Genomic DNA, 144,179 nt, shown 5'->3' on the forward strand with positions numbered 1-144,179 from the left:
TTATTTTACATCCGATTTTGATGAAATTTTCAGCATTGTGCTTGTCTGATTTTTCTCTATTGATTCAAATCAACATTTTTCTGAGGTGGGCTTGACCTTAAAGTTATGGTCAGGAAGTGAATGGCAAATTGTGTGTATCATTTTTGTTTGAAGTGTTTATTGAATTCTGATTATATGAAGTTGGCCATGACCCCATTCTCATTAGAGTCCTAAAACTAGTTTAATGTGTAATGAGAACGGTCAAAGTGGTCTTAGATGCGATCTTCCAAACCAGTTCGGAAATCCCACCTCGCCATGTAGTTTTCAGTTTTTAGCGTTTGTGAGGACACAACTGATCTCCGGGAAGCGATCTTGGAACATTTTGAGCTGTTAAAAAAAAAAATTGCCTGGTTCTCTGATTCCAAAAGCTATTTCTAATATCTTTCCTCAAAAAACAACCTCGCCTTACTGAGGGCTTACCATAGTCTGCAGGCACAGACCCTGGTTGAAACTTTGATCAACAAGTGTGTCTCCATGCAAAGACTAGCACATACAAAACTTGCTGGGCCTGAGCAAGAGGGCCTTCGGTACACAAGGCATGAGTAGGCTGCAATTCAGACCCTTTATTCGAGTGAAGGGTTTGCACGGCAGACTAGGCTTACCGCTGGCTGAAGAAGTAATATTACAAAGTTAATCTGCCTTATGTACTGGTGGTTCTTCATGCATGAACTTTTTCGTGCTGTACTTTATTTATGTTCAACCCTCATTTTTATTTTACGGCCATTATATTCTGTTTGCCTGTTTGCATCAGATATGACGGTACTTTTTATTCCAAGAAATTGCCATTGAAATGGAGACTGGGTTCATATCATATAAAAAAATTCCAGTAGACGTCAATGATCGTGTATCTCATTGACCTATGTATTTTTCTCCCCCCCCCCCCGAGCCCGAGATTGTTGATGTGTAAGAGAAAATGTTCAATTTAAATTTTTAGAATGGCAGTTACTTCATTATGAATATTGGTCATCTGATGTAATTTGCAGTGCTTATGAAATATTTATATGAAGCGTATAGATTTTGCATAATGTTTTCTTGGATTATAGGGGCTAATTTGCATTGATTATTGTGTATGATCAATCATGAGAATTAGACCCACAATCAATTGCTAAGGTTTATGTTACAGGACCCCGTCTTACAAAGAGTTAACATTGATCCAGTCAATCGTAACTCTATGGAAATCCATCAGTGTCATAATTATTTCTACAGGAAATGAGCACAAGGTCTATTGTAAACACAGAGAAGCACAGTGAATTTTCGAGACAATGATGAATGCATGAATATACATCATAGCTAGAAAATATTTTGAACAAACATGCATAATAGATGTTGACATTGCTGGCCGTCCATAGTTGCGATCGATCGGATCAATCGCGACTCTTTGAAAGATGGGGGCTTCTATCTATTCCATGTGAATTTAGTATGTTTTTTCAAAACATTAACATTATTTCTAATGGTCACTATAATGATGAACAATTTAAAATAAAATTGACCCTGGAATTTCGTAAAAATGCAATCTTACAACTCTTTAGGCAAGGGATCTCCCATTTGTTTTACACATGAATTGCCAACAGAAATCGGATAGAGAAGTTATAGTGTTCCAGACCTTTATCTTGTGGTTGATTATTAGTGTTCTTGATCAAAGGAAAACCTTTGTCATGCCTTTGTTTTTCAACTGATTACCCAAGAAACTGTATCAAATCATTTTTGAGGTCTTGTTAAACCTGGAAATTAGCAATAATGAACATAACAAATTTATGTTTGATAGAAAGCATCATCAATATATCAGTTTCATTTAGAGTTGGTATTTATTTTTTAAGTTTTAACCATGGAGATGGGAGTTTGATTTATTCATAAACACTGAATACTATATAAGAACAATGTTCATTTAAAAGAAATCTTAGTTTATAAATGTTTTTATTTTCTTTTCTACTGCAGGTCATCAAAGAGATTATTGCTCCGTGATTGCATTCCATTTTTAGCTACCCGTCTTCCTTCATATCACTGTCTTGCATCTTACCAATGGTCTTCTAGGCAGGAACAAGGTAGGAATAAAACCTAAGAACCTCTTGATTAAATGGCTGATATTAATTATTGAAAAGTAATTAAAGCTGCATACTGGTAGCTACAGAAAACAATTATTTCATGGGAAAGTCTATAAAGGTTTTTGCCATGTACCATCATAGATTTAGGGTCTGGTTTATCTAAACCTGACTCCATGAAATCTGCTCTAGTGTACAACCTCATTGTCAGCGTGATGAATAAATGGAGCTAAGGAATGTCATCGTCATATGACACTGTCTGAATTTAACACTTCATCTGGAACCCCCCCCCACCAGCATATCATAACAGTAAAGGTAGTGAAATGAATGATTGCTCTCCCCTTTTCTTGTCACTTTAAAATTCTTTTTTTTTGGGGGGGGGGTATCTTCTGCTCTAGTGTACAACCCCATTGTCAGTGCGATGGGAGAATGGGGATGCCATCCTCATGTGATATTGTCTGAATATAACATCCCCCCATCCCCCACCAGACCATCATATTGATAAAGGGGGTAGAAATGAATGAATTCTGTCAATCCTAAAGTTCACTTTTGTGTCCGACTAGGGGGAATGAAGATTGATAGGTGGATGTGATATTAAAAGGTAATGTCACCCTCCTAATTCTTGTTTGCAAAGAGCAGATTACAGCCGTTAAAATGCAAGAGGTTAATTAAATTTCTGGTGGACACGCAATTGGGTTGGTTCGCCGTGCCGGGGCACCTCCCAAAATATGGCCTGAGAGAGGCAGGCCGGGGTAGGCTTTCATCTAATTTTTGAATCGTGCTGGGGATGTCATGAGCAGACTGCACTTTTGAGTCCTCCTGATCAGTAACTCTACTCTGTTTACAATTTCCTTCCCCGTTTTGATTGAACGTTCCCAACTTCTTTTCCCTTTGCCTGCCTGCATGCCTCGTCTTGCGATGAAAAGGAGACGGAGAAGGAGAGAGAAAAAAAGTGAGGTTTTTTTCGAAACGGTGTTGTGCGATAGATATTGGTGGAGCTTTTCGTGGCAAATTCAAAAAGTAAATACCAGTCATGGCCTAAGCCGTGGTGCCCTGAATTCTTCTGAATTTTCCCTGTCAGTATTGGCATTAGACTTTGGGGAATTTATGTTGATATTTATAGCCTTGGGTTCAACCCTATTTCTTTTTATATTCAGAGATGCTATAGCAGTTTTGTTTGATCCTCATAGAGAAATACCACAACATATGTCACCATATTTGAAATCTATGCACACCAGAACACCTTTGATGCCTGCCATTGCTCAGACATGAGTGGTATAAAGATTATAGTTTATCAGGATCTCTGGAAAGAAACAAATTTTCAAAGTGAAAGGGATTTATAAAACTTCTGCTAGGTTCATTTAGATACCTGAGTTGTTGAGATGTATTATCTATAAAAAAAAAGCTTTTATAGAACAGTAAAAAAGAAATAGGTTTTCATTTATTAGAACCATTGTCTGACCGATATATAAGTGTACATGGCACTGTTTTGTAATCACATATGCCAGAGTAATGAGGAAATTAGTTCATGCATGTTCCAGATTGATGTTATATTCATTAATTTTGTGACTACACTATCATCATAGTAAATCAAGTAAACAATTAGTTTTCAAGATAAGTGACCTTGAACTAATTAGAAATAACTCAATATCTCCTGCCTTGTAAATCTATATTTGTTTCCTTGATTAGAAATTCTAGTTTTGGTATAAGCTTTAATAGTTGTAGATGCTTTTGTTTTTACCCCATCCATTTAAATGTGTTTGTTTTATGACACAATTTATTTAAGGATATATTCATAACAGGATATGTAAAGAACATGAAACAGTATTCCATGGCAATCACAACAGTTCTGTTTTAAAACTTCTGGTAAAGAATTAAATACATGTAGAGATGTTCATGAATCGAAGCTTGCTCGTATATATTCATATTATCTTGTAAGATATTCTGCGCTGTTAAGGAACTAAATGCCTTTATGCCATCTTTCTCCTGCAATAAAAAACTAGAGGGAGCAAATAAAATTTTCATCTCATGCATCCAGACCATAACGTTCTTGCGTTATTCTCAAGCGAAAAGACATGACATCACCTCACATTCGATATCAAACCAATCCTGTTGAAGCCGATAGATGATGGTTAAAGTCTACTTTGCTCTTGGATGGTTGTGACGCCATCTCTTGTTTATCATGGCTACCATGGCGACGAAACCATCACTCCAATTAACATGAGTGGTGCATAATGGGGGAATCGCCGCTCCAGATTGAGGTCTGGATGTTTAGCTAGGAGAGGCGAGGTCACGGCCGGGACAGCGGCAGAGTAATTAGTTGCCGAACTGTTACCTTGATGAAAGAATATAGTTCTGAATGAGAGCTGATTGCTCAATTGTAAGCATGATCTGTCATTGGGATAAAATGTCAGAGCCAAAATAGAGAAGGAATTGTATAGGTAAACGTTGCGAGTGAAAATAATGTGGCGAAGCTTTATTTGTTTTGTTTCAAAATAGAGCAATCACAGTGAAAGAGTAATGAGTTTAACTTGTGCACAGCCGACTCAGAACTTGCTATGTTTCTGTGAGAAGTGGTGCGTAACCTAAGTTCCATAACCATGATGAAATTTGGAAAATCAGGTTAAATGCGCCATTGTTTAAATAAAGGCATAGCATGATTGGGGTTTTGGGGTGCTATTTTCATTGAGTTATTCTATGCTTTTTGTAGAGTCTATTTGATGACAAATCACACCACGGAAGGAAAGGAGATCTGTTGTATCCTTCAGGAAATTATAGCTCAAACCGCAATTCAGAAACAATGAGAGCTTATGAAATGCTTGCTTGTCTATTGCATTTTGAATAATTTCTTAGAAGTTTATACATATCATATGATTTCATGTCAGTGTAGGATATGAAACTTGATAAAGTGTAATCACCTTGTGTCTGATAGGCAAGGATTGTTTTCTCAGTGGAAAGTCGTTAGACCTTAAAACAACAAAGTGATTTTCATAGCACTTGAAAGTTGATAACTTCCAAGTGTTATGTTTGTATTATGATACATGTTCTTGGATGCATAGTGAGAAGATTGGCATTTGTAGTAGACTTACATTACCTACATGGAATCAGTTGTCATTCCTTGATGGAATATAATTAGCAAATTATTAATATTTACTCAGTTTTACATCAGGTCTTTGAAAAAGTACAATAATTGTTTTTCTCTCTATGTGCATGTATCTTGAAACTCTAATGGGGATGCACTGTATGTGGGGGTATTCAGACAGCATTTCAGCGAGATATGTGCAGTGCAATCCTCCTCCTGAATCATGAATATGCAAATAGATTAATAGCAATGGAAGTTGAATCAGTTTGATGGAGGGCTAGACTGAGGACAACCTTGATAAATGACTGCCTGCGTGCGAGGGTTCGTATCCGTATACACAACGTTTACCCACCCACCCTCCCACTCACACACATACACACACACTACACAGAGCTCGCGATAGCTGCTGCCTAGGGCATGGAGAATTGGACGCAAAGTCAAAACACACTCACGAGGGGGATACAATCAAATGCACAATACACAAAGCCTTTCTTTCCTTCTCTCTCTTCCTTTTTTCCTCATTGACACACACATGTTCAAGCACGATCCGCAATTCTATTCCACCATCTTTGAGTATGAACTAGAGATTGAATGAAAAGGAGGAGAATAAATGAATGGAAGGGAGGGAGAGGAAGAGAGAGAGAATGAGAAGCACCGATAAAAGAATAATAGAATGGGCTTGCAGGCATGGGTTGTGTGTATGAGTGTGTGTAATACCGTGACCTCAAATGAACTCGTGTATATAGGCCAGGGCTATTATATTCTGCAGTGCACAGCCAGGCCCGAGCTCCCTGCCTCCAGTAATTGGTTGTGACAATAATAAACAGGACTGCTGGGTCATTGGGTGGGCCTACATACTAGCTAGGTATCGTGTTGTTCTCTCCGGTTCGTGTTCTTCGTTCTGCTGCCGAGGTTCGGTTCGTGGGGGTAGAGACTGATGCGCCTAGCAGCTGATTGAATTGCTCTGTGCATGTGCTGGCTGGTTGCGTTGTTGCGACCGGGAACACTCTCCCCGGCGGTCCATGCTTGTGAATACCTACCTTACTGACAGTATCTTGCTATCACTGCTATTCCGGATCTGCAGGGATCTACTCATTCCTACTCCTGCACCAAGCTTTACTATACTTTGCGGGCTTGTATTACCACCCTGTTCTATTTAACCTCCAATTGTAGGTTTTCAAGTCTATGATATGTGTACCAGTAGAAGAAGAGATATCCATTTTCAACTCTCTGAATAAAGACAAACAACTTGTTCGTCAATAAAACTCTCAGCCTTAAAAAAAGTACAAGGACTGACCCTAATTGTGGATTATGTTACACTATTATGTACAGAGGATACTATTAATTTCTTGATGGTCTGTGTAAGGTTTTCGTGTGAAGGACTGTGAATGAATGAATGATATATACTTGATGGAGATAATAAGCAGTTGATTGGTAGAAATTGATAAGCGATTAGTGAAGGATTCTGTTTGGATGCATTGCACATCACGCAAGTGGTTGGCTTGACAGGGAGACTGTGAATGAAATATCTGGTTGTCGGCAGCTTAGAAACTGGATGCTACCCATGTGGGGCAGGCATGTGGAATGGTTAGCCTGGCCTGTGTGTATTTTGTGTGTGCAGTGCGAGCTGGGGAAAAGCACGTTGAAGCCACCTGCTTCGCCCTCCGATATTAAACCAACTCACGAATTGTTTGCTTTCTATGATTGATTGCCCTTTAAAATCAGTGTCTGACTTATTCAATGTACAGTTACAGCTACCCATCATTTGAATTATTGCAGTGTGTTAGTCAAAATCTAGTTTTGAATCGGAAGAGAAAGGATTCAAAAGTCAGCTGTTGACTTCCAACCCTACAGCCAGCTTAATGGAAACTGTATGAACTGGCCGTAAATCACTGGCTACATTTCATTGGGGGTAATCTATAAATCATTGTGCTTGATGACCTGTATAGAGAAACAGCTAGCAGTTAACTCCATGAACGGATATATTGGGGGAAAGGATTAATAATTCATCCCGATCAACAAGATCAAAGAAGTCACAGTCAGTCATTTTGTAGCAGGAGGTGTAGCCATTCTGGCAGGCAGCAGCGGCAGGGAGAGACGTGGTGAGCTGAACACCTGCCAGAGTGCCGGGGCTCACGGCCGCCACACAGGTCTGATTGTTCGCCCTGCAGGCGACTCCCGGAGTCTTTGTGCATGCATTGAGTTGGCCCGGGCTAGCGTGAAACGCACAAAGATCAGTCACGTCTTCACAGCCAATTTACCTTCTCAGACTGTTTTTCCAACCTTCAATCATTGCAGCACTTAGACACACTTCTCTGCGTCCTTTTTGTTACTTCCCGATCGTCCCCTCCTGCATGGAATTGGTGGTCCACGGCTAACAATCGCCCGTCAAAACCACGGCTGAAAGAAAACTTAGCATTGGAATTGTTGCGAGCCATAGAATAAATCTATTAACTGTCTTATTACGTGGTTACATTGTATTAAAGAAGGAAAATTGAATGGCAATAGAGTGGGCATGACTTGATTGTGAAAACACCTTTTCTGTAGACTTTGGCAGAGGCACTTCATTTCAGCGTTTGCTCACCAATATTTGCTGTCATGTTGACTCTAACATGAAGAAAATATTATGTGATTAAGCAGAATGGCAGTTGTGAGGTTTATAAACCACAAATGGTGGACAGGCAGTCATGCATGTATAATCAAGTACTGAGTGAAAGAAGAAACAAATACTGGATAAATGATGGATTTTCAGTGAAGCATTACCAAATCGGGATACAAGATCTTAAAAATAATAATTGTTTCTTGAAATCAGAATGCACTAGGTATCCCCCAAATGAGGAGTTGTGTACATTGATACATTCCTACGAGCTTGCTTCTTTGCCTCTCAGTGAATAACCGTTGCTTTATCTTGATTGGAAACAAAGAATTCTATGACAGCAAGCCGTGTTGCTTTTGAATTTTGCCAGTGGATAAAACAACCGCAAATGTCATTTCTTTTGTTGTGCAATCATCAACTTTTAACCCCGCATCAAGTTTCACCACAGTCCATCCACCCTGTGTTTACAGAGAATTTGGCAACACATTCCAGGCATCCAAGTTCACAACATCTGTGAAGCGCAAAGTGATACGGAAGCACTACAGCAAGGGAAAAACGAGATCAGGTTATACTCTATTCAGTGAAAGAAATGAAATATTAGCAAAAAAAAAAGAAGGGCAACCGTTCGCCAAACCACAGATAAAAGCTGAGCAAGATCCCACCACCTTATCCTTGTAGGAAACAAGAAGAAAAATTCTAGAGCTGTGGTCAAATTTTTTGCAGATGCTCTAAATCACGGAAAGAGATTAAGAAGATTTAACCCTGCTCTGTTTTGTGTGTGGAGAAGTGCCAAAATTTGTGATTTTACATTTTTATTTGTGGATTTGATTACATAATAATTGACATCATGCCTGTGGATCCCATTCCATCGGTCTCATCACATTCTTCGCAAGAGGGAGAGTATACCAAGATAGAGGAATCCATCCATCCTCCCTCTAAAAGATCAAGGTAAGACTGACAATTCATATTAGTTTCCAAAATTATTTTTTCCACATAATTGGAGTACAAAAATGCTAAACAAAGCATGCAAAAAAAACCAAAAAAATATATATACATGCAGAAAAATATTAAATGATAAATATTTTTTAATATTCCATGGGGTGTTTTGCAAAGATTTTTGTGAGATGTATAGTCGCACTTAAATTTCAAGTTGCATGCGGTATAAAAAACATCACCACATTGGTCAAAATGTGCTTAGAGAATGCGCGCTAATGAATAACACTAATAATCTTGATGTATCATGTGCACATCGACCTTTAAGCATGACTCTTGATTCACACGTGATTATTTATAAAACACTCCTCAGAATTAATTTTTTCATGTCTTAGAAAAAGATGGAGAAAACACAACAAAAGCTGTGGTGTTGACACATTAGTTAATTTTTGGTGTTAGTTCAGCCATAAATGGGTGTTATGACATCCTTGGTTGTAACTATTAAAATCTTTGGTATTGTGTTCAATTTCAAGGGTGTGATGTTAACACCCCAGTATTTACACTGAAGAAGAAGAGAAAATTCATCTATTGACTGAAGAATTCAATATTTTTTGGATACCTCTCCTATGTCAGCAATATGATAGGTAATTAGACAGATTTTCACAGTAATTATGGAAGAAATCAAGAGAAAGGAAGAAAAATTAGATTGTGATGTAGTTTTTTTGTAATTCATTGAGAGTGAATGTTCTAATGTACATTGAAAAGCTTGTTAAAAAACTGGTCACACATGTGGTTTTGAGGAAGAGTTTAAAAGACAATGTAGCGTTTTACTGCAGTGAGTTTAAAAATTTGTTTGCTACAGTAAAACAATGATTTACCTGAATGATTTGCACAATCTTATTATTTCTATTGACTAGTGGTATTTACTGAGATACCTTAAAATGGAATATGGATTCAGTTTCTGTCAACATACAATGTATAGTGGTGATAATTTTTTGTTATGTGAGTGATGAACATAAGTGAAAAATATATCGGTCTGAATATTGTTGAATGATATGATAGGCAATTGCTGTTAACCAAAATATATTTGATGGATGTGATGTATGTTATAACATTGAATCAACTTATCTGGTTTCTCCATATTTTCCATTTCTATTTATTTTTTGTAACATTTTTACTGTGTAAACACTTTTGCCATTTCCAAATGTTACTTCAACTTTCAGTCTCGACACACTTGTATGATTATTATCCATTATCAGACTTAAATTTTACCCTTTTGACTATACAAATATAACATGGAAACTGCATTGTATGAGGGTTGGAGGAAGGGGGAATTATTGTTTCTGTTGGGGCTCTTTTTCTTGCTTCCGGTTTTCCAAATAACCATTTGCCCCAACCTTATGGTAAATAAAGCAGCTATTTTTAAACTTAAGTGGGGGTGGTAGGGGGAATGGTGGTTATTTTGCACATTTTGGGGCCTAACTGCCCTTAGCCCCTTGTTCTATGTGCCTGGAAAACAAGGAGAACATACCATATGGCAAGTTTTCAAATGGTATAAATTGTTTCAATCACTCGATTCATCTCAAAGTCTGAATTTATAGTTTGTTATCATTTCGTAGTACTAAATTTGTAATAACAGGTTAAAGTTCCTAACCTCATTTAATCTGATTGGTTGATTTTAGGCTTGCTATAGAAATTGTTAATTTGTCATTATAACAAGCCTTTTAATAGTTTCTTAAACCTTTGCATGCTGATGTTGCAATTTTGCACAAATTTGTACAATTAAATTCAACAATCATAATAATTCATTTTTTCCCCTGAAGAACATATTAGAGAAGCTAATACAGTGTAGATGGCAATATAATTGGACAACATCTATATAATAATCACCAGCATCAATGGTTAAAAATAGAAATCTTGATTCAAAGTCTAAAAAAGGAATAATTGTCATTATTATTCCCCAAAATTCATTCAGCCTGCAAAGAGTGAAACAAGATTCAGATTTGAACAAAGTAATAAATGAGTGTACAAGTGAAAGAAAGCTACTTTTTACATCACTTTTGAAATTCCAAGTATACTGTAAAATTGAGCTTTTAATGCAATAATATATAGGATGAATGATTTCTACTCCATGAAATAGATTGTATTCCAATCTTTAATTGTATATGTTTGTGTGTGTGTGACTCTCAACTGTCAGAGAGGAAATTGGCTGAAAATTTTCATGGGGTGGGGGAGGTCTTTATGTGGGTTAAGTGTATAATAATAATTTTTAAAAATTCAGAGTTTGTAATAATTTTCTATGTCATCAGGAACCATGTTTTCTAAATAAAAACAAGTACCGGTACCTGCAAATCTTCAACTATTGCACAGTACGTGCAAAAATCAGCATACATGAAATCATGAATAATATCGTTCACATTGTTTTTTGTCATTTGAAGTCATTAAAATTTACAATGCCCACCAGCAATATTTTTAGTTTGAACCGGATAAAAGGGCGTTGAATGATTGTGTGGTAATTAAATCAAATTATGATTTCCACTCATACAGAAAAAAAAATCTAAAATGGGTGATAGTACTACATGTATACCGGAGACATATAATAGAATTTGAATAGCTTCAGTTAAACAGTTTTAGCGACTGTATGCTGAAACTATGTATACTGATGCATAACACTTTGGTAAAATGTTAATATGAATTATACTAGAGTATCATGTAACATTCTAATCTTATAAAGTGTTGGACCTTAGGATCTTATTTTCAACCTTATATTCTTTGTGACAATTTGAAATGATATTTTTTTTTAGATATCTAGAATCATCTCTCAATATGGTGTTGCTCCCCCCTTTTTTTCCATTGAAAAAAAGACCTATTAGACAGGTATCTTACAAATCATCAGAGAGCTACAAAGAGTGATTATATCCCAAACTTTTAACCCCATTTTATTTTGCTCTGGCACCTAGGCAAAATAATACTATATAAATTTAAAATTGCAAAATGAGTCCAGTAAAACACATTCTTATTTGATATAATCCACATTATATCTGTAGACTAGAGAACGTACACATTCACATGATCTTCATGTAGTTATGAATTGAATTGGTACCTGGGGGGGGGGGGTATTTACATATAAATTGCATACAATCTTTATTTGCAGCTATTGTAAATCTGTTGTAATATGCCAGAAATATATCTGACATATATAAATGCTGGATTCACTTTAAGCAGCAGCAGTATATATTATGACTATGGAAACATAAAAAGAGCTGTCTAAAATGATGTGATCACTGTAAAATACTATAATTATACATTGTAGCAATATTTAGATTTAGTTTTCCAGGGCTGTTTGGACATTTTCTGGGCAAATTCACCCCAGGCCCCCATCAAAAATTTCCCCTGTGTAGCTGGAAATGTTGGTTCTGCTCTTTGGTCACATACAAAAACATTTGACTCCCAAGAGCCCTGGGAAGTCAATTTAACCATCATCTATACTATTCACTCGCTGCATTCTAGTTATAAGTCTGGTATGCCTGATTATCATGATCTGACCTACATGTATTTCATGTTGAATTTAGTTTGCCGGCCCATCCCTCCCCCCTCTCCTCCATTGGCCTTTTCCTCCCCTCCCTTCCCCTGCCCTTCTCCCCTCTCTGTAAATGAATGCAATAAATTAAAAATACATCCGTCCCTCCCCGATCTTTGCTTGAATGCAATAGCATATTTCTCTCCTCCAATATAGGATGATGCTCTCCACATTTTGCACAGTTTTCTTTATGATAATAATTTGTGCATAACTTTTTTTTTGTTGATACAGAATGCTCTATTCTTTTTGTCTTGTTTTCCTGGAAACCCATCAATAATTACTCCTCACTTTTGATACTTTTTACCCTTATATCTGTCTCTTTGACCCAATTTGGAAGGCAATGAACTTGGTTTCACACAAGATGTCTGACATTTGATCAAGGAGATAGGAATAAAACCATGCTCGGGTAAGAATAGAGTTATGATACCAGTAACAATATTCTGAAAGCTCACATTGCAGGCAAAAAGGATACAGTGCTTTTACATCGGTGTTCTACCAATAAACCATTGTGTCATGTCAAAAGGCAGTCGTTTAAAGGAAAAGCAGCGTCCATATTTTAATTAAACAAGCGAAAAAGAGTTGAAAAAGGAACGCGACTGCTTTTCCTCTCTGCCACGGTAGCGTTTCACTGGAACCTTGCAAGGCTTGTTATGGTGATGGAGGGGGGAAAGCAGAACGCTCTGGCCGGTTCCTGCCTTCAATGAAAGCGTAATACACATGAAACGAATCAGACTTCCTGTCTGCCACCAATTTCAGTTTCATTGGGAATCTACAAATCATTCCTTTTTCTCTTTCTTTCTCTCTCCCCTGTTTTCCTCTTAAGGGGAAAGAACCCTATTCCTTCCATGGCTGCCTGCCTCCGTTCTTCTTTCTCTATTCTTTTAAAGGCCCCTTTATTGGCAACGACAGGGCTCACAATGCAATGAGACTTGGCGTCGAAGAAGTGGAAACCGGTAAAGCGACACCGGTATAACATAGCCCGTTCATGTTCCTCATTGAAACTCAATTTGACTTGAGGGTATGGGTAACCTCACTCTCTCTCCCTTATCACTGCTCAACGAGTCAATCATACAGCGTGCATCTATTTTGGGTTGGGCAGTATATTGAAAATAATATCATAGAAATACTCCAACATCTGTGTGTTTTTCCTTTTCTCTCTCTCTCCTTATGGTACTCTTTTTCCCATTTTCTTTATTTGTTTGTCCACTGTTGATGTCCAGCCATTGCTGTCAACGATTTTGTGAGAGGGAATATTGTCAAAATGTTATCACATACCACAAACCTATAGCATCATTTGTATGATATTAGATCTCAAAATGTATTGCGCAACATTCTTGTGAATCCACCATTTCTCCTTTTCACTCTCAGCACAAAACTGAAATTAACAATTACCTTGAATTGAATAAAAACAGAACGATTGAAAGAAACACATGTGAAGCGCTGTGGAGTATAAGAGATCATTGAAGTGTGGAATTAATTACATGAAATATTTCTTGTGTATGTACATGTATTCATAATAATATTTGCATAATTGCGGTCATGATCAGTCATGTAGGTATGGCTTATTTTGATAACATGGCATACATGTTATGTGTGTACCAGTCTTTGGGTATAATTGTACATGAACTCAACCCACTTCTATAGTTTATACCGAGCAATCAGCAGTTTCATATGGAATTATTTTACATTTTCCATTTTTAGACCCAAATTCGTCTACATTGCTTTTGAGAAAATGGTTGATATGTTTATGATTTGCCATTTAACGCTGGGAAAAAAATCTGTGTGCCATATTGTAAATAGAAGGGGAGGGGTATTATCATTGCTCCCAAATAAATTATGGAAATTATGATAAATGGTTGGGCTAACCTGATTATAGTCTTATCATATATTTGCCATTCATCTATCTAATCTGTTTAATGGAAAATCTTGGGTTACCCAGGGGGGGGGGTATTTTTTTATTTAAAAAAATAATATTAATTTTCCCCCTTTCTTTTGTAGACTACACATTTATATGTTCAATCCAAACAGGGATTTTTTTTTTTACTTACTAGAGCTATTTTCATGACCTTTTTATGACACCCCCCCCCCATATGAACTCCACTGTATTATAGATAATCAAATCACACATATCTGGGGCTGATCAGTCATGAAGGATAATTTTTTTTATTTCTTTTTTCAAAATTTTTAAGGGGGGATAAAATTTGGGATAGATTCGTGGGATAAAGAGAAAGAAAGAAATTGCAAAAATGTACTGAGAGAAGTACTATACAGTGCATGTTTGCAGTTAAGACCTATCTTCTGCTCCAAGCTTGCTTGAGTACAATCTGTAACATGGTTAGACGGGCCTAATACATGTGGCAGGCCAAAGATATTCATTCGAGCCAACCCATTCTCAATTTTTAAATTTTGATATTGCTGATTGACAAAAATGAATGAATATGATTGACAATCTAATACCGATTCTAGGGAGGGTACCTACTGAACTTCCTTTTTTTTCAAATTGGGAAGATATATCACCACTTTCGAACTATTTGTTTTACTGGCGGAAGAAATAGGGCCATTTTACTGTCTCCAGTGATGAATTTGATTCTGTCAGGTGTAGTCTTCATAATTTGTTTTTAAAATGAGCCGGTCGAGGTCCCTTTGGTCAGATATGGAAGTCAGACATATAACCTATCCACTGGTAGTAAACATTCAACCCTCGAATTTCATCCATATTTTTAATGAATTTTTCTTGAAGTGCCACTTTAACACACTAGTCTAAGGGAAATGTTTAGGCCCTTGAAGGCCGTGATACCACATACGAATTGAGTCAATTGACCTTTCAATAATAAAACAAGATTAATGCATTGTGCTAAGATCTTGATTAAAAAACACTTGCTAATAGGTTATGAGTTTTTGCCCCTTGACATTACCCCTATGGTCTGCCAGAGCGCAAGAAATGGAACTAAACTACGAGGACATGCTCTAACATCAAACATGGGGCTAGCAATTGATCACCCACTAAATTGGAAATTGATATTGTAATTAGAAGCATGTGCCAGAGCAGCAGCTGTGATCAATAATTCAGGGAATATTGTGGGTTTGTTTATAGTGGTTCATTTAGCTTGCATTCTAAATTGGCTCAGTGTTAACTTACAGGCCATCACTCTTACATGCTTGCCTGCCATTAGTAGGCCTACCATTAGCTCTGGACAGAAGTATATCGTGGGTATAAAATATATATATTTGCCCTCTATTGAGCAAGCTTTAAATGGGTTTGCTGGGTAAAAAGGGGTTTATTCATATGATATGAGTTTTAAAAGTATTTGATGTGATAAAAGAAGGCGTACATAAAAAAAGTTGAGGAGAAATTATTCACTCTTATTGAAGTTTATAGTAAATTTGTAATGAAGTATTTTTAATGGATAATATACTACTTAGTGAAAAAGCTTTTGTAGAGATATTAATTTCATTTTTCAAAAGTTTTATAGAATCATCAAATATTCAGTTGGACAATCATATCAAATCACCAATAATGTTGTCATTTATATTGGTAATATCCTTGTATATTTTGTATATCCATATGCTGTTCTAATTATAAAAAATGATGTTAAAAGTGAAGACATATTAACATTTTATATATTCCTCAGATCACTCACTCCATTAAAAACAAAAAAAATTCCTGTCGCGTCGGTTTATTATTGGTTACAGGATAACATGAAGGCACTACTTATGATGCTTCATGATAAATTTTCAAAACATGTGTTACAAATATACAGTTGCATATATAACTCCCCCCATAGAACAAATGATATTCCATCATTTATCACAGGGAATATAATCTACATGTATGTCCATGCGTGCGTGCATGCGCTGGTACACGTTCATGATCCGAAGCGCGGGAGGATAATTTTTTCTGAATGTTTTGCGTATTAAATTAGGCAAAGATGTCGTGCGAGTGATAGTGTGGGACTGAATGTCATTAAGTCAATTTGTGTCGTGGTGGGGGGAGACAGTGTGATGCGTGCTGTATTGTTAGAGGAGGGCGACTGAGGACAGTGATGCTCTAAATATATATAACATATATCTACAAAAAAATAAAGCTTGTATCTAATACCAGTATTTTATTTATCAGAAAAAAGGGTATTCCTTGGGTCATAAGTAACATATAAAACATAAATTGGTTGTCTCACAAAGAGAATGTGTTTTATAAACATAATACTTTTAATTGTAGCACTTGATACAGAGATGTCGCATTTTAAAATGCTATGATTGTTGAATCCATCATTTTTCACTATCTTGATAGATGATCAATTTTTTTTTTATAATTAAGAGATCTTTTTCGTACCTTCACTTTGAAATCAGTAAATACCCCCCAAATTTGTTCACACATTACCCATATTTTGATTATTCTATTTTTTTCTGGCAGTTACACATAAAAATGTGCTGATGTATTATGTAAGTTATGATAATCTAATGAGCATGCTTAGAATTGAAACATCAATCACTGCTATTTGTAAGTTTTAGATGATACTTTTGAGCCTCTGTACTTCAATGTAACTTTACAGAAATAACATTATTTGGGCAAAGTGACAGTGGCATGTATTTTCTTTTCCAAAATATTTATCATTGAAAATAAATGTGTTTGTTGGAAGATGAAATTCACATTTGAAATACTGTATGCTATTGCTGGCCACAAGTGATCTCATCATTTGAGAGTGTACAATACATTAACTGTATTATAATTGTCAATATTCATTGCCTGTGTTAAAACCCCAATTCCCTGCAAGTCCAAGTTCTAGCTATTTCTTTCTTTCTCCTCCTCCCTGTTCCCTCTCTTTTTTGTGTGTTGAGTTGTTGGTCTTCAGCGAGGGTCAGGAGTTCATGTGCCTTGTTTGGCTATCGTTTTCCTTATGTTGTTGGTGGGGGCTGTGGGCCTGCATGGTAGAGCAGCGCTCTTTCTCTCTTGGTGCGACTCCTTCAGTGCAGAGCGCTTGTTCTCGGCCGTAGCCCCGGGGCAGAGTGGGTTTTCTGAACGTTTGCTCAGCCCCGCTCCCTTTTCTCCCCTTGTGTTTGAGGGTTTTTTGTGATCTGCAAGGCACATTTGCATGCACATCGTGTAATATCTGTGATTTTACCACTGATGTCGTGGCTTTAATACGTGATCACGAATTTTGCACCATAGATCGTGTGAAAACACAGACCCAGGTCCATGAAATGGGTGTGTGATGATGATGGAATCATATTATTTATTATTTATAGAAATCATTAACTTAAGTTCTGGAGTATTTGATGAAAATCATGTCATTTTACATTAAGGAGCATTTAGATTACATTAGCTGGTTGTACTGACAGTCTGAATAGAATGCAAATCGTTATTGTACTGATCTCAATGTCATATCAATATCTTGTGTTGCATATGAGGAATATAAGATATCCTTACTTTTGTTGTTTATTAATTGTACTTTGAAATCAATCAAATCAATGAATACATGTACCTTATCAGAGGGGGAATAGTAATATATTTTTTTTTCTAATAGAAATTGTAATGTTTGTTGTCAGTCAAGCAAGTATCTTGTCATTCAATGAATATAATCTATTTATTTTGACAATAAGAATTATTATCATTATCATGCTATATTAAGATAAACACATTTCCACAGGAATATGTAAGATAATTAGCATATATCCGATGCATTTTCTTTACATAATCAACAGTAATATTTCAATTCTCAACATGTCTCACTTGCTATCCAAGAGATGCTGCAGTCCCCTTTGCATGTTAAATGTTGCTAGAAATAATGAAAATGTTTTCCCATTTTGCAGCAATTCTGACAATCTAATATGAAACTGTAGGAAATTCATTTTACAGATATAAACCTGTATTTTTTTTCTCTATACCTCGAAATATAAATAATTGCATGTGTAGTATAGGTATATTATATATGTGAATTAGGAAAAATGTGTTTTTATTAACATTTTATTCCATACAAATTTGCATTTCTTCTGTCTAACTGCAAGCACTGAAATCTACTGGTATCGACTGAAATAGACATTTATTTTCTTCCAATTTATTGTTAATTGGTCAAGATGTAGGCCTAAGGTTACTAAGGGCCCTGGGACATAAAGATTTGTGGTCAATTAATTGAACAATGATTCTGATTTGTCGGTGGTGGATGTATTAATGAAAAGAATATGCACATGCACTAGTGATCTTGGTTAGTGGCCTGGTTATTTTACTTATTTTTTAAGTGTAAAATAAGGATGCAGAAATTAATAAATCAGAACATCTGGTTCAAAATTGCATGGGCATAGTAGAACTATGAACATAGATTAATGATACCGGTGGCTTTGAAATGTTCTGTGTTTAATGATCAAATTTAAATTCATTTTGTTGGCACATTGGATTATGGCTGGTATGTAGACAAGTTGGGAACTTGATTGAATTAATATATTGCGTCAAGGTTAATGAATAAACAATACATTTTGTCCATTCGGTCTTTTGTAAATGTTAATTTAAACACTAATGAATTTTGATCAGTTAAAATTCCCTTATTTTCTAACACAGTTATTACAGTTAGAGATATTTACATGAACAGGGCATTGTAACTCTTGATATTTAATCAAATTGAATTACGATCAACTTAAAATTTCTTCTCATTAGTTTGAAGTACTGGTGATCTTTTGCTTGTTTTTTGTTGGTTAAAATGTACTATCTGTTACAGTCAATATATTGAGATTTGTGATAAAAACATAATTGATACAACATTGTAGTGAACATCTTTTTTAAGTTCTATAGTAACATTTGAACTGTTATCACATATTTTCCTGTCCGAAATATAATCTGGATCTGTGTCATTCCTTGTCCAGTTATTCCACTTTTCATTTCTTTTAGGCAATGTATTAAACAGTATAAAAGAAAAATTCATAGCCAATCTTTTTCATCATAATTAAGAGGCTCACAGCAGTAGGGACCACTTGTTTTTTCTTGAACCACTTTTGTCCTATTTCTGCTCATTCACACCAAAGAAATTTGTATGATAATTATATTTGTTTTATATAAAAAAAAAATGATGTTTTGTGTTTGTGGCTCTGGCCTACAGAGTAGACTTCATCTAATGTTGAAACTTTTTTCCTTAGTTTTATTTTCAGATTGTAATTAGTGTCAGAGACATCCATACAATGAAATAGTTAAGCTGTATGATTCTATACAATGAAGTTGTGAAGTCTGAATGAACCATTAATATAGGTTTATAGGGAGGCACATATGAAGTCCTTGGGCACATTAATATTCAAACCTAGACTTTGGCCTCCATCCTATATCTTTTTATTTCAAATGAAAATTGTTCAAGAAGTTCCTTGTGGGAAAGTATGAAACTGTGGTGCTGGAAGCCTTTTCCATTTCAACGTGGAAAGTTCAAGTGTTTGCGCAAGTGGTATGTGTGTTTCATTTTTTTTCTCTTTTTAGAGAGAGGGGTTGGTTTGAATAAATCACTGTTGGCAATATCAGTGTCATGTGTTTATTTGATAGGAAGTAACCCCAGCAAACACGAGGTTCACCTGTGTGAGATGCCAGCCAATAAACGGTCTCTCTTCTCCTCTTTTCGACTGTTGGTGAGAAGCAAGCTCAGTTTGGTTCTATAGCCTATAGAGGATTAACAAATATTCATCCATTTCTGACATTCAGCCAAACTCAAATTTCAGCTATTGTTATTTTACAAATTAGTGGTGTGTCAAAATGGTATGACGCTTGGCCAAGACACCCAGTCAAAATAGCGGGCTATTCGGGAAGTAAGTTCTGGGGCCCGTTGCAAAAAGTGTTGCAATCAATCGCATCTCTAAAAATCACATGCAACTTGATTTTCAACCAGCGCGCATTTGGGACTTGTGATTGATTTTTTGGCTTGCGTTTAAACGCAACTCTTTCTGGAACGGGCCCCAGAGGTGTTTAGGATAACATTTGATAAAAATAGTAGGCCATAACCAAAAATAAGTCTGATATTCTGTAATTGGACTAATTCATTAGATCGGCTGTAGCTAGAACACCAACTTCATGCTGATGGATACTTCTTTGTATATGTACGTGTATCATGCTTCCCTTTTTGAGGAAGACTATGCTGCAATCGACCCATCATCCAATCCAAATATACCTACCTAATCCATTTGTAAGTCATGTTTATTCGGAAGATATCTTTTCCCTTCTGCATACTGTACATGTATTTGGAACAGGGAATTTTTTTTTTCGGAGTGGTTGTTGAGCTTCAGGCAAGCTGGCATACTTGAACCTCTCTGTTGAACAAGACTTCATGCTGTGAATTGCATATTGTCTCCTAGAAGCTAGAAGGACATTGCATGCATGTTAAAGTAGGTTCTCCAACACCCTTCTGGCAGTCGCTGGACTATGTTTTTTGCCATGGAGTTCAGCCCTATTTCCCTTCCCTTTGAGGGAAAGGAACGGAGAAACACGTTTTTGTGTGTTGTGCTCAGGGTAATATCCACTTGATTCCCTTTTTTTAAACTTCGCATGAACTGTGTTAACATGATTTCTTGCTGGCTACAAAATTCAGTTTCATTTTACACTTTGAAATGAAGATGGGGGAACTCATGGTTGATTTCTCAAGAATGTTCTGCATTTTTTTTTCATCGTTTTGTAAGGTGCTGGTTTCTGCCTTGTATCAAACATCTGACAGTGTTTGTTCAGAATTCAGATCCTTTTCAATGATTCAAATGTCATTAAAATGGATAAGATATTAGAAGTAATAATTGTTCTCTGCCCTATATCTTCAGGAAATTATAAAATTCCCTGATTTCTCTATATCTTTCACTTAATAATCCTCTCAGAATGAATGTTATTGCTTATGTTTTAAAATATCATTTGTTTGGTTTCATAAACAAGGAGGTATTCTAATTCAATGCAGCGATCCATCGCTCCGAGTTTGACCCTGTGTAGGGGAAGTCACCTCTGAAAAAGGTCGTTGAGGTAGATAGGATTGCAAGGACCCTGACAACGCCATCAGTGCGGTTGTTGCCATTTATCATCCAATCTGAACTTGGGTTCTGTGCTGTATGAAAGATGACCAGAACCAAACTTGATTGAGTGACAGGCATTGTCACTTTGTCTGAGGTGGGTTGCGTATTGTGATTACAATGAGTCACTTCGATAGATGTCAAGGTTGGCATACTAATATGATATTAAATTGGTTTAGGGGGTGATGTAACCGAAACATGACCCAGAACATCTCAAGAACATCTTACCCCGCCTACATCGATCAGGGGTGGGGTAGGTGGTGACAGACACAGACAAGTTCTTTAAAGAAGAAGCACGCAGGTTGCCTGCGATAGGTAAAGCTAAGTTGCAATTGCCTGACAAATAACGCAGGCCCTCGGGCAGCCTGCTACGAAGATTATAGTCGACCAAGGCTGTGATGAAATGAGAAAATAAATCCGAAATTGCAATCGGAACAGGCAAGTCATGCCTTGCAATGCTAGAGCATATATGAAGGGGGATGTTAGCCAGGAGTTAAATTAGTCTGTCCTATGCAGCCCTGTATCCGTCACAAGCAACTGAGAATGAAGAGCATTTACTAAATTCCTGTTGCAGAATGCAAGGTGTAATTGGGTCATCTTCATGTACATTACCTTTGTGTCTTTAGGATTGTCCTGAACAATTGCAAATTTGATTATTTTTATGAAGCAGTTTGTTTTGAACTCTAAATGAAATATGAAGTTCGCAGAGCTCTCACTTACTACATATAGGCTACTATTTAACTTGTTTTATTTTTATGCTAAATGAAAAATAGGTTTATTCTGTTTTACATTTAGACACATATTTAAACGTATTTTGTTGCAATTATTAGACATGATATCCAGATAATATGTAAATCTAGTCTATTGATGTAATTACTCTCCATGATATATTTCCCATTCACACTTGAAAAGGGTCATTTTTTTATGAGTCCAGTCTCCAGCAAAGGCGTATCTGCTTGGGCTTAACCTCAACATGACACAATATCGTCATGTTCATTAAGTAGCTGATCTTTGAAAAACGAGTCTGCGAATGAAGACTACGGTCCATCTCCCATCTTCATCCCTTGGAAGAGTAATGGCAGTGAAGATGACTCTTGACAGCTCGCATCCCGCAATCGCACGGCCACAGAATTGATCATTCTCCTTCCCCTGCCAATATGAGCCAATCCTGCGCTGTTTAGTTTTGTCCCTGGTTCCCTGTGTCTATATCTCTCTATGCCTGGCCCTGACGATGCTCCACCACAATGACAGCGACACGCCATCCCTCGCATCGCTTGTATGTACATAGTCGCATTTATCGCTGGAAAAACATGACTGCATCCCTAAATGTTTCGTCTTCCTTTGCCTGTCGTTCATAGTAGTAGTTCTCTCCCCCCCCCTCTCTCTTTGCTTGGCAAGCTCTCATCAAATATTTGAAGAGTGATATTGTGCACATGCACTGCTTTAGAATGGCAAAACAAACTCAATGTTGCCTACTACTGCGTCCGACTTTGGACATATTGAATTTCTCCCACTAGTCGCCCCCCCCCCATCTCATTATTATTGGAGCCCCAGTATTCAATGATTTGTGAAGCAGTTTCTTTCTTTTATGATGCATGCAAACAAATGTGCATGTAAGCATATGGTATGCTTTCTCAGTTTGAATACGGGATTAGCCATGATTTCGAAACTAATTTGACAGATTGCCAAATATTGAACAAGAGAAATCCCTGCAATACAATAAAATTATGAAAACACACAATTTAGCGATCGTGTGATGTAGGTTTGTAAGTATACTGTGGTGCAATTATTACAATCGTGCTCATTGTCACATCCCATCAGTGCACTCCCTGTGTGAACAGTGTATAAATCCTGAGTAATTACAGTACTTGAGAATCCTAAGCCAAGATTTGTAGCTGCCAAGTTCAGCTAATTCAATGTCAAACTTTGTCCAGAGTTCAAGCTCAAACATTGATGGTTGCTATCAGCACATATTTTGTCTATCTCAGATTTCAGCTCACGTTTGTATTCAGCACTGATTGGGTAGGTGTTTTCATGTGACATATTCTTTGGCTATGAACGCTGAAATGTATAGTTCCAGCTAACCAGGAGCGCTTCCATGAAACAAATAGAGATTTTCACTGATTATGTGTTATAAAGCTAGTGAAATCCTTGTATCTGATTGGCTCAGAATAAAAAAAATATAATGATAATTACTGACTTCTTTTAACATGAAATGCTCCCAAAGAATACCCCACATACCCCCCCCCAAAAAAAATGTATAAATATGTAAAAATAAGAAATACAATCTTGTTATTGGAACAGTGTTCTTTGGCATTAAAAAATGAATTTCACTCTTTTTTATTTATTTTTTTATTAAACATTGGTATGTTCACTCTAAATTCACACCAAATGGAATGATCCTTTACGTCACTACAAATGGGAGTGAATAGCAAGTGAAAATTCACTAAGCCTACCCTTTAAACATTGAGATGGGGAAACTTAATAGAATGGATAGACACCACGCTGAGTTGGAATTCTCACTAATAGAGCAACATCCTTGTTGTTATTTTTCCCATCCATGGATGGTAATATAACTAGAGTAGGTTCCTGCAACATACAGCATAGTAGTGGATCACTAGGCCATTTTTACAATTGATTGTACATAAAAGTCATTGCAATCAATCAAAGAAATCAGCCTTATGATTAATCACTAAGCTTTATGCGACAGGGCCGAGAATAACCTCTTTCAATTGTCATCATCTTTTGAATAAAAAATAAATGAAAATAGATAAAAAAATTAAAAAATGAAAATAATGAAAAAAATAAATAAATGCTAGACCAGAAACCTGCATATCATCCCAACATGTTTAGGGATGGATTCCTACTGCACTGAATCACTACTCTGGATGGCAGCCAAATTGGCAACCTCGTCTCAATAGGGGGTTAGGCCCAAGCTTTAGATTGGACTAGTGATGTACACCATAACCTGTTTGGATAGACAAGTGGATGAATATGCACAAAAGTTTAGTAATATCTTTAGATGATTGAGAAATATGTTTATAATGTAAAAAGGAAACAGCCCATTGCATTATATTTGCAATAGGAAATGGTGTATAGAAAGAACCATACTCTTTTATAGTTGTTGGTGTTGTTTGAAAGCCTTTTGATTACCTTACGAATATTCAAAATCATAGAGAGAGGAATGATGTCAAGATTTCTTAAATCCATTCATATTTTGTGAGTAGTTATTTCACAATCGTTATATGATAACAAAAAATGATTTTCAATAGTTTTGATTTAGATAGTTATTTTGGAAATATCGTGATTATGAAATAAATGCTGCACCAACCTTCAGATCACAGCATTATTTTAACTTGAAATTTATTGCATAGAGTACTTTGTATTTGTCTGTAAAACCAGAAGATACTTTGGGCCTTTTCACACATGAATCATCATTGTAATAGTACCTTTCACACAGAAAATTTATACCGTAATTTGAGTGAAACTTAACTGGAATTCTCCTCCGGAGTAGAATTGGAATTTGTGATTGTGATTAGCGTTCGTGATTCTAGTTTGTTTTCACACATGCTAAAATTTTGTCATTAGCTTTATTTTTCACTGGAATCATCATTCAAATAATGGTTTTAGCTTGTGAAAGGGTGGTTGTATTCATAACGAATTAAAAGGATGGAATTATGATCCATTAGGCTGTAGTCACATTGAAGAAACTGACTCCGAACCAACATAACCAATGATACTAGTAATACAAGTGGCCGGTTTCATTGGTGTAACTGTGACATTATTATGTTTCTCTATATTGCATCGAGAGTAGTTTTTACCCATTGCCGAAGTCCAAGAGTTATGATCATGTGTAGAATGAATTAGCCTTGACGGGTTCTTCCTCTTTGCCAGCTAGCTGTATTAGAGTGTTCCTTCCTGAGCACAAGCCCTTTGTCAATCCTAACCCTCTTGTTCGTTCGCTGACTACAGCATTATAGATTTCACTTGTACATTCGGCTCTCAGGGGGGGTCATTTAAACTTTCGTTGGAAAGAACATTCTAGTCATACAATTGTATTATTGCAACAAATTATGGTATATATGTAGAAAAAATATGTGATGCTATGTTAGGCAACCTGTAGGTCTATAAGTCACAATGTTAATGACTAATTCTTCGTTAACATAAAAAATAGGGGAATTACGGCCGTGTCTATCTCTTTTACGAACCATTTAAGCATATGGCAAGGGTGATTTGACTCAATTAGTGGTTTGAGAATGTATGGTCACCTTCAGCATCCAGTTAGGAGACTAACCTATTGTTTGTTGACCCCTAGATGCATTGTCTGTAATGCAGGGCTATGACACCATTGACCTCAACCCTGGGGAACCCTTGTGGGGAAACCCTATTGTTCAGCAGTGACCTACAAGTATTCCAGAACAGGGAGCAAGCGGGCACATTAATGCAATAGTGCAAATTACATTGCATGATTTCCAATTGAGAAACCATGCATGAATGGAGTGTCTGATGTGGAGGATGATGTATCGAAGCTGGTTAGGGTTTCAGCTCTTGGGATAGATGGTAGTCAGTGGATTCTTTGATGACGGGATGTGGAATAGGATGAAAGAATGATTGAGCCGTTTCGAAATGGGTAATAGGGACGAGATGATCAACAGAGAATGTGGAGAGAGAGAGAGAAAGGGGGGGAGAGAAGGGAGGAGGGGTTAAGGAGAAGCAAGACTAGACAGATAGAGACAGAAAGAGCGCAAGACAAATGTCAAATGGGTCAAGTTTCCCATGTTGAAGGCCGTAGTGTGGCTCATGTTGCCCCCTGGACAAGAAGGGCAGCCCAAGAGATGTGAAGAGGGGCAGGGATGAAGCAAGTTACTCTGATCACTGGGGGATGGTAGGCCAGGTTTATTCACCCTCCTCGCCTTTCAACCATGTCCATGTTTCAACCACCCCTTCTTACCCTCCCCATCTCCATCCCAGGTGATATGAGTGAGGGAAGGGAGGGACAGAGGAGAGAGAGAGAGAAAGAGAAGGAATTGAAACTGAATAAATTAAGAATAGGTATAGAAAGGTGAAGAATGAGGGGAAAGAGGTGGTGAGAGACCTATAAAAAATAAAGATAGAAAATAAATGTCGAGAGAGGATTCAAGATTTGTCCAATCAAAGTGTTATCAAGATGGAGATGGAGATGAATAGAATAATGAAGGGTATGTGAAGAAAGGTGAAGACTGAGGGAAGAGGTGGATAGAAACATGCAATAAATGGGAGATAGCTGATATGATAGATGAAGATCGAGTGAGAGAAATGGAAGAAAAAGAGACAGTGAGATCTCTAATTGACAAGCAGTTCTCCCATTCCTTTTCTCTCTCCTCCATCGTCACAGAGCCAAATGTTCCCAGATGAGGCTTACTTAACCCAATTCTAGCTGGGAATTTTGGCCTGTGTGCTACAGCTTAAGCAGGTGATTATATAAAGAGGTAGCCATTCTGCTTCCCACATTCTCTGTAGTTCCTTGGTTCAAACCTCGTGCCCACTCCCAGATCTATGGATGAGCACCAGACCGCCAGTGTAGTTCTTGGCCAACTCTATTCAGATTTGAACCTCTGTCCAATATCCTGTGACACTGGTGCAGCAACCACTGGCCTCCTTTAGATTGATTTAACCCTTTGTCAACCTAGTGACAGTGTATTCAATACGCCTTGGAGACTGTCATGGGAGACTACGTCCCTCCCATCTTGTTCAGCGCAAACCCAAGCTAAAGAGGCTTTTCATCGCAGCTTTCGCTTTGAGGGTGATGGAGGAATAAAGAAGGGAGAGTTGGGGGGGGGGGGTCACTGACATGACAAACCTGAACCCTTAGGGGGCAAGAAATCACAGCCATGGATCTGGGTATTGAGGATAATATGGTGAGTTGTACCGCAGCAAAAGGAGGTATAATGGCATCAGTCGCTAGGTAACGTTTTTTAATATCTACCAACTTCTTTTGATGCCGCCTTGAGGGGATGGGAGCTTCCATCCTGCTAACCAGCCTCACCTTCTATTGAAGATGAATATGTGCATGGGGTTAATTGGGGTGGTCAAAGGTCACTCTAGAAAGATGGATTTCTTTGACCGTGGACCTGCCTTATTAAAATAAAGATGGCTGAAAGGGAAACACATTTTGATTTTAAGTCATTCATCCATGTATTCTTTAATGACTTATCTCACATTTCATCTGTTGTATGTAAAGTTAGGATCAACTCTCATTCATTGTACTCTAGATAAGAATCCTTGACTGAGTTTTAAATTGATCCATTTAGGCCCATTTCCAATAGAACCAGTTAAGAAACCTTTTAATTTATACACAACTTTTTTCATCAACCTCGTGCATGTAATAAAGATGTGATTACGATGATTTGATGATGATGATTGGTAACGATGAATTGAGTTATAAGATTATGACTCTGTAATCTGTGGCTTGCAATATGCTCATAGTGGTTACATTTCTTATTCTCAAGCCAAGTTTATACTTTGGACTATCGTCAAATCCCAAGTCTTAAAACAAAAGTAAGCATGTTATGACTATCTGTTACCTGTATGTCATGGAATATCATTAACATGTTTCTCAGGCATGAGGCTCCTTGTTGTTGCCTTTGCTTTTTGGATTTGATATTACTACTCTTTCCAGAAACCAATTTACCATATAAACAGGAAGAAAAGTTTCTTTTCATATGTATTTACTGGCAAGTTCTCTTCCATAATCTTTAACCCCTGGAGCAATGGGGCTTACGCTGTATATAGACCCAATCAAGGCAAATAATTCAAATATTTTTGCTGTGATAAATATGATCTTTGTGCACTTCACCTGAGCGTTATTGGTACAGGAAGTAGACGGTTTAGCGATGACAAAGAGCTATCAATGGTATACAGGTTTAAACCGTGGGGGTACTCTGCTGAATGCAATGGAAAATCCAAACCAAACAAATCAGAAACAGATGAAGAAAAAAGAGTACTTGTGATGACTATGATCATAATTCATTCGTATAAAAGGATTTTTTGCGTTGAAAATTCTTGGCCTGTGGCAGGCTCTGTTTGGACTTTGAATCTGAATAGGGTGAACACAAAAGAGACAGGGAGAAGAAATGAAAATGCAGTAGAGACTTGCAGAGAGCTAGAGAGAGGGAGAGAAAGAATGACAAAAAGAAAGAGAGAAGAGGTGGAAAAAGAGGTAAAAGGCCTTTGTAATTGATTTATTTGATTGGAGAATGTAGGATTTGCAGTATTAGTCATCTATAGCCTGTGGTACTCCTTGTCATGTATCATGATGTTGTTGTTCAGTAACTGGGCTTGAATTGCTCTTACTTATTTGTCAATTTGTACATTTCGCTTCCAGAGGACAATTGTCCTTAAAATGGCAGTTTCAAGTTCATCCTAATACAGGCATCCAGCTGTTCAATTCTTGGATACTTTATTAACTGTTTAAAGTTGAATTCTTAAGTAATGGAGGTACATACATTTTCCTTGTAAAGTTAAGGTAATAAACAATCCAAATGTCCAAAAGTCCTTGATGCTTAGGTCACATTGAAGTGCATGGATAGATACGAATATGCCCTAGCTACCTTAAAATCTACGAGTTTGGATGATTTGGGGGCATCGCAGATGTGTTCACATTTCTGTTGGCATCGTACAATATTTTACATGTTCTCAAGGGGTACGTCATACAGAGGCTATGTGGAGACCGTACAATGGTTGTACAGTTGCCTTGGTGTCTCCTCGGTCTGCACACATTAAGTGTATGTTATCGCACAGAGATCATTTGATTTTCATACAGAAGCTACAAAGAAAATCACATATTCAGTATGATCACTGTTCGATATTGGACGATTTTTGCAGCAATGATCGTATAATGCCATCTATAGTTCGTCTCCTGGCTACAGGCTTCACATTTCTTTAGATTAAGATTCATATAAGGGATAGAAACTCATGAAAATATAGGGATCATTTTAGCCTTTCTCTCGAATATGCAGTATTTTTGTTTCAGTGGATTAATTTGATTTGATTTGATTTTGATTTGTGTGACATTGAAAATAAAGAATAAGTTTTGGGCTTGGTATCATCATGAGCTGTATCAAATGTGAGAAGGAAGAGGAAATTTTGAACTTAGAGTTTTTAAGTATTTTTTCCCAAGCAAGCATATTTTTAATGGGAAGTTGCAGTGATTTTAGTCTCGTCAATGTAACTAATACTGCAACAGGTGTGACTGATTGTAGCATTTGGCGATCTTTGACTTGAAATGCTGCAATTTTTGGGGATAATCCTGAAGATAATCCCCCATTGTGATATTTGAACTTGGTGGTGTTGGTCGCAAACAAGTGCGGTGTGAGCTTTTGGCGTTCCTTGACCGATCATGACCAAAGACTTGTTTGCAATGACCTGGATGTCCCTTCCATCAGTGCAACCCTTGGGGCAGTTCTTCACCCCTCTCTGACCCCCCATCCTCAAGCCACTTATCGGCTGAAGTTCAGAGAAACTCTACCTGCCCCTGACACCGCATGGATTGCTGCTAATGATTACCCGATTCCACATTTCCAATTCATATCAACACCATCGGTAAGCGATCCCCGCGTTTGCTCACCTCATTCTGAGCTTTTGACAATGCTGGGGAGAAGCGGAGAGAACATTAATGAGATAGCTTTGCTTGCTGTTAAGTTATCTTTGAAAATTAAGTAGGTCACTATAATTGAATCTGGAGTACCCCTTCAAAGGACTCCTCTGAACTTGAATAGAATTTGCAGTAAACCTATCCGTAAGTGTCATTGAGAGCTTGGTGAGAGTTTCAAGTCAGGATCTCTCCTTGAATTGGAAGTCAAACTATTTTTTTTCTTTCCTGACATACACTTGCATAAAACATTTCTTACCTTGAATAGTTATTTAAATCATAGGATATTTTTATACTAAAATCTATTGCAATCTCATTATAGATAAAGTAACATAAGAAATCAGTGGTGCAGAGAATTTTACCTTTTTTGCGCAAACCTAGCTTTGTACCTTTTTGTATCTTTCCTAAGAAAGGAAACTTGTTTTCCTCAAAAACGAGTCAACAGCATTGGCTGAAAGTGGGTATCAAGAGTGATAGGATTCTCTGCCCAGGGTGTTGGTTAGGAGTTGAGGATCGCAGAATGCCTTAGGGACAAGATTAGATCACTCTGGATCTTTTTTTATTGTGTCATTGAGTAACCTAATGGCCTCATCACTGTCAGTGTCCGCTGCTCTCTCCCTGGTTTCATCCCCTCCTTCCTTCCTTCCCGTCCATCTTTCATCCTATCTGAGACAACCTTGACATTGAGACAGGGCCACAAGATAGGTCATACAGGTGTAATGGATCCCCCCTTTCCCCCCTTAGTCCTTCTCATCAAGCCCTCTCGTGGTGTAGAGCTTCCTCACAGGTGCTAACATATGATTTCATTTCCAACGGCGATGGGAATGTTGCACCTGATGGTCTATTAAACTGATCACCTCCAGTGGTGGAAGGTGTCAAAGTACATTAGGACATGTTTAGAATAGGAATGGCTCTAAATCACTATAATTGGCAATGATGTGCATCCAGGTGCTGCTACTCTTCCATATCAATTTTATTTCATAACATATAATAAAGAGTAATTTGAAAAATTTATGTGATTAAATGCATTCACAGATGAATAGCTATCTAGTTGTCATTTAGCAAATAGCCCATGATTCTTTATTAATTCATTTCATATTATGTTTCCCTTTTTGCCAAGTAATTCTTCCTATATTGTGTTTTCTTGTACCAAAAGGTTTGATATCATTTCTAAAAAAAATGTCTCACACATACCTTCTTTTTACAAATACTTTAAAGAATTTCTTTGTCACCAACACTCAGCTACGATCTACTCTTACATTCCTCCAAACGTGTAGGTTTCCGGAATGACCAAGAAATCCAAAACACCCTTCCAACACCTGAGAAGCATTTCATGGATTGATTCATCCGTGATTTCCACTGTCAAAATTTGCACCCAGCCAAACACATGTAAGAATTTCAGTAGCTTGTAACAGGTTCTAATCACAATCTAAGAAAATTGTTCCATGAAAAATGCTTTCCTGGACCTTCTTGGGCATCCTCCGGTGTCCTTGGTACATCTCGACCGTCTACCCCGTCTTGAACCTCTTAGCAAACCTCTTTCCATGTAACCATCCTCTCATATCTATTCCTCTCTCCAGCCACTTTTCTCTAGATTCACTTGACCTCCCCGTTTCTTTCTTTTTTTTTGATGGGAGCACTTGAACTGCTAATGATGTCTCCCTCCTTCCTGACTTCCTCATCTTTCCATCTTGTTCAACCACTCAAGGCCTTTCCGGTGACCCATCTGCAGCAAACTTCCAATGCGTTGATACACATCAGGGTACATCATTTGAGTTGGGGTATCTCAGAATCATTCGTCATCACTAAATGCTCATGAAATATACTAAACAAAAGGTCTTCGTATTAAAAAAAATGCTTCCATTTCCTGTTTCTCGTGTTAAGAAGTATTAAAGGAGAAGGGGGCATTTTGTAAACTTCATAACTTGTTTTTTTTGTCTGAGTTGATTTATATATACGGAGTGTCAGCATTTGTTTTCCCCCCACTTGACTCTTGGTTCTCTCTTTCCTCTTCTTGGCCCTTCTCCATTTGAGTCTATTATGATCTGTTTCTTGCTTGCACATATCCTTTCTTTTCCTCTCCCTTTTCTTCAAATTTCTACTCTTGATTTTTTTTCTCCAGTAATCTAATTCTGATCTATTCCTTCTATTCTGTCCACTTGTTATTCTTTGCTCTTCTTAGTCAGTTGTCCCCCCCCCCCTTTCTCTCCCTCTCCTTCTCCTCTTCCTCCACCCTCTTGATCTGCCCCGACCTTGGCATTGGACCCTCTCCGCCATATAATAGTCACATGACCTACATAATCAATTGATGCAGGAGTGTGCAGTAGCATGGCGGCGGAGGCAGAGCAGCGAGAATAGGGAGCGTAAGCACGGGCTACGTATCCTCCACGCTCTGCATGGCGGGTAATAAATTACCGGGCTTATGCTCATCTCTCTCTCCGAGTAAATCCCTTCTCGTTGCACGCGTGCTGCATTCGCCCTCCCTTCCCATCATCTGTTGTCTACGCAGCTCCGCATTAGAAATTTATTGTGCAAACTACCCCATGCTCGGTGTAATTTACCAAGCCCTCAGTGCTACAATTTCAGATAATCTTGGCCTAGTATATCATGCATAGATCCCCCTGCATGAAATGCCCAGCTGTTGACTCATTTCTCTTCGTCTTCTATGCTCTCGTGTGTATACAGTATTCCTCTCGCTTCGAGAGAGTGTCTTCGCCATGGTTTAATGAAAAATGGGCCTTAGATTTGGGTTGATGAGTTGCTTAATTGCTAGACCAGAAGTGTTACCGTGCTATCCGTCACCAAGTAATGTCCCCGTCTATGAATATTCTAGTTGATATGCGCTACTTGTGTTTTAGTCAGGGACTTCATAGTATTTTCTAAAAAGAATATCATGAAATGTACTACATGTAGAATGAATAAACAAACATAAATTTTGTCAATGCATATAGATGATTAAACCTATTTTTTGCATCTTAAGGAGTGAAATTAGTTTTGCATTCAATACCAATTCATTCACTTGAAGAATGATTAGATTTATGATTATGCATTAGAAATGGGGATTTGGGTAGGTGTAGGTATACTTTGTACACATTTTGATCCCGAGTCACTTTCCATATTTTGTAGCTCTAGAATTGTTGTCATATTTAAGACTATGAGTGGTTAGACAGTATTAGAGAGTACAGAGCAATTTCATTTGGATATGGACCATTCCCCTGATGTAAACTGATAATCACAATTTATGCATGATCATCAAATGAATTGGGATTAATGTTTCTACTGCTTTGAGAACTTGATTTTTTTTTCATCAAAAATTATTTTTTGTGCATGGGTAAGTTAATGCAATTATATATACAAATATACAATTAATAATAAATGCAGATATAGCAAGCCTTACTACTTAAGTAATTTGCAGCAAATCTTTGATAATTATAATTGAATAAATAGTGTACTTTTTGTAGGGACTCCTAGTTATTTTTCTGCTAAAATATTTTAATAACCCCAAAATTTTGTTCTATTTATCCAGACTGTGGCTTTTAATTTAGGAACGTTCGCTAATCCTTGAGTGAAAATAGAGTAATTATGAATGTCCTTAGAAAGAGCCGTCAGCCTGTTTGAAGACATTCTGTATTTAGATCCAAACTGCAGGAGCAAGCCATGCTATTTGTCAACCTTTTTGGGGGGAGTATGTAGCCAACCCATTTCAGATGTACATGTTGGGTGTCGGATGACGGGCTCTTGCTCTCTGGGTTGCATTTGCAATTCAATGTGCTCCTTTCTTGGTCAAGGTTCAAGAAGTCTTTCTTCTTTTGGATCTATCCCTCCGGGTAATGTAACCTCAGACAAGCGAAAGTGCTTAGGAAAGACGTGGAGAGTGTGAGATAGAGATGGAGAGAGAGGAAGGAAGAGAGAGAGAGAGAGATGGAGGTACATTAGATGTAGATAGAGATAGATGGAAAATAAGGAAAGAGAAAGAGAGGGGGCAGAAAGATGGGATGGTGGAATCGGGGGGGGGGGGGGATTTTGTAAGAATAAGAAGGAATACAAAAAAAAGAAAGATAAGATTTTTGAAGGATAAAAGGATATAATGCAATAAGGAGAGAAAGTTAAAATATGAATAAAACAGAAGGTAGGTGAATGAAAGACAGAAGAAGATTTTAGAAAAAAAAATTGGGGAGGGGTGGCAACTGAAAAAAAGAGGAAGGGTGTTTTCAAAATAAGAACTATTGTTCTTATAAATCAGAGTCACATATTTTGTATGATTTTCGAAAGAAGGGAAATCCACTGAATCATGCATGTGATAACTTTTTTTCATTCACTTCAAGTTCTATGGATCCTGAATAAGCCTAGGTGGTTTAAAATAGAAAGGGTAATTACGATATATAGACTTTGTGAATAAGGGATGGAGTAAATGTGTGATATATGTGTCATTTGAAATTGACCCATTATATATCCTAAAATGCATGTATAGAAGCTTGCAATTTTCTTATTTTATGAAAAATCATTAGTGTTTGTCTCTCCCCTTATCACCAATTATGACCATTCAAAAAATAAGTCATAAAATGTCATTTTGATTCAATAAATTCAATAAGTTTGATTAATGAAATCCAATTTATGACTGTTGATATACCTTGATATGAAACGTGAATGATTTTGTTGCAAAAAAAATTGCGAATGAAAGGTGTTATATGAAATGTAATATTTATTGGTAAAATTTTGCAGTATAACTTTCAACAGTTAGATTCTCAGTTCTCTGCCAAATCAAATTTTTGATTAAATTATTGAATTGTTGATCTTTAAGTATAACATGGAACAAACATTTCACAAGATATTTTTGCAGGTTGCTTTCTGATACAATAAAATTAACATGGTAGTTGTTTGAAGGGCCTTTATGTAGAGAAATGATAGACCGAGACTATTACTAAATCTTGTCCCCCACCCATTTCATTCTGTTCAAAACAATTAGTGGATGAATTAGGAATTACTGGTCATCACACTCTAGTGTTAATAGAATATTAGAATGATAGTCTTTAATATAATTTGTATTATTGGACAGTTACAAAATTTTTGTCTCTACATGTAAGAAGAGATGATAATGAAGAAAAAACAAAAAAATAGAAGGCAGGATCTAATATGGTAGGAGTATTAATGTTCGGCATGTCAACTACTCCTCTTCGTCTTGAACCGTGCTGTTTTTGTTGTTATACTCAAATTTCATAATGTCCTTGACACACGCTTGACCTCCCTATGCCAGAAAGAGGGGAGTATTATTTTGTTAGCGAGAGGAAGGGAAATGTATACCAATTCAATTTAGGAGTCGAACATACGTGCATGTTGATGTCAATAGCATGGCTGTTAGAACATGGTATAGTGAATAAATGAAAGTTTGCGCGCATATGCTCAAGTGGGCCAATGCACTCGACTTATCCCGATATTGACTTGAAAAGCAATCAGCTATTTTTCAGAGGTAATGTTTGACATTTTCAAGAAGAAAGAGTAAATGATTGCATTTAGGCTTACACGTTTCAATTAAATAAGCTTAAAAGTTTAACAATTTTGTATTCACTCAATCATGGATTGGTTGATATATTGAAATTGTCTTTATTGGGTTTCAAGGCAGTTTCATTTGGCAGTAATACTTGCTTTTCAAACAATGTTCACCGTAAAAGACTTGGATACCATTGATGTATAATCCCATAGATTCTTTATTTCAAGCAAAATATCATTATCTCTTCTTTGTTTCTGCTTGTGTTCAATGACTTAGGCTGACTAATGTTACCTATGAAAAACAGGGTAGTTTTTAACAGTTTTATTGCAATTGGCAAATTCTTGGATGACTTGACCTACCATTTCAAATTTGTACTACGTTATTTCTTAAATAACTTGGAAACCGCAGAGCAGACTTGGAACTTTAACTGTACGACGTTGTAAGGGAGTGCCGATTTCTCGTCGTCGTCGCAGAGAGAATTCCCAATCTTATTCACAAATGCAAAACCAACAAGCAATGTCCCTCGGCCAACCAGAGGGCACCTTAACCCCTTGGGTCTTACTCTTCATACTCAATTTCACCCAGACTAAATTCAAACCATCCCTGTGTTTGTTATTTCTTTAGACCTGTTCTTCGATCTAGCCCAGGAGGTAGGATGTCTTTCGGGGTTGATGACTTTTTTCGGGGGGGGGGGGGGGGGGGGGGAATTGTTCGTGAGATTGATCTTGGAGATGGATTTCGATTGTGTGTGACTTTGTGGGGGATATTGTGAAGGGTTTATTGCGAAGGGAGAGATAAAGTTTGGAGACTTTGGTGGCATGGATGGTAGGAACATTGAATATTTGGTTGTTGATTTGGATAGACCCCCATATAGGTTGTTCTTGAGGGGTAAATGGCCTTGGATTCCGTAGAATGTTGGACCCATCTTTAAAGCCTTTAGCAATGTTAATAGTGACAAGATGAACGATGCCATGGTCTTGCATTGTAAATGAAGGAATGGTCTTGAAGTCACTTGTGCTGGAATGCTTAGGGATTAGTGGATATATATGAATATGATTTAGTCAGAATAAGAGGGATTTTTTTGTTGCCTGGGCAATAATATTGCCTACTATCATTTCTTGTTTGTATTACACTGTAAACATGTTAAACTATACAAGGTTTTCAGAATCTGCTGCCCATATACGATTCCATAATACTTGCAGCAATTTCCCATACAGAAAATGAACCAAGATATAAAACTGTCTAAAACCTGAACTTAATCCTAAATCCTCAGATTTCTCTGAACAAAAACAACCCTTGATCATAAACCTCAATTCAAAGGAAATCAGTGAAAAAAAATTAGGATCAATTCTCACAAGAAAAAATATTGGATCACAATAAAAAAAAAAGAAATTGATTTGTTAGGCCAAGGACGTGAGACATGCTTAGGCCTAATTTTATGTCAAACAAACCCAAATTATCTGAAAAATGACATTACCACAGCATTATTTTAGAACAGCCATTTATATTTACATGATCACATGCGATTTCTTGTCAATGATATCAGATATAATCCAATTCTCTCAATCTGTAGGTCCCACTCACACTCCTCATATACTGCACAACCTGCCGCTTTGCTGAAGAAAGAGAAATTTTAATGATTTAGACCTATTTTATATTCCAGTGACATGACAGATAGAAGTAGGAAGTGAGTTTAGATGAGGGCATGGATCATTTATATCACTTTAATGACACACACAGGACCCATTTGGTATATTGTCCTAGAAGTAAACGAGTTCATAAATAAAACCCCTGGACTTTTACTGCAAATTTTATTGGACGTTCTACAAGCTTTGCACAGTATTTAGCGAGAGTGTAACGGCTGCATAAAACGATTTGATTTGGGGCTTTGGGAACATTATTCTCTTCAGAGAAATTATCCTCATTAGCTGAATTTCTCTTGATGGATTGCATTTTTTTTCTGTCAATGAATAAAGGATATCTCTTCCTGTCTGCTTCATTAGGTTTTAGCTAATCACAGAATATGAAATTCAGATATCATACATCATTTCTGCATTCCAATCACAGCTGCATATATCATGTGCACCATGAATCATAAATTTGTCGGGGAAAATGTTCCTTTTTAGCAATTTTCCTCGAGTAGGGAAAATGTCTTATAAATTATTTTCTTACGTAAAAGCATGGAAAATTTCTTTAGCCCTGATCTCTTTGAATTTTTGAAATGTTATTTTGAAAAGTATGAGAAAGCCAAAATATAATGCATTTCTCAATTTTTGTAAATGGTATGCTAAACCAAAAAAAAATGGTATTAGAGTCAATTAACAACATTAATATGTTCTTTTGGAAATAAGATAATGTTTCTCCCTGTTGATATGAAAAGATGTCTGATGTGACCTACATGAACGTGTTAAGATTGCAGATAATTACAAACACATTTATTATCTTCAGGCTGATTAGAACATACATCATAATGCAATTCAGCTTTTTTGAGCCGCTATAGATACCCTTGTTGTAATAAACCGTTTTAAATAAATAAATAAATAAATATAATTAATACTACCTGCAGATGTTACTGTCATTTATTATTTGTGATAAGGGAATCGTAATGAAGCATATATGTGGCTTATAAATGATATTGAATACTACCATTAGAAATGATACGCAGGGTTAAATTAATGGTTAATGACTGAAAACAATGGGTCATGATAATAACTATTATCGTTCATAATTTAAGAGGGGAGCTCAAAAACCTGTCAAAAGGCTCAAAATGTGCTGTCATATTTCTTTGTATTATAAATTTATGTATAGAGAGAGAAGAAGCATAAAAATATTTGTAAAACATACAAATATAGTTATGCTTACAGTTTTGACTTTATCGCTATTATGTATTTTTAAGTAGTTGATTTCAAGCATTCCTATGAAACATTAAAAAAAATCAACTCTTGTTTTGCAAAATCATTCCTATTGTTGTGTAACTGTTATTGAAAATGAAGGAAAGTTCAAAATGTCGTAACTTGCTTATTTGACATAGATTTCATGAAAGACTTTGTATTATGCTTAATTAATATTTTTTCTGTATTCAAATCCACTTATGGTTTGTGTGACTTGATCTTAAATAATTCACAATCTGCCAGCGGAAAAGAAAACTTAATTTGATTTGTTCTTGAATGCCCGGTTGAACGTTCTGTGTAATAAACTACCCCACCCTGACTGGAAAGGGTTCAGGAGGAAATGGTGAAACATCATAATGGAGACAAACAACTTCTTCGTATACCGAATAAAAACAGACAAAGGTGAAGTTCAAGGTGATGTAGCGCCACTTCTTCCCTTGCCAAATATGTTTTGACAAGTCTGTGCCCTCAGATAGCCCTCGCTTCTAAGCTTGGTAGCTGCCAAACTATTTCCAAGGCCCTCTAATAATGATATGCCTTCAATGTTCAACATACAAAAGCTGTAATCAAATGCCCCTTTGAATTTACAATCAGAGGAATGTGTGAAATTAACACGTGCCATAGATGCCCTACTGTGCTGCCTTGCATTCTTCTGCAACCATAATATTTACCTGAGCTATAAGGGTATCAGGTGTGTACAAAAATTATGACAGCCCATGGTATATTATTTCATATTGCCTGGACAAAATGTGTCATTGCAAACTTGAATGATGAAGCTAGAGAATGTGGAAATGACAACCTTATAGTGAAACTCTGAGAAGTTTAGCGTATGCGTAACTTGATTTCTGGCAGTTTTTGCTTCTTGATGGCTGCTCAAGAATGTTTTTAATTCGACAAAAAAAATCATGATTAGAATGCATGAACCCAGGCACAAATTGTTAGTGTGTTTAAATAGTTTAATATATAAGCCCTTAGACTCTTTAGATTCATCGTATATGAAGGGATTCTGAGAAGAAAAAAAGTAATTATTGGTCAATAATTAAAGTAATTATTGCCCAATACAACTGTATCTTTGCTAAGGGACATGTTTGGTTGTTGATACACCCTGTACTTACTGAAAGTGATATACAGTTCAAAGCCAAAGGGAGTATTGATTTATTGTTCTTCTAAATTACCATTGACATGCTTCATACCTATAGGGGGAGCAGCCTCCCAACCAAGAACTTTCCTTCATGTATCTACTGAACGTCAATGACCGTATTCTTTTCAATATATTTATTTTTTTTTTTGCTGTCATCAAAGTTTTTTTGTTCACAGTGTTTTGAAACAAAAATCACAAATAACTTGAGATTGATTAAAGTTATTTCATGAAAACAATCCATTCTAGACTACATCCCCTGCCTAAAAACATAGATATCATGCGACGAGTTTTAAAGGCAAATTAATAGGCCTACCCGGCTATATTATTTTGGATAATATGGTTCAAGTAATAATACTAAGATTCTGTTTAAATTGCTGTGGAAGGGGGGGGGGGTAGGGGACATTTGTTTTTAATTGATAACAAGTATGATACCAAATTATCTCTAAATAAACATGGAATACATATTTTTAAATTTCTGTAGCAGGAATCTTGCAAAATACTCATTCATTATACACAGAGAAAATACATTTCCCCCTCCTTAATAGGCTTATAGAATTTATTGTCCAATGAAAGCTATATCCAAATTCAAATTGTTAGAAAATTAGTCCATCATCTGTACAGCTGTGTTCCACTATGATGTTTCTTACTGTATCATGCATTTTTTTTTAAAATTTCAAACGAGCACAGAGTACATAACATGCACGCATTGAACTCTTGGCCTATGAAAGACAAATGTTTGGCTTTATTGCATTAACACGCACTGTGGATACTATTGATTGGAGAAATGTTTGTAAAAAGGAGCTGCCACTCAAGTTTTCTCCTGTCAGCGTCTCAGTTACATGCGCTAATTTAAGACGCAAAGTGAAGGGAAAATCTATTATTGAAGCAGTTGGTTTTTATGGTATTTTTTTCTCTTTTGAAATGAATACCAGACCTAAAATTTATCAGTAGACAGTATGTCATTATGAAAATTCCTCAAAAATGAAGTGGATGTGTGCCACTTAATTTCATTCATTTCTGATCAATAAATACTATGGGTATATGGGTATATAGCTTGCCATGATATTGCTTTATATTGAAACTGAAAGCTCAAAGAAAAGAAAGCTCAAGAAATTTTTTTATCAAGACATATTATGGTTGAAAATAATCAAACATTATTGTGAAATGTTCATTGAGAAGATATAAGAGTATGTCTTTTGTCATGCATCTATTTATAAATAAACTCCTTTTTTAATAAATCTGTATAAAGGTCAAGCACGTGCGAACTGGCTAGTTACAATCTTTCTTTGTTTCTTAATTTCTTCCAATAGAGCTTCAGAATTCTAACTTCCAGACCTATGATTAGGTTGAAATTTGATTTTCTTTTTCTTTTTGTAACTGCAGTCCATTATGTAAACTACTACCTCCGCCCTCATGGTCTAGCCTCCCCCCCCCTTCCTTAACTACGCCATTATTGCAACTACCATAGCAACTGTGCTCAGCATTCAATCATGATCAAGGTTTCCATGGTAGTTACCATAATGGCAAAGTTACCATAGTTGTAAGTGTCTATGAGGCCGTTCTCATTACGCTTTCTAAAACTAGTTTACTGGAAACCGATTCAGGAAACCAGTTTGGAAGATCGCTTTGCTAGCGTTCCCACTTGATCACACGAAAGTGGTTTTCAAAATCACTTCACGTAAAGTGCTCTTGTTGCTATGGAAATGCTCTCAGTGGGGTGACACGTTTCGCGCGAAATTCGAAACCGCAGCATAGGCATTCTACACCTGTCGTGTGGAGTAGCGCGCTCAAAATGTGCGAAGATCGCTTCCCGAAGAACGGTTGTGTCCTCACTTACGCTAAAACCAGTTTAACGAGGCAAATCGATCTTGAAAACTACATCGCGAGGTGGTTTTCCAAACTGGTTTGGAAGATCGCTTCCAAGACCGCTTTGACCGTTCTCACTACGCGTTAAACTAGTTTCCAGTAAACTAGTTTTAGGAACGTAGTGAGAACAGCCTCTATGAAACAGGGCCTCTGGTGCTTGATGTAATCAGATTGCATTGACACTTGGAGAGATAGCGTTTCATCGGAATAGAGTGATCAAGTAACCTCTGAAGGTTGCTACCAATAGAGGGTGCATTTACACTCACCTCTCGCAGTCAGAATTATTATGTAGGCATTATGAATACATGTGTTTAGTTCAAACACAGATAACCTATCACTCTTTCCATGTGAATACTAAGCCAGAGTAATGATCATATAGTCACAAAAAGTATATTTGAAATTGTTGTTTGCATTAATGTACCATCTTTCAAATATGTTTGTATGCCATGTCAGTTACTGATCTGAGCATATCACTTCTGAAGATTGCATATCACTTCTGAAGATTCTCCCTTGCCTGGTATTGACTGGCCGGCAATCAATCGCATAGAAATTTATCAAAAAGGTATTTTCTTGTGGACTGTATTTTGGATCAGGGTTGACCATGTATGTTTTAAGATGTACATGTAAACATCTCAAATGATTGAGGATAAACACATCTTCAATTAAGGTAAAACTCCTCTCAAATTGCTAAAGCATTGCTTATGCACTGTCTCGTTGTTGGAAGATGCTTCGTGAAGACTTGGTCCATTAGCTTGAAATTCAGGCTTCACTTTCGCAATTACAGAGGGCGAAAAAAAGAGCCCTGTGGTCAAGCCAGTGTCATTCCAAGGTGAACGGCCTATGCAATATAATTCAATTTTATTGTGCATCGTTCACACGCTTGTCTCTTTCATTGGACTATATCTAGTTATAAGGATAACGGCAGAAATGGCACACAAATAGCTCTATTATGAAGTTATATGTTTCCTTATGGGTTTATTGGTGAAGACATCAATGTGTGTCCCTATTGCTATAGCTTTTTTATTTGGCTAATGATATCATCTCTTAATTTGATGAAATGAAGTAGTTATGAACAATTAAAGGTGTCAGTAAATAAAGGAAATTGATGAAAATGATTAATTACTATACTATGAAATTATGAATCTTGGTTCCCAAACCTTTGCTTAAAGTACGTGACCTAGAATGTTCTATACATTCAATAGAATCTCACATCAGGTGATCTTCCCTAGGATGTGTGTTGTTTCAAGAACACAAACAAAAACCTTGCCTTGAGGTGACCAAGATAAGGAGGAAATGTGGTCTAAACTTGGTGGTGAAGAAAGGAATGTGAGGTAATATTGAATGTCAAGGGTGCTTCTTCAATGGTTAGGTGATACCACTGAAGCCCTAACTGGGTCACTGTCATTGTATCGGCCTTTTCCATCCATGGCTTACAGGTGCTTCATTCCATTCAACCCCTGGCTAATTCAGACCAAAACTTTGGTGTATTTTCAAAATTGTGTTTTGCTATTTTTACTTTTCATTTTTTAATTCATTTTTTCTTTCTTTGTTTATATATACATATTAATTCATTCAGTCATTCATTCATCCATTTATTTATTCATTTATTCTTTCATTTATTTGTACATTTATTTATTCATTCATTTATTGTTAAATTATTTATTTTAAGGAGGTGATACATTCAGAGACAAAAGATGATAGAAGATAATTTCTTGAAATTTGTGCATGTTGCAATTTAAACCGTTTTCACGAAGCAGTTGGATGCTTATATTTACGTAAAAGAATTTCTTTTTTTGCTTTTTAAAGGGAAATCCCATGTAATGAATTGAGAAATATATGAAGCAATCTAAATGGTGAGGGTTTAGTGAAATGTCATTCACATAGTAATTTTTTATACAAAGGAGAGATAACAGAGTGATATCTATGAAGCTGAAAAAAAAATTTCTCCAAAGTATGTGGAAAGGCTTCAGGATGTCTAGATACTCAGTCCATTTTTTAATTTTTATTTTTTTTAGATAATTTGAATTTTGCATTGTATTAGTTTTTGTCCATAGGTTACTTTGATGGCACTTTGATGTTAATTGATTTTGTTTTGTTGTGCTTCAGAGTTCTGTACTGAACAGTACCTTTAAATTGAGAATTATTATGATAGAGGAAAGAAAAATGGATGGGGGAGAGGGAGTGATGGAGTGGGTGGGAGGAGGCAATCAGGTTTTCATATTTTTCATTCTGATCTGTTAAAGGATTTTGTGAGATTATTATTTTGTCTTGTGTGTATGTACGGTGTCGCATGCCTGGAGGGTTGAGAGAGAGAAAGAAAGAGAGTGAGAGAGAGATAGATAAAAAGGTAGTTACACACACACACAGCCTGTCATAACCTGCTGGGGGCAAGTATGGCAAGCGGCAAGTCAATTTAGGGATCGTGCAAAGGGTGATTGACCGAGGCCAAGAGAGAGATACACAGACAAGGAATCGCTATCAGAACGAAGGAACGAGGGGGCAGGAGGGAGGAGAGAAAAAAATCCGGTAATGAAAATGGGGAGTCGTAAATTAGGGTTGTCAGAGTGGCTGCAGCTGTATGGCTAGCAGTGGGGAATGGTAGGGATTAACTTGTCAGAAGCTTCAACCTAAGCGCGCTTTCTGGAACTCGTTTGCGTAGGCCATATCACGACGAAACCTCTTTACTTCTCAAGCAATCTTTCTCCGTCATAAACCTTGTTGCCTTTTGCTGATGGCACAAGGCTCACTCTAACCCGTGCATTTGTTTTGTTATATTTCTCCTTTCATCCATTTCACCCTCTCTCTTTCGTTTCTTTGCCTTCCATCTATGCTCAGGGTTTGTTTATCGTTGATACTCTGCCCCCATGCGCTTCTGGATGCCCAGGCTAACGGTGGAAAATTGGATTTTCATTCTCCGCTACGTACACCATTTGTCTTGCTTTCAGAGCTGCTTTTTAGCTGTATTATTGAAATGAATTGGACGTAGAGTCTGCTGAAGGAGTAGAGAGAAGAGGGAAGGGGGTAGAGATGGAAAGAGAGGAGGGAGAAAGATGGAAAGAGCGATGTTGAAAGAGAGAAACCACAATGTTAGGGTTTGTCATGATACTTGATTACAGTTATCCCCACAATTGTGTTCCTCTGCTCCCACAATCCCATTCATTCATTCATTTAGCCTGCCCTGCTTGGAGCCAGGCTTGATGATCCTAAAACCCACCCCATGGATTCAACAATTACCCAAATACCATTGCACAGATTTCTCCAATAAATATCCTTTTAGTGATCTGTTTAATCATTATTTTTCAGGGATTTAGGGTTCTGTTCTCAAGAGTTTACTGGAGCGATGTAATATCACGACTCTCCCATTTGTCATCTCTCAAAAAATGGAAATGTCATAAAGCTGTCTGTTTCAATTATCCCAAAGGAGGTCAACTGATATAATTATTATCTGTGAGGAGAAATTGCTCTGCCTGACTCCTGACCACTAAATCTGTATTTTGTCCATGTCTTTATTCAAGTTGATTCAAAGAAGAGAAAGGAATGATTATTTCAATATTTGCTGATAACAGTCTTGTGTTCACTAGCTTTGGTTGATAATGGATTCATTTAGTTCATAGAAGTATATATTTCTGCAAGTTTAGTTGGCTGTAATAGTTTCTCCAGTATTTGCTTCATACCTAAATTAGCTCTTTCTGGATAGATATTTCTCGAGTGATTGATGACATGTTGAATCCCTGGTTATAGATGGCTGGTTATGATAATTTCCTGTCGCCTACAACTCAAATGCATCTTTGGCCCCATTTACATCGGAAAGCTTCTTATAAAACAAATTCAGATAAATAATAACTGCAATCCACTATAGGAAATAGATTTGAGAGAAAACAAGAGTGTATGAATTAGGAAATAAAAACTACCCAAAATCTTAAAGACCATTGGTAGGCCTATTATTCTACTCATTTTTTTTATTGATTATTTTTTTCAATTAGTATTCAGCATTGACTGTGTTAAAATTTGCTGAATACATGGTACATATGCCCTAAATGATAAAGATCAAAACTCCAAAAAAATGATATAAGATATATCAAAATAACTAATTTATCACCCAAGAACATGTTCCAGTCGTGACGACGTGAGAAAAGTTGTGCATTTAACTTTTCGAACAGCTTTTGATTTACCCATGGCTCTTTGAATAAAGGGACCGTTTTGGCAGTATAACTGAGGATTTACCAGGTATGTCTGTGATTTTGTAAAGATATTCTACCTATCTGCCAACAGAATCACAGATAAACACAGTGCTTTTGATTATCCATTGAAAAGAATTTAAGAAGCGATCTAGCCCTGGGCATGATATTGATAGACTTTTTTTTTTAAAGTAAATCCCATGTTATAAGGGAGATTATATGAGCAGTATAAATTAAGTGGTATGATGTACAGTATAGGCCTACACTAAACAAAAATAGTAGTTTTTTTTTAATCATAATCATATTTTTTAATAATGTATAGAAGATCATGCATAATCCTGCAAGTGGAGGCAATGGAAAATGACAAAAAGTTTAGCAACTTAAAAAAAAGAAAAAAAGAATTGCATGGGTAGTGGGAATGTATATTACTGGGGAGCAGCTCACATATGACACCACAGATTTAAAACTTAAAAAAAAATCTCTTTCTTTGATGGATTTTCATCAAACCTTGAGAAATATTTTATCTTGATTTTTTTCTGCTTTTATCAAAATTTGCTTATCCTTAGCGTGAACTTCCAACCAGCATGTTAACTTGTCCACTCTGCTCCACTCCACTCCTAACCTATTTATGACCTCTGTTCGGCAGAGAAAATTCTGCTTGAGCTTCTTGGACATATTTATAAAGAGGTCGGAGGTCATGGACAATACCAATGCTTGGGGATGCCAATGTCAAAGGTCAATGCCAAATACATGGGGGTGGAAAATTTTGATATGAAAGGACATGTGTGGCCTAAAGGCTGAGGGTGATTAAAGTAAGAATAAATCCAGATTTGTTACAAGAAGTCATGAAGATTGATGCTATAGGAAACTAATGCCCTAAAGATCATACATGTCTCATTTAAAATAAAAATAATCATTACAAACTTCTGAAGATAAGTGAAGATGTGTTATTCCATAAACTCTATTTTTTATGAAAAAATAAAAATGTTTTATATAGAAGCAGTATATGATTATGTGTCTGGTGATATATTGACAATGCAATTTTTTAATTTCATTTGTATAGAAAAATGTTTTTTTTGGGGGGGGAGCAAATTTACCCTCTAAATAAATATGCTTATGGATTCAAACATCCAAAACATTAATTTTTACTATGATGGTATCCCATGATAGTAAAATTCATATAATATTGTGAATTGTACATGGGGCCATATGAGAATACAATGAACCAACTTTACACCTGAATTATTTGCTTTCTTGACTGAAAACTCATGAAAAGAAAGAGAAACCAGCATCTTGGAATACTTTTAGGTCTATATTTACACTTGCATATTTGTGTTATTCTATGAGGTATTATTATATTTCTGGGGCCAGAGATACGGTGACCTTCGATTGAAACTTGTCTAAACTGCGCCCATAACATCATTGATCGTAAGCTCAAATGCCTGTATTATCGGGTATATGTGGGACAAATGATTTGTGCATGCTTGGTTTCATTTATGGATAATCAGGTCAAGTATCCTATGATCAGGGTCATTCAGTTGAATATATTATTGTTTTGTTTGGTTATGACTTCTGATGTTTTTACCTATGCCTACCTGACTTCTGGGATGTTGGTTGTTTTTATAGGGTTGTGAAAATACTGTGGATGCATGGAACTGTATAATTACTGTAAGAACTATATGTTTTGGGGTCTGTTTTGTGTGTGCGTGAGCGTATTAACAGAGGCAGATCAAAATCAAATGTATTCTAAGATACAGTATAGCTTTTCGGATAGATGTGACTGAGTTCCAGCATGCCTGAAATTTGCAGTTTGTTGAAGTGACTACCAATAGTTGACAACCAGAATAGTTTATATTATTCCTCTAGATTTTCAGCTTTTTAAGTTGATGATTTGATTTATACCCAATATCAAAAGTAAAATGATAATTTAAAATGTACGTTATATATAGCATGAATTCTTTTTTGCAAAGTAATGTTAAATCACATTTTGGATGAATATGTGAGGATGTTGATCCTCCCATTAAATGCATGACAGAGGAGCCAACATTGTGCAATATTTATGGTTAGCATACATCTAAACCAACATGCATTTAGAAGTACTACATAGCATCATTTTCTGGAGAGCCCTTTCTTGAGAAACAAGCTCAAGCTCACTCAATTGAGTTGGATCTTTGTCATCATTTACCACAAATAAAATTAAGAAAAGACTCAACTACATTTTTAAGTATATGTTTTTCAAGATGCCTACCCCCCCAAAAAAAGGTAAACATAAATGAATCTTTAGGCTCTCACTACTGATGACTTGGTAGGCGTCCAAGGTATGAATCATAACCTCGTAAATGAGCATTCCAGATTACTGGGGTTTTAACCTTATTTCTCAAAATTTCACCAGGTTTACTCTCTCCAAAGTAGATCTATGATTATCCCATCTTTTTTTTTTTAACTGCTCACCATTTTAAGTAATGCTAAATTGAATTCCCCGTTAGCGTTTTATTATGAGATCAAGGCTTTATCTGGCAAGACTGACTTTCTTTGAAGTTGACCTAATTTTCAGTAATGTTTAAACACATGAAATTGACATGTAAACTGCATAAAGGTCTCTAGGAAATACTGTATAAGTTGTTGTTTTTCGCTGGGTTTTTATTTTAACGGATTTTGCGAATTGCCAATCGGCCGCGAATTTACCAGCACGCAAAAATATTGACACATTTGGTTATTTGTGCCAATGTCCCCAACAGCAAAGCTTTGCTATTGCAAACATCCTGTGTAGTGAATTAATTAATATTCATAAGTCACATGACCAGAGGTTTTGAAGGTGTAAGATATTGTTCACAAAATTCAACATTTTTGCACTGAAACCAACTTAAAAAAAATGAATCTAACAAAACTCAACTTCCAAAGATTCCTCTTACAGATCAAACTGTGACCGTGCTGAATTTTTAGATCTAAAGGTATAAAAAAGTGAAATTCAAGCCACTTTTTTCACTTTTTGTAACTGCTTTTTCAGGAACATATTTATGTACAAAAGACATGTCAGCATGGGTGTTGAGGAGCATATTTTTGCACATGTGTTGCACTATTTTCACTTCTGAAATGGTGTAAAAATGTTTGGTTCATTTTCTGATCATTTCAACAACCCGAAAAAATGTCGGGACCCCCGCGATTTGCAAAAAATTCTGTACGCAAAAATAACAGCTTTTAATGTACATTGGAGCAATTTTGTCTTCATCACACCCCAAATAGCCCCTAAATGTTCACAAATTACATGCCTTGGGGTGACCTTCTTTTTCAAGAGTGGCCCTAAGATCTGCCACAAACAGTATTCAAGAAAAGATGTAAAATCAGTATTTTACATAAGGCAGAATAATACGAAATAATGATATTTGCAGTTGCCATATAATTGCTCATTGCACCAAAAAGTAGGCAGATGAATCAAAGAAATGGCCCCCATATTCAGCAATATTCTCAAGAAAGTATAAATAGAATATTATAGATAGAAAATATAATATTCAAGAAAAGCCCCTGATAAAGATACAATTTCATATTAAGGTGAATGTGGGAAGCTAGATATTATATGCAATGAACCAGAGTTTATCTGCAAACAAAGAACTAGAAAGTTGGGACCATTTGAATGGGTGGGGGAAGAGATGGGGTTGTCAGAGTCAGACTAAGTTTCAGAGATACATGATTAATGAAAAAATAAAGGAAAAAATATAGAAATTGATTTGATGACAGGAAAAAAATGTAATATTATTCTTGTTTCAAGTATAAAGAGGCAATTTTTGTACAAGAGATGGAGTAGGAGAAGGGATTGAGTCAGAAGAAAAGCTTTAAGGCCTGTATTCTGCAGTCAGGTTTATCTTAGACCATGGTCTAATTCTCTGCTAAAATTATGGGAAGCCAAAAGTGTCAAATTTTTTTATTAAGTTGTATGTTTTTTATTTTAACTGTGCTCTTTCCTGATTCATCGTTGGTGAAGACAATAATCTTTTTATATGTCCTAGACAATGATTGATGATTTGAGAGCCAAATGAGCTGAAATAAGATATCTCTACTATTAGTGATTTACGTAACAATTGGTTATCCATACTTAAACCACAACTTTAAACCTGAGTTTAAGTTAAACCTGACTTCAGAATACGGGCCATTGTGTCTGATTCATGAAACTATTCTCTTCTCCTCCCAGTTGGCACTAGGATGTGATGCACCTCTCTTTGAAGCATCATGAAATTAATGAGTTGATGCATGTGCCAATGGATTGAATAGACTCCTGAGAAGGCATGCTTGCTTCATTTACCTCCCAACAAACATAAGATGAAGGAATTATTCCGGTATCCAGCATGCAGGAATTGAGATGGAGTGCAATGCGATTCAATTATCAATATTTATAGGCTCATGCGCTAGTTATAAATTGAATAAAAACCCTGTATGCTTTCCTTTCTTTTTTTGTTGTTGCTCTGCAACAATGTTGTGACATATCTTTGGAGGTTTTTGTGGTGGTGTTATGTGCAGATGATGCGATGGGGATGTTTTTATTTTTCTGAATGAAATTAGTGGTGAAACATATTCTAAAGATACTGTTCTTAATCTCATTTGATCGTCTCTACATTGTGTAGCTGTCTAAAGGAGATGTTGAAGAAGCAAATTTAAATGAAATAAGTCATGAATTCCTTTTTATTCTCTTTTTTTAATATTCTGTTTACATGAAGATTATTCAAATTATAATTCTGAAGCCTCCACACACCCTTTTTCTTATTCCCAAGTAATGTGTTATCTAGACCTGATGCTAAACTAGCATGTAGGACTGTCATGCACTCTAAAAAGACAGGGATTTGAAATGAATCCATTACGGCTGTGAATAGCGGCCAGTTGATATTATGATTTAAGATCAATCCTTAAAGATTCAAATGTAAATCTTAAAGATTGATTTTTAAATCCAAATTTATTAGCATTTAAATCTTTATGGATTAATCTTAAATCCCATCTTCCACTGGTCACTATTCATAGCTGTAATGGGTTTATTTGAAATCCTTGTAATTTAGGGTGTAAGCTAAAGTTTTGAACTACTGAAATCTTACAATTTGATTGCCTGTGAGAAAAATGATCAAGGATTGTAGCATTTTGTAATATACAACAGTTTTCATGCAACCAGGCCCTGTCCTAGTCTGCTTTAAGCATAACTAACTCATTTTACCTCAAGTCCACGAATCCACTTTTGTTTTGAAGGAAAGGTTTTCTTTTAGAAAAAAAATGTATCAAACTAACAAAATGCTTTTTTGTGTCTCTCTTAATCGCTTTTCCATAATTATCTCTCCACTCAAATCTCCTGTGTTCTCCCCCTTCTCCATCCCCCACCCTCTCCTCAACTCCAGTGCCTCTCCACTCCATCCATCTTCTCTCCCTTTCATTCTATATCCTTCAATCCAGGATTCATTGTTTTTGTTGTTGTTGTTTAAACCTTACAAGACATTCACATTGAAGAGGGAAAAGGGAGAGAATCAGTTTGAAAGAGTATTTTGTAAAAGTGACACGTTTTTCCTCACAGGCTGATTGTATCATCACAAGTAGTATATACTCAGCTGTACCCCCATTGAGAGAGTATTTACTAGTAGAGTTGGAGACTTGATAGAAGTGAGGGGCATGATGGAGCAGTTTCTAGTTCTCCAAGAAATGCATTCAAACTGAGACACTCCATGATGCTCAAAAGCACTGATGTGCCATGGGGGGGGGGGATTGAAGAACTTGTAAAACCCTGACAGAATTTAGATTACCTTCTTTTATTTGTTTAGTTTTTAATAGCATGAAAATTTTGTTTAATGATCTATGTTTTGCATGTCATAAATGATTGCCCTCCCCCCTTTCACATTAACATGGCTTCTATTCATGAATTAGCTCTTTGTGATATGCATTTGCAGTCCAAAAAATAAATATTTTCAGATATTTTTATGCTACTTACATTGCATGTATAACAACAATTGTTTTGTATTACAAAATGTATATATGTATTGAACTCAATTCTATTATATTTTTAGTCTGGCGTTATGTTATTTTCAAATTTGGTGATGTTGTAGACAAGAGATTATTTGTAATAGAGAAAATTATTGTTGGATGTCTACTCCTTAAATATCCAAATATTATATGATTAATTAAACAGAACGGTAAAAATAGCTTGTTTGCGAAAATTGTGAATGGGAGCGATAATCTGTGTTCTGTGTGAAATTGAGTTTGGTTTTGTTGGCATCATACTCTGCACAATACCATACTGTAAGAAGAAGCATTATTTATAGTTGGGCAACGTGAATAGCTTTCATACGCAGATAAAGGAAAGCCTCTTTTCTGTATAATATTGGCATTTCTTGTGGTGCAGGCGAAACACGGTATTTCCCCAGTGTATTTCAAAACGGTATGTACATTTGAATGAGCTCTGGGCAGTGCAAGGGCAAGGACAATAGTGGGTGATGTTCAGAAAACTGGAATGAGAATGAACCTAAAAAGAGAAAGAGAGAAGCTGAGAGAGGGGGAGGGAAGGGGGAATGGCAGCAATTTTTTTTCTCAAATTTGTTCAATAAGTTTTTTTCTACAACGCAGTATTTGCACTTAGTCATTTGCTCTGTCTACACGAAGTAGGTCTACTTATTGAGCTTGATCAGTTTACACTTCTTACCCTATTCTTAAATCTTTAAGTCAAAGAAAATTATGGAGATTGGAATATAGCTACTCAGTGGCCTGTTTATTTTGAAGAATGTGTATTCTTTCTCTTCTTCCTTTAAAGGTATTGTTTAACTTTGTGAGCAGCCAATTAAAAAAATTCTCAAACCAAGATGGAACATGTGTACAAGTGCATGTATTAGAAGCAATAAACCCTGAAAACAACCATTATTGAGAATAAAAAGTTAAAACTACAAGGCAAACCCCGATTTTGTAAATAGGCGTCTTATAGACACCTAACTAGTACGAAAAAATGTATGGGATGAAATTAATACCCTTTTCATAAACCTATCCTCCAATTAGCCGCCTAAGAGTAATGCGGATAATTCAATAAAAATTGCGTTCATAAACTCAGAAAATAAGCCGCATTATTTTTACGAGCGCCCGTCCTGAAAAAGGCAGATAATCGCCATGACAACTGGACACGCCCCCTCCGATGCAGTTGTGTTGGAAAAGGGTGACCTTGTGACCGCACCATGGCAATTATCCGCATTATTTGGAAATGCGTTCATAAACTCAATATCTTATCCCGATGCCGCTATTATGCGGATAATAGCAGCATCAGAGTAATGCGGATAACTCATGTCCTCCTCCAATTTTACGACCAAATTATGCTGCTATTAGCCGCCTAATTCATAGTAATTGGGTTTATGAAAGGGGTATAAGATGGTGTTTCCGGTCGATTTATATTTCAATTTTTGAAGCACTAAATAATTATTTTTGAATGCAATTTTTTCTGGGCTTCATTTTTGTAACATATCACAGATACAGGTGACAAGTGTGACCTTCTAGCTCAGATTTTTTAAAAGTCAAACCAATGTTAACCAATCACTTTAACTCAAACAAAATACTGAAGTTGATGTGCAGCCTTTGTAAAGGAGAAAATTGCGCAGTCAAATAGATTTGAAAGATGTTTTTTATGTTACATCAATTTTGATGTTGTGTCATATCATTGCCACTTTAATTCAATTTCCTTGTAGCCTTTGAAAAATTGTGCTTTATCTCTGGTTTGGTTTGATGAATTAGATGAGATGAAATTTACTCGTACAATGTGATGCTTTGATAATTGTGTTGTTATGTTAAGATCTGCTCATTTGTGTTTGAAACAAGAGAAGACTTCCATTGATAATGATTGTTTTATATAAGCATACACATTCGCCTATCTGTTGATTATGAATATTTTATCTATAATATTGATTATAACAATGTACTTTTGATATATTGAACACATCACAATGGGACAGTGCCCAGCAATTAGAAATTGTTCCTAACTCTTTTGTTGGGTGTCTCAGTGGATATCAGAGTTGCGAAGAGCCCTTGACTTCCAACTCGGCTTGCACCGCCTTTGGCGCTGCAAAGATTGGGTTTCGCCAGCCAACACTGAACTCTAAACTATGTTCTCCTTCTCACCACATATGTCATCACCTTGTGTTCTCCCATTCATCAGTGTGAACTACACTAGGCCCTGTTTGCAAGGTGACACCTCACTGCTAAAGTTTCATGATATCTCCCCCCTCCCCCCCCATCTCCCCTTCTCTTTCACACTCACGTGTATCATTTTCCAATCTCCTCTTTCTCTTTCCATCCCATTCTTCATCCATTTTCTCATCCTTCCCCATCTCTCTCTCTTTTCCTCCCCTCTCATAAACACTTTCCTATCTCTCTTCCTCTTTTCCGACCCCTTCTCCTCCATCCATCTTCTCATTCTTCCCCGTTTATCCCTCTCCCTTGCTCACACACTTTTCCAATCTTCTCTTGTATCTTCCACCTCTCTCTCTAGCTCTCACATAAACACTATTCCAATCTTCTCTCCTTCCCATTATCATCCCTTCCATCTCTTCACTCTCGCCATCCTTCTCGTCTTCTTCCTTTCTGTCCTTCATTTTGCTATGGCTATGTAGTTCCATTTCTCAGACACTAGTTATTCAGTGTCTCCTCTATCCTTTATAAGTGGTGGTCCACACGCCTCTTTCCATCTCATTATTTGTTTATATTGAATGTAACATAAACGCATTTCACGATCCCAGTCTTGTAATAAGAGATTTTATTTTGTTTATGTCCCATTGCCTTATTATATTTCATTTTTATTGGCTATCAATATTAAAGTATCTATCTCCTTTTGCATGCTCTCCTTCTCTCTCTTTCATTTCATATCCAATTTTCCCATTTTTTGTCTTGATTACCACCCCTTTTCTTCAAGTTTTTCCCTCCCCTCGGATTGTGTGATGGGGGCCGGAGGGGGATATGTCAGGAGGGGTAGGTGAGCTGAGCTCAAGGCATTCCAGGCCAAGCCCTGGTGCGTGCTCCCCTAATCCGCCTGCCAAACCTTTTTGAAAAGGTTAAACTAGCCGGTCTTGGCATTAAAGGCACATGAACTTGCTCTTCGGTGTCAGGTTCGGATTTCAAGTTATGCATGTTAACTTTTTACATGAAAAATATTCAAATTTTGAGAAAAAACCCTTTAACAAGAAAGGCTTCTTTTTATTGTTGAAATGATATTCATCAAACAAAAATGTGTGATATTAAATGCTCAAATAAAAGTGTGTGCAATGCACATTTAATTTTTGCTACCGGTACTTATACCAACATTATACTTGTAATCTAATCCATTACATATTTTCAACACAGTATATCTGTTTCCAACCGTATACTCTCAAGTTCAACCAATTATACTTTGATGTACAAATTGCGCCTTGTATTTTGGGGCATCATTCATTTCCTTGCATCTCGGCAATCCGTCTTTAACAAGACCGTTCCATCACCCTGCAACAGAACACCCATACCACGATTTAGGAAGAATTTCAGAATGCTTGGAAAATGCGTCTTGCCACAATCCTTTCCTGATCCTGGGGGCTTCATCCCTGGGGCTCTTGTATCTCACAAGAAGCTCAAATTGAGCCTGGCACCCCCTCTAGTCTACCCCTCTCGGACCCACTCAGACCCGCACAGCACTGATCAGGGGCCTGTTTCATAAGCATTGTATCTTTGCTTTGATGGCATCCACCATGGTCACCTTGATTGTGATTGTAACACTTTTACCGTGTTTACACATTGACTCGGCTCGGGTGTTGAATCCGCGAGCCGGGTTGAAAGCGCGCGCAGTGACCTGGTCAAGAGAGTTCGACACGGCTTTCTGTTTACACAAAAAAAATTGCCGAGTCTGACTCGGCTCGCGGGTTGAAACCTACGATTTTGGCGGATCAAAAAAGCTGTGTTCGACACGGCTCGTGGATCACACTGATCGCGTTTACACAGCATAAAATTGCCGTGTTGAGCACGGCTCGCGTGTCGAACCCCCGAGCCGTGTCACTGTGTAAACACGGTATTAGTGAAACGGGCAATAGGGGCACATATCATGGGTGCCCATTTACAATGGACCTGGGTGTATTTTTATTTTAATATCATGTTGGTGACTACTGGTGTTGTAGCTCAGTGGAGAAGTCTTCATACTTTGAACCAAAAGATTTGGGGTTCAAATCCCGACACAGCACTTTCGTCCTTCAACAAGGCGTCAGTCTACATTTGCCACTCTCCCACCGGGTGTAGTAAATGAATAACCATGCTTTACCTAGGGTTATTTTATAGTAAAAAAAAATAAAAAGACCCCATATTATAGGTAAAAGACAGTAGTTGCTGCATAGCATTATTTCGTGAGAAAGTCTTTCAAATCGAGGTTAATTGTCAAAATAGTATCATACAGCTAGATCTTGTACATTAATGTAAACTTCTCTGTGAAAAATCATGAAATCTAGCTCAAAATCGATCATTCTGATGATCACTAACACAGAAAAGCGTATGTGGGACACTGTATCAATATTGCTTCGAAAAAATCCCAACATTTGATGGAATTCGGTGCTTATTTTGCTCATTTCTCAGCAATTATGCATTTTCTTCCAGAGCTATTTGGTACATATTTTTCATCTCTACGTACAAACACTTTGGTGGTAATTTCATTGCATTCTGTTCGAACTCATTTTGAGATTGTTACCATAACTGGTATTTATCTTTAATGTTATACCATCTTTGATATTCTGGACCAAATTGTTCATGTTGGTAAGAAAGATGCTAAGCATGTATTGTAAATTTTGTTTCTTAAAAGTAATTGTTGAAATAAATAGTAAAAAGTAAATGATAGTTACATTTATAAAGTAAATTACGATACCATTTCAAAACACTCAAAGGTAGACTACATCTTGGCATGAAGGGAAAGTGTACGCTGCTCATTGTGAAGTACTCCGTTCCTCTATTGGCCTGGATTTTTTTTCAGGTCAGGTAATGGGTCACTGAACTAGGATGAATCAGATATTTCATCGAAAGTCAAAGGTTTCGGTTCACTTTGACCTAATATGCCCTAGACATGTATCTACAGAATTATGAGGTATAATTATTATGCTGCATTATCATGATTATTATTGCCATGTTATTTGATGATATCGAAAATGGTTTCTACATGGTTTCTACATTGTTGAATCAAATTCAGAGATGATATTTGAGGTGTATTTTTGTTCTTGATTATCATGATCATTTATTATTGTCATGTTCTTTGATGATATTGAAAATGGTTTCTAGTACGTTGAATCAAATTCAGAGATGATACATCTGGTCAATTCCAGCGTAACGGACATGACGTTCAGACAAATTTTTGTAATTCAAATGTTTATACAGTAGAATTAGCAGTCTTTTGATAATTGTTACTAAGCTTATCAGACACATTTAAGTATCAGTTACATACACATAAAATTTCAAATCGTTTCATTGAACAGTTGTGGAGAAATTGCACTCTTTGTGAGCGTAACGGACATGACACGAAATGGACAAAGCATTTTTACCTCCTATTGCTTATCAAAATTCCTGTGAATTCTTAGATTGCATGCACCTGACATTGGTGTTAATTTAACCTTAAGACCATGCTCTATCCATAAAATAGTGTTTAACAACAGTTTTGCAGTGCATTCTGTATTCCTAGCTCAAAATGTAGCGTAACGGACATGACACACGAAGCGTAACGGACATGACAGTTTTGTCCACTTTTTGTAAGCGAATATAATTATTTTATTACAAGATATGGTACAAGTCTAATTGTTTACATGTTAAGGCTAGAGGTTAGAGACACATATCATAACTGGTAATCTGTAATATCTCCTATTATTTTGCAATTTGAGAGGGGGTCTTTTTGTACAATATTTATAAAACAAAAAAAATATTTAGAAAAATTTATTTTACACCGGTTAACAACAGTTAATGAGTATTTTCCAGTTACTACCATCCGCCACACCTAATTAAAGGAAAAAAAGTTGATAGAAAAGATTATTTTTTATTCATGCCCTAATATTTGATAATATACTAGCGTAACGGACATGACACCCTTACGAAGTGAACTTCATCAGCACTTCTTAGTTTGAAAATGGAAGAAATATCAATAATGAATGTAATTATGTAACAGCAAAGTACCTTTACTGACACTCTAATGAAAAATATGTAGATATTATTAGCAGGTATCATTAAATTAATAGCTACATGTATAGCCTAAGTGATAATTTTATATTGAATACAACGTTTATCGTACCACTACGATACACTGAGAAGACCAAATCTCATTTTTTGTGAGAAGAAAACAAAATTTACCAGACCTGTATAAATCCAAGAAGAACATATTATGGAATGTATTGTATGATAAAGAATATGTACTAGTATTAATGTCAGTTTTAAGATTACAAAAAATGGTATTAAAATTTAATAGCAGTACCTGGAAAGCGGTCTTTCATTATCGATTATGTATGAGTTGAAAGGTAATCGGAATGCTTGTAAATAGCTTCTGAGATTTTTTTTCATTCAAAATAACTATCATCCTGAGTATAATCATCCTTTCATCAAATCTTGGATGTTCTAAATCTTACAATCTTGCTTGCTGACAAACGTGGCTGTATCTACATGTAATTTTGTTGTATTTTCCGCGCTGCTTGTGTACAATTGAAGATACATCATTCAAATCGTTATTATGGCTGACCAAAATACTATGACATAATTTATTGATCGCGCCACATTCTTTCCACGGCCCCTTTGCTTTGTGATACTGCAAAGAAGTGCCACTGTAGATTCATGGATTCATAGAGCTACATGTACATCATGAAACACAGATATCCGAATACAAACTTGCTTTTAAATGTGATCCCATGCCATCACTGAAGAAGTACATGTAGAGGTTGGTGTAAGTCAGATACTTTGAAGTAATATCATCAATGATCATTAATTCACAAGTTGGAGTTTTATCATGCTCCAAACTGTCAGTGCAAGAACCTAAGATAATCAAATGTTTGTTCAAACACGAATGATGCAGATTGTGATCTGAGTATGTTGCCAGATCTAGCTGCATCTTATCCTAATATTATGTAACATACCGTTAATTCTCAGAAAAATCTACCAGAACAAGAGCTGAACTTTCATCATTCACCAACTTCTAAAAATAGCTTGAATGACATGCAGATTCTAGGAAATATTACATTCAGCTATCCTCAAACAATTGAGACTAACCTCAGTCTGTGACACTGAGCCTAATATTTTGTTTTTGTAAATGCTGCCATTTGCCATATATAAGGCGTCATGTCCGTTACGCGAATTGTCATGTCCGTTACGCCATTTTTATGAAAATGAGAAATGGTAAGGGAAAATGATTGCTACACATGGTAGGGGGTTTAATTCTAACATAGAATCTGAATCTGCAGTACCTTTAGACAAATTTCCTGTAAGCTGTGAAAACTTTAAGTGAAAAACGTAACGGACATGACACTGATAATGGTAAAGAAATCACACAAATCTGAAGACAGATTTCTGTAAAATTGATGAATGGCATAAAATTTAACAATTATTTTCTGTTGATTTAAACATTAATCAACTATTCAAAAGTTAAAAGAGACCTCTGGGACCTTGTTTGCTTTTAGTAGAGACAGAAAAGATGAATTGTTCAAAAATAGCCACATTTTTTACATTTTGCAATATACTATTCTATTTTTTTGATGATGGAAAAAACTACAAAATTTTATCAATATTGCGATTTTTCTATTGGAAATTGAGACTTTATAGATTACTTTTTAAGAAAATTTGACTGCTTGAGTGAAATCTGAAACTTCATTTTTTCTCTAAAGTGAACATTTTCCATGGAATTGCCCGTCTACAGAATTTTGAGGTGTATTTTTGTTCTGGATTATCATGATCATTTATTATTGTCATGTTCTTTGATGATATCGAAAATGGTTGCTGCATTGTTGCGTAAAATTCAGAGACAATGACATCATACTGTAATTACTATTAAAGTTATCATTCTTTGAGATAGTCACAAGTGAGGATAATCTAAGAAATGTCTGTACAAAGATTCAATAATATTTTCTGAATGTATCGCAGCTCTTGCTGAATTTTGTATTGCACCCAGAAATAAGTGTTTCTCCCAATTGTTACAAGTTTCTCTGATAAAATGTAAAAACTGCATCTGAAAATCATTATAAAGTGCTTCAAAAAGTGAAACAGTGAACTGTCAGGAACACCATCCCAATTATGTATCATGTCCTACAAGATGTTGTTTTATTATTCTTTTTAGCCCTGGCAGAGAAATTAAGTGATTTTTTTCTGGTCATAGATATCTTGAAAGTGGCAGCATGAAATTGATGTTTTTTCAGGGTGCTTTTTACACATATGAATAATACTAAATATGACATCCATCAAAGTTCATGATTTTTTTTTCAACAAGACCTTTGTAATATTTAGTAATTTCTTCTGAAGGCTTGTATTTTCTTTATGTGATTTTACATTGTCCATGAAGGTTTGAATACATTGGAAGTAAAAAATACAAATAAAGAGAAAGCTGTCCCGATCAAATCAGATCAATTGAAAGTGGAACGATGCGAACTTTTGACCTTCGCTTCTTCGAGAAACCCAGTTATATTACACGTAGATCATAATTTCAACCTTGCCAATGTTTTTGCCAATGATTGATGGTGTTTTCAAAGAGAATAATTGCATCTCATCTCGGTTGCTTCCCCCCTCGGCGGTGTGATTCTGGCATCTGTATTATATGCATCAGATATCTCTCCACATGGCTGTATCCCTCATCTTCCCCAGCAATCATCCAAAATTGGGTAAAAACGGAGAGCCTAATGAAAGGCACCAGGCAAGCAGATCCTCGCTATTTCCCCAAAAGATTAGATGGGAATCTCGTCCCAGTCACGGTGCGCCGTCAAGCGCCTGCCGAATCCGATTCCGCGGTGAGTGTGCCCCTGTGGGTGCGTGCCATTCCGCTGTTTCATTTGGCGGGGATAAAGGGCTGGATGACTCTGTCCCCGGAGATGAAAGCAGAAATGATAATTATGCAATACATACACACTCACAATCAACTTGGTGCAATTATGCACGGCTGGCCTGGATGAACAGACGTTCGTTGGCAGGTCTCCGTCTAGGTATGCCTGTGCCTTGCATAGCTGAACACTCCAAAGTCACCTGTATTCGTATGCATAACCAAATCAGCCATAAGAAATGATCCGCTACGAATTAATGTCAGATGTAATACGTGATTGATAGGCCTACTTTCCAAGGTAAAGGCTCCAACCAAAGCAATTTGCTGTGGATAAATTGGTTGTATCTGGGAGAGGCAATATCTCTGCATCACTGGCATGAACCTGGAGCACCTGGGGCTTGCCTTAGTCATGTATCTAGGAAAAGGTTATATGGGATAGCAGCCATGTGAGATAGGTGTCTCTTAAAGGTTGCTTTGCTGCAGTTGCACAAATTTAAAACAAATGCTCACAATTTCCTCAAAATCCAGACAAGGAGAATGAATGTGTGTATCCAAAATGGGGCCTATGTAAAAAGAGAATGCTGTCGGTGTTATTACAATTACACCATTGTCATTTAAGTTTTGGGAAATACCGATAATAATCCTTATATTCAAGAAAACAAAATTCATGTAGGCCTATATATCATAGCTCTTTACATTGAAAAGGTTACATTGAACACGATTATAAATAACAATCATAAAACCATGAAGAAAAGGACATCATACATTTCAACAAATCAGTCTTCAGGAAGTTTAGGTTATTCTTAAAAGTGGGGTTCAAGAAAACTTTTCAGTATTTTTTCCAAACATTGGGTTCTGCTATTCCAATGGTTTCTTGATGAAGGTGAAGTGGAATCTAGGTTGGACTAATCGGAATTTGTATCATTTGATGATCAGAGTGTATTATACTAGAAGTAATGTCATGTATACGCTTACAAGAATTTTTGTCTATTTCTGAAATTTATTAGATTTTTAAATTTACCATCATAATAAAAGACTTTCATGAGAGTAATCAGAACACATTCAAATACGGTATAACCAAACCTAGTGCTATTTATTACCTTTAACTCAGCATTGTGGTGAAATGTCATTTGTCATCCCACGATCTGCATCATTCTGTTTGGATTTAGGGTTTGATTTGATGAGGATGGACAAACTTCACTTGCCCTCCACCCTTAAGGTCATATTTCTTCATTCGGTTAGATGATAATTTGAGATGAATTAGTGGGACTGAGGATGAAATCGTTTCTCTCTTCCCGTCCGTCTTTGTTTGTGCAATGTGCAGTAATGATCAGACTTGAAGTGTTTTAGCTAGGGAGATTTTGTGTTAGAATCTTGGTATTCATTTAGGACTGACTGATGCTCAAGACCATGTAAACCTTTTGAGATGGTGAACATTCTCTTCTTGTTTAGAAACTGTTTGGAAATTCCTGTGGGTGGGACAGATACAAATGTTATTTGTGAGCTTTTGCACATTATTTACAAAAGAGAAATCACAAGATTTACTGATAGGGATTGCTTCTGATATGCCCTCTCACATTAAAGCTGTAACCTTATGCAGCTAAAATATCAATGTATTGTCCCATTCATGCATTTATGTGTCCAGTACATGGGACCCTCTGTAAACTTCATTAAAATTCTTGTCATTTTGGTTATTCCAAAGTCTCACAGCATCTATATACAATATTTTTTGTGCACTAGGATAGCACTCATGACCAATACAAATGTTTTTTTTTTTCAAAGATGGAATCCAAGCACATGGCTGGGACATGACCTGTGTTGATAGTAGAATAAGTTTATGCAAAACCTACTCCCATTTACTTTTGAACACCAACTGAGATACTGAAGTAATTAATATGGGATATGCTTATGGGTTTTTAATGCTTCAATCAGTGAAATGCATTCTGGTTATCATATTTTTTCATAATAGATGCATCTGTAATAGGTTGCTTTATGAAAAATTGATTGGTTGCATCGTTGCGCTATGCTTGAGAACCTTCCCAAGCTAAAATGTAGATCAGTCCGATCAGAGATTTCAGTGGATGCATTAGGCTGCAATTCAAATAAAGATGAAAAGGGAAAAATGAGACTGGTGGAAATAAAGGAACTGAATTGTACCATCAATGGAATTAGCCCCTGGTGGTTTGTTTGTGATTATATGTTGGGTCAGTGATAGAGGTCAATGAACCTCCCACTAGACTCTACCCTTCCGACATATGAGAGAGACGGTCTATTTTTCGTACTGTCTCTGTCTCTTTCCATTTCTCTCCATGAGATCTGACTTATCTCCCTCCCTTCTCCCCTCTCTCCCCTTTTTAAATTAGATACGTTAAGTGATCACCACTCATTTATGTTAAAAATTATAAAAGTTTTAATTGTTTTATAAGCATAAATATAAGTTTGAATTTATGTATTTCAAGTCAGTATATAAAGTAGGCCTATATATTAATTTCCCCAAGGTTTTATTTAAAAATCAATGATTTTTTTTAATGAATTTATCTAGTACTGCATTAAAACAACCCTTTTTGGGGCTGTGATCTTTTTCCAATCTGTTATGGTCTAATAGGAAGTGATCAAGTAACAATACACTACTTTTTTACAAACTTGAAACAAACTAGAAAGTCATAACATAGATGTAAACCTGATGGTCTTCCAAGAAAAGGAAATCGTTGGTTTGGAGCCTCTCTCTCTAAACACATTGCAACATATTGATTTCACCCTATGCTGACTAAGAAAGAAGGTTGTGTTTCCACGAAACATGCAGGGAAATGTTTAGGTTATTGTACTTTTGTTATCATAGTCACATTTGTTGGCAAATCACAGTAAGAAAGTGACGTCATCAACTCGGAAATCTCTGAAATATCCTGAGAGTCAAATATTAGCATTGTTTGTTTCACTTTTTCACAATCATATTCATACCCGTTGATCCGTCCATGATTTACTTTCTGTTTACTGCTTTTCAAGAACTGTCTACAGATGACCTTGTACGTTTTCAATGGCAGAGTAATAGCTTAAATTTTCACAATTATTTATTTTACTTGTTTTGTTGGTTCAAAAACATTGCTAAGATTTCAACTCCTGTATTTGTCCATTTCTGCTCATGAAAACAAACCCGAAATCATGATTTTAACATTAGTTAGCAGTACATGAATATGCTAGAACAGTCACAAGTCATGAAAATATATCTACAGAAATCACTGCAGGAAAGAATTTTGGACAAAAATGACTTGATTGTCACATGTCTTTACAGGTGCAGACACCCATGTTATTTATTTGACAAATTATTCTTCTAGTATTCAATGCAGGGAAAGAGATTGCTGAAGATGCTTGTTCAGTTATCACCAGATTGGATTTAAGCACTGAACATGCTGAAGATATACAGGAAGGTGACTACCCTACTATCTTGTCTTTATAGGTTCAATGTCTTACCAGTTTGAATGTGGGGGAATTCCCTCCCAAGGTAGATTAGTAGTAGATTTCACACTAAGGAAATCACTGTGGGCATGATGGGTGGAATACGGTGTTGTTATTACTCCCATGCACATAGGAATCTTCTTGGAAGGGGGTCATGCGGACATATCTAAATTTATTACGTTTTTCAATGCTTCACTTTTTGTAGATTGTTGTGGTATGGTAGAAGATTTTGTATTATAATTATAATTTCATTTTAATTCAAATGATTGACTCTTACCATACAAAAGCTTTAGCCATGCTTTCAAAGTAAAAATTAATGAAAATATATGGAAATTGTGCTTTATTTCATGACACTTTATGGTATAGTTTAAGAAGGCAGGAGAATGTGTTTAACTGGAGATGTGTAATTGAGTGAGTCAGTGATGTCACAGCCTCATTCCTTACAGTTATATTCACGTTATTAAATTTCATTACTAGTAATTAGGTAAAACAGTTTTAACTCCACATAGCCATGTTTTCAGTAGCATGTAACATCATGATTTAAAAAAAATCAAAAGAAAATATTGTACACTACCAAAAAGGAGAAAATCATACGTGGTCATGTGAAATCCCCCTGGGAAGTTTCTTACATCTTGATAGGCATGTAAAATGGTTATCACTATTATTGGATTCTTTGGTGAAAGCCTGGTAAATTGGATTGCAATGTTTGGATGTTTTCTTTCACTCCATGATCAAGGGTGCATTATTCAGATCTGTGTATTTTGACAGAGAGATAGAATGGAATGGGAGTGCAGAAGAGAGGGAGAGAGGGGGAGCGGGAAGGGGGAGGGAGAGGAGAGGATTAGGGTAAGAAGGGTGAATGAACAAACATTAAGAGGATTAAAATATTTCATAGATGATGTGCCTTGTTCACCAGGAGACGGTATCTGCAGGTATGAATCATTTGATTGCCAATGTTGATATCATTATGACATCACTCCCTGTGGAACATTCTACGATCTACAGTAGATGTAGAATTAGTAATTGTAAATTACCATAGAGTCAATATTATCTCTTTTAAACTTGTGCTATGGATCTTATCTAATGGCTGGCTGAAAACCAACATGTGACCAGGCATTTATTTGAGCTAACAGGCAAATTTTCTAATGACTGGTATAGTACTGACTAAAGTTCTTTTGGCCGTTCATGGTTTAAGACGAGAATGATTTATCAAATAACAAGGATCCACACACTATATCATAAAACAGAATACACATCATTTTTCTCAGGCATTAGAATCATTACACACAATTGTTACCTTTGAAACTGCAAATACTGAAGATGCGTTTGAAACGTTTTCAAGGTATATTGTGCTGTTATTCCAATGCCCAAGATGATGCGTATCATGTGTATATTACCGTTTTCAGTTTTTCAAGAATGATAAAGCGTGCATACCCAACCTCGTGCAAGACTGGGTAATGACATTTCCATTGCAATGTATGGAGATTCTTGCCTGATAATTGAACTGTTAACCTATGTCATTAGTGTGGACATGCAAATTTCTAATTATCTTTCATCTTTCAAATCAATTAATGCTCCTGCCATTGTTCTCTCGGCTTTAAGGATGGTTTAATGAAAGGAAGATGCCACAGGACTTTGTCCTTAACCTTCTTCACGAAGCTCAAAAGGAAGGGAATGAATCACCTCACCTATTGGATATGACAGGGGTAATCCCATGCCATGATTAGCTTTAAGCCCGTCTTGATCTCTTGCCTTCAAACCAACCCTCAGATCACCCAGTATAAACCTTTCCAAATCCTGGGCTTGAAATGATCACAAATTCCCCGAGTAATTAATTGACTGATTGTCTGTCACCCACAAACTACTGTGCTAATTTTCCTTGAAGGATATTATTTGTTGTAATTAGTAGAATGTCTAAGACATTAAATTTCATTCCTACTCCCTCTTTAGGCCTTTCAGTGTAAAATGAAATAAAGTCAAATGAAATACCAAATGTGAAATGAGGGCGGTGTTTCACAGAGATTTAAGTATGACTCCAGTCGCACTTAAATACAGATGAGCACATGATATGCAACGCGCGATCTTATTGATCAATACGCAGCAATGCACGTCCTCCGAGCATGATCTGTCCAATGTGGTCAAGCCTTTCATAATGCTCACAACTAGGCATTTAAGTTTGACTCGTAAGTCATACTTAAATCTTTATGAAACACTCCCCTGGACCCATAACATAAAGCTTATTGATCATAGTGCTGATTTCTACACTAATTAATTATAAAAATCAGCTTCCAGGATCAGTTGCTAAGCTTTATCCTTCCTGCATGCAGTTGCAGATACAACTATTGGATAAATATAAGTTTGATGTACTCATGTGCTTTAAAGTGAACATTCAAAGTAGAACTGCTCTTCTGAGGAAGCATTTCTCAAGCACCTGAACTCCTGAACTTCAGAACTACACAACTCTCAGTCGCATCCATTATATGCCCATCAGATGTGACATTAATGTTTATGTTGATACTGAAAAGATAGGGGAACGATTGGAAGTTTTACGAGGAGCATTATAGTGAATTTAAGGAAAATTTCTGTGATGAAATTGAAAAACAAATTTGTTTCACATCATGCTAATTTAGTGACTGCCTTCTTCCTCTAATAAAAAAAATTTTGCTGTGTTTACCCCTAGCTTGTTAGCAGATTGGCTGCTGGGAATCTGTGTTTTTCATTTTCAAGTTCATTGATCTAGGCAGAGAATTCAATCAGTGTAGATGATGAGTTTATGAGGATTGGATGTGTCAACAGGATAGATAGTTGGATACTTGAGGGAGATGGATGGGGGCCCATTACACTCTTCTCTCCATATGAAATCCTTTGGAAATAACAAAAAAAGGTCTTGGGGAAGTCATGGAGAGGGGGATCGAGAGAAGGAAGGAGGGAGAGACAAAGGTGGATAGAAAAAGGGGGAAAAGAAAGAAGTGAGAGGGGGAGAGAGAGGGAGTGTGTGAGTGTGTGTGTGTGTGTAGATTGGGGGAACATAATTATGAAGAAAAGGATGCAAAGTTATTTTGTTTTTCACTGAGTACATTCACTTGGTATCTCTCATTAAAACTAATCAGAAAATTACTTACTTGCATGTATGGTCAAGAAGAAAAATTAAGTGCATAAGATGACAAGTGAAGGAAATATTCACATTGCAACTTATTCATTGGTTATAGAAGTTTGATTACCTGTAAAATGCTTAGAGATGTTGTTCCACTGTATAATAGTGGAATGTTGATATTAAAATTGATTAGCAAAGCATTCAGATTGGAGAGTTTCTCCATGAAATGATTTTGTCGTGATTCAAAGTCACGTAGATTGTGTAGATGAATATCACTGCAGCAGCTAGGCCTACGTGTGATGTAGGATAACGGAGGGTTGTCCAGGGTTCGGTTTGATGTAGGTCAACGACCCCTTATTCAGGTGAAACCCCCTCTATTCATCAAGCCAGATGTCTCGCCTGTGGAACTTATCCTGGTTTTCCTACTCTCCCTTGTCTTTCCCCTTTTCCCCTCAAAATCATATCAAGCTGTTTCCCTATTACCAATGATGGATGCCACGGTCTGCTTGATAGCAGGAAAAAACTGTTTGAACGCTTCTTAGGACCCGATGGCCGCGATCTGTTGATCTGTTGCTTAGCATGGATGTTGCCCATTACCTATCGCAGGCAGTCTCCTGTGTTGCGGTTGTTTCTCCTGGCTTTGCGGTGCCGGTAAGAAGCGCGACTTGTCTGACGAGATAAGGAAGTTTGAACGCTGCTTCATGGTGATCATAACCCAGTTCTCGTGATAAGTGAATGCTTCAATGTTAGTGATGTATTATATTCCATGTCATCAACCGTGACATGCAGATTACTCATTGTTTTTAGTAATCAAATCTGCTACTCCTATGTGAATTGCCATGTTAATATGATCTTCCCATGTCAAGAACATTATGAACAAGGAACATCAGCCTGCAAGCACCCGCAGGTTATTCTATTTTGCATTATTCTTGTTGTATTCTATATGTAAGCTCTAGGAAAAATATTAAAGGAGCTCCTTGAACTGTTTATCCTGAACTTCCTGAAGTTACATTTAAGTTTTCAACTCATTGGGAAAGTTGCAACATACATATACTCCATACTTGAAGAAATCAATGCAATTTCAGAGTTGAAATTTCAATCTTATTTGATACAATTGTATAATGGTTAAAGTAAGTGCTAGAATAAAGTAATTCATGGTCCAAGTTTTCAGTGATTTGTTGTATTCCGATGGAAAAATGAATCTATTCATCTGGACTTACTTTGATTGAAACAGAGAACAGTTTCACGTCCGATCCGGGACGCTTCTTCAGCTCTTATGAATTGGCGGGAAATCGTCGTTGCCGATTTGTTGTATTCAACTTTTCAAGTATCCGTAACACACAATATCTGCAAGGCATCGACCTACAGTACACTGGATCAATCCAAGTGGGACTGATAGGGAGGGGGTTATATGGGAATAAGGAGGGGGGAAACTGTATAATTACGTTTGAACACCCCTCCTTCCTATCCACCTCTTCCTTGGAGGGGGCTGATTGTGAAATTGATACTTCTTGGTGACCAGAAATTCATGATGACTCATTCACTTGGGCTCAGTCGTGTTCAGGTAGAATGTTGGCCTCCGCTCTAAATTTCACAGATTTTGAAATATATTCCGATCGGCTTTGATAAGTGACAGGCCAAATATTGGTTTATTTTTATTCTTAAGGATTAACTTTTAAATCTCAAAATACTTAAAATTCAAATCTTTTAGCTTTATATTCAAATCAAAAAGATTTGATTAACAACCTAATATTTGACTGGCCATGATTCACAGCCAGGGATTGTATTCTATTTCAGAATCTGTGCAAAAGTCCTCATTCTCTCATTTATCTTTACTTTGAAATCAAGTACAGTGAATATATTCTCAAAGTCCCCTTTCTAATTCTTTCATTTATGAAAAAAATGTATGTTTGTCTTTATTTTCTTTTTATTTATTTATCTATTATTTCATTTATAAAAAATATTATTTCATTTTTTATTCATTTTTATTTATTTCTTCTTTTTTTTTGGGGGGGGGGAGTACTGCTTCATATTTCCATATAGAATGAGCTATGCTGGGCAGTATGGATTCATAAATATTTTGAAAGTGAACATGTGTTTCTTAATCTTAAATTCTATACATACAGTAAAATACAGTAAAAATGCTGTTCAAAAATTTATACAGCACTTTTTACTACATGAACCTTAAAAGTTTAAACAACCATGCTTGAATTTAATATTTAAAAAGATTGTTGTTTAAGATTTTTAAACTTTAAAAGCTGTTTAAATAAATAATCTAAGGTTCGTATCAGTAATATAGTAAATAGCATATTAAACTTTTAGGCAGCATTTTTACTGTGCACATGCACATGAATATGAAGTAATAATCATTCTCATTCAAAAGTTGAATATTGACCTAAAAGTCGTTATTTTTTTTGTTAATTATACAATAGGAAAGAATAGAAAAACAAACAAAGTTAAATGGGCTTATGATTCTACAATTGAATTGACTTTTATTCATGGGAAAACCCAGATTTCTTCCTAGCCACAGATATTGTTGCTGAAATTTTACTTCTTTGTCATTGAATGCTCCTTGTTTTTATTCACAAACTGTCAAACCATATGACAATTCTCTATGCACCATTTGACTTAAGGCATTTTCATTTCAATTGATAGGCCAAATTATTAAAAGATAATCTACAGTTACTTAGAATCCGCAGTTAATGCTTCAAAAGGATATTTGGAGGGGAACTAAACCTGGTTTATTATGGAAAGAGGTGTGCTTTGTTTGTGGTTTCTGCTGAAATACCTTATAATGACTTTTTCAATGTCTTGTAAGTGATTTCATTGGGTTGTAATGTTGTTATTAATTGTTTGGGTCAAGGGAAATAGTTTTTTAATGGATTCATCATTCTTAGTAATTTTTATGTGTGATTGGAGAGCAATGAATATGTATCCTCTGATATAAAGCTAGATAAGCATGTCATAAAGATGATTATATTCTTAATGCCTGCAATTAACCCTTCCAGTTTTACTGTAGAGGAAACTGGAGAGTACAAGTATTCAAAACATTTTCATAGAAGGTAATTTAATATAGTTCAACATCATTGATTTTTAATGGATTAAATGAAGAAAGAAAGATGAGAGATTTGTATAAAAAAGAAACTAATTTCAATACATCAAATATGTTGGGGGTCCGTTGTATTTCCAGTTCTCATTGATATGATAATAGTTGTCTTAATTTGATCATTAAATATTCACCACTACGAGCACCATTATGAATATCTTCACTATCACCATTACTACCACTTTTCATCTTTACTAATGTATCTACCACCATTACTACTTGCAACAGTGCTACCACCACCACCACCACCATCATCATTACCATCACCATCATTGCTGTCGCCACCACCACCATCATCACTAATATCTCCACCATCATGGGGAGGGAGCCTATGTTTCACTCTTTTGTTTTTCTCTCTTTCTTTAAAAGATAATTTACTAACAGTAATGCAATTTATTATTTTTCATTCAGCATTGTAGTCAAGAGACTAAATTTATGGCTGAGGAAAGCAGAAGCATCCGCCAAGTAAAATATCTCATGGTTTACATGTTGCATTTAACATCTTGTAACAAGACCTTTGTGAATAGTGCAGTCAGGAAATAAAATTCTTCTGAATGCAAAAAAAAAAATTATGGTTCTTTGAAAAAATTTGCTTGGTTTAATTCAAATTTTATTTTGATTTGTTCTATGTATTTTTTTGGAGAGGGTGTTGACTCTAACTTTCAATTCAGCCTATTAAACCAGTTAACTTTGTAAACTTGAGTTGGAGGGTCCTTGAACTTAGTCCCAGTGCATGATGCTGGAGCCTGCTCGTTCCCTCCTTTCCTTCTTCCTTCCTTCACCTATAACCCTTACAACCTTGTAATAAACACTGTCCATCCTTCTCTGTCTGCTTTCTTCTCTACTGGATAGTCACCCCAAAAGGAGACCCTGCTGAATAAGTCATGTCCCGGAATCTACTTTTAAGTATGCGTCATTATGGTTAATCAGCTCATATAGTGTGAAAAATGACACCAATGAAGTGGATAAGTTGATATAAATGTGACCTAATGTGCTTTGTGCTTCAAGAAGCGCTTGAATCACACCATGAGTTGGCAAAATCATTATCACAGTAAACAGGGATTTCAAGTGGCCTCTTTAAATCTTGCGTGAATTATGAATTAATCATTGTCCAATATTGGAGGAGAATTATAGTCTAATTGTAGTTGTTTTGACCTCTTATTTTGTTATGGTGTTTGTCCAAAAAAGTCACAAATATTATTTTGACTTTGGTTATGTTGAATCTGCATGATATACAGGGAAAAAATTAATAATTTATTTTCCGGGGCTATTTTTGAGCTCACTAGCCCAAATATCCTAATTTGTGTTAAAGTTTACATTGGACCCTATATGAATTTCAGGGGCTCCATTTTAGTTTTCCAGGGCTCTTTAGGGCATTTCAGGGGCAAAATCGCCCCGAGCCCCCGTGTATTTTTTTCCCCTGATGATATATATAATTCAATTCATTCAGATAGTGGTATGATTTTCAGCCGTCATAGCCATATCTTCATCATCCATTTACTTTCTGTGTAAAACACATACAACGTTGTCCAATCTTCATAAGTACCAATGTCAAAATGGATGGAAATGCTTGTTGAGTCATCACTGATTGCACCACATTATCTTATAGGTCAAATCAAAATGTCCAACAAACCAAGCTTCCTGTGAGCTTTGGTTTTGAAACTATTGATCGGTCATTCAGCGCTCCGAGTCCAAGTAGGACAAATTATTTCTTTGGAAGCATCCTATCTCACTGAAGACATCCATGTCCCAGATAGATCATTGACTTCTGCATGCACTATAATCTCTTAGACAAACTTTTTACACTCAAATAAAAAGATTTCATTCAGCTGATCTAGGACGCGTTTCCATATTTTTTCCTCCGTGCCCGAGTCCATGCTCTGGTTTGAACTTTGTAGATCTGTCTAACTTCCTTTCACTTCCTCTTCATCATTTTATAGCTGAGTAAGTCTTGTATCCTCTTAACCCTCCTACCTACTTTGAAATATTTCACTTGAATTTTTGTTGCCAAATTTTTTGTAACCTTTTTATTGCTGTTAGTGTTAGTTTTCGAATTGCTTTACTCAAGAAGCTTGCTTGACCTTATCACCATCAAGTTCATAAATTTATGTGTAATGCATTTCAACAATTATCATTTGGGCATAGTTATTTCCCATTTACTTTCTATTATTCTTTTAGATTTTTCCTTTTTATTATGTTTCTGTAAAACATTTTTGTCCATTTACCTATTCACTTTTTATTAACTGTTCATTCCTGCTTCCTTTTTTCTCTCACTTTTTCTTTCTATGTCTCCCTTTTTTCCAACTCTCCTCTGCTATTCAGATCATTTTCGCCATTTTTCCAGTTTTGTAAAGCATAACCACAAATTCAATGGTGTAACCAGTTGGTGGAAATGAAATTCAGATGCAAAATAAAAATGAAAATACCCTGAATAAAAATCCAGCATAAAAAGTGATTATGGTGTTTATGAGAAAATGATTTCGATCCGTTGCTTTGTGCCTAAAACGGGAATAACCTTGCAGTCGTTCATAAACAGTCTTTATGAATATTTCACCTGCAATTGCTGGATACCATTGTCAGATTCAATAAATCAGCCTGATAGCCCGATACACTGCGGTTGTACGGTGACTATGCTCGAAAATGTTGATGCAGACATGAAGTGATTTTTCTCCTTTTTCCCCCTTCCTTTCTTCCTTGTCTTTCGTACACAATGCCTTTTCCAGATGTTATTTTTCCTGCTTGCATTATGTTAGCTTTTTCATTGTCTGATTAAGACATTTTTTTCTTCTCTCTTATTAATCTGAATAGCCTTCTCTTTTCCTGTTCTTGCTTTTGAAGTTATTGATTTTGTAACATTGTTAGAATGTGGCTCATTCCTTGATTGATTTTGTCCTTACACTATCTGACAGTGTTATTTTGTGCAACATTTTTCCACTCCTTATTCTCATATATTGTTTAATGACTTCGTAGTCAAGTTCTTATTATATTTTGTAACAATGTCATTTACCTTGTGATTTCTGTCAAACTGTTAAGTAAAATTATTAATGAATGACTGTATCTTGTGGATCCTGTAACACAGAGGTTAGTCATTTATTTTATGCCTGATCTTCACGATTGATTGTACAATGTAGTCGATGCAATCAATCTAAAAAAAAAGTCCTGCAATAATTGCTAAGATTCTTGTATACAGGCCCCAAGTGTTAGAATTATGATCTTGAGCTAGAACTAATCACGCAAAAAAATTCAAGTAACATTGAAGTCAATATACTGTTTTGACAAAGTATTACAAGAATGTCACATTAGTAAGAGCATCTTTAAACATTTTCAGTCAGAGACACAAGGGTCTTGTGTCATAAATAGTTGTAATCAGTTTGATCAACCTTAACTATGTTAAGCTAGTTATAACATCTCGACTGCATACGTTTGTTCACAGTGTTTTGTAAAATGGAAAACAATCATGCATGCGTTATTGTTAATTCAGTGTGGGCCCTACACCTTTCTCTTGCAAAGGGGCATTGTATATGCCTCCTAAACTCACAAAAAAGCAAACAAACCAAAAAAAAAATGCAACTGTGACACCATTAGCTTTCCATAGTTGAGATTGATAGGATTGATCGCATCTCACCCCCCCCCCCCGAACGAATTCTGCCCAGGCACCGACTCCTTGCGGGCATTCGGTGCATGCTGTATATTGTAAGCAGGCTAAACCCTGTCAAACCTCTCGGACTAATACATGTACTGATTGACAGAATGACTTTGACACATTTAACAGAGAGGTCTCTGTTCTGCTTCCCAGTGTAATGTCTGGGTCATCCCTCCAATGATGATAGGTCAGTTGTGGAGTATCTCTGTAGTCTAAACCATCCTGTGGTTTTGCCATGGACATGGTTTTCCAGCGGGTGAATCATTGTATCGTATGGGGGAAAGTTTAATTTTTTGGTCTATGACAATAGGTCTTAGAATTTGTTTCCAACTACCTTCTTCCTAAATCTGATGATGTTGTTAATAGAATTGTTGGTATCTTATTACCTTCTGTTTCTGGGGGCCGTTCATAAAGCTGTTTTTAAGTTAAGAGTGACTTTAAGAATGACTGGTGATTCTTTCTTGTGGTAAATGATAGTCACACATAAATGTTCATTGTTTAACCCATAAGACAGGTTCACCAGTCGTTCTTAAAGTCAATCTTAATGTACAAACAGCTTTATGAAACACCCACCAGCTCTGATGTGTATCTTGAATAGAGGATGTTATCTGTAGTAGATGTTAAAGTATTGACTGATAATGGCATTGATTTTCTATACAGTCATAGTGACCCTTAAATTGTTTTGTATATTCTTATCTATAAAGACTTTTTGAATCTCAAATCTGAATTATCTATCAATTGAAGAAAAAAAATCTAGAGAATTGGTACGAGACCACTGTTTCCCTGCACAGTATATTATGCGTAGGCATGTGGCTTGATGGTGTGAAACTGTAGTGTTATATTAGGGGAAATTGTCCCATCCCAATTCAGACCCCTTTTCCATATGGTGAAGGATATCACACTATGAAAGAAAAGCCGGCAGAAGCGGTAGGTCACCTACTCATTGTTCACACTGCGTTGTCTGCTAGAAGAATATAGGTCACACTCACTCACTTCCAAGACAACACTGACCACAGACCTGTCTGCAGCATCAATTGACCATCATCCAGGCTTGACCGCAGCGTTTGTTGACCTCGGGTAGAACGCTGAAATCGTCGTCCATCCGCAGCAGACAAGTCGTGTAATGAGCGGATAATGACTGGAATAAAAAAAATCATGATAGCACCTAAGCAGCTTGGGCAGTTATAATGAGAGTAACGTGTATCTTTTTTTGTGTGCTTGAGTGAGGTGGATGGTTGGACATCTTGAAGAAAGGACACTATTTAATTAACATCATTTATTATTTGTATCTACTTCCCCCTTATGCTATCTTCCAGGGGAATAAAGTTTCGAAGATGATAATGATTCCTCACATTTCTGTTGCAACATAGGATAATGATTCTTCACATTTCTGTTGCAACATAGTCATAATAATGATATAATTTCAAGGCCCAGACACTCCTAGTTGTCAAATTGGTGTCCTTTCTCTGACTGACATTTTATCAAACAGTTTGATTTCTTATACTGATTTTTACAATAGTAATTATTCTCTATACTATCTTGCTTATTGCGTCTCTTGTACCTACGTACCAGGAATTTATTTTTTTAACGAATCATATAGTTAGGTTTCTTTATGAAGATTTTTTTTGTTGTTGATTTTTCTGATTCTTAGATGGTGACCTGATTTAGATTTGTGAAGCAGACGGTAAAATCAAGTTGTTTGGAAATAGGTGCATGCAATTCTTCTTCATAAAAATGACACACTTAATCGTAATCATGAAATGTGAATGAGTTACATGAATAATTTGAGCAGAAAAGGATGTATCAAGCTTTATGTAGATGAATGGTCTATGTGTGAGTTATGAAATAGCAAGGATGGTTTTTAATTGACTCGGTTCCTAAAAGCTAGTCAGTCAAAGTCGTTAGCTCAAGACACATTATGATACCCACTTGCATTTTATCTGACTGATTGAACTTGAAGTAGAATAGACAATGAATACAATTTTGAAAGAAAATAAAGATACAGAGAGACAGACATACAGATAGAGAGTGAAAAGCAGGCAAATAGGGATTATTTAAAAAAATAATGAGGAAATAGCTACATGGAGAAACAGAAAGAAGAGAGGAAAATATGGGAATGAGAGTGGAGCACATGCCCTTTTGACCCCGTACAAAAAGCCGACAAATAAGTCAATATTTCGATCGAAGTAACATTTCCAAATTCACCTTCTCATCTTTAGGGCACATGGGCGAATTCAAACCCTCTCTTCCACTTCTCTCTCCTCCTCTCTCTTTCTCCCTCCTTGTCTTCCCTCTTCCTACTTTTCTGGAGGGAGGCATGGCTGTGAATTAAAATGACGCCCTTTTGGCCGCGGCGTAAGGAGGGTCGGTGTTAAGTATGACCGTTCGGCGCATCGGGTTACAGGAGACAGCTGCCCCGCGCTTTGTGGCCCTTCCTGGCCTTTGTCTATAGGGTTCTCTTCCTGGCTCAAGCCAGTCATAGAGGTGACATATCCTACCAACATCTAAGGCATCGTTCCTCTTACCGCCAAACATTGCTGCTAAACACTGCTATTAATTCCACAAAGAAAACACAATTTCATGTTCTTTTGTTGACTTTGATTTCCATCTCATTTTAGATCAATTTTCTCGAGCTTGTTTTGTACAGCATGTGTTTTGTTTTCCTCTACTGTTTATATATAAGTCTGTTGAGCACTATTCGACAGACAAAAAATCAATCCCTTTTCTATCTTTACACAGACCTTTTAAGAATTGGGTATGTTTGCTATGTTTAGTTATTCAGGTAACTTAGTAAGGATTTAATGTATACATTTTAGAGTAAGCCTTTTTTTTTGAAGTCATTTACTTTCTGTTGAAAGTAATCAAAATAATTTTATTTTTTCTTTCATGTAAAACAGCTCACTGTGTATTTCTTACATATTTTCTTGTAAGTTTAGTTAAATTCTACCTTATATTTTTGTATTTTGTGAGAAAATATGATATTTTACAGAATTAGCTTTCTATCATTATTATTTCATACTTTTCTATTACTGCTACTAACTGAATGGAATTTTCATTTTAAGATACTGGCAGGTTTGTGAATATCATGATTTAGGTGATATGATCAGATGATTTTGGTGATATGATAGACAAATATATGTCTGTAACGTGTACTGCAATGATTCTTCGAGGTATATTCTGAAAGCACATGAAATTTTCATGAGCCATTATTCTCAGTTTGGTCATTGTATTAATGTACTTTCATACATGCAAAAATCTAGACCCTTTACATTGTCAAGCTGAATGAAAACGGGAGTCGTGGAGTTCACACGTCGAACAAAGTGCCATTTAATGCCTGCATCTTTACAATTTAACCAATTGATGAACTGAGCTAAGTTGACACCTTCTTACTGCCCGAGTCGTAATAGTCCTAGGGAGAGGGCTTGTGTCTTGCCAGTATGCATGCAGAGGATCACAAAGCGTTGTAATGGGGCACGCTGCATGCGCTTCCCTGTCAGGGTCGTACACATCTCAATGGGCAAGAAAGAATAGAATTTTCTAGGTTAGGTCACAAGAGGGCAGCATGTAAGAAAGTTGAAATTTAGGGATTGAAGGGATTGAAAGGATAATTGTGGTTAGCATATATCAGTTTTTAAGTTGCGATGTAGAAATTGAGATGGTGGTTTTATTTATTGAAATCTCTATTGCTGATAGATTATTAATCTATTCTTAGATTTTTTTTCTTGCTCACGTTCTTTCAATATTTGAGTTTATTTCTTTCTGTAATACTTCTTGTTTCACGAAAGAAGCTTGCATTGTTTTTATATTTTTTGGAAACATCAAATATATCAGAAATTGAAGCAAGTGCTCTCTGCATTGTGTATCTTAGTACTTCGTAAGTCTTGCGACCTTTTTCTAGTTGATGTCTCTGATGACTTTAAGGGTATTACAAGAACAATTTGCTTCCCTTGGAGTGCTTGGGGGATGTCTTTGTTGTCTACCAGGCTTGACTGCCCGACTGCCTTCAATTACCCATGTCAAGACGTTGATCACACCACCCTTATTCTCACTAATTAGCTGTGACTTAGCAATGAGGTGAGAGAGGATTGAGAGAGAGAGAGAGAGAGAGATGAAGATGGAGAGGGATAAATAGGAGTAGGGGTGAAGGAAGGAAAAGATGAAGATGTGATGGAAGAGTAGGATGATGAGAGTCTCATCATAAAGCTTAGCAATTGATCTTAGGGTTGATTTCAATGATTGATCATACACAATAATCAATGCAATCACTTGCAGAAGTCAACCCTGTAATTGTTCGCTAAGCATTATGTTACAGGGCCCCAGAGGAGGAGGAGGAGGTAAAAGGAATGAAGAGAAAAAGTCATATTCAAATTCAGTTCAGGATAGAGTGAATGTTAGAATGAGAGAGAAAAAAGAAAGGGGTGATGAGAACGAGGAATGATACAGCATGACTAACATGACTTGCATTTTTGAAAAGAATTAAGGTCGCTGACACCAATTCTGTCAAGTTAATTGTGGAAGGTGACAAGAGCCCCCTGTAAAACAAAAATTATACGATGGATCATTGATTGCAAAAATGCTAAACACATCTTAAGATTGGATATTTTCAACCCTTGGCAATGCACCATAAGGAGATACAATCACTTGAAATTGATTGCAAGTTTTTATATAACAATCCCTTGTTTTCTTGTGAAATGCTGCCCAAGACAGACTCCATCGTCAGAACGCCCCTCCCTTCCCATCATGCCTTTCTCAAATCGAAACTGAACCAGATACATTAACATTGACATACTTTAATCTATCAACCCCATTTGAGCCATTATTCAGATTTGATATTAATCATAAAATTGTAGTAGCAAATATATCAACGAATCAGGATATCTTCCCCCTTATTGTTTTTACCCCAAGATGATGGTGGTATTGGTAATGAATGACTCAGAGCAGGCAAAGCTACATGTATACTCTGTTTCCTGACAAAGATCACTGCATATTGAATGGGTTATTGGTAATGACTTTTGAAGGACGAGGTTATCTTTGAATTAGAAATGATTTATGGAGAAATCTTATTATTGTGTTGACAGCAAATATGATCTCCACTGTAAAACACAGCGAGGTATAACGGATGAGCAGGGCCCTGTCTTACAAAGAGTTGCGATTGAACCGATCAATAACAAAGTCTATGGACAGCCAGCAACATCAACATCTATTTTGCATGTTTGATCAAAATATTTTCTAACTTTGATGTATATTCATGCATTCATAGTTTTCTTGAAAATTCACTGTTCTTCTCTTCGTTTACATTGTGCAAATTTCCTGTAGAAAAAACTATGACACTGATGGATTTCCATAGAGTTACAACTGATTGGATCAATCGTAACTCTTTGTTAGACAGGGCCCCGGTCTTCAGAGGAGTGTTTACAAAGCATCTTCTTAACGATTTTCACTGACAAATTTGTTGTCATTCAATTGGATGCAAGGATTTTAATATCTTTTAAACATTTATCAGTGGAAATCTGAGCATTTTTTTAGTGATAACACCTTGTGATACATGTTAATTTCTATGCAGCTAAGAATTTCCAGAGTTACCATTTGCCTTTAATATAAAATAATTGTTTACCTTTATTCATTGTTTATTCGATGTTTCTAATACATTATGTTATTCTATAAAATGAAATTCTTGTGATTGAGACTAACCCAGTAGTTAATATGGTAGAAATGAATGATGGGAAATCCTGGCTGTCACTAGCCAATTAAAGACATCGGACGATCAAGAAAAATGTGCAACTTTACGATCCTAATAAGGACTTATCGACGTTCCATCAAACGGCGTTTAATTGATTCATCGCACCGAGTGATAGCGATACAGCACAGACATATAACTTATTAATTCAGTGTTGGTATTAAATACTTGAACAGAGTGGATGCTTTAGGATTGCTGTTCGGGGAAAAGAGGTTTTTATCGTCGTTTACTATCTCACGGGAGAGTTGGAATTGTTCCTGTGATGAATTGATGTAGGCTTAGGAACGACAGGTCGAATGCAAGCTAATTGCATCGACTCCACAATAGCTGGAGTTTGCCTTTAGCAGAAGGGAACTAAAACAGATGATAAACCAATACTGGCAAGGGTTTATCATGTATGCTTTTGAATCTGGGCAAGGGAAATTACGCGACAACTTATCACTTTCAATTTCAACCAGACTTCTAGCTTTATCGAAGTTTGCATCAAATTATCACACATACATCTCCGTAGATGGATGTCTGTGTTGTGTAAATCCCCAGTACAAAAAAAATCTTTTAGACAATTTTCTTCAAGATATCATTATGCCTGTAGGAACATTCAAGTATCTTTCTCAGATATCGAAACTGCTGAATAATAAAGGAGGATATTGATGCAAACGGAGACAAGTGATTCAATGTTGCATTGAAAGAAAAGCCATCTTGTAGCATGCATTACCATATCGCAACCATTAAGAGAAGAGAAAAGAGGATGTGATTTTCGGTTAATGCATTGCGTGATTGCATCTGTAGGGCAATAACTCGCTTGTTTTCTATCTCCTTGAAATGAGGGCAGAGCATCCATCTTGTGTGCCTACTGGACACATTTACAGGATTTGGCGTCTTTGGAGATGGCTTGTGGGTAAGCGGGAGATGCGGAGATGCCGCTTCTCTCTCTCTATCTCCATTCTCTAAATGTCCGACGGTAATCCCTGCCCGCCTCCTCTGCTTCGCTTCAACCTGATGTCATTTCCTACCAAACCAGAGTTCTTTGTTTTCAAGATTTATCAAACTTAAAGGGGAAGAATTGTCCTCTTGAGTCTTCTGTTTTTAAAAAGTGTTTTTGGTCTATTTTTTATGGTGAAAGATTTATAAAAATTGATGTTACTTACATGTTATCTTGTAATATGGAAAATGAATAAAAGGCCTATTAGCAATGATTGTTGCAATTCTTTATTCTTTTTCCAAAAAGCTAAATATCCTATTTAAGAGCAATCAAAGCATATCAGATGACCTTCATGGCAGCATTGATGAATGGAATACTTCTATGGAGACATATTTTCTGACAATGATTACACAGGTCTATGTGTTTAAGGCAAATAAATTATGAAGTTTCGTACTCTCAGACAGATAACAAGAAATATTTATTTCTTCGTTAGATATAGTGGATTCTTTATTCTTTCTCTATTTTCCATTGAGTCAACATTTGTGTGGGAAAGACAAATATTACTTCATTCCTCACTGTTCTCATTCCCCTGGAAAAATGAGTGTGCTGTCTTGACATAAAAGCGGCTGGGCCGGGCTTGAGCGGAAACAAACCCTATAAATTGGAATAGGCATCTTGGAAGCCCTCCGAGCCTGGTTGACATCCATTTATTTGGACGGATTGGATTGAAGTGACTATTCCAATGAACGTCAGTCATTGTCAGTCTGGCTATAGGGGAAGGAATATCTGTCTTGCCCTACTGTTACACAGGCTGATATTTTCTTGTTTTTATTGGGAAGATTCAAGGGGTGAAGCCATTTACGAGATATGCGCGATGATTGCTTGCCAACACCACAATAATCAGGAACAAACTGGCATAGCAACACATGTATGTTACAGTATATTCATGATGATATCTATATTCTACCAGTGAATTTTCATTTCATTAAGTTCCATTTCCAACAAATAAATATAATTCCAAGTAATATAGCATGCATTGTAAAACATTGTAAAGCATTTAAAATTAATCAAACAATTAGTTAATATTGTACAATAGGCAGTTTATATAATTATGATAGGTTGGGTATGGAGGGGACTGCTAAAAAGCTAAGCTTGTAGATTGCAGTCCCCTATAACTTCAATTTTAAAGAAAAAAAATTAGTGCTTTTAATATAAAAAAAAAGGATTTAAAAAAAGAGAAAAGAATAGCACACTTTGCTTCTTCTTTGTCCCCCCACCCCCAAAAAAAGAAAATGAGTTTAACTGATGATGAGATAGTTTAGGAAAAGAAATTTTTAAAACCCCATCCAGGCACCAAAATAAATTATAATTATGAAATCTGTGTAAATGAGGACATCGTCGGCGGTCATCTGAACCGCCGTATCATACATACGACAACGCAAACCCATTTCAGAGAAAATGGACTTCAAAGTTTACTATTATTTTCACACTTAGTTCTCCAGCCTTACAACATATTCGCTGCTAGAAAAAATACATGGTTGGAAATAATCATTGGTATATTTATTTTTACACAAAACTAACGATTAGAGAAAATATCGCAAAAAAAGCTACATGCTTGTAATCTCTATTTAAGCGCCTTAGGTTTTCCCTGTACAAAAACGCCATAGGAAAAAAGCAATACAACGTTTTGACTGACCGAGATTCCAAAGCATGCGATCAGTCAAAATGTATCACTTTTCATGTGCAAGGTTAATGCTATACCCAGTGCTGTTACGACCGTTTGGCTGACCGCGGTCAGTCAAAATGTTGTATCGCTCTGTTACAGTACACATTTCCAATGGTATTTGCGCATTTTATTAAAAATTTGTATGGCATCGCCGTGAAAATTCCCTCATATCTCCAAAACTAAAATGAATTGCTGTATAGAAATTTAGTTATTAATAGAATGAACTTGTACTTTCCTTTTCTGCCAAAATCTCAAAATCGATATTTTGACCAAAATTGACTGATATGACGGTTCGGATGTACACCGACAATGTGCCCATGGATGAGTAACACATCATTTCTCTGTCACAGTCTTCAACCTCAATGATCCAAAATCTGTTTGGCTCCCTCTATTGGCAATATTCCACCCAGTCCAGATAGATACATGAGCTCATATTTTACTCCCTATTCAAAGATTGTGGAAGCAAATTAAAATGAACGTGATAGCTCAACCAAGACCATTGTCAGTCATAAGAAATATATTAATGCTGCCCTCTTGTGACAATGCAACAATGTTTCTAATTTCTTGATATGGTGGAAAGAATAAGTACCATTACAGATTTTGTTCTTATTTATTTCTATTTGTATGTTGGATTGTTTGTTTTGCTTTTATTAAAAAGAAGCATGCATAAATGAATTTCCCCAAACATGTCTTATCCTTCTTTCAGGACCAAGTCATGATACATGCATGTATATGGATATGAGTTAACAATACTAATTAATGTCTCTTTGTTTCTTTTCTTTCTTCCTCTCTTATGGTGATGCCTGCTCATCCTGTTTCCATGGTTACTACATAAACATTGCATTGATGACTTTCATCTTCGTCTCTGATCAGGTGAGTGTAGGTTAGGGTAAAATCAAGGAATGAAAGAGATTTTATGTCATTCTTATTAAAGACATGCAAATTTTAATCCAAGAAATTATGTATCAATGTATAAATAAATTAGACCAGACTAGAAAGATAAATAGATGATAGATAGATAGATGGATGGATAAATAGGTAGATAGATAGATAGGTAGGTAGATAGATAGATGTATCTTGGATTTTCCAAATGTTCCCCCTGTCCCTTTCCATGTTTTTTTTTGCCCCATGAATTCTGACATGCATCCTTATGCCTGTGAACTACTCATATTTTATCCCAGAAACCTATTATTGAAAACCTGAATGAGGTGAATTAAGGAGAAATCAAATCACCTTTCCCATTTATGATTGAAATTGGAGCATGTCAAACTAATTCTCTTTGATAAGCTTTGAATCGAGTCTTTATGCAGGGGCAATTTTAATTTTTGAATAAGTATCAAATTTCTTCTCTGCTGTTGGCTAGCTCTTGCATTGAATGAAGGAGGTCTCCTTATAATCTAGGCAATCTTAGAATGTTAATAGTGTTTGTGTGAAAGAGGATGTAAAACTAATAAAAGTGGAATTATTCCTTTAAAAGTGAGATTTTAGGGAGAAAAGGAAGCAAAGGAGGGAAAATAGAGATATAAGTTATATTAATCATTTTTTTCAGGCTAGACTTGAAGCGAAATCCTTGTTGAAATCCATATTTAAATGTACGAGCACATTGTAATCTACATAATACAGTATCAATAAAATTATGATTGAGCATTACGACTCAACTCGTGTTTGGCAGCCCCATCAGGGTCATTGAATTGACAAGATGATGCTAAACTTCTTGGATGTTCGTTTGTTTATTATTTCATGAAAAAAGTGATTAAGAAAGAAAGGTGTTGTTTTTCTATGGAAAAGATTGTATTGTTTTCCCAGTATAGAGAACAGGCCGAGGATTGATAAATACCCAAGAGTTGCCACGGTTCCAAATTTCGGAGGTTTTAGTTTCATTTTCTTGATGGAAAGAATGATTATTGTGTAATACATCATTCATCTTGAAATGTCCGGGTGTGATTCACATTTGCGAAGATATGTCTTTGCCAACAGTGGTGATGACTAGTGATCTTGAATCATCTGGCTGGAAGGATATGAAAGTCAATCATATTTCTCCTCTATTCAACATGTGGTGATAGAAGGAAATATTATGTACACTTGGCCTGAAAGGGTGTTCCTATCCAGAGCAAACTCGTGACGTCACGTCTGCGAAAAGCAAGCAAATGTTCCACCAGGGGACGTCTTTTATTTCCATCTTTCAAAAACATGGATAATGAAGTCTCCTGTTTGTGGTTCTCTCTGATCATATTCATGGTCTTTTTTTATTTTCCTTCGTGGCGGCGCTGGATCATTGCTCCTTCTCAATATCCCAAATCTAGGACTGTGTCAATAATTGTTCGATCTGAAGTGCGAGAGAATTGGATCAATGAGAAAGGCGAACATTTACCAGCTAGTACCGCACATTTTTTCCCCCACTCTTCCCTCCATCTTCGCGGGCGCTGCGTTTCGATTGGCAGCGCTTGTCTCCGTTTCTTATAATTCCGTCATATTTCTCTGCCTCTGAGCCATAACCTAGTTTTTATCGCATTTTTTCCCCTTAACCTAATAACTTGTGGATGCTACCGTGCACGTTTTCCAACATCCGATGGAAACGCTTGCCTCACCCACCAGAGTTGTCCCTGTCCTACACATCCCATCCCCCTACACCTCTCCTCTAGTTTACTTAGTTGCTTCATGAGACTGCATCAGCTTGTTCATCATCATGCAAGCTGTAAACTATATGGATATTGATTTTTGGCTTCCCTCTCCTCATCCATCTGTTTTCCATTTCATTTCATTTTTTATCATCTCTACTCGTTTTTCCGTCTCGATAACCGTTGTGCTGACGGCGATTTATTAAATAGGGCCTGGTGTGTCTCTCTACACAATGTTTGGTAAAGCCAGGGCAATGCCTGTGAGAGAGTCTCTTTAATTACATTCTAGAGGAACATGTGAAATCTAATCTTTGCCTGGAGAGGGCAGCAGACATTTTCCTCTATTGAGGCCTTTCAGATCTTGTACACCTTTTTCCATTCATTTTATACATTGCTTTACCATTTTTGATTTGTAATTTTTCTTCATTCATTTCATTTGTTATTTATTTTCATTTATGTTGTTTTATTTATTCTTTTTTTTCTTGGAGGATATATTGATTGGTGTTTCAATTAAGAATACCACCTTATTTTCCCTGCCCCCTTTCTCTTTTTTTTATATGTATTAAACTCTGTGTTTTCTTCAGTTTTTTTCTTAATATCCTTTTTCCCCCATCATTCTCTTCTTACGTCTCTCTTATCTGTCCATTCACAGTTCCCTTACACATATCTTACGTCACGACCCCCCTCACCATCTCTCTCTCTCTCTCTCTTGCTCTCTTACTATCTAACTTCCCATCCTGTCTGGGCTCATTGATCGGTGGACCTGGTAGAAAGTGTGATATTCCATGACAGCCACGCCTGCCGAGGAAGTGTAAAAGTGACTGGGTGCAAGGTTCAAATTGAATTTCTCATGCGTGCATCCAATATTAATAGCAATATAACTTCTCGGCCACTCGCTGCAGAATGAAGAGAAAAGAAAAATCTTCATTAATTTCATTTTGGCATTCGCAGACGGGCTAGCCTTGAAAATGTGGTTATCGGTAATACCTGTATTGCTCGAGTTTCATGTCTGAGACATCTCTTCGACCTTGTACAGCTGCAACATAAAGACAAATCATTCTAAAAGAGAAGCATTTGAAACTGGAAAGTGGTATTCACACCACTAGGGTGTTAAGTTAATTAAATGTGTATGAGATATCGTCTTTTATTGTTTGGTTTTTTAATGGTAGAATATAATCTGCACATGTAGGTGTATTTATATCATATTGGCATTCTGCATTAAAGCAGCCATAAATTAGTGCTTGCATGCCATTTTAAAGTTATACTCTTTGTATATCATGTGTTCTTATCATCAGGAAATAATGTTTTATTGATATCATGATATGAATAAACATATAAATAGATAAAATGGATTTTGATTTTTTTTCAATACAGACATGAGTAGACTTGCCATATAAGTCTTGTTGTAACTTATAATAATAGTAGCGATAACAGTGCATGTAAGAATAGATTATTTTCAGACAGAAAGCTCTGAAGAAATACATAAATTATCATTGTTATCACTATTTAACTGTATTATTATTAGTTGTAGGCTATCTTGATTATGATAATGATAACAATGATAATTTGATTTATATGTGAGTAGCACCCTTTTCTAAGCATAGAATTTTTTGTGTAAGTCATGAAGCAAGTTAAGTTTCATATGGGTTTTCAGATATCTTTAACAGGTCAAGTGTAGTATAAAGTTTCGTAAAGTTGGATTGAGTTTGTTCCATAGACTTTGGGCAGCCACAGGCTGGAAATGATGAGCATCTTTTTTTTGTACGTTGCAGAACGCAAAAGGAAATTTGGGATTGGTTTGGGTTATTTGATTTATGGAAGGTATGATATGTATGTGAAGACATGGATGAGGGAAAGACCTCCCTCCGAGATGCGGTGAATAGCGTCATGCCTTGAGAATAGAATCAAGTCCAGATGATGAACTTGGATGACAGCTTGAAGGTTAGGAATAAGATGGTGGTTGTGGATCTCACTCCCCCCCCTTCTCCTCCCCCCTCCTCTTCGTCATCCTTTTCTCTCACCATTTTTCAAACAATTTTCCCCTGCTGCTCATCTGTGACATCATAAAATTAAACCTTCAAGGAAAAAGTCTTTGGAGGAGTTTTTTTAGACCTTCACTAATATTTTCTTGAATTTTTTTGCTTTTATCAAAACTTTATGTTAAGATGAACCCCACATTTAACCAACTGCTTAAAACTTTTTTTTTGAAAAATTAATGGGGGGGGGGGGGGGGGACACTATTACAAAGATTTTGGTCAAGTAATCTGATCAGTTGAATTATGAAATTAATGATTTGGATGAATGTCAGCTATGTTGCAATGTCAGGATTGTAAGAGGACTAGGGTAGAAGGAATGGAGAAAATATATGGGGGAAGAGGTGAAGGAAAAATTTGGGCTACCAATACAGAAGAAAAAAAGGTAGTTTGTGGAAGGAATAAAGAACATATATGTGATCAGTGGAGGGCAATTTTTTTTAATTTTCTAAGATACAGAAAGAAGTCCGAGCTGGTTTTTAACATTGAAAATAAAGCAATTAGAGAATTGTAGGTAAAATTCATGACAATGAACAATAAGATGTTTGAAATATGAGAAGGGGGGCAAGTTTGATTGGACCATTCGCTTTCAATCTTGGCCTCTCCTCTCCTCCCTGGGGTCCGAACTTGGCATAGTTTGGTGTGGTGTTGACTTTCAGCATTTCCTTGGAATAGGTCAATGTTACTTTGGATGTGTTCATGCAAATTTTTTTCAGCCCCTTAAACCCCCAAAATGAAATGAAAGAAATATATTGGTACCATAATTCCTGTGTTGTAGTGGCATTTATGTGCAAATTTCTGATATATTGTGTCCATGGTAATTATTGCCCAATTCAAACTTTATTTGCTTCACACCTTTCAATGGGAGCCTGCCTTTGGGCCGGGGTGATGTCATTATAACTCTATATTTGTGTTCCTGGTAGAATCAACATTAAAAATCTGCATTTTGAGAATTTTCATGAATGCAACTGTGTTTTGAAGCAGTAATTCTGGATGAAAGTATTATTTCTTGAATGTATCTTTGAATATGATGGCAGACATCCCAAGTGGTGCATTGTCCTAGGGGCCTTCTCTAAGATCAGAGGACTGTCAAAAGTTGTTTTACTGCTAGCTTACTACTTCTCCTTTACAAAAGCTCCTTTTGTTTATTCAAACAAAAAGCCACAATCATTTAAAATATGGCATGTCATAAGAACCTGATTGAGGCTTGATTTATGTTATTGCCATTAACATCTGTTTATGTTTTTCTTCCAAGAGGTAAAGTTTCCTTTGAACTTCAAAAAAAGGATCTATTGTCATAAAACCATAATCCATTTAGGCATTTGTCAAAGAAACATTTTTATTATCAACTCCACAGGTACTTTATAAGACAATTCCTTTCAGATCGTTATGGGTGCCTATCTTGAGTTCTTTATAATTTTTTTCTTTAAAACTTTTGAGATGGAACTTCGGAAGTATGGTTTCACTTATGCATCATTTTTTTTTTGAGGGGGGGGTAGAGGAACAATGTTAAATTGAAAAAAATCTCAAGTAACAACTCTGTGGGAGGTCTACCTCTTCTAGACATGATTTACTCTAGCAATAATGTTTCTCTCCTATTCATCATCTTACTCTCTCTCTCTTTTATTCTTACCTTCTCTTTCTCTCTCTCTCTTTATCGTACCTTCTCTTTCTTCCTCTCTCTTTCTTGATCTCTGTTTATTTCCTTGGTCTTCAAGTGGAGGCATTGTTCATGGACTTGGGTTGCCCTTCATGCCCCTGCCCTTCACATTACCCAAGGTATGCCTCAGACTCCCATGAGTCTACCATGAACTTTGACCTGTGTCCTCAGGGTGTAGGGGTCAGTGCTTAGACTCCTTGGACAGTCTTGCAGTAGAGATTTCATTTAGCTTGATGACAGTAAAGTCCAAACAGGTTTTTGAACTTTGGTATCGATCCATTTTTTTTTCCATATGCTAGACAATTGTTGAGGACATATAAATTCAGGAACATTCTGGGGATATGAGAAAATAAGACATCTCTCAATGTTGCAGTAATGCCTAATTCTATTGTAGGCTTTTATGCCTATTTATTGCATAAGTTAGCTTCAGCACATGGAATTCATAGAAGCATATGTTTTGTAATTTTTTTTCATTATTTTTTTGTAAATATCAGGGAGCATTTTTTAAAATTGTGCTTCAGTTGGAAACTTCGCAAAGATAATTCAACCAAAAGTATTCTGCATATAGGCAGCCTATATTAGACTAGGCCAATGGCAACAGTTTTTTTTTCATAAATTACTCATTAAATTCATATTAATATGTATGAAGCCTTATTATGATTGTAACCATTTTAATCTTGAATTTGAGAACATATTAAGCACCTGTTAATATTTATTCTAATCTTATTTCAGTTACTGGTATTTTCCATATATTTCTTTAAAGGATATCAATGTAAAAGAAAGCCATGTCCCCAGAGTTCACATTATAACATTTTAAGGAGAACAGCAACCTCAGAAAATCCTCTCTAATCTTGGCAAGAAACTTCTCAACCTGTTGCTGCTAGCGATCTTCTCATCCTGAACTTGGAAAGGAGATTTCCCACTCCCTAGTGAAATGCTTGCTATAACAACAGAGAGTTTAATGACAGACCCACCTTTCTAACAAAGTTCACTCTCACTTAAAACACTGTATCTGCAAGCTATGTTCTTGACCTTTGACCCCAAGCCTCGTATATTATTTCTAGAAATATCGCTTCCGCACCACCCTCCATTTTTTTCTTACTTGGGTCACTCTGTCCAGCCGTTGGCTTTATAATAATGTAGGTTGGAATTTTGAGTTATGAAAGAAGTGAGTTTTGGGGAAGGGGGTTCTGAAAGTTGGAGATAGAAATAGAGAGAGAGAGTGTAAGAGACAGGTCTACAGATGTACACTCATACTTGTGTTTGTGGGTGTAGTTTTGTAAATGGTATGAAAGTTGAACAATTATGTAAGATTTCATATTAAAGAAATAAAGAAGAAATGAAATTTTACATTTTTTAAATAACAACCAAGAGAAATTAATTGAATCATCAATAAAATGGAAAGAAAAACAGAATGAATTTATTATATCATTTTGAATTCGCTAACAAGTAAAGTCATTTCCAAGTCATGAATTAATTTTTAAGCAAGAAAACAATTGGTATATTATTTAGAACCTCTTCTGTGCTAGTTGAAATGCTAAAATCCAATTAATTATCAAGGTTTCTTGTTCCAAGTCATTCTTATTTCAGAAGGTAGTGAACACTGGTAAAATATTTCAAGAAAAAAAATGTTTTGTCATACTACTAGTTTTCCATTACCATTCTCAGTAGTATCACTTTCAACAAAAATGCAACATTTGTGGTTTTGTGGTTTTGTTTTGTCTGAGTTTGAAAATGAAGGAAAGTATGTTATTGTTAACTATAAGGTTTTGAAAACAACACCAAATTTCAGACTACTTGTATTTCTGCATTCTGTATCTGAAGCACATGCGCTAGAATTCATTATTTTGACTCAACAATCTTCATAAACAGTGAAAGAAGTAGTTCAAAGAGATGCTTTTTATTTTATACCTCAAATTTTTCATGAATTTGGTGAGGTGTGAACTCACCTTGTTATGAATGAAATGAAAACAGAGTAGTTTAATCAATAGATTGATTTTATAGGGTAGGGTAATTAAAACCGCGTCACTGCCAGAGGTGTTGCGCTTGATAATGGTAGTTTAAACCTGTGAGTGCTATCTGCCCAGATACCGTGTTGAATGAAACCAAGAGTTAAGGGTTGTAGTCATGAGAGTATTAAGAGATATATGCGTGTAATTATATCTTTCACACTCTGCTACGTGTGGAGTGGAACACCGTTCAATTTCTCCAATGATTTAATAATCACCATTGTTCACGATCAGAAGGATAATGATTGCAAGAGCACAAATTATTCTTTATCACTTAATTAATTCTATCACGTTTGATTGCCCTCAAATTCTAGATCATTTTCTCTTTTTCATGTTTCATATGCATTTTTTAATTCTCAGATATCGGTAGACTGATCAAAGGGTGTGTTTCATGAAAGACATAGTCATTGATTTTTGACTGATAAATTTGCTTTGAGCCAATCAGATGCAAGGATTTTGGTAGCTTATAACAAAATTATAATAAATTTACTGAATATTTTGCTTTATGATATGCTCCCCTGGACTTCTATAATGGGGAGGCAATCCTGTTTCATGTCAGGTGCAGGCTTGCATGTCTGTTTCAAGGCCGCGTGTTATCTAACCGCCCGCCCGCTGACCGGTTTGCAGCCAATTATGAACCTCTCGGTAAATGTTTTATTACTCACCACGAACATATCTTGACGGCTTACAGGAAAAAGGAAATTTCTAGCTGCCTCCTGTTCTTATTGGTGTTTTTTTTTTTGATGGGCGCTTTTGATTTGAAGAAATCTTCAAGATTTGCACATCTTTTGAAGTTAGAGTGTGGGCATTGGGCAACAATGTCAGAAATGTTAGAGAGTATCTCGAATGCAAATGAAAGAATTGTAAAGAAGTTTTACAACGCTTGAAATATTTTGCATTAAAAAAAGAATTGAATATATTTCTCCCAGGTCACATAGGTAGAGTAGTTTTATAACCCAAATGGCTACCCTGGGTAAATAAACATTATTCTATCTTAGTTACAGTACCTCAGTGTATTGGTAAATATATATATATATTTTTTTTAGTTTGACCATAGGACTATAAGGAAATAGATATTGATATATATACTTTTCCTTTCAAGATTTTAATGGATAGAATCATAAAACCCTTATGTATGACCTATTTTAATGTGATAATACCATAATTTCCTATTGAAAAAATATGATAATGAAATAGTAATTGTAACTTTAATAATAATACATTGCATTTATAGATAATAATGATAATATTCTGCTTTTATGTGGTACTTCATACATCGGAAAAACATCTCGAAGTGCTTAACATATATATTATGTCCACTGTCATTGGATCCTGGCATGCCTACATACAATGTATGCACTGTCTCCACTCTCTGGGGAGCATTCCACAAGAGATCCAAGACTCAATTGCTAGGCATACTACATAGGCTTGCGCATCATACCAGGTACCCATTTAACACCTGGGTGGAGAGTGGCAATGTGTGGATTGATGCCTTTCCAAAGGATGCTAGGCAGAGGTGGAATTTGAACACTCGGCCCTCTGATTGTAAGGCTAGAGTCAGAGCCGCTACACCAAGATGCTTCCAATTTAACACCTTTTCATAAGATACAAGTACAATGTAATTCCAATTCCAGATTTGATAGATAGACTTAACTTTTTAGTTCCATAGAATATATAGGCCTACTATTCTATGTCAAGATTTTGATGGACATGCTTGACTTCTCATCCCTAGTTTCTTCCCAGGGACCAAAAGGGTGGTCATGGTGTGCCCCATCCCACCTCTTACCGTCTTCCACTGAGTTGATGATGGTTGCCACGGTGATGTTAAGAGGGTGATGGGGAGAGCACCTTCCCATCCAATCTTGGAGGTGTGTGGAAGCGCTGTGAAGGTGGTGTGCGCTCATTAGCAGGCCGGCGTGGGGGTAATTGGTGAGAGAGTGCCAACACTTAAATACATGCTGATGCTCATTCATTCATGAAAAATTGAGAGAGAGGGAGAGAGGAATCTAAAAACTGGTATATTTTGCTCCTGTTTGAAAAGCCACATGTATTCACCTTGCCCTATGATGAAAGTCAAAAGGACTTAACTAATGGGGAAAGTTTTGATGAAGTTTCATTAGTTTTCATCAGCATATGGTCATATTTTTCCCCATATACTTTCTTGTTTTTTATGTTATTTTTTGTGCTTAATTCTACTCTGTTTAATCTTTAATTTCCTGATGGTGTAAAAGCCCTGTGTAATTTGGTTGTGAGGGAGGGGCAATTTACTTATGAAACTTTTCATTATTTGGAAAGATCAAACATAAAAAACTAAGAGTACGTAAGAAAAAACATTGGAGGCAAGCACAATAGAGGGCTCAAATCCTAATTACCATATGACACCCTTTGGGGAAATAAAGTGCATGATACGTCTGCAGTCTTTTATCTTCACCAGTGTATAATGTACATTAAGTAATATTACCAATCACCTGTCAAGTTCCTTTTAGATATGAAATTTTGAAAGCAAACTTTTGTATTGTGAGAGAGCCTTTATTCTCCTGAGGGCTAGACAAATGGAGGCATGGTTGAGGGTTTAGTGTAGAAAACCCCCATTTTAACAGATTAATGGCATAGGAGCTGTAATGAGAATGGTCATTAGGGAGAAAGTGTGACATCATAATTCAAGGGGGTAGGTAGGTGGATTATTCCACCCTTCCGCACTTTTAAAGATATAATCAACATATTTTTACCACGAACCCACTTCAAAATATAAAAATATGCTCTAATATGATATTTTAAGAAGTTACAATTGATTGTGTTTTAAAACGTGGTCCTTCTTAAATCCACTTCTAATGTCTGACTATGGTCATGGGGTTTTCGCTATAACATAAATGAAAAGACATCTGCTCAAGGAACAAGGGCCTTCTTTTTATCTTACAACTTCCGGTTATCGTGGTATTGGTGTTATATAACACATAATTATTAACATATTTGGTGACTATTGACCAAACATGTATGAAAAGGAAATATGAAAAATAAAGTTGATCAGGTCTCGTGTTCTGACCACTGCAACCACTACCACTTACAAGCTGTCGATATATACCAGCAAGATAATGTAATTTTAGCAGCCTTCTCCACTCATATTTCACCAAGGCTATGATAGAAGAGTAGGAATATATAGGCCTATATATTCAGCCAGGTAAAAATAAAGAGTACTTTAAGGATCATGTTATGAAGTCTTCTAAAAATATTCCTTTCTATGGAAGTACATTTGCTTTAGTAAGTGAAAGAAGGGTGGATATTTAAAGTGAATGTTATTCATTGTTTTTTAAATGAAATATTCAAAGAAAAAGTCCCCCCAACTGGATCCTAAATCCTTTGGAAAAGCCAATGTCCTATTAGCACAAATTTGATTGATGTGTTGTTAATGAAGAGGGATATTTTCAGACTCTGCTTCTGGACAGTATTTTTGAAACCCTTAATCCTTGGGGAAAAGATTATTTCTAGTACCAGGAGATCATATATCCCTTGAAGCTATCATGGAATATCCTCTATTCCATCCTGTGAATAATGAAGAGCTTTAAAGTATAATGCATAAATTAGAGAAAACGATATAAAGCCATGAGAAAGCTTTGATAGTCATTGTGATTAGAAAGATGTGTTTGTTATGATCTAAGTTTCCCTGATGTTTTTTGCATGATTGTTTAGTTTTAACAATTCAGCTTTACTCTGTTGCCATGACAACATCATCTTCTTTTAGGAGATTGATGGGGAAACAGGTGAAGTTTTTCTTGGATCATTGCCTGTTAAATATTCTTTTACCTATCATTCATCTGCTACCCTTGCAAGGAAAATAAAAAACGGTTCTAGGAGGTGAAGGATCAAATGTTGAAATATCGTGAATATGTTGTAAATGAAAATGAAAGGATCAGAGGTCACAAAAGACCCATAAATAATAGCGATTGTTTTTCTGAAGGAACCTTTTTTTGTACCAGTTGAGTGAGGTTAATGGCATATGGAAAGGTATTGAAAGAATAAAAAAGAAAGAAACCTAGTTCAGATATAGAGGCAAGTGCTTGTAAGATGGATGATTTTGGGTCCTTAAAGGTATTGTTTAACTTTGTGAGCAGCCGATTTAAAAAATTCTCAAACCAAGATGAAACATGTGTACAAGTGCATGTATTAGAACTAATAAACCCTGAAAACAACCATTATTGAGAATGAAAAGCTAAAACTACAAGGCAAACCCCGATTTTGTAAATGGGCGTCTTATAGACGCCTAAATAGTACACATAAGTGTATGAGATGAAATTAAGATGGTATTTTCGGTCACTTGATATTTCAATTTTTGAAGCACTGAATAATTATTTTTTAACACAATTTTTTCTGGGCTTCATTTTTGTAACATATCACAGACACAGGTGACAAGTGTGACCTTCTAGCTCAGATTTTTTAAAAGTCAAATCAATGTTAACCAATCACTTTAAGTTAGAGAGAGAGAAAGTATACATACAGTGATGTGAGTAAGAATGAAGGATCTAAATAGATGGGAAAAATAAGAAGCTTTGGGAAATATAAGGGGGGAAACTTATTGAAAAAGAAGACAGGAAATTTGAAAGAATAGATACATCTATCTGTACTGGAAAAAAGACCCACAATGAGAAATCTTGACACAATGTAGAATTTCTGTCCACATGAGCAGATTGGATGTATAGATGGTAAAACAGAAACAAGTGGGGAAGAAATGGAGAAATGTGTAATTTAGGGTAATGTGAACGTAGAGAAAGGGATGAGAGGTAGAGTGAGAGATAATAAAATACCTTGAAAGGAATACAAAAAAAATAACCTTAAGATTTAAAAAGATGATGAAATGGCCCAGGCACGAAGAAAATGGTGAGAATGACTTCTTCCATGATGTGATTTGTGAGGTTGGGTCGTACGGGTGAAGTTTGAAAAGTGCTACTGCGCACTTTACGACTTACACAAGTCTCCTGAGAGCTCGGTAATATCTACTTTCATCCCGTGGATGGGCCCATATTTTTTCCGTCATTAGTTTCTTCTCCCTTTCTCCTCTATGCATTTTAGTGGGGTGTTTAATTCTACTGATTGGTACGTAACAAAAGATTTTAGCATCACCGCGAGAATGTGTGAATGCAGCGGTAGTTTGTCAGACCTTTATCGACACGCAGATATGAAATTGATAAATGCTCGGGTTGATTTGTAGGACAGAGTTCACGCAGCTCTCTCAGATGGAAGGGTTCCTAAGAAACATGGAAATTGGAGGCAGCAGTTCAAATGAATTGATTCTTCTCAGCAAAAATTGTTGCGTAGATTGGTGTACACCAGTCATTTTACTCCAGTGTTAATTCAACACATATGGGTGTTACTTCAACACCTTTAGTTGTTATTATTACACTATTTTAGGGCTCCTCTGTGTGTTTCACAAGATGAATGAGAAGATGGTGTCAGATGAGAGGATAATCTGTTCTTCCTCAGTTTGTGTATTTATTCATTCATTTATTTATTTTTCTTTTTTTTCATTTATATATTTATTCATTTATCTATTTATTAATTCATTCACTCATTTATTCATTAAGTCAGTCAGTCCTTCATTTATTAATTCATTCATTTTTTGGTTGATTTACTCACTCAATATTTATTTCATTATTTATTCATCTATTTAATTGTTTATTTATTACACATTCCTTAATTCATTTACTCATTTCTATTTATATATCTGTTCATTTACTAATTTTTATTATGGGGGGTTAATGGGGAGGGGTGACATGAATCGGGTTAGGCCTCCGCCTGTCAGTACAGCTTACTGTAGTAAGAATCAAGTCAAGGAGCATTATCTTTCTGTGACTTGCAAATGGCTTTTGGCATGGGGGTGGACAGGACTTGGCGAGGGATGGGTTAGCCGTGTCTCTCGCCCGTCAAGATGAAACAGTTTATATAGCCCAATCAGCTCGGGTCCTGTGACAGGAAATTGGGACAATTTGAGTGCTGACAGCACCAAACAAGGCTTTCCCCGTTCAGACAGGTCTCAGCCAAGACAGGTTATGATGCATAGAGACAGAGGAAGACAGTAGGAGGAAGGGTACTGGGGCTAAAGGGTGATGGAGGATTATAAAGAGGTGATTGGGAGTGGGGCTGTGGACAATAAGTTGGTGGGGGGGAGGACCAATGTGTTGTTTAAGTAAATTTTTCAGCACCCCCCCCCCCCCCCCCGCTGACTGACGAAGGATACAGATGCAGGCCTATGTGTCAAAATGCAAAGCAATTTCTCTTTTCATTTTTTAATTATACAGAAAAAAAATTGTTTGTCATTGTTATAATTGACAATCAACTAGCAAATGAAGTAGATACATCCAGTTATCTCCTAAATAAGAAAATCAGGTACTGTTTTTTTTTTCATATTCAAACTTCCCTAAGACCCCTAAGCAGCATTACACATGCAGGTTCTCCCAGTTCATTGGCATATTTGTCTTGAACGTGAATGTCAAAGTGTCTCTATCACCATGGTCCTTGGTCCATGCTATCACACATTGTTTAGATAATGGGGTATACAACAAAATTTCAAATATTTTTAAAACGAAACAAAACAATGAACTTTTGCTGGTGAATTGAGTTCGATCTGATGCAATATGATGAGTCTTCTCAAATAGTTTTTTTTTATGTTTAACAAATTTTTGAATTAAAATTGTTTTAATTGTCCCCCCATATATAAAAGTAATTTTCTTTGGAATTTGTTCCTTTAATTCCTATGTATCAAGCTATCTGGCTTTCTAGATCACAATGATTCTTTTTAATGGAAAATATACAATCATTCCCTATCACATGTCTTATTTTGTGCAATTGAAAGGAGGAATTCTGGAGAGAGAGTTTGTATTACCCTACCCCTTTCTGCAATTACCCAATTCTATGGAGATCTATTTTTGTAAATCCTTAAATGTGAAATAAAAATGTTTGTTTCACCAGCAAAAAGCATTTCAATTTCAGACTATTGTCATAACATGCAGATGAATTGAAACAACATATTTCGGGAGCTGAAGTAGCAATTCAGAAGCCACATTGCTTTCTTCCTCTCTGTTATATTCTTGCTGCACCCTTAAAATAGTATTCAAATTGTCTCACTACTGTTACAATTACCAAAGTTTGAAGCCCTCCCGAGAGCTGTTTTTAGTGGAGTAAAAAATCTGTTGTTCCATGAGTAATCTTTTGTGGGTATCGAATGAGCAAACATTATGAAATAGAATACGCTTGATCAATTCATGTTTCCTGCTTACAGCAGAACCAATGGAGATACATATCAGGCTTCTCCAGCCTATCTTCATTGTCATACATATATTCATAACTCTGGATTGATGCAAACTCTTTACAACATGCACTTGTAACTGCACCCTATGATCAACATTTGATAGTTCACTTACAGCCTTGAAATTTGAAGTAAAACGATTTCTGACTAATTGTATTGAAAATGGTGACAAATTGGATATTGCCAAATGTGAATTATCCTATCACAAAAACATGACTATGATTTTTTTATCTGATTAAAACTAATGCAATTTGTAGTCAAAATTAATTGATACAGCTATTTGTTAAAATCATGGTTCAGACTAAATATACATGTGTCATTCACTACTTCATAGTGATGATGATGAGGTGGTGGGGATGATGATGACGACAATGACAGCGATGTTGATGGTGATGACAATAATGATGATGACAGTGGTAGTGGTGGTGATGGTAATGACGATGATGATGACATTAATGATGATGGTGATGGTGGTGATGATGAAGGTGATGATGATGATGGTGATGATGATGATGATGATGATGAAGATGAAGATGATGATAATGATGTATGATGATAGCAATGATGAAGATGACTAACAAAATTCTTTGAGCAAGAATCTCGGATAGTGTTTCTACATCACCTACCTTATCAAAACACATTGTTTCGTCATTTGGATGACACACTAACACCTCAACTGTGTCTTACTCACCTAATATCTATATTCATATTCCTTAAAAAGAAACAAAACCCAAGGGTAACAATTAATATTAACAAAAAAGTATATCTCATTCACGACAATAGATATTGATATGGGTGGATCACTACATGTTTTCATAACTCCTGCAGTTGTACTATTCTTTTACCTTCCATATTTCTATGAATGGAAATTAATAACAGAGACAGGGCATGGCCTTGGAGTGTACAAGCAAAGGTATCGTTATAGTTTGGACGGGTGTCACCTCCTTGGGTTTTTATTAACACCTCATCGATAGGAGAGCGTGGCGATGCTGTGAATGGATGATCCCCTGGCTTGCTTTGACAGTCGTGGGCTTTGCCGTGACAATGGCCTTCGGTTTGCTCGCTACCATGTGAGAGTTATAGATCGAGAGAGAGAGAGAAAGACATGAAAGGAGGAATGAATGGAGGTTAGGCAGGAGAGAGAACAATACCAATGAGAGAGAGAGAGAGAGAGAGATGAATACTGGAGAGAGGAATGGATAGAAGCTGAAAAAAATGAATAGACAGATGAACGGTTTGGAAGAGAGAAGGGGAAGGGGATGAGAGACAGGGTAGAGAAAACACAAAGTCAGCCAGACAGAGTGATAGATATGGGGAACACATGGGATATAGGCCTAGTTATATAGTGAAAGAGAGATATAAAGAGATACAAAGAGGCTTGAACCACTTCCTTGCCCCAAGTTTGGGCCATCCAAATTGCCTTCACATCCAGATTTTGGTCAGATCAAAGATCATTTTGGCCAATATGAATATCTTTGCAGTTCCACATACTCCGGTAAGCCAAAATGTTCGTCCTGGGAAAGAGGTTATGTCATAATCATTACATTAATATTGCACAATTGGGAGATATTTTTGTTTGTTTCTTTTAAGTTTTATTGAACATGATGCTACAGACTGACTGGAACAATTTTTAAGGTGTTTCGACCAGAGGCCTCAAGGTGGTATGTCTCTGGTTAGTCATTCATCTTTGAAAATGGCACTTCAAGGTTTGCACAATCAATTTTGAATGATCTATATGAATTGGAATTGTAATGAATTCTGAATTATCGAGACAAATTGCAGGATATATGATTTTGAATACTTCTTGATTATGAGGTATATTAGTTTTTGAGAGCCTGTTGTCTAAACTAATGTAAGTTTAGCTAAGTGCTGTATCACCTTTAGCCATACAAGAGGTGTCCCTAACACAGCACCTCTCTAGGTCATGTGCAGCTTGCATTCAGTTAACATGTATCTTTCGCACCTCTTTTGTTCTCTGTAGCTCTCTCTCTCTCTCTTACAACCAGACCAGTCATGAAACCTGCTCAGTCTCCGGCTCAGCGGACAATTGCGCATTCAAAATCCAAATATTTGTTTGATGTAGCCCTGGTTTTTCTTCGGCACTAGTCACACAGAAAATGAGAGGTATTTAGTTGATTGGAAGTGTATCGGTCTCACCTGGCTGCTGCTGAATGGGCGGGAGGAACAAAGTTCACAGAGCAAGGGCCTCCTTCTTATAGAAGTACAGGTGCCCCCCTTTACGGGAGGGCCACCGGGTTACCTCGGCGCACTTGCTAATATGTCATTTTAACCGAAATGTCACAAACTTTTTGCTATTATTCCTGGGGAATAATCATAAAGCATTTTTGGTGCTTTGCAGTAGCTGTCAGCCTGCGATGAAAAGGGGTTTGATATATGATGCTATTAATGGCGGCAACTTGGGTAAAAAAAAAATCTTTTCTTTCTTCCTTTTGACTTCTGCGGTATTCATTGGAAGGTAGATTTCTTTACAGGTGGGAATGATTTACAGTGATAAGATCTTAATAAGATTATATACCTCTCTGATCCAATTCAACGCCTTTCTTTATTCCCAGCGTCTAAATAGTACTACTTAGAATACAGGTGCGTCAGACGGATAAATTTATTTCCTTTTCGGCATTGAGCTGACTGATTTATGATTGTGCAGAAGTCAATAGCCATAATAGCTTGGTGGTAATCCTCTCTTTCTCTCCTTTGCATATTGTATCAATAATTCCTCATGCCCCCACATCATATTTACCTACAAACCCTCTTTGAGAGGCTGAAATTCAATCATTTATTTTGGGTGATTAATAAATTCAACATCAGATTCATGCACTTTTCTTTTGGGGGGCCCGGTGTATGTATGTATGTACATCAGGGTGACGGGAACACAGAAGGAAATCTGTGGGTAGCCCAAATGTAAACTGTGGCATGAAAGGGGAGTTTTTACAGGGAGTTGATTTTGATCACTCTTGGCGGGGAGAAGTTACTGCTGTACCAACTCAGGGGTGTTTGCTCGCCGAGCTCCTGTTTCAGATCTGCCTCCGTGTAACCATGGCAACAGGAATGTAACCCAAGCTTCCCTGACTAAACATTGGGAGGATGGTGGGTGGGAGAGGGCAATCTTGACACTGTATATTGACTGTTAGGTGCTCCTCCTCCCTTACAATCACATTATGGTCTCTATCCCTCTTTCTCCATCTCTTTCCCCCCCCCCCCTCTCTCTCTCTCCAACTCTATTTCTCTCTACCTCTATATCTTTTATTCCTTTTCTCTTCCCCACCTTCCTTTCAATCACCTTATGGTCTCTCTACTTTTTCTCCCTCTCTTTCCCCCTCTCTCTTTATCTCTCCTTCTCTTCCTCTTTATCTTATCCTCCTTTTCTCTTCCTCCCCCCGCCTCCCTTACAATAACATTATCCTCTATCTCTTCCACTTTCTCTCTTCCCCCACCCCCTCCCTCCCCTGTCTTCTATTTTTTGTACTACAAATAGTTATATTAACCTCATGCTTTTGTTCTTTTCGTTGTTTTCTCAATATATATCATGTTTTCATTTTAGACAAATAACTAAGCTAAGATCCTCATCCCCATCTGTATAAGAGATTTAGAATCTTCTAGCTCCTTGTGCTTCATTTTTTTTTTTGGGGGGGGGTTTCATTCGTTTGGGGATATTCATAAACTTTCTTTAAAAGGGGAAAGAAAATGATAACCTGGAGGGTTAAAGACACCTGTGTAAATTTTATTTCCAGGATTCCTTTGATGTTGAAGCGCATCATACATCATTCTCCTAAATCACACAAAAGGTGCGAAGAATAAATATATCAGGGCCTTTACTTATAGCTTCAATGTAATTAAAGTGATAAAATCAATAGATTGATAATAAAGCCAAGCCATCAAACAACCAACTTAATGCAGGTCCCTCGTTTCTTGATGCCGCCATGTAATATGTTATCTATCCTTGTATAATTAAGATTATCACTGATTAGGGAAACTTATGAAAATCATCTATTTCAAAACATCTAAGATATTTCTTGATTTCTTGATTTGTGCTATCAGATTTTGATAAATCTTTCTGTCCTTTTTAATTACAAGATGGTGTTTGCGATAACATTGCTTTGTATCTATCTGATCACATTTGGAGAACTGTTAATGCAAACCTCTCAATTTTGTACTAGTTTACATTATTTTGGAGATTATTAACATTTCATCAGGTACTCTACTGGAAAGGAGTTACATTCTATGAATTATGCCTATAGTGAATAATTTTTGTAAATGAAAGGACTTTGTAAATCATTTTGTGTTGGAAAATTAGGTCTATTCGGTCCTACAATGTTCAGTAACAGAACCTCAAAAATTGGACTAGATGGGTATTATTTCAAAGTAAAGTTATTGTTAGCTTAATCAATTTGTCCTCATATAAAACTATAACCAAGAAGGACATCAGTTGCCTGTTGCTTTCCTCTACCCCATATTTTCTTTTCATTTGCCTTTTCATTACTTTTCTCCATTTTACTGATTAGGACTACTGTTTGCTTTTTATTTCTATTTTTTTTTACAATATTGGTTTTATGACCACTGTTTTGTTTGCTGAATGGTTTCATTTATGCCAAATGACTCTACTGAGAGTCATTAAAAAGATATCAAACAAAAAATGCAGAAATCATTGACCTTTTTCTAGGTTAGACACAGCCCCCCCCTCCCTCTCTCTTTCTCTCTTAGAAATTAAAATACTATGAGACCTCATTCATATGTCATCACAATCAAAATTATGGGATAGATGAGGGAAAATTGATCTGTAGATGAGGTCAATCTCATTAAAATCTTTCAGCCATTTTGGGCAAGTTGACCTGTCTAGCGGTCAAGCCATCCACAGTTATGCCAGTTGGGCAGTTTCCAGGTTTGATTTTGTATTAAAAAAATGCAATTAGTTTGAGATAAAGAAAAAAAATCAGCAATGAAAATGAAATGTAACTTCTTAAGGTCTCCATGGCAAGGAAGAAGAAATGAAATGTTAACTTGGTGCTCTTTTCTCATTGCAAAATGAAGAGAAATGATGACATAGCAGTCTTTTGTGGATTGTGTTGAAAAATGACCCTGCTTGTTCTTTTAAGTAAAGTTGTGTGTATTTAGTAGGATATAGTGAAAGGATTATTGGCAAACAAGTGATTAAAAGAAATAGGTGTATTGTCTAAATTCCATGACAATATCCATGTAAGATGTCATGTTTTTTTGCCAAAATTCTCTGGAAGATTCTTCAAGCAGCCCCTGCCATTGAACATGTACATGGATAAAACCATAGGCGGCGGAAGCGGGGGAACGTGTCCCCTCCTAAATTTTAGGTGGGGGGATGCCCCCCCTTAAATTTTTAAGTTAGCAACTTTTTGAGTTAGCAACTCCTAAAATTTAGGTTTTTTGGGGGCGCTTGTCCAATTTTTTACCTGTGTCCATCCCAAAATTTCAGGTGGACACCCCCTAAATTTTGGCTTCCGCTTCCAATGGATAAAACACATATATGCATGAATCGAAATTCCATTGTTTCTACATCTTTTACTAAAGATGACCCCCCCCCTTTAAAAACAAAAAATCATGGATAATTGACTCTTCAGACAGAAGAGACACATAATTTACTTGTTCCAGATCAGTCCACATCTCAAATCAAAGTTAATAGCATGTTTTTAATGTCATGTGGGTCCCCACTTTCTTTAAAAAAAAATAGAATGATCAGCTTTCATTTTTCTTCAATCTTTAAGTGATAGTTGACAAAATTCATCAGATAAGAATAGTAGAAATGTGAGGGGTAACAATATTTCTTTTCCCCACATCTTTCAGTTTAGTTGTGGTAACAAGCTACCTCCCGTTGCTTCTTGGTCCCATTAGTGCCTCGGCCAAGACAGGGTCACTGTTTTCAATCAGCGATTCCCAGAATGCCATAACCTTGTCATTGTTTTTCAGCTCCTTCTTTAATTCACAAAGAAGGCCAAGTTGCTGGCTGGTTCTGTGCCCTGAAGAAGGGCTGGCCTTTCAGGGAATAATCTTAAGTTTAATTGTATGTGGACTTGTAGAAAACAATTTCAAGTTTTATCCATTTATTACATCACAGAGTTCTATCCATCCAAATGATCCTGAAGTTTTTATCCGTGTACTGTATCACAAAGCTTTATTCATCGGTCACATCTCCAACTTGATCAATTTATTGCATCAGAAAGTTTATCCATTCGGTATATTGAAATTTTTCATCCATTTTACATTTCAGTGATTACAACCTTGCATCCCTATGTTACATTACAAAGTTTCATCCACGCATGACATCATATTATTAAACAATGCTGAGCATTTATTTTATCACAAGAGTTTTATGAATTCATGAGGTAAAAAAGTAAAATATATTATTGTGATTGCTATTCTTATGACTTTTGGTCAATCTATATGATATCAAGCTGAACCATTTGGCCTATTATACATTTCAGTCTGTACGTTAACGTTTAGAAAATAAAACGGCACAAATTCTATGAAATAATTGATCCCATCATGTCAAAAATTTGAGGAAAAGTTTTATAAGTTTACATGAACAAGGGAGAAAGTTTTACAGGTAACAAGGGAACCATTCTTTAGACTAGTCTTTATTAAATTCTTATGAAATAAGATAGGATCTCAAATAATCCATGTACATTCTGAATTCACCACACTTCCTGGCAGATCCTTCTCTAAATAATGATCATGACCACAAATGGTTGGATATCACATCTTTTACATATGTGATACTCCCATTATGAAGATAGCATTTGATGAGTGAATAAGAAAAAAACAAGATATATTACCTTTGGCAATCTCAAGATATATCCTTTGATAATCAATCAAGAACCTTTAATCATTATTAATCAACCTCATATATCCTTGAAAATTAGGAAATGTTCTTCAGGTTGCCATTTCCTTCCTTGTGAAAGCATTGTGCTGTTATCAAGGAGGTATACTGTTCCTTGAATTCTTATTTCTGTGGAGTTTAATCTTTCATTTCGATCATGAATATTCCTTGTCTGATGAATGTTCTTTCTTTTCTTTTCTTTTGTGTGCACAGTTTACTCTATAGTTGCACAATAAGCACAATATGAACTTTTATTCAATGCAATGTTCTAGGTTTATGCTTCCATAGCTGGTGTAACCCTTGGCTGATGCAACAATAATATTCCTCTTTTACATTCACAGTGGAACAGTTACCGTGTTTACACAGTGACACGGCTCGGGGTTTCGACACGCGAGCCGTGCTCAACACGGCAATTTTATGCTGTGTAAACGCGATCAGAGTGATCCGCGAGCCGTGTCAAACACGGCTTTATCGATCCTACAAAATCGTAGGTTTCAACCCGCGAGCTTAGTCAGACTCAGCAATTTTTTCGTGTGTAAACAGAAAGCCGTGTCGAACTCTCTTGACCAGGTCACTGCGCGCGCTTTCACTTTTGGCATTGTTGTTGTTCGCACGGACAAGATTCGATTCCGGCGGTGTATTTCCCGCGTTTAATTTGCGACGTCATAATTCTTCTTCCGTTCGAGATCCGCGAGCCGTGTTGAACTCGCCTTTTATTATGTACGTATAAACGCGATCTCTGATCCCTTCTTCGCCGTGTTCCACCCGGCTCGCGGATTCAACACCCGAGCCGAGTCAATGTGTAAACACGTAAGTGTCTCAAATCACTTTACAGATATGATTCATTACCCCGGTCATCGTATCCTGGTATGCCTACACATGATGAATGGCCTTTCTCCACTCCCTGTGGAGTATTCTATTTCAAAACTCAATTGTTAGGCACATGACGTATAGGCTTTAGCATCCTACCAAATAGGGGAGACCGGGGTTAGTTGGAACATGGGCTAAATTGAAACATTGTAATTATCTTTAAAGCCTGAAAAATGAATTCATGCAATACTGCCTTCAATTTATTGCTATTGATAATACAACAGTGTTGAATTATTATTGCAATAAATTGAGCGCAGTATTGCACAAATTTATTTTACAGGCGTTAAAGAAAATTACAATGTTTCAACTTACCCCATGTTCCAACTAACCCCGGTCTCCCCTGCCTATGTAGTACCTGGGTGGAAAGTGAATCCTCATCTTCTGGTAATAAGCACCCAGTTTGTTTATAAATTCATCTTATTTTCAGTAATGCTATGCCTTTAGAACCAACAAGAAATAGACGAAATGATGAAATGATAAAAATCTAGATGGAAACAAATAATTTATATGATTTTTTGATAATATGCATGAGTTATCATAAGTAGATATTAGACCACATGATATTTGGACCAAATTGCAATAGACCTAAAGTGATTGCTGACTGAATTACTTTACTTAGTAATAGACAATCTTGGATATTGGCTGTAAACCCATCATGTTGTTCAAAGCTCCGTCAACTCTTTATCGTAAAATCATTTTATTGGGAATTAATTTCACTTTGGCTCTCAGGAGATAATATCTTCAAGGTCGTAGTGGTGCTTATTGCTTATGAAGACAGAAGCACATCTTCTTCTGCTGGGCATTGTACATAATGCCTTCTATAGAAACCTTTGTGAAGCCATCAGGTTATGACAGTTATCAGGGTCGCCTCCTGTGCTCCCTTGCTTGCTGGACAAGAGGAGAGGTTTCCGGTCACTTGGCATAGACCATACCCCAAAGCGGCAGAGAAATTAATAATAATGGCCCCAATTCACATAGCATGAGCGGGTTTTAGAAATAAACCAAAACATGGTCAACATAAGCCAGGAATGGTGAGGTGTGAAAGGAATCACCCTAGAGGTGTCATTAAGAGTCGCTGTACTAGAAAAGACAATGCAGAAACTAAGATATTAATTGATTTTTATTTGATATGTTTTTATACAAAAACTGTTTGCTTCTTTTTCTTTGCTGGGTGTATATAATTGTAATAGCAACAATAGTTATAATTATGATATAATATATAGTTTAATATATTGGCACTTTATTGATTCTTAAATTTTGAAGGCTTTCTTTCAGCAACCCTCTATGACCAACCTGTAGTACCCTATTATCAAAATTTAATTTAAATTCATTATGTTCAATATGATATAAAAACTAATATATTGCATTAGTTGGAAATGAAAATCAAACAAAATGAAATTAATTTAATTTTTTTGTTTATAATTGAACCAGCATCTGATTTGTTATTTACATCAATAAATAGACCTGTTATGCTAGATTACATACAAATAGTACAGATATGAAGAATGCCTTTTACTTTGCTTGGACATAAAATGATTGGCTTTCATTACATTGTGGTCGATAAACATTGTTCAAAGTTGTCAAGATGACACATTGATTTACATTTTAATTATAAAATGTTTGAAAATCGATCCAAACATTAATATAACTTTATCCACTATATTTTCACCTCCTGGCCAATTACCCTGAGCTAAGATTTTACAGGTGTTAGGTGATGTTACTACATAACTGCCTTTTATGGGCTGGGCAGGCATCAAGTCCTCATTTCCATACCATATACATGTAGTTCATGTTAGTTTAATTGCAGATTATATAAGATCCCTAACAAGGACATAGTTAATTTATTTATATGCAGGCAGGTGTTATTAAAAATATCATGTTGAGGGTAGAAGTGAGGGTAGGTTAAGATTACATTAATTCATGAACATAATTGTGGCAGGTTTTAGATTAATGTATGGTCTAGAATTTAGGGGGTTCATGGATGAAACTGAAGCATGATTTTGATGTCATTAGGGATGGTTTTGTGGTAGCCATGTGACTTAGAGGTATTTCCCCAAATTCTGTTGAAATTGATTAAATTCTTGAAAGAATAAATTAATTTTTTTCCATTTCTCATCTAAAACGAATAAACGAGTCAACTTCTATGTGATATTGTTATTTTCAAGAATGGGAAATCTTTATATTAATGGTTGACATAGTAATAAATTCCTTGCATGATAAAAACCAACATGAAAAATCGCATGTTATTAGATTGGTCAATGTTTTCACTTTTAACCATGCAGATGAGTAGGAAAGTGTTTTTTGTTGTGTGGCAGTTTTGACCGAAATGGGTGGAGACAATCACTTAACAGTGAATGCGGCATTGCAATTCTGAGACAAAGTGGAGGGTTACATATAAGAGGTCGGGAGGAAACCAAGACTGTTTGTCAACGAATGAAGAAGGAAGCCCTCTTACTTCTGGTCAGGGAAATGGATTACATAACATGTTGTTGTTAGGTCACAAGGCTAAAGGAAGAAGAGAGCAAGAGAATTGTCCTGAGCAATAATAAGGGCAGTATGATCATGCAACTTTGCAAGAATGTGATCGTGTTAAAATTAAGATTTTGTGAAAAAAAAATTATATGGCATTATTTAAATTATATATATTTCACTGGAAGTGGTGCGGGATAGTAGTGGAAAAAGATCTTTAAGTAGTTGAATGTCCTCACAATCCAAGCTGAATTTGTGATTACCTGTAGAAACACCACCTGCCTAAAAAGACGATAATTTTGGTATCTCAGATTATGATTTCTCCCCATTGAAACATGTGTCACAGGAGCCAGTCCATAAAGACCACCAGGGCCCAGTTGCATAATAAATACTATTATAGTATCATATCTTTCATGAAATCCTTGATTCTGATTGGCTGTTGGGACATGTTACTATGGTAGTTACCATTGGAAGGCAAAGTTACCATAATAGAAACTTGCATGCAACTGGTGCCCTGCTCATAAGGATCACCTTTCGTGATTCCTGTGGTGTTCTTCCTTCTATGACTGTAGATGAGCTAGAACACAGTAAAATGAGGTTTATGACAGAGAAAGCTGGAATTAGCAGAATAGAATGAAAAGAGAGTGGAAAATCCAATTGAGGTTGGATGAGTTGTCTGGTGCCATTAATTGAGGGTTGATTATGTAATGGATGGTGTTGTGAAATCGCTGAGTGGCATGGTCTGAGAAAGCTCTTTGGTTGGTTCCAAATAAACCACTGAGTGAATCAATAATGTTTTTCTCCTCTGCCACCCATTTCTTTCATTATAGACAGCAAGCTCTTTTGTCCAATTTTTCCAAGTATGCTCTCCAACCACTTATGTGTCACTATTTACCATCCCTGACCTCTTAACAAACAATACTAAATGTGTTTGATGTAACAACCCTGTAACTGCTTTCATTTTTCAAAGAACTTTACTGCAATATTCTATGTAATGCAATGTTTTATTGTCTAATCATATTTTATTTCAAGCTGAGACAAACAAGAAATTCCAAGAGTACTCTGTACCAATATACTCTTGCATTGAATGAAAACTGTTGAATGGTGTATGTAATTAACGAAAATAGCAACCTAGTTCTTTTTTCTCATTGTATGTGTTGTTAGTCAATTTTTCCTTGATTAAGTGAAAATAAATCAAATTGAATTGAAAATATTTTAGTTTGAAATAGGGCTCATTCTGTAATTCATTACCATAGTATTACCGCTGTATGGAATATTGTTTACCATTGACAACTGATTCCGATAATAGTGTATAATAATTTGATTTCCCCGTGAACTAACATCTCTTTCAGGAACCTACTCCACATTGCTCATAGTCATACCCTGCACATAAAAGCTGGGACAATGGACTCTTCAATGTTTACCCATAGATTACATTCCATTTATGATGTAATTATGTAAACTATAATCCCCTTTTGCATAATGCTCCCTGTACCCTTATCGATCCAGTGCACCCCTGGGAAGTGGGATTATGGATCCGTTATTGGATTAAACAGTTTACCAGTGACCCAGGCATCATTAGGCCCAGTCAAGCGCTGAAGAGGCATCTCCCATGTTGCCCAACCTTGTCCTCAGGAGACCTTGAGACTCTCAAGTGTTTGTTTTATCAGTTAAATTAATCTGAGATGATAAGCCCACTGTGGATGAAGGGCTTTGGTGGTGTCCTTAGGTCACCTTTGAGTCTGTCTGGAATGGAATCATGATCATAATGGAGCATGTCATGAAACTAATAAAGAAGTAGGACAATCCCTGTGTCTTAGTTTTTTTAACCAAGGGTATATTGTTGATAGTTTTCTTACAACTTGAGTGAAAGTGGGCTATTTCTCTCATGAATTCTCTTCAGTTCATATTTTGTCTTCCTGTACATACCTGTCATTTTCCATCCTTTCTTAGCCTCTTAATCTCCCCTATATGCTATCTTGCTTCTTCCATACTTCTTTTCTCCCAAAGACTGCAGGGTGTCTGTGCCATTGATTATTGGTTCTTTTTAAGTTTCACCATCGTCACTATTATTTTCTTACCCCCCCCCCCCCCCCCTCTCTATCTCTCTCCATCTATCTTATATTATCAGCCTTCCATTGATCTCTGCTTTTCTCTCTCTCTCCTTCCTCGTTCAATCTTTCTTGTTGCTTCTTGTGCTCTCTCCACACACACATCCATCTCCTATCCGCTGCGCTTCAACTTGAAGATTCATTTTAATGTGAAGTATTCTTCACAAGGGGTCTTATAATTCCAAATCGCGTGATATAATTTTGATATTCCCTTTTTACTAGATTCTTTACTCGGTTGTAATTCACCATCTCCTCTTTCACACTCTCAATACCACAAACTGAAGGGTATACAGCCCGTGCTATTTACGGCCAAACCTCGCAATTGATCCATAGCCGCTTACGCCTCTCATCCCGAGGTTTTTATTCTATTTTCCCCCCTTCACCATGATTATGCATTTGATCTTCTTTGTAAGAGACCTTTTTCACACTCAGGCTTTGTCCTTCTTCGGTGTCAGAAAATGGGCAGTGTTCGCGGGTAATGAAGCATCGGTGTTACTGCCGCATCTGTGAACCTCTCTCTAAGTCTTAGCAAATGATGCAGAAATGAGGCTTAGGTTTGAGTAAAGACGGAAGGGTTGGGGAAAAAGTAAGACCAAATCAGGGCCGAATCTGTTCCATTTTTATGTGCATTTGTTTAATTGAAAGCAGGAGAAGTGAAAAGGTATACAGCACATGCTTCCACTTGCAGGAGAGATACAAAGAACGTGGGAAATCTGGGTTAGAGAAGAAGGGAAAAGAGAGTCATAATAAAGAACATAGATAGTAATAAGCTTATGGAGGAAAGTTATTGAGTGGAAAGAGAGAGAGAGAAGAGAGAAGGGATGGTGGAAATAGAGAAATAAGGAAGAAAAAAAAGGAAGGGGAATGAAAACTGCTTGAAGAATTGAGAAACTAGGAGAAAGGGGTTGCAAGTCTAATTATTGCTCCCTATAGAATGAGCTGATTAAGGTGTAACAATTGTGGGTTGGAGTATGAATGGGTGCACGAAAGCCCCCCTAAGCCTGGCTGGGGCTAGGGATGCCCGGAATGACCTTCGGGTCCCTTTGTTGATGCGAGCTATATGGGCAGTAGGCGGGCACTAAATGTACACAAGCTATACACTCCCAAGGAAAGGGATGGATGGGCGAGTAGTGCAAAACACACATATTAGTGCTGCTCAGACACACACAATACCCCCAATGTACGAGCACACACAAATCCAAGTAGGCATTTGGATACTCTCTCCCTCTCTCTGCCCTGGCTGAGCTGATTACAATTGTCCCAATTGCTACTGGTCGGACAGTGCATGTGTACACCACACTGGTGTTATTGTTTTTTAGTGGGAGGGTTAAGGAAAAGAACTGGATATAGAGACAACCAGAAGAAAATCTTCCATTTCTTGATTCTAGGTTGAAGTGCTGCAAGAAGGAATTGTGGATAAGATCAGATAAAGCATGCATTCTTTGCTGAGTCCCCATTAATAGTAGCTCCAGCATCCAACCAGCCAGCCAGCCAGCCAGCCTGCCTGCCTGCTCAGCCAGTCAGCCTCTGTTCTGCCATTGTACTTTGCTGGAGGCTATAGGCGAGAGCAATAAATAAGCAAAGCGTCGTGGTGAACGGAGCGAGCGCTCCTTGCCTGTGTGTCACCGTTACGGGGTCTTGTTTGGCTTCTCATAACGTTGAGTGGGACCCTTGCAAGAAACACATCTAGCCAGCCAGTATACAGTCAGTCAGCTTAGCAGGCTTAGCTCTGATAGTGAAGGTCTAGACGTGATTCTCTGCATGTATAGCACATGGATTGTAAATAGATAGAAGCAGTTGCTACCTACTCCAGGAGGACGTTCACTCTTATTTCCATCCATTCCTCATCACCAGCTCCTCCCAATATAAACCTTCAAATCAACAGTGGCATACCTCTATATTCAAGACGGACTCCACGGCACGAGGACTGCATGCATCATAAGTTGGATACTTTCTCTTGTCCTCCAATACAATCAGTGTTCCTTAGACCAATCAGCTGTAGCTGTAAACACCCCACTGGTCTTGTAAGACAAATCATAGCCTAGGTTTTATTTTTTCCACATGATATTGCATTTATCTCCATTATCTACTTGGTGCTCCTATTTGTTTTGTGGGTAACTCTGTTCCACATCAGCTCGGTGGATAGACTGAGACACAAAAGCAAACAAACATGGAGGTTTTTTGGAAGAAAGTGGTGGAAAACGACGACCTCTTCACTGGGTAAGTTGTTATATAAAAATTCAAAGGAATATGACTCCCATGATTTTTATTTCAGATAATTAGAAGCAGGTAACTATTTTTCTCCTTGAGTATTAATCCACCATGTAGTCATGGTAGTGGCTAATGAGGTATGGCAACTTGACTCTGAGGAAAAGACTTGCACTCTACCAAAATCCCTCAATTAGCAATTCTTACTTTTAATAATCGTCATTCTTAAACTTAAAATTTGTACACTACTAAATTGGTTGTTGCCTTTCATCTAGAGAAAAGCATAGGTCTAGATCCCTGATATACAATAAAATAAGCCTAATGCACCTCCCTTCCCCCCCCCCCCCCCCCTCTGCAAAATCATTGATACACTCAGAAATATCTCAAAATGATGAAAATATGAATTTTATCGCAACTGTTGATAAACAGAAAGTTTAGTTTGGTTGTTGTGTAATTTCACATGATGAAATATCAAAGTTTAATTTCCATTAAACACTGTCATTTTTGATAGATGAAATTCCCTTATTTCTATGGCTTTTCATGAGAAAATAGCTGATTACCTATTGAAAAGACTGACTACATCAAGAGAACCAGATGGGGAGCAAGTATTGACTACAAACAAAACAACAACAACAACCCCAAATTAATCCCACCACTATGAGCATGTCTACCCATCCATTTCTTCAACATGCAGAAAACCTTTCTTGATTTAGCATAGTACAGTGAAGTGAGCATTATGAATTTCATCTTTTTACCCCATGTCTTTGAATCTACAAGCTTGCTGCTTATTTTATATATTATTCATATCCCAAAATTTGCTTGAATTCTGCTCGACTGAGCAAAAATTATTCACCCAAAAAGAAGGGGGTAAAATCCTGCATTTTTGAAAAAAAATGTCAATATAGGTGAAGAGTAGAGAAGAGGGGGGAGCAGAAGCCATTGCTTTGCCAATTTGAGTAGTGCCCAACCCACAGGAAGATATAATGTCACTAGCAATATTCGTCTTAGCTTCCGAGACATATACTCCTGAGCCCTCTATTGTGTGTGTGCGTGCGTTCCTTCCCCCCTCTTCCTGGTTTGCAGAGGATCTGTGATCTTCGTGGCATCCTCAATTGGCAACAACCCGTTTCATAAAGACTCGTGATTATAACAACAAAGGCCCAATTTCTACAACAAGTTTTCTATCAGCCGATCAAATTGATTGATTTCCATAGCTTAAAACTGTTATTTCAAGTTATTATTATTACAATTTTTGTGAAAAAGGCCCCAGAAGTCATGCTTTGAGAGTTAGTGGTTCTTTCGGGGCCTACTTCAGTTTCGTTTGCACAATGTCAATCTCACTTCCACTTTTTTTCAAAAAATGAAAATTGCATTGCTTATGAAAATATGCATAATAGAGGCTTTGCAAAAAATTCTCTTTTTAACTTATTTGCTTTTAATTTTTAACATTTGTCTGAAATGACAACACATACCCATAACAAGCAATCTTTTTCTGAAAGCTTGTTTGATTATTTTGATCAGATGGTGAATCCTCCTACTGTCATTATTGTTTTTATTGCACAACATTTGTATAAGGTTCATAGGACCCATGTATGTCTTTATTAGTTTCACCTTTAATTGTTTACTGATGAAATTAACAGTTATTTAGAATGAGCTAACGAAACTGTCATGCCTGATCTAATTGGGAGTTATATAAATTTTTGTTTTGAAAAATGATAATGACAATGAAATGATATGCAACATTTAAATAGCGCATAATTCAATATTTTTTAGTGCAGAGCACGATTACCTCAGCTTTAGCACCTCTACCCATTCAGGTGCTCAATGTTTGCAAGGAATTCATACTTCGAGGTACCATTTACCACACCTGGGTGGAGAGTGGCAATTGTAGATAACCCCCTGCCAAAGGATGCAAATGCTCATTTTTGACACAGTAATCATGATATTTGTTTTGAACTAAGTAACTTTCTTTTCTGGTTATTAATTTGCCCCCCCCCCCCCCTCCCTCCCCCTTGTTAAGCAAGAAACTTTGAACAATAATCTTTCCCCTTTTTTTAAAAAGTACAATTCAATATGAATAGATCAAGATGATTTTTATGACTTTCCAAGGATTTGTCTGTTCGACTTGTCAGATGCAGTTTGTTGTAAATTCTGATGACATTTTTTTTTTGGTCCCATTTTGTGGCAAATGTAAGTTGCGGTTGTATAATCATGTGCAATCAGTGGTAAAAGGAATTGTCCTAGGAATCATATTGGATTTGACATATCGCTCTCTGAATCACTCATATCCATTTGACTTGTTAAATATAATGTAGACATATTAAGATTGAAGTTGCTTGAAAATTCATGTAGACAAGTATTTCTTTGAATTTAAAAGGAAAGTACCCTGATGTTACTTAATTTATTTAGTAAAATAGGCATTCCATTTTTATTGTTATATTGCATTGTGTCAATATTAATTTTTACTTTGTTTGTATGGAGACTGTTTGAACTTTTTGGGGATTTTCTTTGTAAGTAAAGAAAAACTTTATTTTTTAAAGCATATTTCTTTAAAAACGTTGAGGAGTTGCATATATTCTTTTTTTCATAACTTGGCTTTGATTTCTTACTTTTACTTAAAGTTATCTTTCGTGTGCATAAGGATAAAAAATAGAATTTTGCAAGGAGTCTGTATTCTAAGGTAATGATAGTAAAAGCCTCTTGAGTTTTTGAAATGAAGTGAACTATTGTCCTTGAGGAAGCCCCCCCCCCCCCCCCCCCCCGCATCTCTTGTACTCTATCCGGTCTTCATCCAAATTTCCACATCCTCTGTAAAATCTGTCCCTGTCTCTCCCTCTTTCACATTCTCTCTCTTTCTGTCTTCCATTCTACGTATCCTCTATATTCTCCTCCATCTCTCTCTCTCTCTCTTACAACCACCCAAAGATATTGCTCATAGGCTTAGAACTGTCAGGAATGGTAATGCTGATTGGTACATTTGGACATGACCCTAATTGGAGCTGGCTGCTTCGTTGCCTTTGTGGATCAAAATGAATACTTCTCCCTCTTTTTATGATGGATGAAAAGAAGAGGAAAAAGATAGAGAGAGGGAAAGAGAGAAGGGAGGGGGGTGGTGGGTAGGTAGTGTTTGCTTAAGACATTGAAATTACCTTCACTCAGCTCCCGCTACACTGTAAGCTTGGCGGCTTAGCGTAACATTCCCTTTCTCCATTTAACGCCACCGACGATGATGAAAATAAGAACGCTGCCGCTGCCGACTACACATCCAGCCCTGCAGTGAAGGGCTGAGATGTGAGTCTATTTAGTATGGGGAAGAATACAATTATGAATTAAGAAACACTTTGCTCTAATGGTACTAGGCATCCAGTTAGTAAGGGCTCTTTATTAGCATATTTTAGTTTGTCTTTGTGGTCCACCACAATTCAGCCGTCTGCTCTGAGGGTTTTTTTCGGAGTACCATGTCACTCCAGAACGGGGATCATCTGCGCGGCCATGCTTACGGGCAAATACTATGACGGTACAAATAATAATGGACTGTAAACTGTAGATACATGCCCTGAAATGACAGACATGTCAATCTGTCTAATCACATTATTTCCACTGAACTTAAACAGCATCATTGAAAGAATTAAATAAAGCTTTTCCTAAAGAGAATCATCAGTTGTTTTTTTTAGTCAGAAATTTGTGAGGATTTGTTTTATACCATTGGAAGTGTGATCTTAGAGAAAATAATCGTTTTCCTGAATTGATTATGAACTCTAAGCAATCAGAAATTCCTTGTTCACATTCTTGTGTATCATCCTTACCCCATAATATTCCTGTTAATAATGGTTTTAATAGATTGATGAACAGTAAGTAGAGAATACTTTAGTTTGAAGGTATTTCCATGATTTTTTTCTTTTCATAATAGAAGAGAGAAATGAAAGAGAAGACTTGAGATGTGTTGTAAATATGAAAAAATAAATAAAAAAAGCATATACCCCATCTTGGAGATGCATGTAATACAGTGCATCATGTAAATAAGAATTACATATTCAGGCATTATATCCTTTCTAAAAATTCTACTTTCTTTACTTCAAACTTGCTTTCTCTCTCTCAACCCATTCCCACTTTTGCACTGCACTATGACACCCTCGGCTCACATCCACCTCGGAATACTCACACTTTAATAAATGATCAAAGATGAGAAAATTATGAAATGATATAACTTTACAGAAGTACAGCTGACTGGAAGACGCGATCCATTCAGATCGTGCTCTTTAAACTACCCACTCGCATTTCGCGCCAAGCCACGAATGCTTATCTCAGAATACGGCGCTTGCGTTACATCTCGTCCATATTCATCCACACTCTAGCTTTCCTTGCAGTCGTGCATTTGCCTACTTGTCCATAAATGGCCACACCTCCTCCGAGGCTTGGGGTATTTAAAACTATATTTATGTCAAATTTACACTAAGCCAGCTATCCTAGATAAATAATTCAACAACCTTTTGTCGGATGATCACAGACTTCAAGACAGATATTGACTTGAGGTATCTGCTTTCAGTTGCCAGCTTTTCAAGATTTTCATGCATGTTGCTGGTCATGAGAGAAAGGAAGAGGTCGACAATTTTCTCTTCGTGCGCCACTGTGGGTTTTAAATAAAGACAAGTTGGAGAAAGACATTCTCCTAGACATTTTGAGAATGGCGATAAGAATCGTGAGTCACTCAGAGTCAAACTGTGCCTCACAAGAAAGGGGTTTCTGCTTTTCCTATGCCTCTTTGGTCTTCCTTTTCACGTGTCATCCATTTGCTGTTTGTCTGTTTCATCACGTTCTGTTAATCCTAAAGCAGTTTCTTGCTCATTGCCGGTTTCCCTCACACCATAGCCTTCTGTGCTTACTGACTATATTTTGCCTTTTTGAAGTGAAAAATTTATATTGATGATTGAATAGAAATTCATTATTCATCTTCTGAGGTGGTTTGAATCAGAACTGCTACATAGGCCTACTTATTTTGTCTAGGCCTACATGAAAATTTGACATATCTAAGCTTTAAAATCAATAATTCTGATAAATCATCCATACTGTTGAGAAATTTCTTTGTTTTCATAAAACAGCATCTATATAAAATGTTGCAAATTATGTCAGTTGTATCTCACTGTTTTTTTTTTAACTTTTAATCCTGATGTGGGTACAGGTGTATGATTGTTGAAAATGTGCATTTGAAACGTACATATAAAAAAGGTGACTTTAAAAAAGTATTTGGTTAAGATCTATAATTAGGTTAAGAATGTAGACTTGAGAAAGTGCATAAAATGTATGAATGAACACAGGAATAAGGACAGAAAGGTAGTTGAGACGGCCAGACTCCATCTTACTGCCAAGGCTAATTATGGTATACCTCAATTACCTGGGTTACATGTATATGTTGTGTGTTACTTCCAAATTTGATTAGGTGAGATGGGATTGCACCGAGCCAGGTAAATTAATGATCGTGGCTCAAGGTGAATTTCAACCATAATAACCAATTAAACAAAACAAATGGGAAATGTTTAGGATGTAAAAATAAAAATGTCTTGCGTCTGGTCCTGCTGTGTTTATGAGAAGATTTTTTAATATCATTAAAGGAAAGAGGGATGGGTGATGGCTATGATGGTATCTGCTTTGATTAGATCATTATATTGTTTGTAGAGCAAGAAAATAAGATGAAGACTGTACTTTTGTTTTGATTTGAATGACTAGTCATCTCCCTTCTTATTTTATTTGCCTTATAGACACTGACACATTTATTCTTTGCATTCTTTGACTTGTTTGCCTACAGTTCAGATTTAACACCCACCTGTCCCCCCCCCCCCCCCCCCGGAAAAAAATTGGATGCGTGCTCAAATGTACTATCAAAATAGTAAAGCAGAATGATAGCAGTCAGAGAGAATCAATATGTTTTAATATAACCTTTTAATTGATTATGGAAACAATAAAATACAATCTCAAACATAAAATCAGTTGTGCTAAATATTCCTCGAGGAACAGGATCTTATAGTCTAGTCCCCAGACCATTTCAACCCTCTAATTTCTTTGAGGGGGGATGATACATGGCAGGCATACCTATCAGTTTCTCAGCTTCTTCAAAAGAAGAAGGCTTCAACCTCGATCTGCTTTGCCCAAATCTGTGATTACTTCCAGAGCCTCTGGAGTTTATCCTCAAGTCCCAGGCTGAAAGGACAACAATAGAAGCAGGAGCTCAGCAGCAGGCAGCTTCCCCCGAGCACGTGCATCGGGGCCGCCCTCTCCAACCCCAGCTATCCCAATAGTCTTATTTTTCCAGCTTTGCTACAATCCCAGTGTTAATGTGTACACACTGTGATAGCGATGACGGCTGGCTCGGCTTCCGCGGTCCCGACCCCTGGCAGCCGCTACAGCGGGTGTATTCAAACAACCATTGGCCGACTGCATCACAATCCCATATACATTGGCATTTAGGTCACGCTGTCTACAGCTCAGCGTAGTATATTTGCATGACTCTATTGTAACTTCTGTGGCTGTTGTTATCACCATTAATGTTAGAGAACCATGGGGAAATAGAGAGATATGACCCCTATTAAATTTTATTAAACTGTCCCTTAGTTTAATTGAATATTTCTTGTGCCCTTACACTCCATATATGCCAATCAATGAAGGAATTTATATTCAAATTTAAGTTAATAAAACATATTTAGTTTCAAATATTATTGAATATTTTTTTATTTTGAAATATGATCCTCCATTTTTTATCTCAGTACCAAGCAAAAATTAAAAATTCCATGTTGGACAGATATGATTACAGTATCCCTTTCCTGTAACCATATTTATATTGATCATTTTCAAAGGAAAATAATCCTTCCAGGCAATAGATATGAATGCCCTGCAAATGATTGATTAGTAAATTTTATCCCCTATCTTTTTTTAATGACTGGTATTGTCATTTCCAAATCTTTAAAGAAATTTTTATGCTTATTTTGGTTAGGTGAACCCCATAAAAGTTTCCAAGTATCAATTTCATTTATTTGATGCAATGGAGAATGCAAGGTTATTATTTATGATGGCTATTTAGTTGTAGTTTAATATGATGAAATGATTGTGATATTTCATGCCAGGGATTTCATTATTTCCACTATTGTGCATGGATTGTGCATAAATAGACATTGATAGGATATTGAGTTTTCACACTTGCAGAATGATTGAATCTCTTTTTAATGAAAGCAGCCACGTTGGAGAGTAAATACACAGAGAGATGTAGTCCGATGACACAACAACACTTAACATAAGCAGGTCCCCCTGCTAACTGAGCCCGTCTCCGTGATACTAGAGATTCAATTTCACTGCACAAAGCTTTTAAGTCGGCTTTCGGGGAATTACTGCCAAGGCTGTCGTGTTCTCGTAGACGGCTAATGCTAGCATGTTGTGTGTGAGGACTCGGAGCATTGGCCCGAATGACTAAATTGCTGTATGGCGTAATTTAGGGGACTATATCTCCTAGAGGGTAGCCGCTTTGACGAAAATTGCTGGTATAAGGGTTTGTTTGTGCTTTGTGAGTTTTGAAGTGACTATTTCTATGTCATTTATGAACCGTTAACATCTTCATTTGCATTCAATTTGTAATGTCAGCTTGTTAATTTTCTAATGTTCTCTAATCTCTATTGATAATCCATAGGGCAGTCAATTGCTGAGGAGGCCCATTTTTGGAACTCCTTCTTTCTGCCTGCCATTGATCTGTTTTTATCAATTGTATATATTATGTTATGATAACCTTTGAGTATGGGCCTACTATCCGTATTTAAATTTTATACATACTATTTGAATAAAATTTGAACTTGATAAACTTAACAAAGCTTACCCGATAAAGCAACAATCAATATCTGTTAACTGGATTTGCAGTATGTATTAATCGCTAATAGCAATTTAATGAAATACCCAATTATCATTAAGGTCCCCAGGAAAGAAACATCCCTCTATCGTTAATTAGATTAGGCTGGCTGGAGAAAGAGACATGACATTTCAAAAGCGTAAATTTAAAGAGGGAAACATTGGCATGCTGTTTGAATAATTTGTTGCTATCTTTCCTCTGGACTAGCCGGGCAAGGAGCATTCTTGGAAGGTAACGGAAAAGCAGTCAATCAGAGTGGACAAACAGGATATCTGAAGCAGGCTGAGAAACAAATTAAGAAGAGGTACAGGGGTCATGGAAAAAGTGTTTAGAAAGTTATAACCATACTACTTCAGAGCGAGCTGGAAGTTTACAGTATAGAGAAATGGCAATGGTCAAACGTTAGCCTGCGCTCTGTGAGAAATACAGGCCTAAGTGTACACAGTAAAAACGGTGTTTTCAAAATGAACCTTACAGTAGTTTTACAGCTTAACAACCATGCTCAATTTATTATTGAGAAGTAAGTATTGAGATTTAAACTTTGTTGTGTAAGATGTTGTATGCGTGTTACACAACTACTTTACGGTTAATATGACAGCAGTGTATAAAGATGAAAAACGGCATATTTACCGTGTATGCCCTTATTTTATATGAGATTTCATGTATTGTAGAGTCCTAAACTCTTTTTAGAAACCTTTTTCTTGCAATAAATGATTTTGAATAGATATCAGATACATGCCTATAGGAGATATGAGAGTGATCTTGTTGGTGAAACACTTGAATGATGTTGCAGAATTCTGAATTGCCAATAATGAAAGGAATTACTACATGAAACTATAGCCCTGGCTTGATTTTGATGGTAGGTGGATTTGTCCAGGTCAGCATTTACCATTAGTAGGCCTACTCAGTTTCCAGTTTCCTTTTTAAGAATGTTACTGATATTGATACTGGTAATGAATTGAAAAAAATATAGAAAAAAATAAGAGAATGGGCAAAAAAGAAGTGCAAAAGTGATGATCATAGCAAAGGGAAAAAAATAGTGAAAGGAGGAAGATGCAAGGAAAAAGATTCAGAAGAATGAGACTTAAAAAGACCAATTAGGGGTAAGTTTTCTTCTGTGTCATGCACTGTAAGTGGTTAACTAATTATTTTTTACCTGAATATACATATACCCTCAGCAATTCAACAATAGCACTTTATTACATAAGAGGAAAATGTGCTCTACCACAGACTTATCAATGACTACATCATTATTTGAAACTACTTTGGCCTTGCTGTCTGCAGATTGAAGAGGCTCTCTTTGAAGGAGTCAATTAATGGGGGAGAATATGGAGAAAAGTGGCTGATTTGATGATATATCATGTAATTATTTATCTATGAGTAGTTAAGTAGGAACTAGAATCATATCCTACATGGTTGTGGTATTTGAAGTGAATAATGGGGTAAAATTGATGCTATGTTTCAAACCGTTTCTTTATTTTTGTAAGATAAATGTACTTTCACAATTACACTGGATGGCTTGTTATTATTGACAATAATAAGTTAATTGTAATAATTTTATTGTTAAAGGTAAGAAGTATAATTATATAGAGTACACATAGATGTACTTTTGACATATTAAGTCAAATGGAATTATTTTATTGTTAAAGTAAGAAGAAAAAATACAGAAAGAAAATGTAGATGTACTTTTATTAAAAATATTCTGTCAAATGTAATGATTTTGTTGTGGAAAGTACAAAGTACCATAGATAATTCATGTAGATTATGACAATTGTGCTCTGTACAAACTGTACTTTTACACCACTAAAGGTCAGATGAGAAATTTCATCATGGAAATTTTGTAAAAAAAAGTAAATAATTAAGTTGTTTCCTTAAGAAGGTAGAAAATTGTGAAAACTAAGGCATTGTTTTTTTTCATTATTCATTTTTATCATTAGAAAATTATCTTTATTAGACTACTTTTAATGTTGCTGTACTTATGTATCTATTTTTTTTTCTTGATGATATTTTAGTTGATTTTGGAGTATAGGTCTATTTTAGAAGCAAAAGAAAGTGAGATAAGATGAAATAAACTGCTCTTATAGATGATAGTTAACATAAAAAGAAAACGAACAAGGCTACCTTAATTCTTTTTGGTGTCATAATGATTTCATCATCATCCTTCATAATACAAAATCAGTTTTTATGACAAATAATGAGTCCTATATTCTATTCTTGTATGAACTTATCATCTTTGGTATTGCTCCACTGAAAGTCATTGGTTCCCTTGGATCACTGCACCTGTCAACATATCAATAATGAAAAGTTGATCTCGGAATCAAAAACAAAAATGAAGGAAAGGAATGAAACTGAAAAAGAAACCCAGCTTTCAATATTGTAACCACTTCGTATTCATAGAAAACCTGCCTCTTGTCGATCTTTCACGGTCTATGGCGTTGATTTATCCGTAATGTATTTTAATCCTTTCCTCAAACACTTACCACTACAGTGTTAGGTAAACATTCACCGTGAGTACAGGAAGAAGAATAGTTAAAAAAATTTAAAGAGCCCCCTCCCCACCCCCTCCAAATCTGCGACCACCCCTTATTCCAAACATATCTATTGCCTTCCTCATATTGTAGAGGGGCTGAAAAAAAATGTTGCATTGGTTATGATATTGTGATAAAAATAATAATAGAGATAATAGTGCCTATATGAAAAGTAAAACAAATGAAAATGCAATGCAATGGGGTAATTTGGGACAAAATCAACAAATAATTTGACTCTGGTCTCCTTTTAATTTTATTCTGTGACCATTTTCTGGTATCCATTTAACCAAGATGAAACTTTTCAGTAAGTTTTCTTACTTTCTTCCAATCTTGAAAATTATATTTTAATTTTTTTTATAAAAACATATTTGCTAGATTAATGGAATGTCGAAAGACGGCCAGCTTTGATCTTGATAACATCTTAATTCTAAATCTTTCTGAATTTCTTCCACCCTCTATTTTCATGATAACCATTAACTGTTCACATGTTTTTCATACTCCTTATCAGGATATATTAGACCTGTTCTATTATGCCTTTGATCCCCCCTACACCATTATTTGCTGCCCAGTGTTTTTAGCCCCTCCGGTAGCTTATGACCCTTCAAGTCTGCACTTTGCTGCCCACCTTTCGTCTTTCTCCCAGTCAAGCTAAACTTTTTTTTGTTGCCATCTTGCTTTCTTTTGAAGGTTCACCTCAAAATGTTTGCACAAAATTGCAACTGTTTTCTCCCTTCACTTCTTGGAGCAATGTCTGTTTTTATTTATCGGTATTTACAATCAAGTTAAACGAGATAAAAAGAGTAGCCTTGGTGACTCAAAATGGCTGAAATAATAGGGATTCTTTCACAGCAGTTATGATATATGATTTTTTTTTTCACTTGGATCTTTTCTTTCTTTCTTTTCCAACCCTCTCTTTCAGCCACTTCCAGTCTCTCTCTTCCACTCTCTTATGCCATCAAAAGGCTTTTATTGTGTCATTGTTCAAATGATACAAAATGAATGTCCGCAAATAGAGGGCCTTTGAATGAAGCTGAGACAAAAGTTGTCACTTTTATGGTTGGGAGCTTGTTGAAGAGTTCTTTTGTTGGTGTTGCTCAAGGTTGTGGAGGAATGAGTGCAGGGTTTTGGTGAAGGAAAGTACAAGTGACTTCACCAGGACCTGGTTGGCACGCAAGAATGTCACTGACACCTAGCTGCATAAAAGGGAGGAGAAATCTTGCCGATGAAAAATGCACCTCCATGCACCGGTTTGTTATTCCCTCAAGTTCAATACAAACACTATTGTAAAATTATGACACACTCCCTGAAGCCAGTATATAATATACGGAGAAGTGGGTAGAGGGGAATGATGATGAAGAAGAAGAGGGAGAAAGAGAATGGAGTTTGGAAAAGAAAAGGCAACGGTGGCATCAGCAGAAAAATTTATTGCTTGTTAGTCGCATTGACTAAACAGACAAGCTATTGTTGCGCTCCCCCGTTGCTATTGAGTTCTCGTTTGGCGCATCGCGCCGAGCCCCGAAGCTCCATCACGAACCAGGCTGCTTGCGCTCTCCTATTCACGGTTCCCGTTTGTGATGTTAGCCGCCTTGCCGATGTGACGACCAAATACTCCCTGCCATAAACGGCTCATCCTCCAGAATAGGATGGGCATTATTGGTAAAGTGACATCCATCTACTTAAAGTAGAAAAATCGAGATGATGAGAGAAGAGGGGAGAGGTAAAAGAAAAAAAATCTTAAACTTGCCGCAGGAGAAGAGCCCAAGCAGTTCTTGTTCAACACAAGACAGCTGAATACATAATTTTGGTGGGGTTGTCTGTGGCAGGCAGGAATGAGGGGATTATAGATTGAAATTATGACCCCATTAGACGGGGCTACCCCATTAATTAAGCCGTGACATCACCACAATACTCCTGGAGAACACTCAATAAGCTTTATCACAACTGAGATCACTGCCTTTCTATCTATTCACACTGATCATATCAATCCTTGCCGCTATTGTGTAAGGGTCTTCACAGGGTCACGCTGCACTTTGGTCTCATCAAAATGGGGGGATGTCGCCTTCGCGCGAACGTGTTGGTGTGCGCCCCGAAGAAAGAAAAGGACTAGAATGCTCATCAGATTCAATTACTTTTTTTATCAACTTCATCTTTATCTTCATCTGATTTTTAAAAGCTTTGAATTCACCAAGACACAGAAATTAGAGATAGTGTCTTTTATCAAGGCTCCGTCACAGTTCTATGTTCTCTTTGATATCTTGTCCCTATTCTGTCCATGATTGATGGCTTCACCTATTGTATTGACAGTACACCTTTATTGCTTAGGTGATTAGTATTGGTTAGGCATCGTAAGTATTACCTATAGAAAACAGCATCATCTCACGTAGTTAAAAAATTGAATTGCACGTTGCGAAAAAAATAGAGATGTGATACGTTCAACATATAAAACATAAGATAAGTAGCTTATTTATGTTAATTGTACCGTTTTACATGCTGTCCTTAAATGAATTATAAAGTATTAAATGGAAATAGCTAATCTTCAAGAACATGGCTATGTCTAAGAGTGTGGTCTTTGAAACTCTGGCCTTATGAAGGCAACATTGATAGTGATCTTTCAATCCCCAAATCACCCAAAACTCTACAAATTGTAAAACTGAACCATTAAATTAGAATCTGTCCATACCCATGACCTTAGCGTGTTTGTTTAAATACATATGTGATTCAATTTGGTGGCCCCTAAGGTTCTACCATGCTCTCCACCCACCCTCTGCTATTACAATGCTCCAACACTTCCCAAACCACACCGACCACAGAAGCCGATAAATGGAATTTAACGCATATTAATGCTTCATGCTGCTCTGCCTCGCTGAGTTTGTGGGTTAATATTGGTGTCTGATCTTGCTGAAATTAAAAGTCAATTTTTAACAAAATGTTTGTATCAGTATCTGATAGTGTAGGCACATGAGTGTAGGCCAAGTGAATTTTTTTTGTACAAGGTAATTTGTTAAACAATGACTTCAGCACCCTCACAAAAGCCTGCACTCAGTCACAAAACCAACCTGTTTTCAGATATACATTTTTTGTACTGATTTCATGGATGCCACTTGCAAAAAGGTGATTCTTTCTAAGTTTTTCATGAAAGGATGTTGTATCCAACATAGTATGCTTGGTCTTAGTCATAATAGGAACTGTGGTTCTCAGCCAATCAAAATCAAGGAAAGTGGTCATGTCCAACGACTTGTCAGACGTGTTGATGAAATGCTCTCCTGATGGGGACCGGCTGGCAGGTTCTTGATTTGGGTTTGTTACATTCCTACCAGTAACAATATTATGCAGGTTTGAAATACATAACCATCTCTGCTGCTATGCTACGTACACTGAGTATAGACTATGTGCATGACAACCAAAGACATCGTCAGAAGTTGGGACTGCCCACATAGTGCAACCGCCCCCACGACCCGTTACCCAACACCCCGCCGCTGCTATCTCTATCGCCTGTCCACGTAACAAGGCTTGATTGGTTAGGCAGGTCTTCCACCCCGCTTGTTGCGCTCAAGACGGTATTGCGTTCTCCAAATGGAGGGGGAAGGGAAAACCTGTCAGTTGGCATCAGGAGGGTGATGCATAGAGGACCAGTAACTGGTGTTCAAAGCTGCATTCCGCTGGCCTAGGACTGTCTAGTTCTAAATCCTATCTGAATACCTCCCCCATCCAGTTTGTAGGTGAGAGATGGGAATTTTTCTTCAACTGCTACAGTTAAATTTGTGCTCAGTAGAGAGCACAATTTGGGAGGGGGTGAAATATTGAAGTTGGGGAAAGCCTTGATATTTGGATATTAGAGTTAACATCCCTTGGAGAAACTTCAAACTCTGTCAAATCTTACATATCATTAGCCAAAGAGATACTTGTTGTTTGTCACCACAAGTGGGAAGTGGTACTGTTCATACATTTACATTTTTCATATGATAAGTAAACTTTTTTTTTATTTGATTTTATGCCTCTTGTTTGTATTAAACATTCAATGGAATGATGTTACAAAATATGAGCCACATTGCCTGGACCTTTCCTGTTGCAGTTGATGATTATTTTTTTCTGATGCAGTAATTATTAAAAAGAGCACATATGCTGGTATTATCCAATTAATTTTTTTAATATCTTTTTTCTTTTTCTTTTTCCAAACACGGAGATACCATTGTTTAAAAATGAAATCTTATATTAGAGATTAAATTTTTCTATTCGTCACGCAATATTCCTTTCTTAGCATGTTTCATGAAAGTAATATGTGTAGACTTGATGTCTACATGCATATGAGGAATGGGAGTAAGTTATTTATTTTAAAAAAAGTAATTCACAGCTGATGTTTCTTTTCACATAATTAAAAACAAAACTGTTGGAAATAGTAGTTTTAAAAATTTCTAATTATTTCAATCAATTAGTTGATTGCAAAGATTCTACCCCCCCCAAAAAAAAAGAAATTTTAATTCTAACGAATTGTGGAATATTGGCAGCTGCTGTCAACCAATCAACTGGCACAATTTCAGTATCTTAAACAGTATCTTTAACTTTTAATCAGCTTTTGTCTGTAGAAAAAAGAAATGTCATTGAAGAATTAATTTCTATTTTGATAAGCATTTGAATGAAATAAAAATTTGACCATAAAACATGCGAATATTTCTTCAAATTCTCGACTTAACCCCATTATGGAAAAAAAAAGAGAAGTGTCTTTTTTGGAGAATACAACTGCTGTGGATGTGCTTTAAGTGTTCTAGTGTTTCAGCAGCCTAATCCTAGAGAGTAAACAGGAAAGGAAGGGTAGCAACAGTCGTCATGTAATTCTGTGAAATGTTACAGACACAGAAATATATTATTTTTGGCACAATCGATAGCATCCACAAACACACAGGATAGCGTAGCGGGAGAACGCTCACACAGTTAGCAAGCCAGACGTTTCAGGACTGCGGTCTTTCAAATGAATGTTTTTTTGATGATCTTTATTTCATAAGATTTTGTAACATTTTATGTTACTAACATGCATGTTATTATTATTATTGATTCTGAAGTTTGGCAGTTCTTAGGAATATACACAGAGCTTGTCTTTGTGGTATGTAAGGTGCTTGAGATAAAGCTATAGGAGAGCTATAGGAAGAAGAGAGAGGAAAGGTTTAATGAAATGAGAGTGTTGAGCTTTGTCCACTGTTGTCCGAGAACGTGGTCACTTTAATAGATAGGTGTCAGGCTGTCAGCTGATGGCAAAACAGTGGGAATTTCCACACCCTCTCCAGCAAATAGATGCGTAATGGTGGGAGGCACGTCTCACTTCTGTTTGCTCTGCATTCATGCTTGGCACTTCATGTTTTAGAGCCAAATAATTATAAAATGCAAGTTTTTTATCTTGACTTTTACCAGCTTGTTAGGATTAATGTCCAGCTGTTGTTTTTAAAAGTATAAACCTGCATTTGGATTTTTATAAAGGTCAGTACTTAGTCATCAAAATTGATTATAATATTTACGAGAGGCGTCAAGATTACCAAAACATGAAAAAAAATGTGGCTGGTCGCATATCAAAAATGCAAGACTGATGATGTATGGAGTTGTTTTTCTTCATTCTGTGAAAGGGATATGAAGGCAAATAATAAATGCTTGATTTTTGCTTTCAAACATTGTTAAAAATAATAACTATTTAGTATGTGAATCACACAGTAGTTTAAACATTTCAAACAAGTGTTTAAAATCTTAACCATGCTTAAATCATTGATGATTAAATATTTGAATTTAAACTTCGTTGTGTAAGATTTTTAACACTTGTTTATAATGTTTAAACTACTACTGTGCGATTCACATAGTAAACAGCTTTGTTCAAATTATCTTTAGCAGTGAAGAATGAATTCATTTCTACTTTTGCTCAACTGGAAAATTATTTGATCATAGAACACAGTGCAGGGATTACAAACCAACCTGCTCCCCCCCCCCTGAAAAAAAAATATCTTGTGTTGCATGAATGAGACTTTAAGAATACCCAAGGTGAATCTTTCCACAGCATTTGAGAGCAAATAAGATGAGCTTATAAGAGGGCACAACTGAGATAACAATTAGAATCCCTGCGCGCCCACCGTTTGCAACCATTACGCCTTCATTTGTAATCAGCAAGGGACGAGGGAAGGTGATACATAGCGAGAAATTAGATTCCTGCTAGTTTGCCTGAGTCGTCTGAAGGGGGAATCCTACAGGTTCGGTGTGCTTGGAAGACTTCAATTAGACTCAAGCAGGGAAACTGACAGAGAGCGGGATGGTATGCTCCGTGCCACACCATGCTAAACAACCACCATCTATGGACCATTACGTTACATCCTGGGTGAAAATCGGTTGGTTGCATGGCTTGAGTTCTAAGAGTTGTGACTGTTATGCTTATAACTAGTAACATGTTATGAATTTAAAGATTTTATTCTAATCCTCTTTCAAGTTTTGATTAATACCCCCAAAATGCATTCCAAATCTTGAATAAATTATACGAATGTGTATTGTTGTAGAGTGTGGAGTTAATGAAATAGAAAAGTATTTTTTATTGGTTTGAATTTTTGAAAATATACGAAATGGGAGATGAAATGAAACATTAAGAGATAGTATTAGGCCAAAACATTTAACCTATTTCACAGAGATGAAGTAGTTACCAATGAAATTAAGTTCGCATAGATATTAGACAGTCCCATCTAGTGTCCCACCCATCTTGAATGCCCCCATGAAATATACAATATTCATGTTAAATGTTCTCGACTTTTCAGTTACTCCTTTTTTGTGCAAAAGCGGAGCTGTGACGTTAGAGAGAGCAAAGATTGGTTGTATCAAGCAAGACAGGCTTAGCAAGCAAGCCTGGGTTGCTTTTGACAGGCAGCTCTCGCAAAATGACGAAAGAAGGGAATGCTATTTTCCAAGATGGCCGGGTCACCGAGGTCAGAGCCAGATGCATCCTATGAGCTAGTCTTGGAAGGCTGCCTGCTAGATATCTGGCGGGTATGTTATTCCTAGATTTAGGTTTCCCAAAAGGAATACCATGGGCCATGCAGGAATGCCGGCATCAGTAGGAATCTTGTTGAATAAATGATGGTTTTAAATACTTTCTCTGGATGTGGTTTTTGAATCCCCGAAAGAAATGCCCAGAGGATGCACCACCGCAGAATCTTTCATTCATTCAGTCTACGACCCACCAGTCAACCACACCTTTCAGCGATAAACGACATTGCTTATGCCGGAAAACAGTCACAAGCATATAATTCAAAACAATAATTTAGAAGTATAGTCTCTATTTGAATAGTGAGGAATCTTGATTTTGAAATCACCAGAAGACTGTTAATTTTATGCTTTACAATTTTCATGTTTGATCTCTATTTTTTTCCCCTCCTTTCTTTTTTAAAGAAGAAGAGTGGGCTATGATAGCTCCTGATACTGCAGTAACTGCCTTTTCTTGGCCCAACCAAATTAATTGGAATTCCAGAAAGCCAGCATGTATCAAGAGCCCTCTGGGTCTATTCTTACTCTTTTGGCTGGTCTCATATTTTCATATTTTTCTGAATTTAGTTTGTTTTTGTTCATGGTTATTTGGCCCTCTCCTGTTCCCCTCAAATAGTGATATCTACCCCCTTTCCCCATCAGGGGGTATATAGCTGCAGGTCGGTGGTGTCATAGTTAGTCTCAGGGTCATGAACTCTTCCATCAGTTTAAAGCAGGAAAAATTCTTTTCTGTGTTGTCACCCATATACCACTCAGTGATGCATAGAATACAACACAGGATTTGTTGGTATTTTTTAGAGGAATAGGCATTGGTAATGTGAGTAAATATTTGCAGTTTGGAAACCGAAGATTTTTATATTTGTCAATTAGGTGCTCAGTCGACATCTACTCCTGATAGACTTTGCAGCCAAATTGTATACCTACACAACTTAACCTCCTGCATTTCAATACGAGTGAACTTTCTTGGTTTAATATGTAAACAAGAGATTAAGATATGCATGACATCAGTTAGTAAGACTTGAATCATTTGTCTATATTGTAATAAATGCATACACATAATTTTGAATTATTTTCTTAAAAACCTCTATTTCTGATAATTTTTAGATTTCAAGCAAAGTCATGTGCATTGTGAGCAGAGAACCAACCTGCATTTTTTTCCCTCCTATAACTGACTGATCTTGACAATGGCTAGTTGTAAAAAAGGGAGTGTCCTGTGTACCTTATTCAGTGTGAATACCAAATATTATGTTTTTCATGTGGTTTGTCTTAACAAAGCCCTGAGCCCAAGCATTTATTTGACACAGGAATCAAGACTCCCTAAATGACACCACAAAATACACACCAGGGCTGTCTTGGGCAAACAGGCCACCCCTCGCCCAGTCACGACTCTTCTTTTTTTTTCCATTTGTACCTTTTCTCCAGTCCAACTTGCATCCCTCCAAGTTTTTCCCTCTTTCTTTGCTCACGTATCGGTTGCACTCCGGGTGGGGTCGGCTTTGATTTCCACTGTAATGGTATTCCATGGTATTCGTTTGACCCCGGTGCGGCTCATAGCGGATTTCAGCTGACCCCAGCGTAAGGAGATGCGTGACCCGGTTTTATGGAGGCGGAGGAGGGTTTTGGGTTACCCCAACGCTGCCACCCCAGTGTCATACCAATGGCTTTGGAAGCCCTTCTCCTTTCTGAAGGGCTTTATGGGTGCACTGTAGGCTGTGTGATAAGCGGGAGAGTTTGTCTTGGTAATCCCAGACAGGCTTATCCACGACAAAGTCTATTTGGGCATCCTCTAAACTGCTACTTGTCTCTTTGCGTTGCTTCTTTTCTTGCTGTTTGTCCATGAAGTTCTGTTGCATATTTCTAAAACATTTTGTCTTGTAAAAAAAATGAAGATCCTCCAAAGTGAAACAACTTTTCCCTTGTTTTTTAAGTGATATTGCCATTTAAGGATCATAGTCAGGAATCGGGATAAAATTGCATTTCTTGATCGAGGTTCAGCTAATAAGGCTCCATGATAAATCACCTTAATAGCACTTACTCAAAGTTTTTGCTTTTGTTTATATTAAATTATTTTTTAAAAACATTTTTTTAGAAGGTTTTTTATAAGAGAAATTCTTCGATTGAAAAACAAGAACAAGTATTTGAAAGAGAACATCAGTTATTTTAAGGAGGGGGTAAGAAAGCGTTTTATGCCAGCTTTAGTAATCCTGTGGGGGAAACAAAATCGTGGAAGTAGGTTGATTGGCACATTGGACTATTGTTAAAGGCATGACATAGGTCTGGAGCTGGTTTCCCAAGTTTGATTATTAAGATGTATTAGGGTGCGGATAACAAGAGGAATCGGTAGAGTCTATAGACACAAGTAGAAGATGAGATGGAAAGATAGAAAGAGAGGGAAAGGAAGGAAGCATGGGACGGAGAGAGATAAACTAATGTATGACGACAATCCCCAAATTTATGAACACGGGATGGGGGTAGAGGTATGAAGGAGAAATGCCGGGGAGTATTCCCCAGAGAGTCCACCAATGCATGCGAGCTGCTCTTTGTTCGGAACCCGAGTCAATAGACGTAGCACATACATTTATGCTTGGCAGATTCACAAACTATGTCCATATCCTTTCATGTCATTGCCTAACTCTCTCCTTCCTCCTCCCCCTCTCTCTCCCTCTTTCTTCCTGCTCATCTCTCTGACGCGTACACACAGACCATCCGACAAAATGAAAAGTACACCACGACTCCCGACCACTTCTTATTTTAAAGTACATTAAACTGTTCCGGGCATATATCTTCTTTTTACCCTCCTCCCTTTTTTTTGTTGGTGTGTGTATTGCAGAAGGAGAGAGATATATATTTGTTATGTGGCTCTTAGATTAATAACAATACCTATTGAGACCCGCTGCACAAGGAGGGAATGGGGCGGTGAATTGACGATGGAATGGAAAAATAAATGAAGCAATGTTTAGTGATTGATGGTGCAGGGGTATTTTCAGGAGCATGGCAAAGATATCACAATGTCTCTCGCCTCAAGGTGTTCGCCAAGATATTAACTCTTTCAAAATTTGTCTCATTTTTGTCAGTGTGTGATTAAAAGTGTCTAGTTCAGCAGAAAGAGTGAGTGGGAGAAAATGGGGGCACATGAAACCAATATAATTAAATGATAGATGAAATCATAATGTTGATATTGGAATGGCGCAAGAAGAAAAAACAACTTGATTGAACTGGGTCCTTTTCTCTCTTTGTTTAGGAAAGAATAATTATATCAGATTTATCTTCTTTGAAGGCAGTCGGTTGACAAAAGGAATCCGTTACCAAAGTAAACATTTATCTTCTTTTGAAGGGTGCATTTATGGTGTTGCTCATGAAATGGTATGGATAATTTAAAGCCCTATTATTTTGAAATGGTTATTGTAAAAGTTTAAAAGACTAAGATTATTTTTATTCAATTTTAAGACTTTTGTAGCTTTTAAATAATTGTTTCATTAGAGAGTAATTTCTGTTGGTTCATATTTCTGCTTCATTTGTGTATGACATATGCTTCACTCTTTTTATTTCAAGCGATTTCAATTAAATATGGAGCAGATGATTAGGAAAAGTAATTTCACACCGATTGATTAAGGAAGTGTTTCATCTTCGAGTAGGTCAGTTAAATGAATAGTACAAGTCTGTGTCCTTGAGATAAAAATGCACATTTTGTGTTGGCCACTGAAATCAAGGGCAAGGGCTACTCAAAGTCTTGAGGATATTTTGGTTGTAATCTGTGCCATTAATCCTCTAAAGCTATGCCTTTTCTTTAATTCACGCCTAATGATGCATCCCCCAAACTGTCCATGTTCTTTCCTTTGTCGGCATTGCGAGGGTACAAACGGCAAATGGGCATGTTTTTATCCCCAAAAGAGACATGTCCTTGAAATAAAACACCCTCAACATGATAGGAGCAAAAAAGGGACAGTAACGGCACGTCAAAAGATCAATTTAAAGATGATTGCTTTGACTTGCTTGACTTGAGCTGAAATTAGTTCCATCTGTTGGCACAAAACAATAGCGTGATTTCTAAACTCCCTTGCAGTTTGTTTTCTGAGAGCTAGGGACCCCACCTTACAACCTTTCCGCATTTCTTCTGCGCATGACATATTTTTCAACTTATGAAACTTTTTATGACTTCAGTTTCTTTTTCTTTCTGTTTGCTGGGTCGGCACGCATCTGGGATGCATCTGGGTCTGTGTAAATCCTTTATGGATGTCTGGTTTTTAACCAGAGTGTCTGTTACTCCCAAGAAACTGATGTGTTCACACCCATCCATAGAGGCAATTTAAGGTTATGTTTCTTGGAACACCCTTTAACAACAGAGAACACATTGTATCTTTTAAAATGGATACTTTAACTGTTGTCAATGGCCAGAATTTTCCACTCACTATGCCAATTGTGCAAAAGTGTCCATTCACACTCTGTTCACATCATCATTAGATAACACAAAAAAGCCCATAGCCTTTAATGTAGCATTTTCTGTCATTGACTACAAGATAAGATTACATATGTTGGCTAATTAATTGCATCTGATAATAACATTAAGTTTCAGGATAACTGAAAATAGGCTTGAGTACCTTGCATTTTCAGGATGGCTGTTACCATTTCATTGAAAACAAATATCCAGAAATGCCATCTTCAGCGTGACGTCTAACTAAGCATGTGAAGTGATGGGGGTCTTCTTGGTAGAGGGAAGGGGATCACAATACTGTTTTCTTACATAGCTTAGGCGGCATGGCTGTTTTTCCTGTGGTGCATTCTTAAGACACCGGGACACAGCACCTGGAAATCAATCCCAGTGTCCTTTGCTGCTAGTACTCTACCATGTCAACATTGATGGAGAACAGGGAAGCATTTCATAAAACAAGTAGTCAGTGATTTTCACTGGCATCTGTTATAAGCTATAGAAATCCTTGCATCTGATTGGCTCAGAGTGAATTAATCACTTGCTATTTGCTTTGTGAAACACATCTCCCAGTTGGAATACGTAAACTGGCTAACCTGTAATGTTCTATAATTCTTATTCAGATGGTATTATCAGTTATTGAAATAAGAGTCATTTACCCAGATTATTCCAGCATTATACATGATATCTTGTTTTGTCTTTCTCACTTGATCTCCATTCCAAGCTTTTCTTGATAACAGTAGCCAAACAAGGAAGTGAGTAAATGTACAGTTTGTTTTCATTGTGATGATTTTTTTTTAAATAAAAATTCTCCCATGGAGTAATTAAAGTGAATGAACAAAGTGGGTCCATCTCATTACTTGCACCCCCCCCCCCCCTTTACTGTAGTTCCGCCCCAATAAAATCAGACTGCCCTGTGCTTACTGCATCTTTACCACCTCAAGCTGTCGACAGGTATTCCATAGTGCAACCGTGAAAGGCAAATGATCTTTTAGAGAATTATTAGCTTACCAGTGGAATCTTTGCTTCTTACTTTTGATAAGAAATCCTGGATTGCCATATGGCATACATATGCACAGCCATGTCTTAAAATACACAAATGAATTTATGAGGTCATGCAGACAAAATGCTTAGGCTTTCTTGTCTGTAAAAATGAAAGACTGTGCAACAAGCTTTTAGCTTCTTGAGTATCTGGCCCAGCCCCTGGCACAGAGGATAAGATGTTATTGATTAGCACACCCCAAACTAAAGACTGGTGTCACGTTCACATCTCGAGAGACAATTTCGTGTCTAACGCAGTATCTATGATTGCCGCTTGGAGTGTGTGACGTAAGTCGTTACCAACGGCTCGCACCTGAGAGTGGTATCACTTTTGCATCCCTGGCAGGCATGCCAAGTGCCCAGTCCTGCCATCTAGGACACCGGTGAAGGAATGCCTGGTAACGGGGCACCACTCTCTTCAAATCAGAGACTGGTATCACTTCTCCACTGATTCCAGTGCTAGATGGTCATAATAGTGTTGTGCCTCTAGGATCCGACTACAGGTGTAAGGCGCTATAGGTTACCCGTCTCGTTTTCCAGGCCGGTATCCAGTTGTTTGGATCGGGGTTGAGGAAAATTGAGAAGGGGGCCCAGGGGGGCTTGGCAGGAGCTCTGTGGATGGGAGAAATGAGATCAATGGTCGCATTTCAACGACTGTTACAGTTAGCTCAAATTTTTAGGCCCATTAAAGGTAGAAATCAGATTGAAGCCATACATACATAGCGGCCATGTTCAAATTGCACAACTATAAAGATATGACAAAGGCGGTTTAACATGATGACAGATGAGAACTAAGCAGATGAGATCAGTAACATGTATAACATTTCGGGATATATAGAACATTGGACAATAAAGGCTAAATAAGATTATTCCGTCATAACACCTATAACTGGTATATCTATTATCTAGGTTGAAAGACCTGCAGAGTTCTGGATGTCTGCAAATACATGGCAAAGAGCTGCTTCTGTTGTGCTGTTGACACTGACACATTTACGAAAGACCTTATCAACCAATAGCAGCTGTGAAACGTAGGAGGACAAACATTTACCTAGCACTAGTGAAATGCGTAGGCTACTAGAATAGAAATAAGAGCCCATTATATTGTTTATCAATGAAATGTAATAAAGACACAGGAGTACATTATACTACTCATGTTTGGTATTGTCTTCTGAAGGCCAGGAGGGTAAGAACTAGAGGCTGTTACAATACATTGCTTTTAGACCAAACCGAAACCAAGAATACCACGTATTCCCTGTTCATGAAATTACCCCGATCTACCCTGATCAGAAAATATCAGGTATACTTGTAATATTCCCGGAAGAATATACCTGCTCATGGCCATGGGTCATGGGTATTCTGGCAGTGTGAAAGCAAATTACAATTGCAAAAGTTACCCCATCCCTGGTAAGTACGCTGCCTGCTTAGATAGTGATTTTAAGTCATGCACCTCATCTGCCATCTGGACCATTCTGCCATTTTGGTGATTGAGTCTGTTTGGAAGCACCTATTGGCAGTAATATAGAAGTAACATCCTTGTTGCTCTCAGTAGAAAAGAAAAACATATATCTTGGTAGTATATTTCCCCCTCCTCCATATCTCTCCCTTTCAGAGCTATCTACGCCCTGTTCCCTTTCAATGTTGTTTGCCTATTTGTCATACTAAGCAATCCAGTAAAAATATAAAAAAACAGAAAAGAAAGAAGCGGGGAATCATGGCAACCATGAGCGGGGCAGGCGTCGATTCCCCTTCTCGCAAATATTGGTCAATGTCACGTCTACCTTGTGAAATATGCACAAATCTGCGCCGGGACATTTATGCCCGCTTTTTGTCTCGCAAACCATCTGGGGTTTGATATGTGTGATGAATACGTGTCCTGCGTATTTGTCTTGTTGCTTCGTCTCGTATCAAAAACTGGGTTGTGTGGACATGTGTCTGTGTTTCCTCCCTCCTGCTTTCCAGACTGATAGAAACATTTATTTAGTTTTGTCAAGAGTGATTTTCATAAGGTGTTTGCCAACCTCCCCCTAGAATGTGGGTCAGAACAACTAGTTGGGCCTACCCCCATGAGACTGAGAAATATTAATGTAATCATTCGGAGTATATTACTGACAGCTTCAGTATAATGCAAGAGAATCAAGAGGTAATATTAGCAGGATATTTATCAAATGGAATTTATTTTTCAGGATTGCAGCAGTGTGTCTGGAAAATGTATTTTAAAAGCTGTTACCGTGCACTTTTGAACAAATATGTTTTTTAAAGCGAAATTAGGCTTTTTTGAACAGTTCTTTAACACTTTATATGGCTAGTTGTGTGGGGAATGAGATATGAGATTGTGTGATGATGTTTGCTCTAAAGTTCACCAGGGTGAAAGAAAAGCTAAGATCTAATATTAATTCTCATACTTATTAGCCATCCATGCAAAATATCAGAATATCCCAAAAGAAAGACTGACTTGCAATGAATTTTTGTAACTGTTGTATTTTTATGGTGGGGGGGTCATGATTGACAGGTTCAGTACCCCCCCCCCCACCCCAGCTCCATCACCCCCTCCCTCATGGGATGACAAGTCTCAAAGACTGAATGACTTGATGCGGAAAAGGGGGATGAGTTATGTTAGTCTGTTGGCCAGACTGATGGGGTACCATTCATCACCCTTGTTTCCTTCCATCCAGCATTGGGGAGCCTGCAAAAAACAGCTAGTTATATTTTTATGCCAATCCCAACCCAACAACACCAAGTTAAGCAGAATGCCCTCGGGGATCCGGGACCTTTGTATCAAGGCATACTTCAGAAGTCTTCACAGAAATCTATGCAGTGTACAATGTATAGGAGTCCTGGTTGTTTATGGTATTGCCATTAGATGTTGAAGTTAGTCTATGCATGCGTAGCACTGGTGAGCTTCCTACACTTTGCGTAAATCCAACTTTATCAAGGCATACTTTAGACAACTTTTTGCAGAAATGCAAGGTACAAAGACAGTCCTTGGGTGTTGGAGGTACCACCATGAATTGTTGGTGTATATAATCTATATGACACTGGTAGGATTCCTGGCATTGCATTAATCCACCCATATCGCTCCTGTCTGATCTTTAGGTGTCATCTAGCAAGGGGTGTAATCACATGCCCTTCAGAAATAGATTCTATGCAAACATAAACAGTTCAAGTCAAAACAAACCATCATGAATCAACAATTAGAAAGCAGTTTCATGTTCCCATGTACACATTATTGGAACTGAGTAAGGTGATTTTGTTAGGCATGAACTTCAGTGGACTTATGACCTTAATACAAGCATTATTGTACTAGGTCTGTTTTAATGATATCGATGGAGTCTGTTACACATCTGAAAATAATGCATGTATAATAAATCTGTTAATCTGGATTGTTTATTGAGGCACTGTTTTATATGCCATATGAATATAGAGCTTTGATTGGGGTTTATATGCAAACACATAATTGCTTCACTGGATGTCTTGTTTTCCGGAAACCAAGTTCAAGAGGACAAGTTGTGTCCTGGTCCCTAGCTGTTTGTCAGTGTGGAGTTTGTTGAACTTTGTCTGCTTTTTGATTTACCCTACAGTGATGAAAACTTCTTGCCTTACGATGTCATAGACACCGTTCTCATTATACTTTCTAAAACTAGTTTACTGGAAATTGGTTCAGAAAAGTAGTTTGGAAGATCGCTTTGCTAGCATTCCCATTCGATCAGCCAAAAGTGGTTTTCTAAAGCACTTCACGTAGAGTGGCCTTGTTGCTATGGGAATGCTCTCAGTAGGGATGACACTTTTTCGCGCAAAATTTGAAACCGCAGCATAGAAATTCTACACACATTGTATGGAGTAGCTTGCTCAAAATGTGCGAAGATCGCTTCCCGAAGAGCGATTGTGTCCTCGCGCTAAAACCAGTTTAACAAGGCAAAGCGATCTTGAAAACTACATCGCAAGGTGGTTTTCCGAACTAGTTTGGAAGATCGCTTCCAAGACCGTTCTCACTACGCATTAAACTAGTTTCCACTAAATTAGTTTCCAGTAAACTAGTTTTAGGATGGTAGTGAGAACGATGTCAAAGAGGTAGAGAAGGAAGCTGCCACAGGAAATGTCTTGTACAATGTATTAATCTCAATCTTGTTGGGCCGAAGCATATCATTTCTTGAGAGACACTTATCTGCAGATGTCTTGCAGGAAATGCTTGTAGCATTACCATTCAAGCCCCCCTTTTCTTTCATGACTGCTTTGATAAGACAAGGGTCCTGCGACACAAAGGTTAGCGATTGATCGTATGCATGAGTTTCATGATTGATTTTAGTCAATGCAATCATTTGTAAAGACATTCTATGATCAATACTAAGTTTTGTGTTACAGGCCCGATCTTGATTTGAAACATCCATCTTGGTCTAGCTCTCTTCAACTCTCGCTTTTTCTTTTATCAGGAACATTCCAGAATGAAAACAGCTTAAGATGGGAGAAGATGGAGAATAATAGAGGGGGAAAGGAAATGAAACAATGTAACCCAACCTGCGCCCCTTCTAGGCAGTGCCTTCAATTCTCTCTGCCTTCGTTATTTTTCCATCTTGCATCAAAGAAATCAAAGCGTCTTGTCATTAAGTAAAGGGTTTCGTGAGGGCGAGGTTTGAGGTTTGTGTTTTTTCATCTAGGATGCCCTTCCAAGGGGCTTCCTCCGGGGGTCTCTATGGCCAAGATGAATGGCACCTTGTTGTTGGTAGTGAGGGGGTGTTACCATAAGGGGCGCTTGTTGCTTTTAATTCTCCTCCGTCACGCCATCTTGAGCCCTAATTTCCTGGTCTTCCTCCAATCCATGTGCGTTCTGTCCTCGGGGTTACACTCATTTTTTTTAATCGCCACCCTACACGAATAATATTTTGACATAGCGTGCAGTGGAACAGCGGTTTTGCCCTTCCCGAGGCACAGACCAGTCACTAATGCAATTCTGCCAAACATTTTCAGATTATTTTCCCCCTCTCTCTCCCTTCCATTTTCAGTACCGATTGAGTTGAATAGTTCAGCATACAGTTCTGAATATGAAATTCACCATGTTTTTTTATTTGTATGTACCTGTCCTCTCCATCATTCTATGCTTGTTTCCTTTTCCTCCTGTATCAAATCTTCATTTTTCAAATGGTCTTTCTTCAAAGAGTATTTTTAGATGTCAAGGCCAAAGCTTCCACTAGGAGTGTACTTTGATGGTGTAATGCTGATTTCTTAGAGTGGTTGAAGGCTATGAGATGATTGGGTCAGAGATTGTGTTACACGTTTCGAGTGTAGCAAATTTCTTCCCAGCATCCGGCGCTCAAAAAATTGTGTTATGATCTCGGTGTGTGCAAGAAACACCCGATGGTGGGGGAAACAAGTCATACCAATCGTGATTTGTCTTATCCAGTCGTCTCCCACATATCTGTGTAATTATTTGCTTTTCATACAGGAGACCTGAGAATGTTCAGGATGAGATTAGTTGGAAGGAAAGACACTTAGGCAACTAGCATGGAACCAGACTGAATGTTGTTTCTTAAAAAGTAATATATAAAGAAGTGAATGCATTCATCAAAATTGGTCAAACAAAAGTGCAGGGAGTCAAATATGATGATATGATTGTGAAATTTAGTGTTGACATCATCAGAAAGAAACTAACTGATGCATGAGGAGCTAGTTTAGATAAATACTCAACGTCCAGAAGATGATGAATCTTATTAGATGTAGAGATGCGGCAGAGTTGTGAATGGCAAGAACGGGAGAGAACCTTTCGTGCAATTAGGAGGGCAAATAAATAGAGGAGTGTAAGAAACAACTGAACTTATAATAATATAAACAATAGATTTAGAAAACAGTGAGGAAATAAATGAGATGAAATTAGGAGAAATTTTGGGCTTGAATATGAGAGAAGATGGGAAAAATCAGAGGATTGTCAAGGAGGAGAAGAGAAGTGAGTTAAGACTGCAAGAGAAGGGAGAAAAAAGGAAAGGGAAAGAGAGGGGTAGAGAAATGGAGAGAGAATGAGAGAAAGGGAGAAGAAAAGACAGAAAGATGGGGTAGAGAAAATGAGGTATAGGCAAGGAGAGAGAAGGAGAGAAGAGAGCGACAGAGACAAGAGATGAGAAAGAAAGCATATGCATGGTAGGAGAAGCAACAATGCAGCATCGGTAGATGTGTGCAGTCAGGTATGAGAATGTGCCCTGGGGGTATGACTGGATGTTACGCTAGGCCCGAGGATCCCAACCAAAAGCGCAAGAACAACGATGACTTCGAGGGACCGACGATGGAAGGAAGGGGGGAAAGCATATTCCAGTTTATATAACCGAAGAGGAGCTTCTCAAATGCTCCTATGTGGATCCATAGCCAATCCATATCATGTCAAATCTAATTAAATATGCATGCATATCCCACTGCTTGTAAGCTATAACAAAAAGGCATGGCGATGTGAAGAGAGCTTTAGTTTGTATGAAGTTGAATTTACGACGCTTCCATCAATACCCATGCACAAAAAATATTATTGATTGGGATATTCATTATGAAATTAATATTTTGTAAATTGCAAGGCACCTTCAAGTCTCGTGTGCCTTGCTATGTAGTACATTGAAATTTGTACAGATATATTACTTGTGACAAGTAGTAAATACAAGCTTAAATTTGAAGACCCTTATATTCTGTATTCAAACAGTTCAGCTTCCATTCTGCAGTTCAAAAAAAAAAAGACAGCGAAGAGGAACAACTATTAGATTTTCAATGGATACGCTTGCACTTGAGGAATTCTCGTTACTAGTATCCAAAATTTCAATATTGTGGAAAGAAAATGTACAGTTTGGATAATAATTATTAAACCACTTCCCTACTAAGGTCTTATGGTATGGTCTGATAATTATGTCCAAATCTGTATGTTGAAGTTGAAAACCCACAGGGAATTTAATATAAGTGATTGTAATTTAGCAGTATTTCATTACTTTAGAAATTAGTGTCATTACTTTGGAAAACTTCGAAGCAGCTGAAGTGTTCGCAATGGCATTGGTTACTAGCAATAAAAGTCCCTGTCACCAACTTAATAAGGCCGTGTTTATGCTTCCACTTTTCAGGCCAGAATCAGCGTTTCCAAACGTGGTTAGTCCAAAACATGGTTGCGTCCATGCTTACTTTCATTTAAACGCTGTTTCAAAACGCCGATCGTAAACTCACAAAAAGGTGCGTTTGTAAACGTCGTTTGACCAGAATCAGGCTTTCTGGGGAAGCATAAACAGAACCACGATCGTAAACGTGTTTAAATGACATCATTTGGTACATGCGTCCGGTGAGATGAAAATCACCGGGCAATACAGTCGTATTGCTCCATGCTTATCTCCACGTAATAACAACAATCGGAAAAAAAACTTTCGAAAAAAGGCGCTCCCAATTTGACCTCGCTTTACGATGCGAAGCCAGCTGGAGATCATGATTTGCTCTGAAAAGTTAAGCATAAACAGCACTCCAGAACCACGTTTACGATCGGCGTTTTGAATCGACGTTTGAAATCGCTGATTCTGTCCTCGCAATGGAAGCATAAACACACCCTAAGTAATGCCATCTTCTGCAAAGATTCCTGATTTAGAACCATCTGAAGGAAAGCAAGGCCTACATAAGATTACCCCAAAGGTGAAATCTTTGAGACTTGATTTGGAACATTGTTTTTAAATCTCATTTCAAACTCTTTCCATTCAACCTCAGGAGGGAGGGTGATGAGGGGTGATGGAGCAAAGAGGAGAAAGGGCCAGAGGAGAGGGGGAAGCTTCCATTTGTCATTGACGACTGCTGTCTTCTTGTATAGAAAGTTTATTATCTGGGGGCGATATTCATGCAAATTGGCGCATGGGTCGTTAGTCCAGGAGAAGCTCTATGTACAGACCAGTGAGTCACAGGGCCATCACTGCCCGCGGTGTTACCGTACCGTGCTACCCACAACCGCTACGAGGAGAGGGCAAGGAGGAGGAGAGGTAGTGGGGAAGAGTTGAGAAAAAGAAGAACAGGAGAAAGATGTTTCAAGGAAAGTGCCAGGAGGAGAATCCTTCACGTAGTTAGGGAAGGTGTGGGAATGAGATGGTAAAGAATTAGGAAGAATTGTGAAAAGAAGTAGGAGGAACATATATCACAGGGTATACCACAAGGAGAATGTTACATATAATAAGAGAAGACGTTGGAATGAGGTGGGGGGGGGGGAATTTTTAAAAAAAAGAAAAGGAGGAAGATATATCAAGGGGTTTGCCAGGAGGAGAATGCTACCCATGACAAGAGAAGATGTTGGATGAGGGAGGGATAAATGAAGAATTGTGAAAAAATATGGGAGAGATGATATATCAAGGAAGGTGCATACACAGTGATAGCTAGAAGATGTTGAAGTCGTGAGAGAGCGGGAGTGGTAGACCGAGGTATAAGAGTAGAAATAGTGTTTGATTATAGGAGGAAATAGGAACAAGGGTGCATTCATGATTAGTAGCAGGGTTACAAAAGAGTTGTAAATTAAGAAAGGGAGATAAAAGGATGAAAAATAATTTTAAGCTGGATACACCTAAGATTGAGGACAGAGTGATTGGATATTTATAGTGAATGGATATGGATAGCACCTTGCATCCACATCATACATTATTGATAACCAAGTCCAGCCATCCACTGCCCAATGCAAAAAAAATAGTGCATTGTACTACATCCATGCTCTTACTTGCATTCTAAATCTCTCCCTTTCTCTTGTCCCCCATTACGTGGTCGGCGTCCACAAGGGGCTGGAAATTGGAAGGAACAAGGAAAGCTGAAAATAAGGAAATATTTGGAGGTGCGAAATGACATTTTAGATGTAAATTAATGATCCATGCTTGGCAACTCTTAACCACCTCTCTGTGGAGAGGCAACCTTGCCAAACCCCACGCATAATGCCCTCCGTTTCGAGCTGCGGTCTCCGTCGTCTGCCCCTGCTCCACTCGCGCCTTGTTTGCTCTCTCGGCCGGGGCGCGTCGCTGAGTTATTTTTTCGCCACGTCGCTGACAAG

Source organism: Lytechinus variegatus, chromosome 7, assembly GCF_018143015.1.
Source record: "Lytechinus variegatus isolate NC3 chromosome 7, Lvar_3.0, whole genome shotgun sequence".
In the NCBI taxonomy this organism is placed as follows: domain Eukaryota; kingdom Metazoa; phylum Echinodermata; class Echinoidea; order Temnopleuroida; family Toxopneustidae; genus Lytechinus; species Lytechinus variegatus.